Genomic DNA, 144179 nt, shown 5'->3' with positions numbered 1-144179 from the left:
GACCCAATTTCACCCTCGGATCAGGGAAGGTGGTCGAGGCATGTCCTAGTACCTGTGGTCCTGATCGAGATTCGGTGACCGTTGAATTGAGTGTGCTCCGCCACGGCTGATCTGTAGATCCGATCGGTACGAAAACTCAGCCTGACTTAGATCCATGGTCAGTGAGCTTAAGTCCGACCGCACGTGAAAAAAGGCCCACCAGAAGTGTTCCGTTGGATCGAGAGAAGCCTATTTTAGTTATAACCTAAGTATACCTTGACCCTGGGGTCATATTCATCACTGTTAGGCCTATATATAGACCTTAAAATCCTAACTCTCTATGCCATACGAATTTCCTAAACCCTAGCTAAGAGAGAGAGGAAAAGAGAGAGAAAGTGAGAGAGAAGTTGGTGAATCATCCTTGGATTCTTTCCTGTTACTCTACATCCTTAAACCTCCACCTTTGAATCGTTTTTCCGGCGATTCTAAGTTCCTCCTTGGATAATTTAACCTAACCCTAATCTGTTTTAGAGCTTAGAATAGTTTATGTGTGTTGTAGCTCATTTTTATTCTTGCCTTAGGTTATCTTGTCGCCGTTGACGAAGACATATCGTCTGAATCAGTTCGGTGTTCTATTCCTGGTTTAAGGTGCGGACTTTAATCGTATAGGTTATGGTTTTCAAGGCTTTCAATGCCAGCTAATGGTTTATTCTTGTTATGGATGAGATTTCACATGTCAAATGCTATGTTTATCTTGCGTTCCTGATATGCATGTGTTATATTGAGATTTGTGTATTCTACATATATGTAGGAAGTACCGTATGCGTATAAAATATGAACATGTGATTGCCATGATTAACTGTCGTGTACTTATGCTAATTGTATGTGCGACAACTCCTTGGCAAAAGGAATTGTCCAAATCTGTGTATTACAACATACGTCATGTATGTTGAACTATGTATTCTAAGTGTTTGTAGAAATGTTTGAATGATCTAAAGTGTAATATATTAACCTAATTGTGGGCGTTGAGAAGCGATTCTCAACATTCCTATTGATGTGTATGATTTACCACATGCAAGTCATATTCCTTGTTGTTTAAGTTCAAGTATTACTTATGTGTAAATCCATGTTGAGTTGTTATTCTGCAAATGCTCACATACTACATGATTCGAATTATTGTTCCATTACTATTCTAAATTGTTAATATGAATATCTGTTGTAGTGGAATATGTTTGAGACTATGATTAGTCCAAGAAATCGGTAATCGGCCTTGAGTTCGTGGCTGAGGTTGCTTTCGCCACGAAGGACCTGATTTGACGAACCCGAGTCGTATTAGAGTCGTCGGCAGTGGTTTGGCCACACGGAGTGTTTGCGCACTCTATGTCGTTCAACCCAACGTGCGCTCGTGCTAGTCGAGTTCGTCAAGTAGCCCGATTGTCCGATGTATGTTCACCATGTATGGACACTATTGCTTGAATCTAAGGTACCAAACTTACCAATGCAAATCCCGTTAACCATTGTACCTTGATCCGCTAAGACTCACGAGCCGGACATGGTGGTATGGGACACCGTGGTCGAGCTGTCGGCCTACGCTGGGGTGACGAGCCTCCCCGTAGTGACCAGTGAGCAACCAAACTCGTGAGCCGATTATGGTGGTATGGGACACTATATTCGTGCTGTCGACCTACATTGATTGGTGGCAAGCCCTTTGTAGTGACCTCGTGCATACCTGGATACCGCATTGAGGTGACGAGCCTTATTGTAGTAACGAAGGTCTGATAGGCGTGTATTGATTGGTGACGAGCCCTTTACAACGACCTAAAACTATATGATCGTCTGAGATTGTCTAGGACTGACGACCCTAGAATGGATCACTATTTGGATGCTGATATGAGGAAGGTACCTTAGCTTCCCAATCCTGCTGTATGAAAATGACTAATAACAACTTGGTAATCATATTCATGCATCGCATTGCATGTGCCTGGAAGAGGTGGAGCACTTTGAGGTGACGTCATGCGTAACGTAAGATGAAGACGCTGAGGGTGTACGCGCGAGGGCACGCATTATTCTACATACATCCTTGCACTAACAAGAGTACTTAGGACATGTTTGATTGTTCTGCTTTATTATTACTGCTTGATTGAATTGATAACATGTTAACCTTTGCTATATTGTTCCACTGAGTTGATCACTCACTCCCACGTTCTGGGGCGATGTTAAACACCCACCAGACTCTGTCTTAGTTGCAGATGTTGATGCGACCTCTGAGGCAGAGCAGGAGTTCGAGGATGATGAGGCTGCATTTTCTTTCATGCAGTTTTCAGGCGGGTTCTAGTGAGCCTTGTCCTGATGTGTGAGGATTCTGAGATTTCTTTTTGGGAATAGATGATGTAATTTGATACTTGTAATATTTGGATAGCAACACTTGTAATACAACCTGGCATGTATATGTATTTCAGGGATTTGCACATGTACACATATATTTCTTTAAGTCTTCCACTTGCGTTCTTCACTTATCCCTGAATTATGTTTGCAGTTTGGCTTAATCTATTCCATGCTTTATGTACTCATACAGATAACATACATCCACCATTCAATATGTTGCATAAGTGATGTTTTGAAACTCGGGAGCTGAGTTATGCTCGACCCCCGAATTTCAGGGCGTTACAAGTTGGTATCAGAGCATGAATTGGATTAATTCGGACTAGGGTTATGGTCACACACCACACGTTGTCACCACCTTAGTGTATTTGGGTGCGAGTTTATCATAGATTTTGTGTTTGTGTCTCGTTTCTTCTATCGGCGAAAGTTTATTAAAAACAATCGCTGAGATTGAGCCTGTGCTCTCTCCTGATCACACACAGCGACCCAAAATCTCTTCTACACCATTTATTAATGAGTTTAGATGGTTTATATTCCCATCTCAACCATTCATTTGTCAAGAAATCTGTGTTTGTATCAGATTTTCACTCTAATGGCCCAATAGGCGTCGAATCGGACAAAGGGGCCGATCGAGGCATTTCCAGGGGGACCCAGGGGGGACCCACATCATTTTTCATATAAGGGACTATGAGGACCTCACCCAAACGGGGAGCCATCACCGGACGGTCCAGAGACCGGCGATGTCCTCGCCGATCAGTGGGCCAGCTCGGGCCGACCCCCATAGGGCCTAATGTGGCCCACTCCTCTATGGTTGCTCGGTTTTAAAACTTTCTAAACCCTACTTCCTTCACAAATCACCCTCCCAAGCTCTCCTTTTCTTTAAGTTCCTCTCAAAACTTCACCAAAATCTCTCCCAAATCTCCTTCTTCTTCCATTTTCGTGCATACCCATCTAACCCCTCTCAAAACCTCACCCCCATTGCGATTTCACCCTCTTTTCTTCTCATTTGGGCTCCCAAATCCTTCTTTGGGATCTCAAGTGTGTGGAAGCTTCACCATCCTTCCTATTTCTCCCTTTCTCTCATTTTTCATGGCCCTCTTTGAGTTTATCACGGCCATATTTTCTATCTCTAGCCTTCTTTCTTTGATGGGGAAGAAGAGAGCGCCCGTGGATGAAGCCGGGCCTATCCGCCCAACTCGTGCACGGAGGCCGAGAGGTGCCGCCGCGAGCACGACCGCCACCCGTGAATTTCAAACCAAGCGGGACCTTAATCCTCATGCTCCCATTGGAAGAACCCTGTTGACAGATTTATCTCATGGAGTCTATGAAGGCCGTAGGGTCCTTTTTGAGGCTCATGTTGATCCGCGGCTATTTGGTGAGTTTCTGTTGCTGGAGCGCCTGGAAGGGGCTGGTTGGTGTCCCTTATTTGAGGGCGAGTATCGCACCAATGCAAGCACTGTTTGAGCTTTTTATGCCAACATTTGTGATCCTTCACTGGAGCCTCTGCAGTTCAAGATTCCTTGTGGTAGTGGTCTGGAGGCCACGGTCAACGTCGCTTTAATATCCCGACTCTTGAATGTGCCACTTGGTGAAGTGCATGCCAGTGAGAAGAATTTGAACAGTATGCGCGAGAGGGATCATCGCACCCGGCTCTTGTGTGGTCGTCTGATCGAATGGCAGCCGAATAGAAGTCTTCTAACTACCAATATGACGGATGACTTCCGCTTGCTTCACCACATGTGTACGTTCAATGTATATCCAAGGTGGAGCAACCGCAGCAAGTGTACGCGCCTGATGGTAGATTTCTGTATCAGGTGGGGCAAGGAGCGAAGTTATGTGTGCCGACGTACATCTTGCGTCAGATTATCCTTATCGCTTGTTCAACTAGGAGGACCGAATCGCTCCCATTTTGTCGCCTCATTTGTAAGCTTGCACATGAGTTTGGCTATCGGCTTAGGGTAAAAAAGCAGGTATCTGTTCGTCATATTAATCTGACGACCCTTAAGCAGATGGAGATTGGTCCTCGTCGACAAGCCTCAGGAAGTGAGGATAAGTCAGAGAGCGATGAGGATGAGAGTTATGCTGAGGGTGGAGCTGAGATTGAAGAAGAAACAGAGCAGGATGAGGAAGAGGTAGAGGCACAGAATAAGAGTGAGAGCTCTCCTCCTGTGGCACCAGAGCAGAGCGCAGATCAGGTTGCCAGGAATGCCCGTATCGCTCGGCTTGAGGAAGGGCAGGCTGTTCTACGCCAAGATTTCATGGATCTTCGGGGCCTCGTGAAGCATAAGTTTAAGAAGGTGACTCGAACTCTGAAGTCTATCCTGTGTTGCTTGTAGGATAAGGGTGCCCCGCCTCCATCTCCTGATTTTGACGAGTAGTTGTCATTGTAGTCGTCCTTTTCTTTATTTTTTTATTTCTTTCTGTGTGTTACCGTTGTTGGCTTAGTAGTTGGAAGTTGTTTATTGTTGTTTGAAGTTTTAGATGTTTAGTTCACATGCTTTCCCTGTCGTGATTCATGTAATACTGCACTACTTGTGTTGCGATAAATTTTGTTTAAATGAAAGGCATGTTGGTTATTGTTGAAGTTGTGCTGTGATTGTTGTGTGGGTGGATTATGTGGACGTAGAATCTTACAGGTTTCATCCTCTGTTGAATGTAGGGTATGCCTCCTAAGGGTTCGAAGACTTCGGTCCGTCTCTCCTTGATTGAGTCGCTTGCCGGGGTTCCTCCCCTGAGCGATAGCCAGACGGATCCACAGTCGGGCCCGTCTCATGCTTGTGTTGGGCCGACACCTATGGCTCCTCCAGTCACGCCTTCGGTTCCTGAGCCGAACCGTTCATCTTCGTCTGATCCGCCTTCTGATAGGTTTGAGCAGATGATGTTGTTGATGCAGCAGCAGCAGCAGCAACAGCAGCAGCAGTTCCTGTCTTCCATGGCTGGCATCTTTGCTCAGTCAGTGGGGGCGACTCCACCTGCTTCACCTATGCCCCCATCTGGGAGCGCTAGTGCGAGCGGCACCTTTGAGCGATTCCAGCGCTTACGACCTCCCATATTTGCGGGTTCTCATAGACCCGAGGAGGCCGAGTACTAGATTAATCGCATCTCTAAGATGCTTAGACCGCTGCACTGCTCTAAGGTTGAGCAGGTCGAGCTTGCCTCCTTCATGTTTGAGAAGGAGGCCAGTTTATGGTGGGACAGTGTTCTTCGCACTGTCGAGGAAGGATATGAGTGGTCGTGGCAGGCGTTTGAGGCACGCTTCCACGAGAAGTATTTCCCGGTTACGTACCGACATGAGAAGGAGAGTGAGTTCCTTCACCTCCGCCAGGGAGGGATGTCGGTGACGGAATATGAGAACCGGTTCACTGAGCTAGGTCGCTATGCTCCCTTGATTCTGAGCGATCAGCCGATGAGGATGCGGCATTTTTCTGAGGGATTGAAGCCTGAGATCCGATCGAAGATGTGCTGTGCTAGCATATCTTCCTATGCGGAGTTGGTGAGCATGTCCTTGCGAGCAGAGCAGGACGGGGACAGGTCATCCCGTATGCGAGTACCTATGGTTTCTAGGCCGCGACCTGACTTTCAGAGTTCAGCAGGTGCGAGCTGATCTTCGCTGTTCATATTGTGGGAAGATGGGGTATTTGGATCGTTTTTACTTTTCGCGTATGCAGGACAGTGGTTTTACTCCACCACAGAGGATCAGTCGTTCGATGCCTCAGGTTATTTCACCACCACCTCTTCGTTCAGTGCCAGCTCATCCATCCTTCAGACCTTTTATACCTAGCTTCAGGCCACCTCAGCGGCCCATGGTTCCTCTGCTGAATCGTCAGCAGCAGGCTCGAGTTCATGCGCTCTCGGCTGAAGCGCCTATGTCTGACGTGGTGCCGAAATCCTTCGAGGTTACAATGCACATTGAAGGTAGTCCTGTTTCTATGTTAGTGGATACAGGGTCCACTACCTCTCTTATATCATATGCGACAATTAGGCGTTTGAGTTTGAGCACTATTTCTATGAGAAGAGTGACTTTCACTACCGCTACGGGGATCTCCTCTGCTATGAACAAGCGTTGTATGGATTGTTGGGTTGATCTAGGAAGTGGATCGATTCGTGTTGACTTTTTTGTCGCACCTCTTTTTCATTACGATGTTGTTATGGGTATGGATTGGCTCACGAAGATGCAAGCAGAGATTGATTGAAGGTCGGTGACAATTCATGGACCTGAGGGTGAGACAGTTACTTTCCCAGTTCAGGTCAATTACCCTTTTCGTCTTGATTATTATACTTCTCTGTTAGAGAGTATGGCTGAATCGGCGTTTGAAAGCACGCCTGTAGTTCGGGAGTTTGAAGATGTGTTTGAGTCGATTCCTGGATTACCTCATCAACGTGAGATTGACTTTACTATCGATCTCATGCCTGGTGCGGCGCCCATTTCTTTACCCACCTATCGTATGCCTCCGAGTGAAATGGAGAAATTGAGGAAGCAAATAGATGGTTTGTTAAATTTGGGCTTTATTCGGCCTAGTGTGTCTCCTTGGGGAGCACCTGTCTTGTTTGTGAAGAAGAAAGATTGTTCCTTGCGATTATGTATTGATTATCGCAGGTTAAATCTGGTAACTGTGAAGAATAAGTACCCTTTACCTGGGATTGATGATCTATTTGATCAGTTGAAGGGGGCACGGTACTTTTCGAAGGTTGATCTGCAGTCAGGGTATCACCAGTTGCGCGTCAAGAATAAGGACGTGCAGAAGACTGCTTTCAGGACTAGCTTCGGTCACCATGAGTTCCTTGTGATGTCGTTCGGTCTTACGAACGCACCGGCCGTGTTCATGGATCTGATGAACAGGGTGTTTCAGCTATTCTTGTTCCGATTCGTCATTGTCTTTATCGACGACATTTTGATTTATTCTGCGAGTCGGGAAGAGCACGAGGAGCACTTAAGAGCGGTTTTGGATACTCTTAGGAAGAATCAGCTTTTTGCGCAGTTCAAGAAATGCAATTTCTGGAAAGAGAAAGTCAAGTTCCTGGGACATGTGGTGTCCAAGGAAGGGATAGCTGTCGATCTTGCTAAGGTAGCTGCAGTTCAGGACTGGAAGCAGCCTGGTTCAGTTACTGAGGTGAGGAGCTTTCTGGGTCTAGCAGGCTATTATCGACGCTTCATTCAAGACTTCTCGAAGATAGCCAAACCGTTGTCATAGTTGACACGGAAAGATTTGAAGTTTGCTTGGAATGAGAAGGCAGAGTTAGCTTTTCAAGAGCTGAAGGACAAGTTGACGTCCACCCCTGTGCTGGTATTACCAGAGCAAGGGGTTAAGTATATTATATTTACTGATGCTTCTCGCGTTGGACTGGGTTGTGTCCTTATGAAGAAGGACAGGGTGATTGCTTATGCTTCACGGCAGTTGAGGAAACACGAAGAGAATTACCCTACACACGACCTGGAGTTGGCAGCTATCATTTTCGCATTAAAGCTCTAGAGACATTACCTCTATGGAGAGGAGTTCGAGCTCTTTTGTGACCACAAGAGCCTTAAGTATATTTTCACACAGCGTGATTTAAATATGAGACAGCGCCGATGGATGGAAACATTGAAAGACTTTAAGTTTAATGTTTCTTACCATCCGGGTAAGGCGAACCTTGTGGTAGACGCGTTGAGTCGCAAGAAGGTTATAGAGTTTGCGGCTCCGCTAATGATAGCAGAATGAGACATGTTGGAGTTTGTGCGAGACTGTGAGTAGAAACTTACGGTGGAAGAGCCGTATGAGGTTATCACACACATTCGTGTACAGCCCCTCATTGACGAGAGGATCATTGCAGCTCAGGCAGATGATGAGCTTTTGGGGAAGATGAGAAAGCGGGTTGGTACCGATGAGAACTCCGAGTGGAGTGTTGGTTCAGATGGGGGCCTATGATTTCGTGGCCGGTTATGTGTCCCAGACATTCCTGACTTGAGACGGGAGGTTCTCGAGTTAGCCCATAGTTCTAAGCTTGTGATGCATCCTGGTAGCACGAAGATGTATCAAGATAAGAGAAGATCTTATTGGTGGGACAACATGAAGGTTCACATTGCTGAATTTGTATCTCATTGTATCACGTGCCAGCAGGTTAAGGCAGAGCATTGCCGACCTCCTGGGTTGCTTCAACCCATGCCCATAGCAGAATGGAAGTGGGACTTCATCTCTATGGATTTTATTTCTGGGTTGCCGAGAACGAAGAAGGGACATGACTCTATTTGGGTGATCGTCGACCGATTGATGAAGTCGGCTCATTTCTTACCGATCAGAGTCACAAACTCTATAGACGAGTTGGCTAGGTTGTATATCAAGGAGATTGTGCGTCTGTATGGAGTTCCCTTGGAGATTGTGTCTGACAGAGACACGCGTTTCACATCTATCTTCTGGACTCGTATCCAGGAAGCGATGGGTGTGGAATTGAAGTTCAGCACCGCGTTTCATCCCAGACAGATGGGCAGACGGAACGTGTGAATCAGGTTCTGGAAGACATGTTGCGAGCTTGTGTTTTGGATTTTAAGGACAGTTGGGATGATTGTCTCCAGTATGCAGAGTTCGCTTATAATAATAGTTTCCAGGCGAGTATTGGCATGGCTCCCTATGAGGCGTTGTATGGTCGCCCGTGCAGAGCACCGCATTGCTGGGCAAAAGTTGGCGAGCATAGTTTGATTGGCCCGAAGTTGGTGCAGGCGACTTCAGAGAAAGTTGACATTATTCGACGTCGACTTCTGATAGCCCAGAGTAGGCAGAAGAGTTACGCTGATACGAGGCGGCGATCGCTTGAGTTTGAGGTTGGAGACCATGTATTTCTTAAGGTTTCCCCTATGAAGGGAGTTTTGCGGTTCGGTAAGAAGGGAAAGCTTACGGTGAGATTTGTTGGTCCATTTCAAATTCTGGATCGAGTGGGAGCAATAGCATACCACCTTTCTTTGCCCCGTGCATAACGTATTTCATGTTTCTATGCTGAAGAAGTACGTTCCTTATCCTTCGCATATTATCAGTTGGGAGCAAGTGCAGTTGAATGAGGATGCCACATATGTACTGCGACCGACACGTATTCTAGATAGGAAGGAGCAGGTATTACGTAGCATGGTCATCCCTCTTGTGAAAGTTCTATGGACGCATCATAGTGAAAAAGAGGCTACTTGGGAAACTGAAGCTGAGGTCAGAAAGAGCTACCCTCAGATCCTTGAGGAATATGAGAAGGTATGAATTTCGAGGACGAAATTTTCTTTAAGTGGGGTAGATTGTAATGACCCGAAAAATTTTGTGCCAAGACCCGAGTACTACCTCTATTTTTCTTAGAAGCTAATTGGGGTTATTAGCACTAAACTCGATTGCTTGTGAAATTTGCATCAATCACTTTAAATTTGATCTGCATGACTCAAAACCTGCAGAATCATTAGCGCTATGTTACTCTGAAATCTGGAATCATCGCAAAATCCAGTTGTTCTTGAGAATTTTTAGAAGCTTTGGATCAGGCCTGGACCGCTCATCGAAAGTCCGATAGCGATGATCTTAGGCAGTTGTGGTCACCATGCTGGACTTGGCCATCACATCAAAAATCAAGTCCAGATGATGTTCTAGGTCGATTTGATTGAGTCCAGAGTGAAGAGTGTAAGAACGGTGAGAAATTAAATGTGATTTTATGAAATCTAAGTCGTGTCGCTTGCGCGACGATTTTAAGCAATCTGACCGTTGGATTCTGACCCAATTTCACCCTCGGATCAGGGAATGTGGCCCAGGCATGTCCTAGTGCTTGTGATCCTGATCAAGATTCGGTGACCGTTGAATTGGGTGTGCTCCGCCACGGCTGATCTGTAGATCCGATCGGTATGAAAACTCAGCCTGACTTAGATCCATGGTCAGTGAGCTTAAGTCCGACCGCACGTGAAAAAAGGCCCACCAGAAGTGTTCCGTTGGATCAAGAGAAGCCTATTTTGGTTATAACCTAAGTATACCTTAACCATGGGGTCATATTCATCAATGTTAAGCCTATATATAGACCTTAAAACCCTAAATCTCTATGCCATACGAATTTCCTAAACCCTAGCTAAGAGAGAGGAAAAGAGAGAGAAAGTGAGAGAGAGAAGTTGGTGAATCATCCTTGGATTCTTTCCTGTTACTCTACATCCTTAAACCTCCACCTTTGAATCGTTTTTCCAACGATTCTAAGTTCCTCCTTGGATAAGTTATCCTAATCCTAATCTGTTTTAGAGCTTAGAATATTTATGTGTGTTGTAGCTCATTTTTATTCTTGCCTTAGGTTATCTTGTCGCCGTTGACGAAGACATATCGTCTGAATCAGTTTGGTGTTCTATTCCTGGTTTAAGGTGCGGACTTTAATCGTATAGGTTATAGTTTTCAAGGCTTTCAATGCCAGCTAATGGTTTATTCTTGTTATGGATGAGATTTCACATGTCAAATGCTATGTTTATCTTGTGTTCCTGATATGCATGTGTTATATTGAGATTTGTGTATTCTACGTATATGTAGGAAGTACCGTATGCGTATAAAATATGAACATGTGATTGCCATGATTAACTGTCGTGTACTTATGCTAATTGTATGTGCGACAACTCCTTGGCAAAAGGAATTGTCCAAATGTGTGTATTACAACATACATCATGTATGTTGAACTATGTATTCTAAGTGTTTGTAGAAATGTCTGAATGATCTAAAGTGTAATATATTAACCTAATTGTGGGCGTTGAGAAGCGATTCTCAACATTCCTATTGATGTGTATGATTTACCACATGCAAGTCATATTCCTTGTTGTTTAAGTTCAAGTATTACTTATGTCTAAATCCATGTTGAGTTGTTATTCTGCAAATGCTCACATACTACATGATTCGAATTATTGTTCCATTACTATTCTAAATTGTTGATATGAATATCTGTTGTAGTGGAATATGTTTGGGACTATGATTAGTCCAGGAAATCGGTAATCGGCCTTGAGTTCGTGGCTGAGGTTGCTTTCGCCACGAAGGACGCGATTTGACGAACCCGAGTCGTATTAGAGTCGTCGGCAGTGGTTTGGCCACACGGAGTGTTTGCGCACTCTATGTCGTTCAACCCAACGTGCGCTCGTGCCAGTCGAGTTCGTCAAGTAACCTGATTGTCCGATGTATGTTCACCATGTATGGACGCTATTGCTTGAATCTAAGGTACCAAACTTACCAGTGCAATTCCCGTTAACCATTGTACCTTGATCCGCTAAGACTCACGAGCCGGACATGGTGGTATGGGACACCGTGGTCGAGCTGTCGACCTACGCTGGGGTGACGAGCCTCCCCGTAGTGACCAGTGAGCAACCAAACTCGTGAGCCGATTATGGTGGTATGGGACACTATATTCGTGGTGTCGGCCTACATTGATTGGTGACGAGCCCTTTGTAGTGACCTCGAGCATACCTGGATACCGCATTGAGGTGACGAGCCTTATTGTAGTAACGAAGGTATGATAGGCGTGTATTGATTGGTGACGAGCCCTTTGCAACGACCTAAAACCATATGATCGTCTGAGATTGTCTAGGACTGACGACCCTAGAATGGATCACTGTTTGGACGTTGATATGAGGAAGGTACCTTAGCTTCCCAATCCTGCTGTATGAAAATGACTAATAACAACTTGGTAATCATGTTCATGCACCGCATTGCATGTGCCTAGAAGAGGTGGAGCACTTTGAGGTGATATCATGCGTAACGTAAGATAAAGACGCTGAGGGTGTACGCGTGAGGGCACGCATCATTCTACATACATCCTTGCACTAACAAGAGTACTTAGGACATGTTTGATTGTTCTGCTTTATCATTACTGCTTGATTGAATTGATAACATGTTAACCTTTGCTATATTGTTCCACTGAGTTGATCACTCACTCCCACGTTCTGGGGCGGTGCTTAAACACCCACCAGACTCTGTCTTAGTTGCAGATGTTGATGCGACCTCTGAGGCAGAGCAGGAGTTCGAGGATGATGAGGCTGCATTTTCTTTCATGCAGTTTTCAGGCGGGTTCTAGTGAGCCTTGTCCTGATGTGCGGGGATTCTGGGATTTCTTTTTAGGAATAGATGATGTAATTTGATACTTGTAATATTTGGATAGCAACACTTGTAATACAACCTGGTATGTATATGTATTTCAGGGATTTGCACATGTACACATATATTTCTTTAAGTCTTCCGCTTGCGTTCTTCACTTATCCCTGAATTATGTTTGCAGTTTGGCTTAATCTATTCCATGTTTTATGTACTCATACAGACAACATACATCCACCATTCAATATATTGCATAAGTGATGTTTTAAAACTCGGGAGCTGAGTTATGCTCGACCCCCAAATTTCAGGGCGTTACACCTTGTAGCAGTAGAGTCCTTTGTTGGTGACAAAGGTCGTCTTCTGCTTGTCATATGGGTGCATTACAATTTGGTTATAACCTGAATAAGCATCCATGAAACTCAACAACTGATGCCCAGCTGTGTTATCGACAAGCTGGTAGATCCTAGGTAAAGGGAAGTTATCTTTGGGGCAGGCTTTGTTCAGGTCAGTATAATTAACACAGACCCATCACTTCCCATTGGACTTTTTAACTAACACTACGTTGGTTATCCAATCCGGATAGTAGATCTCTTCGATGAAGTCGGCTTTGGGAAGTTTTTTTACTTCTCCAATTATGGCATATCGTTTGGGTTTGAACGCCCTTTGATTTTGTTGGATTGGTCGTTGGTCGAGGTCGACATTCAACCTGTGGACCATGACTTTTGGACTGATGTCGGGCATATCCTGATGAGACCATACAAATACATCGGCATATCGTCGGAGGAGGTTCATGATTTCGTCTCGCAACGGTGGCATTAGGGATGACTCGATCTACACCGTTCAGGTCGGATCCGAATCATCGAGCAAGAGGAGTACGAGATCCTCCATAGGACATCCTCTTTCGGTTGAGTCTTCTCGGGGATCGAGGGAAGTGATCACCATCGCATGTTGTTGGGTCCGTAATGCGATGGTATAACATTGTCGTGCTTCCTGTTAGTCTCCTCTGACCAGTCCGGCACTGTGCTCGGTGGGAAACTTCATCGCAAGATGGTACGTCGACACAACAGCCCGCAAAGCATTAAGTGAAGGTCATTCAAGAATAACATTGTAGACTGACAGGTAGTCTACCACTAGGAAGTCAATCATGGTCATTATTTGGTTCTGCCCATCCCCAGCTGTGACCGAGAGCTGGATCGACCCTTCTGAAGTGACCTTGTCTCCCGAACCCAAGCAGGAGAGTTTTGATGGTTCAGAGTCGAAGTCATCCTACTCGCATTTTGTCAAATGCTTCGACGAAGAGGATATCGGTCTAGCTTCCAGTGTCCACCAAGATCCGAAACACTTTACAGTTAGCTATAATCATAGTAACTATAAGTGCATCGTCGTGGGGATGATGGACTCCTCAGGCGTCCTCTTCAGTGAAGGTTAAATCGTAAGATGTTACCTTTTGGGGTGGGCTCTCCAAGCTCAGTTTGAGTCTCCTCCTCCAACAAGCCCGTCGAAAATGGAGCAGATTTCTCCGGTTGGCTCGTTGTTGATGGGTTGCTCATTCTTTAAATCAGCTCGTTCTTCTCTTCTGTTAACATATCCTCGATGATGCCCTTTGCGGGAGAGTGCTTCAATTTCTTCCTAAGGTCAAAATAGTCACTGGTCGAGTGGCCATGGTCTTGGTGGAAATGGCAGTATTTTCGTTTGTCTCGTCTGTCATCATTGGACTTCATCTTGCCCGGTCACTTGAGGATCCATTTATCTCGAATCTCCATGAGGACTTGCTTGGGCGTCCTGTTGAGAGGAGTGTACGAGTTAAATTTGCTATCAAGTTGCCTGCTCGGTTGCTGACTCCTGTGCAACCTGTCTTCTTTCCTCTTGTTTTCATTGGCCGAACTGGGTTCCTCCTTGGGCCTTTTTCCTTGGTCGTGCTCCCCTTGCGTCGAGCCTCTCTCTGCAGGCCAGCAACGTCCTCCGTGTTAGAGTATTTTTGGGCTCTGTTGAGGAGGTTGGCCATTGTCATGGGAAGGCTCTTGTCGAGCGAAAAGAGAAATCTCCCTTCTCTTAGTCCTCCCATCATGGTGGTCAGTGCAATATCCTCTTAATGCGCTTATGCTTACACTTGCATCGTTTCCAAGTTGAATCGCTTGATGTAGTCCTTAAGCAGTTCGCCTTCTTTTTGGACGATGTGGAGGAGATGGGAAGCCAGTTTGAGGCTTTATTTTCCCCTAATGAAGTTAGTGATGAAGGCTTTGCTAAGCTGCATGAAAGAACTAATCGATTGCAACTTCAGTTATCAGAATCACTTTCGAGCTACTCCTATCAAGGTTAGTGAAAAATGTGCGTCACATGACTGTGGTTGATGCATCGTGTAATTTCATCCAAGCTCTAAAGGATTCCAAATGCTCGGATGAGTCAGTGGTACCGGAATATTAGGCGATCTGCGGCATACAGAATCTTGGTGATAACTATGCATGCATAATGTTAGCAGTAAACAGAGGCTCGGTCTCTTCCAGTATTACCTCTACTAAGGTCGGAGCGTTCGCATGGTAGTCTTGTCGTATGTCGCCGATCCGGCCCCACAAGTCGCTCATCTCAGCTTCCCAGGGATCACCACTTTTGGCCATAGCCTCAGTGGCTACCTCGGGAGCTTTGTCGCTTTTCTTCCTATCCAACTCATGACGGAGGTCGGAAGTAGCCAGTGTTGCGATGCTAGAGATGTGAGAAGGTGCCACCCTTGATGTTCTGATTTGCTGGCTTCTGCGGGAGGCAGCAGGTGCGTCAGAAGGCTCGAGGGGCTCCTGGATCGTTGGTCCCACTGCCTACTTGACTCCTTGTGCGGGTCGAGGCTGAAGTTGTTCCAACAACTGCTTTATGGAATTTATGTTATTGTTCAACACTTCGACTTGTTGTTCAAGGGAGACTGGTCATCCTCCCCGATTACTGGATCATTGTACCAGCCCTACAGGCACGAAATCAACCTGTAGCTAGGAAGTGGAGTCCCGGTGGCTAGCAAATTGATCTGGCAGTGTAAGATCCGGCACAACAGAGGAGGCCTGGGCCTTCTTCTTCCCTTTCGCCATTGTTGAACTTATGGTGAGATGAGAGCAGCTTTCAATACCGATTCCCATAGACGGTGACAAACTGTTGATACAAAAATTTAGTTAGCCCCTTTCTAGACCTATTTACTTACATAAGGAACGGACAAGGAAGACCCTGGCTAGAGCAGGGGACCCTTCAGTGCCTAAGTCAGGGACAGGATCTGGGTCTAGTCGAATATTGAGGGTTTAGGGCTAAAGATAGTGCGTAGATTTCACCATTAGAGATGCTCCTATTTATAGTTGAGGAGAGGCGATGGTGTAAACGAGATCATTATCGTGTCACGAATGAATTCCGTGATCTCTGGAGAAGATTTCGGGCCTATCTTCCTTAGATAAGGTCAGACTATCCGGAATTGATGTAAAGATATAGTTGAAGACCAAGCTTAGTAGGACCAACCTCCCCTTGAGGTCGAACTAAGGAAATGGCCGCGCGCTGAAGATGTGTTGAGTATTGTTTGGGGACATAAGGAAGTTCATCTACATATGCTGAACAAAGTGATAGCCTTCTACTTATACAAAAGGTCTTTGTGATGTCCAATTTCTGTAGCCTTTAACTTTTTCATGAGTCCTAATAGCCTCTTCCCATTGCTTATACATGGGTTTGTGCGGGTGTTCCAATCTAGAAAGAAGTAGGGGATCTAAGTCGTCCCGACCTTGAGTGCCGACCTAGGTCATTGTTGAGGGTCAAATATTGCATATTATCCCCCATTTATATCTTGGTTTTATGAACATGATAATGCTTAATGTTCTATTTTACTCATGTTTGTGTTGCAAGGTGAATTTAAGAGCTTGGATTGAAAAGGGTGATAAAAGTATGGATTTGATGCTCAAGAATCACTAAGGCAAGGGATGGATCTCAGGAGACCAAGATTGAATAATTCACATGTCAAAGATCCAAGAAAACCAAGTGAGGAATGAAGAGAATCAAATATTTGAAGTAAAGAAAAGGAATCCTGAACTCGTCTTAAAAAAGCATATTCTGAAACTCTGGGTCATTCTGTGAAATTGTGAAGAGTGAAGTCTATTTTGAAAAACTACGTAAAGTGAAGTCTATTTTAGCAAACTGTGTAAATTTGAGGCGGTTTCTAGAGTTTTCCAACTAGGTGTAAAAGTTGGAGTTTCACAACTATAAATATGACTCTCATCTTCTAGGGTTTAAGGAGTGGAGCAAACGGGTGGAGAAGCCATCGCCAAGAGTTTTTCTTCTTCATCCTTATTTGTTTTCATGTTTTTCATAAGAGACTTTGGTCCAATCATGTCTATCGTTGGCTAAACCTCTTAGTTAGGACTAGGAGGTGAAGCTTGTAGCGTGATAGGATATTTCTCTTGCTTTGATTCATGTTTATGTTGAACCTTTTTTTATTCTAATTTGATATCTAAGGAATATTTTTAGTTTGTAATGGTTTATTGTGACTCAAATTGTAGTAGATCTGTAATAGCTTTGAGTATCTTCTTTTCCTAATTTTAAGATTGTGAGATTGGTAAATCCTGTTGTTAGCCATCATCCCATGGGCATGGTTTGGTGATGGAATCTCTTCCAATTATCACAATTCTCCTCCATTGAGAATTAGGTCAAGGAAAGTTCAGATTTGATCTTAATTGTTATATCTTCCAATTGGATAGGATAGGACTCTAATTCCAATTATGGTACTTGAATCAAGTAAGAGGGTTCCCTGATCACTGCAAGTGGATCCATGGTGCTCTAATTCACTTTTGATATTTGATAAATCCTTCACAATTACTTTCTTTTATTCCATATTTAGATTTAGATCTTTTTCTAGTTCTAGTTCTAGTTCTTTTCAAAATACGTACAAGTTTAGTCCCTGTGAATTCGACCTCATTCTCACGAGTTATTACTACATCGCGACCCTACACTTGGGGTTGTGAACAGTCGTATTGATCTACCTGCTTACTCGGACGGCTAAGCTTCCTCGGGGTTTATAATACTTGCATCATCGAACTTGATCTCACCCCTTGGGATTTGGAACCGTTTGTTGAGTTGGATACGTGGGTTTCTAACCTAACCTTTCTTTCGTGGGTCGGTCCATTTCCCCCATAACAGTTGTCATTAATTTCCTTCTTTCAATTGAGAGAGAGAGAGAGAGAGGAAAGGACATGACAAGGGCTATTTAAGGTGTGGCAGGAGAGAAGAGAGGGTGAAATGGCATTGAGATTAACCTAAGGCATGAGGACAAAAAGTGCCCAACTTGCTACAGGTTAAGATTTTCTAATGGGGAGGATAATGAATGAGAAACAACCCAATCTACAATGGTTGTAAGAGAGGCTTTAGTTTTAAGTTTTGCAAATTTTTAAATTTTAGAGTGAGAGAAAATTTAGTTTTAAATTTTGAATTTTAGAAAGTAATGGGTTGGACCGGGCTAACAGGCTTTTGGACAACTAAGTCCAAGCCCAGCCCGCTTGAGAAACATGCATGAATTTTAAGCTCGAGCCTTGCCCTCGAGCCTAATACTCTAACTTAAGCCTGACGCCCGAACGGGCGAGCCCAACCCATTGATAGCCATACTTTTAAGAATGCACTTGATTACGGTGTTCCATTACCCTATAAACTTTTGTATACCCTATTGCGGAAGAAGTCCGTTAAATACATTATCCATGCATATATTCTGATCCAATCCTCTCCCTAACATAGCCATTCACCAAAGATCTATATCTCATATTAATCAAATACTAGATCATATATGGGTCATCTAATCATCAGTGAGTGCATTCGAAAATATTTTAACAGTTAAAAGAAAACATAACAATTGAAATTTTATGAAAACCAGTGAAAAACCTTTTAAGTGCTCAACTAAGTGATAAACCACTTAATGATCTTTAAAAATAATAATAAAATAAAACCACTTGATGATAATCAGATCTAAACACATAAATTTATCCTTAGCTAAACTCAAAATCCCTTACTGGTCTGCGTAAGAATCAACAGCTCTTACGAAATTTCTCATTTATGTCAACTTTTAACGGCCCCTACATGGAGCTCATAAGAAGAGCTAAAGCTGACGAACATGGTCACCATCTTTACCGAATTTCCATGCCAATTCAAGAACTTGATCAAAATATCTTAGCCTTTAGATGTTCATCAAGCATGGTTTTAAAACAAATCAATAGTTAAAATTAAAAGTTGACAGCTGAAAACTCACATTTAACAAATTGAAAATAATAAAGGTATTACTAGGCTTTTAAGGACTTAACAAGGCAAGTACATCTGCATGCCTCTCTAATTTGGTTATGATGGGCTTTCTAGCCTAGATGCTTGACATTGATCCTACCGATGTAAGTATCTAGAGGTTTTGTCAAGGTATCGTATCAATGGTACACTCATGTGGGTAGAGCTAAGGCATACTAACATGCTTGATGTTGTGGGGAAATCCAACTCGACGAGTCGAGCCAGCCGCGGACTTCAGAGCTCGGAGGGGAAACATCGGGAATATATGAAGGATAAGCAGGGCCGAGTCCTCTCTCGGCACGTCTCAGCTTCGAGCCGTTATCCTCGCTTAATAGCTCAGCGATAAAAAGGTCAATCCACGCACTAGTCTTGATCCGAGGCTTGGAGCCGAGGCCATCTTAGTCTGAGGTCTAGAGTCGAAGCAAAGGGGATTCAACTAGTCCCGACTATTAGCACTAGGCCTCGGGCCAGGTGAGGCCGTGACTGAGCCCAGATGTGGATATTCCGAGTGCCAAACCAGGAAACTATGTTACGCGGACGTGACCGAATATCTCACCCATGGATATGCTCTCTTAAGACACAATACACTACACAATCCATGGATTACGGACGAAATCTCCACGATCACAATATCCGGAATCCCCCGCACCATTGTTTCTGACAATGGCAAACAGTTCGATAATGATAAGTTCAGAGGCATGTGCAGGGGGCTCGGCATTTCGAACATTTATTCATTGCCTTGGCATCCGCAATCCAATGGGCAAGTGGAAGCCATAAACAAGGTCATCAAGCACTACCTAAAGACGAAGTTGGAAAAAATGAAGGGCAACTGGGCTAATGAGCTTCCCTTTGTCCTATGGGCATATCGGACCACGGCCCAGATGTCTACTGGGGAGACCTCCTTTTCACTATCTTATGGCTCGGAGGCAATCGTCCCAGTCGAGATCGGCCTCCCGACAGCTCGGGTCAGAAACTACCAAGAAGATCAGAATGCAAAGCACATCGCAGCGAGCCTCGACCTGCTCGAAGAAGTCAAAGATATCGCCTGACTCCGAACTGCTGTAAGGCACCATCAAGTGGCACGATTCTACAACTCGAGGGTCAAAACGAGGCGTTTCTGACCACGGGACTTGGTCCTCCGTCGTGTCTTTCAAAATACTGCCGAACCGGGGGCTGGGACACTCGGACCAAACTGGGAAGGACCGTATCATGTGGTAATGTCGACTCAACCTAGCTCCTATCACTTAGAAGACCTCGAGGGACGACAACTCCCCCATCCTTGGAATGCCGAACATTTAAAGATCTACTATCCGTAAGAAACCACTGGCCATCGAAGGCCCTCAATAAATTTACTGCTGAAAACTACTAGCCCCTTGAGGCCCCTAATAAAAGTTTTTCCATTTCTACATTATCTACTTGAGCAATCTACAAACGAAAGTACTTACCTCTCACAAGCAGAGGCTAACTTGACAGAACGATCCCTTCAAGAAGGGGTCGGGACGTCAAACGCACTAAATCTACATAGGGGAGAACCCCAAAGATTACCTAATTCCCTGAAGAAGGGGTCAGCTCGTCACACAACAACTTATCTATGAAAATGATTAAGCGCGCCATTCATGGGGGGTTGGCCCCTCAGGGGTCGGCCCTTAAATATTAACATCTAAAAATCATCACGACAATCAATATATACGAATCAGTCATCGGCCAGTAATCATCATTGATCAAAAAATTTGTCCATTTGCATTGGTTAAAAAAATGAGTCTCACTCCCTCCGAGTAGAGGGACCAGCTTCTAAATTGGGGGGCTGAGCGTAAGCGGTGGCTTCGGCGATAAGAGCCTCTGAGGCGGTTTCAATAACAGGAGGGGCACTCTTGGGCTCATCCGCTACCACAAGTTCGGCATCCTCGGCATTATCTGTCGTGAGGGCGTCGAGATTGAGAGCCGAATAAAGCTTTATAACCTCAGTCAAGCAAGCATCATAGCCTGTATTGTAGCCAAAATAGTACAGTTTATCCAACTCCTTAGCCCTCTCAGCCGACTCCTTGTAGGTTGTTATGGCCGCAGCAACCTGCGAAGCAGCTCTAGCCTCGAGCTCACGCCACATTCTGTCTTGGTCAGCAGCAGCCACATCCTCGAGAACAGCCCGCTGCTGAATTAACCCCTCGACAGCTTCACGCTTCACCAGCTCGAGTTGTTTCTCTAGTCGTGAAGCGTCGTCCAGTGCATCCTCAACATTGACCTTCAGAAGTCTGACGGACTCCTAGAGATGAATGACTTGGGGTTCAGCTATATCCACATGGGCTTAGAGCTGGTTGATCTCACCCTGGAGTACAAGCTCCCTCGCCCAACCCTCCACAAATGCCTTCCTTAGCTCCTCTTATTCCGCAATTAAAGTTTTCAGCTCCTTCTCGAGCTTGGCCCGCTCTGCTTCTTGTTCGACCTTCTCGGCCACAAATTTGGCTCACTCTGCTTCGAGTCGTTCTATCTCCTTCAGCCTCTCCTTCACCTCCAGCATCATTGGTAGCAACTGATAATATACAGCCTCATAATCGTTCATGAAGTTGACATGGCGGCGGGAGAGCGTGTCGGCTATTTGTGCCTCTGGTACACGCTTAGCTACCCAAGGGTTCAGCTAAGTCATATGAAAACCAGGAGGTAAGACCCCTGAAGTGGGTACGGAAGCTCCTCCCCTTGGAGAGGGTGCGGAAGCTCCTCCGACCCGTCTGGCTGCGGAAGCTTGGGCAGCTACCTCGGGTGCGTTCGAATACCCGGTAAAGACACCACCTTGATCAACCAAGAGCTCGACCTCAACAGCAACAAGAGGGATTGCAGATCATGCAGAGACAGCCGTGCCAAGGGTCTCCCCTACTACTTCTCTCCTTGCTCCAGGACCCACAACCGCTGAAGAAGCATTAGGGGACTCGTTCCTCCGCAGAAGGGGATGAGATGGTAATATGCTTGACCCTAGCAGGAGCCTCAGTTGTTGGAATCTCGGGAGCAGGGATCGGAGTAATAGCAGGAACAGCCTCAGAGGGGGCTGTGGCAGGCACGGTTCCAACTGGTTCTACAACTGGGGCGGCCTTGGCCTCGGCCTCAGAAGCCTTCCTCTTCCTCAGCATCACCTTCGTCCTTGGTTCGGAGGAGAGGACGACGTCCATCGAAGGGTGCAGGGGTCTCCTCCTCTTTGAACCACCTGCCTCCATCCCTGTAAAAGGAAAAAGGGGAATCAGCCCAGTGGGACCCATGGAATCAACGAAGGTCGGCAAACTAATCTTCAAAGGCCCTAACTCCACTTACCTAAGGAAAAGAGAGTGGGCCAAACTCTGCAAAAGTCAGACGATACCAAATTCTCCTAGTTGATAAGGTTAAACCAGGCGCGCTGGTCCGCAGGGATCACTTGGACCTGATCAACTTGCTACTTATAGAAGGCGGAGAGGTCAGGGGCCCCCTTCAACTGTGCTGTAAGCAGAAGTGAGGTGTTAGAGCATGAAAGGATGACTCAAGAATGCGATATGACCAAAAGAAGTGTCCAACCTGAGTTGGTGAATTTGATGGGGACTCGAACCCGCAATCCATCTAGCTTAGAGGCAAGAGCCTCCCATTCCCCCAAGGCCCAGAACCACTTCCCCTTCTAATCCTTGTTGGAAGAAGGAAGTTGAGTTACCAAACCCGAGATGCATGGAGGCCTAGCTGAGAAGTATCACCAGGACTTGTCTGATTTATCGAACTTCGCCATGTACAAGAACAAGAACTCTTCCGGCGTCAGCCTCTGGTTCCCCGCCCAATGCCAGAGGACAAAAGTGCTAGCGAGATTCTCCAGGAGTTCGGGACCATCTGCCCCGGTGCGATTCTCAGCTGCGCTGTCAGCTCGCGCAAAAATGGATGGATAGGAAATTGGAGCCCGCACTGTAGGGCGTAGATAAAAACGGCGATCTCCCCCTCAGCTGGAGAGCCTGCTTAATTTGTGGAGGCAGGGGCTCGGATATGAACCGAGTCAGGGATTTGATAATCTTCACGAAGCTGAGCCATCTAAAACTCGACCAGGATCAAGCCACCAGGAACTAATAGTTTTGGTCTTCCTCCCTAGGGACCTATCTTTGATCGCCCAGCGGGATCTTTGAGAGTCCTCTTTGGCCTCTTGCCTCGACTTTTGGCCCTCTGACTTGTGGTTCTTTGGGCCGGGGCTAAAGTGCTAAGGGGTACGGCCTCAAGAGGACCTTCAAACTCCCCGGATCCCGAGACTGAAGTCTCCGGTTCAGACTCTAAACCAACTCCTCGGACCGAACTCATCTTGTCAGAGTCGCTCGATATAAAGGAAAAATGCGTTAAGTGTTGAAAGACTCATAGCGTTGTGGGCGATTTCTTCTGACGTCTTCCGCTGGGATGAATCTCTCCTCTGATGGTCGGCAATCCTTTATCCGGCAATAAAAACGTTTTCTTTGGTAGAAGGCGATTTTCGATGAAGGACGATTTTCGGCAGAAGGCGATTTACGGCAGAAAGCCATTCGGAAGGAGGGGCAGAGAAAATGAAAACGTGAGAAGTTTGAGAGCGGGGAAATGAGGGGTTTATATAGCCCCTTCATTGCTCGGCACCATCATTACAAACAACCATTTCAGAAGCCGATACAGCTCGGTGCTGGTGCCGAGGGACACATGGAGGAGTGCGGTACGTCCGAACCCATGCTTCGAGGTCAGAATCTTCTTAGCATTTAATGTCATTAAAGATGCAGGCGCTTCCTCACTCCTCTAGCACACGTGGCGCCGTTTCCTTCGCCCCACCGTCTGCAAAACGTAACCGTCGCCACATGTCCTTTACCAAGAGGACAGAAACCAAAGGGATGCAGCTGTTGCGCCGCGGCAAGATTGGAAATGTGCGAATCGGATTAATTACGCCCCATCATCTCAATCGACATCATGAGCGAAAATACGAAGGCATCGTCTCATTTCCCCAGGCATTTATTCTTTAAGTTCGAGCTCGGATTAAAAGAGTATGGGGCTTCTGTTGGAAATCCAACTCGACGAGTCAAGCCAGCCATGAACTTCAGAGCTCGGAGGGGAAACCTCGGGAACGTATGAAAGATAAGCAGGGCCGAGTCCTCTCTCGGCACGTCTCAACTCCGAACCGTTATCCTCGCTTAGCTTGGCAACAAAAAGGTCAATCCACGCACTAGTCTTGATCCGAGGCTTGGAGCCGAGGCCATCTTAGTCCGAGGTCTAAAGCCGAAGCAAAAGGGATTCAACCGGTCCCGACTATTAGCACTCGGCCTCGGGCCGGGTGAGGCCGTGACTGAGCCCAAATGTGGATATTCCGAGTGCCAAACCAGGAAACTGCCTTACGCAGACGTGACTGAATATCTCGCCCATGGATATGCTCTCTTAGGACACGATACGCTACACAATCTATAGATTACAGACGAAATCTCCACAATCACAATATCCCAATGATTGGGCGAATCGTGCCGAGATTGATGGGCGCAGATCATCCAACCCGCAGGTATAAATACCAGGGGACCCCATTGCTACAGGTACGCAATATCTCACACCATTTCCCTACATTTAACTTAGACCCAGATTCCCTAGCCTGACTTAAGCATCGGAGGGTCCCCCGGCCTAGCCAAGGTCTCCTTTGCTCACCCTTTTGTGCAGGGCCACGGTCCGTCGAAGTTTCACCGCATTGAGTGGAGGATGGTCCGGATTTTGACATCAGCACTTGATAATGAAGACTAACCATCATAACACCAAGTCAGTTTCCTTACACAATATATGGTCATTGCCAAGGCACTAAGATTTATAGATCACGATTCTCCCTCAACCACTGGCAGTTGTGTCTAATCTCAAGCGTCCCAAGACGATCAGAGGAATTCCTCTCAAACCCATATTAATAAGCATATTCCACACACGTTAGTTATGCGAATGGATGAATGCATCAGGCATATAATCTAAGTAGAAGGTAACTTAAACATTGGTTTTTCATTTACAATCCCAACAGTTAGTGCAACAAATGGATGGATTGGATGTAATACAATAATCATAGTAGGCCCAAGGAGGGTACATTGCACAGCTCGAAAATCGATAAAATCCCTCCTCCCCACTTGAATTTCAATAATCTATTAGTTTCGGTTGTACACGTACAAAGAAATAAACGTTTTAAAGGATCCCGACTAACTCTTTATATTCAAGATATATTGTTGTCTAAGGATTATAATGCCATATTTGTAGGATATAACCCTGTTATGTAAAGTTGGGTTGGGTTGGGCTGGGTCAGGTCAAGCAAAAATGACTAGAGCCCAAGCCCAACTCAAATATTAATCGGGCCATGTATGCAGCCCTAAGCCCTTTGAACCGACCAAGCCAGCTTGGGTCTAAGCCTGGCCCAAAGTAGGGTTGGGCTTGTCAAGCTGGGTGGGTTATCCAATCCAGCCCATTGCTACCCTAAAAACCATGTTTTATCTAGTTAATTCGAGGTTAAAATTGTCTACACCCGGCATGTAGAATCTAAGTCATTGGATTGTTTACTAGAGAAATCTAAACGGTAGGATTGAAAAATCATATTTTCTAAGTTCCCAAAATACCCTTGTCTTAGGTGGGACACACCATGACGTCGAGTTCTATGGGCCACGCCATGATGTGCGATGGACATCCATCCCGTCAATCAGATGCACCTTTCCATGGTGAGCCATGGGCCTAAAAATCAGGCCAATTCATGACTAAGGTGGGCCACTTCACAGACAAAAATCAATAGTGGATGCCCACCCACCGAAACCTTCTTGATTGTATGTAGGGCCCAGTGGGGTGTGGTTTAGACATCCAGCCCATCCGTTGTGTGTGTCCCACTTGGATGAGGGGTAACACCAAATTTTAGGCCATTCTAAAACTCAAGTGGGCCCACCAAGTGCTTTTAAATGTTTAGTGATGATTTCTCATGGTTTCAGCCGATGCAGCCCACCTGAGTTCCGTTACGATTGAATTTTAGCACACCCAACAAACTATAGGTGACCTACCAAACTAACGGTGTGGATGTTAGTCACACATCACATGGGCCCACAGGGCTCAACCTCATGGGAATCTCCCGTGAGATCGACCTCATAGTAACATTTCCTTAGATAAACATAAATATAAATGTGTACAAGTATGGCAGCTAGATATGGGCTATACCCTACCCATACCTGAACCCAGTCTGACCTAATTATATTATATATTTATTATATTTGTATTGTGGGCCATCTACGGGTGGGCCACTATATGGACGGTTTCGATCCACCAGATGACAGTATACATTGTACTACTATTGGATCAGCCTCAGCCTTTGAGCTTCCAAGGTTTAGAGCACCAAACCATGATTAATGGTGATCTAAAGGGTCTCATTGACTGGGGCCCACCTGGGGTGGGCCACTAATTGAAGATTTTTTTATTATCAAGTTGGCCCTGTTTAAACAGACCGTTAAAGACAAATTCATCGATTGCTTGCACTAAGTAAAAAACTTTCAAAGACCTGAGTGTTTCTGATCATGGCCCATCAAAGGTGGGGTACACCACATGAACGGTTCAGGATCGGCTGAGTATACAGGTTTAAATACTCTCTTAATTTGAATACTTTCTTTTATGCACCCATCTGTACATTCAACACAAAAATGCCCACACCAAGGATTCAGGACATTGAAAGATCTGGACCGTTTAAACCAACGGAAACTATAGTGATCACTCTCTCATCTAGGAATGCAATAGCCGAGGGCCCCACCTAATGAACTCAGATCTCGCACATTTATTCTAGGTGGCACGTGCAGTGCGCTTCTAGAGCAATGACGTGGGGAGTTGAAGAAGCTGTTTATGGTAACTATTTTGACTTGGCTTGGGTTTGTTTGGGCCCACACTTCGAACTATTTCGGGTGGGACCTAGGGGTGTCAATGGGTTGGGTTAAGGCCAGGCCAAGGTCTGTCTAAGCCCGGCCCGCATTGTTCAATATAGGCCCGAACCTGGCTGGGCCCGTGATGAGCCAAAATAGTCTAGCCCGAGCCCGAGCTGGAGGGTTGGTCCGGTTGAAGAGAGAGAGAGAGAGAGGAGAGTGTGGGTTAGAGTAGTAATATAAGTAAATGAGGATTTCTAGGTATTATGTATATTATAAAATTTCCCGTGCAAACTTTAATGGGCTGAGAGTTGATGAGCTGTTGTACATGGTCTAAACCCAACCCCATTGAAGAAGGGCTTAAATTTTAAGCCTGTGCCCAGACTTTGGTACGAAAGCTTTCCAACAAGTGGTATTATGGCCCACGTTACAGTAATCTAAGCCACTGGTCTAGTGGACCCCACAACAGATGGACCAAGCCCTAAAAATCTCCTCCAAATGAGAGTATCCCATTTCTCCTTGGCACTTTCACCACACATTATAAATGTGCATTTTTTTCCATATCATGAAATAACCAGGTCATGACTTGGCAATCATCTTAATTCAAATAACAGGTATTTATCAGCCTCCACAGAAGCAATCATTTTAATTTAAATAACAGGTATTTATCAGCATCCTCTGTGGGGTTATTGTCAGTCAAATGTGTCAGTTTTCTATTTGATTAAAAGATAATTTTGGTATAAATAATTCTTGACACCCCTCAACAGAAGATAGTTGTTGAGAGTGAGCCCTGGTTTTAGGTTTAGGGGGCAATTAGATCGTAAGTTACTTTGGATAAGCTATTTATGCTATAAGTAGCTTAACTTGGTTTATACTTATTCAACGGAGAAGTATGCTTGGTAACCAACGTACTTATAAACCAAAAGTTAGAAAAGCATGTTTAGCTTCCAACATCATAAATAATTATCCCTCAAGTTTATTTGGTCCCCCTCACATCCACCATCCATCATGTGGGGCCAACATTTAATGTGGACCATTCATTGTGTGGGCCCCACATTTGATGTAGGATATCCATCATACGGGGCCCTACCTTGGATGTGGGCCTTTCATCATTATGGTTTGAGCTTTAATGTGCATCACTCATTATGTAGGGCACACCTTTGATGTTGGTCATCCATCAAGTGGGGTCCACCATCAATGTTATTGTCATCATGTGGGGCCCACCTTTCATATCCATCACCCATTATGTGGATCCCACCTTTCATGTAGAATGTCCATCATGTGGGCCCCACCTCTGATGTTGGTCATATATCATGCAGGGTCCGCCTTGGATATGGGCTATTCATCATTAGGATTAACCTTTGATGTGGATCGCCCATCATGTGGGGCCTACCTTGATGAGGATCATCCATCATGTGGGGACCATCTTGATGTGGAACATCCATCATGTGCGGCCTACCATTATTAATTGCCCATCATGTGGAGCCCACTTTTAATGTGGATTATCCATCATGTGGACCCCACCTTCAATGTGGCTTACCCATCATGGGCACAGGGCTCGCCTTGGATGTGGGTGATTCATCATTAGGGGCCAACCTTTGATGGGGACCATCCATCATGTGGGGCAACTTCAATATGGGTCATCCATCATGTGGGGCCCGGCTTCCATGTCCACTACCCATCGTGTGGAGCACACATTTGATGTGGATCGTCCATCATGTAAGCCTTACCTTTGAAGTGGGTCGTCCATCATACTAGCCCGCTTTAGATGTGGGCTTTTTATCATTATGGGTTGACCTTTGATGTCGACCATCCATATGTGGGCCCACATTAATTGAGGCATCCATCATGTGGAGCCTACCTTTTATGTGGACCATCCACCCTGTAAGCTTTGCCTTCAATGTGGACAGTCCACCACGTGGGGCCTCTTTCAATATGGACCATGAGAGAGAGCTTCCTTTGACATGGACTGTGAGAGAAAAAAAAAGTCATAAGTTAAAAGGCTAAAAATAATTACTTATTAAGATAAGTAGCTTTTGGCATATTAATTACTTTTACCATGATGCTTACCTAGCTAACTTAAGTGAAGAAAATAACTTAATTACTTAATATAAGTTAAAAAGTAACTTATTTGGTAGTATCCAAATGACCCCTTAAAATCACACGCTCCATCAACCATGGGTGTAATTGAACGGCAATTTAAAACTCAAATCTATCACAATGGCACTCAATTACAAGCGATGTTCGTGTCCACAAGAGGCAGCAATTGAATCACCTCAAATTATAATGTATTTTCATAAGATTCTTAACCAAATCCAAAAATCAATAGTAATCGAACTCCCTAGGATCAACACTCTCTGATAAAGAAGTCCATGGTGTAGCTGGACTTTATTAAGAGAAAGAGAGAAGACTGTTGTTGGAGAAGAAGAGAAATGGGAGCAACAAGGGGAAGAAATGTTTTAGGGTTCTCTCTCAACGTCTCCTAATTTATTAATAAGGTGCACCAATTCAGAAGAATGTCAATGGGCCTAGTTAACCTAAATACAAACCAACCCATATATAGTTTAATATCCTCAATGCCTCTCTCCTTTTTCTCTCTCTCATACTCTCTCTCCACTTGCAATACTCTAGTATACATAAAAGGGTGTGCTCATGGTATCAATGGCACCAAAACCTTGAGAGGGCTGAAAATCCTTAACCTTGCAACTTAGATCATTTTTTTTTAAGATTTAGACAAGGACCATTTTCTTGGATTTGCAATATAGCTAGAATTGAAATTCAGAATTTTCAAGGGTGCCAAACGTGGCACTGTTTTCAAATCTTGGATTTCAATTCCGAACTGATACAAAATTTCAGATTTTTAGGGTGCCAATGACGCTTAATTTCATTATATGTGATCTTTAATTAAGGTCCGGTTAATGTGTAAAAAAAAATACCCAAATGGAAGACAAAGCGCACTAACACCATAAGGGTGGATGCTTATAAAATCATCTAGTTATAAAGGGTTTACAAATAAAGCGATTACGGGGGGTTGTTTGGATGCATGTAATTGCCTATATATGCTATATATCTTTCAGTTGTAAAGAGAAATCTGACAAAATGTTATGTTTCATGTTACAAATTATGACATTACATGCTAACAGCTATTGAAAAATCATTATTATATGGGAGTATTATAGAAAGGTTTCTAACCATTTCGTTCTCCTTTTTTTTGAGATCATCTCTCTCTCTCTCTCTCTCTCTCTCTCTCCCCCCTCTATCAGCAACTCTTCTCTTCTTCCCTTCCTCCAAAGACCAATGACTATCTTCCTTCTTCATCGTAAATTTATTTTCCTATTATGTACTTAACGATTATTTCCTATCCTTTTATAGGATGTCTCAAATCTAACCGTTTGGACCATATATAAGTTATCATCCACCTAGTGGATGACTTCTAACATGTCATTCAAGTGTAACATTGATCAAGCCATTTAATGAGCTGGCCCTACAATGAGCATTGCCTTGTGCAAAAATCATGCCAACAACTCATTAGGTGGGGCCTCATCAAAGAAAACAAAATTGTACATATAAAAATTACAAAAGACAGTGTGATCCAATTGATAAGTGGATGTGGTAGAGTTTTACACAAGTTAATCCTCATATTGAGTCCAATCTATTGGACAACTTAGATGTTGTCACGCCCCAAACCTAGAAATCGGATTCACAAGAATCTCAATCGCCGAATCCAGTGCCGACAGCTTCCGTAGTACCCCATTCTCGACTCATAGCATTCATATGCCAGATTCCGATCCTGGGATCTTACAAGGAGGATTTTTCTTTTCTTTTTTTCCTTTTTTTTTCAATATGCATTTAACTCGTAATAAGCATAACCACAAGATTACTAAATTCACAAAAGCAACATCATCATCACATATCCACTAATATAATCATTTGAGTACAATGCTGAAATGGAAATACATAAATAGAAAATCAAGCTCCAGAAGACCACTGTACACCCCAAGCTCAACACCGCTGCAACCTAACATCACCTGCATGCATCTATCGTGAATAAGCTTATAAAAAGCTTAGAGGGTAGTGTAAATGTGTGCACAAAGTAAGTGTCAAGTATTCCATACAATGTCATAATCGTGCAATACCGAAAATACTGGTAATCCATAAATCGTACAATGTCAGAATAAGCAGAAATACTAACAAGATCATGAATTATCAGAGTAAACAGAAATACTAATAAGATTAGGAATTATCAGAGTAAACAGAAGTACTGAAAAAGTCATAAATCACACGATAGCAGAGTAAGCGGAAATACTGACAAGTGCAAGATTCATATAATATTAGAATACGCAATACAAATCAACTATGCAAATGAGGAGTCATAAAGAGTCAAATATCAGATGTAGAGGATGCAATGCAATATACATTCCTAATGAGTAATACAAACAGCGTCAGTCGTACCATATGCCACGGATGTAATGCAACATGCAATAAGAATGGAATGACCATGCTGGAGTGTGAAGTCAGTATGGTAGTACACGGTGTCGCAGGCTATGGGGTCCATCACAATGGACTTCTATCCAAACTAGTCTCATACCTAATTTGGATAGTCAGACTCAATGTGGTAAACTCCTGATCTTAGGTTAGTCACGTGCCCCAACCGAAATCCTGGCCATTATAAAGGTACACGTAACAAATAGTTGCGCACCACCAACCCGAGTGGATAGTGAATAAATGAATGAATGAGTATACAACTCCTAATCAATAAATCCACATATCAGTACAGTTCCTCTCTAGGATCATCACTGGGGTTTAGTACACTACAAATGGCACTGCCCCTCTCCCAGCAGCACAGTCCAAGTGAGCGTAAGGAACCTCACTATCCACCTGGCCAATAGTCTGCCAATACCTATCCGGCACATCGATAGCGGACCCATTCACGAGCTGGTCAAAGTCAACCTAGTATTTCCCCCTACACTTGGGCGGGTAAGGCCACACCCCCTCCCAACTGACCATGACACAGTGGGAGACGCGGCCTCCTGGTATTCGGCACTCGGGCGCCCATGTATCCACTCAGTCTCAACATTGGGGCGTCCTCTGGTACCAAGAGGGTTTAGGAATTTTCACCTAGGGCCATCTATGACAGCCCGATGCTAAAATAACTTTTCGGTGTCCTGTCTGGCCATCCACGATATGCCTGTGGAGGCTACGGCCCTGATGTCACTAGGGTGTACAGTAATCATAATGCAAGATGCATGAGTCATACAATCCCGTCATGCATCAATCCTGCGCATACCGTGCGCTCATGTGAGATAACATCCGCCTATCAGAGAGTCTCATAACAACATGCTCAATGACATATGCAATGATCAACCACATCTTATAACAAACATACAGATGATGCGTATGGGCATGTATCATAATGTTATGCTGTCACATACTCATAATCGGTATCAATAACCGACATCGATAATCGACCTCGACAATGTGGACATTTAACCAACATTGCCCCCAAGGAATGGCTCACATAGATCCTAACATATAACAGACCCATGACCTCACACAAAGGCCAAATATACAACACCATGGGCCTCACTCAAGAGCTTAATACACATCACGATGGGCCTTTCATATGGGCCTAACATACATCACATTGTGCCCCATCGCCTGGCCCTCAATGCATCACAATGAACCTCATCACCTAGGCCTCATGTACATCACATTGGACCTCAAACACGGGCCGAATGCACATCACAATGGGCCTCAAATACAAGTCGTATATCCATCACAATGAGCCTCGACAATCGGAATTGGAATCGGTCTCAACCATCGGCCTCGACAATCAGAATCGGCTTCAACAATCGGAATTGGAATTGGCCTCAACCATCGGCCTCAACAATCAGAATTGAAATTGGCCTCAACCCTCGGCGTCGACCATCGGAATCGACCTCGATACTCAGCCTCGACAATCGGAATCGGCCTATATAATTAGCCTCGACAAATCAGAATCGGCCTCGATACTTGGCCTCGATAATCGAAATCGATCTATATGATCAGCCTCGACAAATCAGAATCGTCCTATACAATCGGCATCGACAAATCGGAATCAGCTTTGACAAACGGGCATGACAATTAGGATCGATCGATAATCAGAATCGGTAAATCGTTCATGTCAATCGAAATCAGCAATCGGTCACAACAATCGCAATCGATCGATAATCAGAATCGGCAAATCGGTCACGTCAATTGGAATCGACAATCGGTCACGATAATCGGAATCGATCGATAATCAGAATCGACAAATCAGTCACATCAATAGAAATCGGCAATCGGTCACGACAATCGGAATCGATCGATAATCAGAATCGGTAAATCGATCACGTCAATCAGAATCGGCAATTAGTCAAGACAATCAGAATCGATCAATAGTCAGAATCGGCAAATCGGAATTAGCAATTAGTCACGACAATCAAAATCGATCGATAATCAGAATTGGCAAATCGATCACGTCAATCGGAATCGGCAAATCGGAATTAGCAATTAGTCACGACAATTAAAATCGATCGATAATCAGAATTGGCAAATCGATCACGTCAATCGGAATCGGCAATCGGCCACGACAATCAGAATCGATTAATAATCAGAATCAGCAAATTGGTCACGTCAATTAGAATCGGTAATCGGTCACGTCAATCAGAATCGATCAATAATTAATCTCGATACTCGAAATCGGCAATCGGTCACGATAATCGGCCTCGATCGCTAATCGATCAATTGGTCATGACAATCAGAATCAACAATCGGCCACAATAATTAGCCTCGATCGATAATCGTCTCGATAATCGGAATCGGTCTCCACGCAAGGCGGGGTCCATGGATGAACGACCGATGAATCAGGCAATATCAATGGGGCCCAATCATTTGGGTTAACCCACTAGAGAATGGCAAAAATGGGCCTAACATGGCCAAAAGGAAGGTCACAATGTGAACGTTAAACCATCATTGCCCATCAATGTGGTCATTTAACCAACATTGCTCCCATGCAGTGGCCTATATAGAGTTAAACATATAATGGGCCCATAACCTCACGCAAGGGCCCGATACACATCACTATGAGCCTCACTCATGGACTTCATGCACATCACAATGGGCCGCAATACATGGGTCAGAAAATACACCTCATTGGGTCTTACCGATTGGGCCGGAAATACATCACAATGGGCCACGACATATGGGCGGAGTATATATCTCAATGGGTTGCGACCCATGGGCCTCAGATACAACAAATGGGCTGCATCAATGGGCCGCACTAATGGGCCTCATATATAACACGTCGGGCCTCATAGACGGGCTACAAATCCATCGAGGTGGGCTTCATGGATGGGCCATAAAAACATCAAGGTGGGCCGCATCAATGGGCTTTAAATGCACAACAGGTGGGCCCCATCACATGGGCCTCAAATACAAAATAAGTAGGCCCCATACATGGGCCAAAAATACATCCTAATGGGCCTCATAGATGGGCCGCACCAATGGGCCTCAAATGGGCTTAGACCACACCAAAATCATTTCACTAGAAATAGGTATAACATGTGTATCACTGTACACTTTCATTCTATGGGGCATGTGGCCACTAATGATGATCAGCACTGTCCAACATTGGATGTGGAAATTAGCATTTTCCAACCTGTGTCCATGTAAATCAGCATTGTCCATACAGCACTGTCCAAACATTGTCCAGCACTGTCCAGCACCATCCGAGCAGTGTGGATCAAATAAATACATCGTGGTGGTGTCCATGCTGGCAAAACAGGTGGATGGCTTAGGTAATGCACATATAAGGTGGGTCCACAATGGACAGATAATTTGGATCTAATACATACATCGTGGGAGTACCCACCGTCAGAGGCAGATGAACTGCTAGGATATAACACATACCTCATCCCACGCCCAGAAAACAGACGGCCAGCGTGGTCATAACACATGCACTGAGTTGGGACGGTGCAGATGCAGCAAATGTATCATAGTGGCTCACGTCTAGTCAGTGGACGGATGGCCTGGATGTAGAATACATACATCAAAGGTAGGCCCTACACGTGCAGCTGTTGCACGTGTGGAGTTACAACACATACATCATTGTAGGGCCCTCATCAGCCAACGGATGGTGCAGGTGCAACGCACCAAATCGAGGCAGACCCCACACAAACGGTTGGATGAAGCACATACCTGACGGTGGGCCCCACAGAACTTGTACACATCAGCACAGCAGCTATTGCTGCGAATGCTGGCACACCTACCATCTGATGGACGGTGTGGATCACCAAGGTTGGATGGCATTACATCATAGTAGGTCCCACAAATCCTACTGTTGCACGTGCAGCAGCTGTTGCAACAGCTGCTGGCCCACCCTCCATCAGACGGTCGGACAGGATTACATGCATCAAGGTGGGCCCCACTAGCATTCGCTGATGTCAGTATCCTAGCTGTATTGCTTGTTAGAGATACACCAGCCAACCCAGTTCCACTGTCCAGAAATTGGACGGTGTGGATGCAACATATAGTGTCAAGGTGGGTCCCATCTCATGAACGGTGTAGATAAGACACATACACCATGATGAAGCCCAGATCTACCGACGTGAATCAGCAGCAATGGCTGCTGGGCCAGCCATCAAATGGACGGCTCGGCTACAACTACATCGCGACAGGGCCTGCACAGCACCGTCCAGTCCTGGACGTCCATTGACGGATGGTCTGGATGGTGCATCGTCCAAGTGCCCCACCTCCCTGGTCTGGGCGGACGGCCTAGATAACCAATCAAGGTGGGGTCTACGCTTTGGGGTCCACGCACCATTAGGGTGGGTCCACACAGATGGACGGCTAGGGCAAAACACATGCATCATGGCTGGCCCCACAGCATGGATGAAACGCATGCATCATTGGTGGGCCACACATCAAAAGTAAGAGAGAGAGAGATAGAGATCAGTGAGATAGAGGGGAGGGGCCCCGCCATTATGGGCCCTCCCTATTCATGCATACATTAAGATGGGTCCCACATATGTGGGCCCTCAAATCACAAAATCAACAAATAAAAGCACCCACCTCGAGATCTCTTCTTCCTTCTTCCGCCAATGCATGATAGAGTCTCAAAGGGACAATTTCAACGGTGGAGATGATCATTGGATGATTGAGATGGGAGGTAGGAAGGTGGACCACACTAGTTCTCTCATGGAGAGCTTGGACGTTGGCCCTCATGGGTTACTTGGAACGAAGTGAAGTGAGAGTGAGAGGAGTGATGTAAGGGAGTGATGGGAGAGAGGGATGGTGAGGTGATGGGAAAGTTGACTTTTTGGGGTTGCTTTTGTACTTAGAAATGGGAAGAGTAATGGGTTGAGTGATGGGTGTACTTTTGACAAGTGAGGTGATTGATGTGATGGATTCTCTTAAGATTTGCAACGCGCGGCGTTTTCCATAAACTAAACGAGGGCCCACATCTCCTGGCCTAGGTATCGCCTCGGCGAAAAATACACGACGTTGGAACCGCGGCGACAGTGCGGTCGCAATGATATAAGTCTCGGGTCGAGCCGACTCTGGAATATGGGATACGACTCAGAATTATGCGTAAATGCCGGTTACAGATCGCGGGTCGCCGAAATTCGACCGAAAGGACCACGGAAGCCTATGGAATGGTATGGGTTGGGATATGGGTCTTACAGATGTTGCTCATAAATAACAAGTTAGAACTTGTCTGCTAGGTGGATGATAATATATGGTTTAATCGATTGGACTTGAGACTATCTTTTTGTGGACATGAACAGAAGAAGTCATCTTACACATAAAGACATGTAGCCAAGAGGCACACAGGGTCGGAATTGCACATTGGATTGTCCACAGTATGTAGATGCATCGTCATCGCATATAGCAATTGTATGTGAGCTTCATATGCAGCCATTTCTTTCTCACCAATGCGTCAATGTACAAGACATCTTGTTCATTAAAAGGGTATGCCATACTATCATAATCGGTGCAACAGTATAATTTGCCCATCAAACAAAATACAACACGATAATTGATGGGCATACTTGTATGGCCCACCCAATGAGTAGAGGGGCCCGATTTTTATACTAAGCAATCACCATGGTGTGTCCTGCCCATTGTATGAATCAGATATTCTACACGTTTAACAGGGTAACGAGGAAATTTGGATGAATGTGAAAGTTCTTGTATATGATCACTCCCAATATACTTTGATGGACTATCAATTTATGAAAATTTAGCTCTCATTCACTTTATAGTTTCTTTATGACAATCTGTTGCAGTTCCAATCATCAAATGGATTGTGGTCTACTTAACAATAAGGTGTCTTCATGATTAGCATTACTCATCATGCTATCCGACTGTGTGGATGCATTGTCTGTAAACATGAAATTGAGTTTAACCATGATCTATGTTTGGAGAACAATATTTTATTATATATAAAAAAAAAGTATAAATATAGTTTTTTTTACAATAGTTTTATAAAATGATTATTAAAGAATTATGTTTAAACTTTTTTAATTGCTATGAATTTGATAATGACTTATGGTTAACTCTTTATATTTAGTAGTTTCTCTTTATAAAATGACATTTGAATCAGTGAGTCCACTTTTATAACTAACCTAGTGCTTGGTTTAACATAAAGATCATTGCTATATATTTTTTGAAATGGCTTTAACTCGTGAAGCCCTTATATGTTGTTTGAAGATTTTATAAAAATCTACCACTGCAAATTATATCTGAGTGTGAATATTTCATTATGGGTTATAAACACTTTACGAGTTATTCAAACGCCTTTCAAAAGTGGCCTTTTTACTTTTATGCTAAAGTTGAGTCTCATATCAGATATGGAGAAGAATTTAAGGATTTATAAATATTTTCCTCTTCTTAGTGTTTTAAATGTGTGCAATACTATATTCTGGCTGGTACGCGCGCTTGAGGCCAACCTAGTGAAAAAATTGACCCGAAAATCAGTTAACCTAGCCGTGCACATAAATAGTCATGCACAAGGGGTAATTGGCCCCTAGTAGGCTTGAGCGGGTCCTTTTTATAGTGGGATTTAGTCTTTTTCTTTTTTATATTTATAAAGGGAGTTTTTTTCTCTTGGGTTTTACACATTATCTCTTCCTCATCCTAGGCATATGAAGGTGTGATGGTGCTTTTAGCATTGGGTCTTGCATAACGTGCACACGCTGTCGAGACCACATATTATGCGATTGCATCCTAGGGATAGTATGTCGTGAACCTTCTACATTGAAGATATTTTATCAAAGGGTGCAAACTATCTCAAAGAGAGCAACGTAGTCTGTGCCTTGTCAAATAAGAAGATTTATTTATCAATTGGGATTATTGCATTTGTATTTGTCTAGACATGTGTGACGATCGATTTTTATTTTTAAATTTATTTTAGTTTGAATAATTTGTCATGTAATTGTTTCCAATAATTTTGAGATAATGCCCCATGGCCTTAGAAAATCCATCAAACAAACATAAATCTATTTAGCCTAAGAATTTCAATGGTCAATACTTTAAGAGGTGAAAATAGAAGATGCACTTGTATCGTACAACTCTTCAAGTAGTCTATGTCTTAAGTTAGCCGAGGCCCATTGATATTCAATAACCAGCGCGCATTATTAGTTGTCAGTGAAAAGTGGGATGGGAATGACCACCTCTCGTCCCCACTTTTACAAAAATTACATTCTAGTGCAATGTCAAATGTGTCTTTTGTTACTTTGCTACTTCTTCCAAAATTTGGATTGTATTTGAAAAATATATATATATAATCAAATAAGCAGGTATAAAAAATATTTAGTCAATAAATATTGTAAATTCCAAGTGGTAAATGAAAAGTTAATTGTATAATAGGTAAATGAGTTTATTCTAATTACATATGAAATTATATTCGAGAGACTCAATATTTATGAGCTTTTCCAAGTGGCAGTAATTATTAAAAATTTATTACTACTTGGAAAGGCTTTAAAAAATTCTACATAAAACTAATGAGTTATTAATGGAACCACTCATTGTACATCTACAGATCGAAGAAGAAGCCAAGGTACGAGACAAGAATGAAGATAAAAAAGAATAAGCTTTAAAAGTGCATATGGTAAATAATAAGAATCAAAATTCTCATCAATCACCTGGAAAGCCCAAAAACCTAGAATCCAAGTAGAAACCACAGTTAAAAAAGAAGCCCAAATCTAAGCTTAAGAATAAAAAAATCTTGCAACCAAGATAAATCAATAGGTTATTATGTTTGTCAAAAGCCTAGTTTCTCTGCGAGAAAGTGTCATCATCATTTTAAAAAAAACTCTCGCAATTCAAGCAAGCATGACCAAAGAATCTCAAATTGTAGCCACAGTTACAGATATTGACATCGTCCATATAGAATCATGAGATAAATGGTAGATCAACATGGGTGCCAACACAAGCGCGTTATGATCATTATTAGTTTAACAGCTAACAAGAACTCCCAACTGACAGGGAGGATCGGATGGGCAATATTATTGCTGCAAAAGTAATTGGACAAGGAATACTATCACTTTGGTTAATGTCTCTCACGCTCCGGACATGTGAATTTTTTTATTTCGGGCTATCTTTTGAATAAGGTGAGTTTAATTAAAACAAGTTGTTGATTTTAATTAGATTATTATATCTAAAATGATTCTCTTATGAGACAACGTTATGCTGATTATAATGAGTGTATGTTTAAATTCAATACTGAGGTAAATAAAGTCTCTTATTTACCTTACATCGTATATTTTGCCTCATTATGACATGGTAAATTACGATATGCGAATGTTAAATAATATGAAAATAATGAATTTAAAAAGCTTGTGAATCTTATTCAAAGTTTAAAGTAATCAGAAAGCCATTTTCTAATGTGAAAATTGAATTCAGAGTTACCTAGACTGATATACTTTTATATATGCGATCTTAAAGAGACTCTTATAAGAGGAGGTGGTAAATACTTTGATATATTTATTAACATTTATTCTACATGTACATGTGTTTATCCACTGAAATCTAAAGATGAGACACTTTTTAAGTTTATAACTTTCAAGACTAAAGTTGAAAATCAATAAAACATAAAAATCAAGGCTCTTATAAGTGACAAATGTAGAGAATACACATCAAAGTACTTCAACCTTTTCTATAAATCTAATGGGATCACTCGTGACATTTCCACTCCCAATACTTCTTGACAAAATGGGGTAGCATAATAGAAAAATAGAATATTAATCAACATGATGAATGATCACACCCGAAATTCAATACTTAGGTTGATTGGGCTCAAATCCGAATCTCATACCCATAAGGTTAATTTAATCAAACTATAAGATTTATATTCATTTCCATACAAAATTAGAGTCACTAAAGGGAAAATAAATTGAAGCATTCTCATCAATTGTGTCCACTATTCCAATCATACAACCTTAAATATAACATTATTACATTGATATTTAAACTCAACTAGCCTAATAACAAAAACACTGAAATTGAAATTCAAACCAATTATAAAATAATAAAATAGAGAAATCTTCAATATTGTCCAACTTGTACTTCACGTTCAAACCTTGCAAACAATCTAAGTGTGTGTGAGCATGACAGCTTATAATGTCACATCATTCTTAAATTGGAAATTATACATTAACATGTTATAAAGAATACATGATGAATGGTCAAGTCATAGTGCATAATATCGCGGACCGGTAGGGGCCTCGCACCAAGGGCCACAACTCACATTAGTATCTACTCAATGTGCGAAGTGATTATAGGATGATAGACTCCAGCTCCGAAATAGTCTTATACCTATTAGGGATTGTGGCCCACGAATATATGCACGTACACTATATTTATTGACATATCTATAACCTTGAATATAGAAGAGTAATGAGTTGGCATTAACATTTCCATAAGAACAATTGAAATTACAATAACGAAATAAACTCAAATAAAATAAAATAGTCCTGATCCTTTTAGGGCAAAGAACCCATAACATAAAAAAATATTTTTCTATACAGGGAATCATTCAAGTTAGTACACCGACAAATATAGTTTTAAAACGATCCCAGTGCATCCAAGGCAGAATAAGGATCAAGACAGTTTTAAGAGCCCGAACGACATGCAACGAGGATATACCGGGGCAGTGCACCATCGAAGACCATTTTAAGGAATTCGACAACATAACAAGGAGATCCCAAGGTAGTGCACCGACCAAGATTGTTTTAAGGACTGCGAACAACATCACATAAATGGGAACCCATGGCAGTGCGCCGACCATGACAGTTTTAGGGCACCGATCTTGATCTCAGATCCATGCTATAATACACAATAATTATCAAAATAAATTCATTTCTCAATATGTAACAATAATTAATTAAATCCAATCTTCAACAATAACAATAATAAAATGACTTCAATCTACAACGTAATCAATAATTAAGTAAATTCCCGTAACAATAATCAAATAACTACTACAAAAATAAATAAAACTGACAAATAGCTTCATTCTATAATATCGTGAGATAACATCTAATGTTAATAAGATTAAACACTACATTTAGCAACACAATGAGAGTAATAAGATCTAAACAAATGGATAATATAAACATAGGGTTTCCAATTGGGAAGATTACTTACCTGACTACGCGTACAAAAGGGTTAAAGTGTCGCTCAGAATTTATTAAATAAATTCTTGTTGTCTCTACTTGAAATTGATTTGATCCGGTTGGGTCTAATGTACCTTAATGAGACATAACCGATGAACATATGTATACTAACATTATGATTCAAAAATTAAAATTTTAAATTCTCAGCCTCAACTTTAAATTATAACATACTATTGACTCATTAAGTCAACTAAGCAAGTGGCTAAACTCAAAGTTACATCTCATGGTCTATATTTTTTTATAAATAAAATAAAATAAAAGTGGAGCTTACCTAATGATTAGTACGTTGTATTTTGTTTCATAATTAATATTAAAATGAAATTTTAAATATTTTGATTTTCCTCTACATTTGAAATTTTTAGTGTTTTTGAGTTGTGAGTTTTGTCCTTCATTGGATTTTTCAGATAAAATCTTCTTGTATATAAGATAGGCCTTTTGCCTTGAGGCTTGAACCTCATTCAGGGGTGTAAAGTCTCGGAAAAATCCGTATAAGGACCCGAGTACCACCTCAGGCGGAAATCACCCAGGACCAGAACCTTTAGCAATTAGGTTAATATTAGTAAGTGTTAAACTAGAGTACTTGTGAAATTAGCACTAATCTCTTTAAATATGATCTGCAAGACCCGAAACGTGTAGAGTCATTAACACTATATTACCCTGAAATCTAGAATCCATCCCTAAACCAGGTTGCTCTCGGGAGCACATTGAAACTCCATATCGGATCTGGACCGCACGTCGAAGGTCCGATAACCATAAAACTATACAGCTATGACTGCATTACTAGACTTGACAACCCCCTTGGAAATCAAGTTTTAATTGTGTCTAGAAATGTACAACTTGAACCCGGAGCAAAGTGTGTGAGAAACATGAATATTTTTAGAAATAAAATCCGAATTTAAGTAACATGAGTCGTGTCGCTTGCTGGCCAAATATAAGGATTCAGACTGTCAGAATCTGACCCAAATACACCCTCGGATCAAGAAAAATTTTCCATACATGGCAATGTACTTGTGGCCCTGATCGAGTGACAGTGACCGTTGAACTGAAACTGGTCTGCCACGGTCGATCCGTAAACCCGATCGGAGTGAAATCTCGGCCTGACCTAGATCCAATGTCAGGGAGCTTAAGTCCGACCGCACGCAAAAAAGGGAGCTCCAGAAGTGCTCTGTTGGATCGGAACAACCGATCTTTGGACATAACCTTAGTATACCATGGCCCTAGGGCCATTCCCATCAATTCTGGGCCTATATAAGGGCCTTAAACCCTCTCTCTTATATTCCGTATAAATTTTAAACCCTAAGAAAGAGAGGAGAGGAAAAGGAAAGGAAAGAGAGAGAAAGAGAGAGAGAGAGAGTTGGAGATTCGTCCTGGGATTTGATCTCGTTGCTTCATGCACTTGGCCACCCTATTTGTGTCACAAATCCGGCGTTTCCGACAACGTACTTGGGTAAGAAAACCTAACCCTAATCTGTTTTAAGGTTTTAGATAATGTAAGTTATGAAATAGATAACCTAATTCATGATATAGGTTGTCAATCCGCCATTGACAAAGACTAAATGTCTAAAACGAATCCGTTACGTATTTACCGGCGTAAGGTGCGGACTATAAACGTATAGGTTATCGTTTTCAAGGCTTTCAATGTCGGTTAATGATTTATTACTGACGTGGGTGCTATTTCACATACTAAATACGATGTTTTTTTCGAGTTTCAGATATATATGAACTATATTGAGTTTAGTGTATTCCATGTATTTGTAGAAAGGGTCGTATGCGTATAGAATTTGAAAATGTGTTTGCCATGATTAATTGTTGTGTGTTTATACTAGTTGTATGTGTAACAACTCCTTGGCGAAAAGATTTTCCCCAATACATGTTATGGCCAACATACGTCGTGTATGTTAAAAAGTGTAGTGTAAGTGTTTGTAAAAATGTCTGAAGGAACTAGTAGTTAGTAAATTGTACTTTATATTATTGTTGAGATATGATTCTCAACTACCTTAATTATGTGTATGATTTTCTCCATCTATTTATACTATAGTGTCTGTTTAGGTATGGAATGTGTATGTGTGAATTCATGTTTAAGTTGTATTTCCTAATATGCTCAAATGATTGTATGAATTGAATTATTGATTCGTTGCCGCCTTGATTTTCTCATATGATTATCTGCTGAAGTTGAATGTGCTTGGAACTATGATATAGTCCAGGCAATGGGTACAGGCCTTGATTTGGTGGCTGAGGTTGTTTTCGCCCTACAGGACGTGTTCGATGAGTCCGAGCCGTACTTCGGTTGTTGAAGTAGTTAGATTACATGGAGTGCTCGTGCACTTCATGTCGACCAATTCGATGTGCACTTGTACCAGTCGAGCTCGTCAAGTAACCCGATTGACCCGATGTACATTCACGATGTATGGACGCTACTGCTTGAATCTAAGGTACCAAACTCACCAGTGGAAACCCCTTTAACCTTAGTACCTCGATCCGCTAAGACTCATGAGTCGGGCATGGTGGTATGGGACACCGTAGTCGAGCTGTCGACCTACGCTGGGGTGACGAGCCTCCCCGTAGTGACGAGTGAGCAACCTAAACTCGTGAGCCAAATACTATGGTATGAGATACTGTATTCGAGTTATCGGCCTACGTCTAGGTGATGAGTCATTCGTAGTGACCTCGAGTATACTCTAAGACTGCGCTGAGGTGACGAGCCTCGCCGTAGTAAACAAGAGTATAAACCAGGCATGCATCGAGGTAACGAGCCCTTTGTAGTGACCTGTAACCGCAACATCGTATGAGCCTGGCTAGGACTGACGACCCTAGAATGGATCATCGTTGGGAATTGATATAAGGGAGGTACCTTAGCTTCTTAATCTTGCTATATGAAGAAGGTCTAATAAGAACTGGGTAATCACACTCATGCACCGCAATACGTGTGTGTTTGGCGTAGCAGGTCAAGCACTGAGGAAGGGTTGCATGCTGCAATCGTGAAATGAAGTCATTGAGGGAGAGTAAGCGAGGGTATACATCATTATTTCATATCATTCTTGCATTAATCAGAGTATTTAGGAATGTTTGATTATGCTGCTTTATCATTACTGCTTGACTAAATTGATAACATGTTAACCTTTAGTTTATAGTTTCACTGAGTTGATTACTCACTCCCACGTTACGGGACGGTGTTTTAAACACCAACCAGACCCTGTTGTAGTTTCAGGTGATGGCGCAGCCTGCGAGGCGGAGCTAGACTTTGAGGATGATGAGGAGGCATTCTCATTCATGCAGTATTCAGGCGGGTTTACGTAGACCGTTCTGAATCGACAGGGCTTCAGGGCTGATACTTTGTAGTGGACCACCACATTTTGACATTTTGTATTTTGAAATAATACTTGTAACTATTCGACCTGGTAACATGATCATACTTGGGAGACTCATAATTACTTACATTCTTTATATACTTATCACAGTCTTCCGCTTGCATAATGTAATTGTCTCCGGAGTATGATATGTTGTTTTAGTATAATCTCATTCATGTTAAATGCACTAATACAAACAACATTCAATCATCATTATCCATGTTGCATAAGTGATGCGTTAGAACTTGGGAGTTGGGCCGATGCTCGACCTCCAATTTTCAGGGCATTACAAGGGGGCATGTAAATTCGGTCCTGGGGGAGCTATGCCAATAACTTTAATCTATGCCATTGACCACACGCGCGCGCTGAGTCAAGTTCAGTCGAGTCCGTGGGCGCAGGCGTGGGTGCAAGTGTAAGTATATTCGCGTGGATGTGTGTATGGGTACTCGCGAGACTTTATTTGCAAGAGTATCGTCGCACTTGCGCCTTTTCGTTTTAAACCAAAGAGATGTGTCTGTTCTGGTTAGTCACACTTGTTGGTTTAAACCCAACAGACCTAACCCTTTCTAAAGGGTGCTTAATACACCACTTTAGAGTCTATAAAAGGACTTCTGTTCCAGTTTCAAAGTATGAATAAATCTTCGTATAAAACTCACTCTATTCTTCTGGTTCTAGTTTAAGAATTTTTGTTGAGTTCGTTGCTAAATCAACTCATCACTTTCGGGTTAAACTGCAAGTGGTTTAAGCCCACATACAGTGAGTGTACCGCTGGGACCGGGTCATAGTCGTTGTATTCTAGAGGTCGATTGCTCTGGAAACTTGTGGCACTTGAATACTGTCCAAGGGGAGCAAATTCGATTTCAAGCCAAATGACTCACGTCACGCCTCGACTCAATTCAATAAGTCTTATTTCTCAAGTTTTATTTTCTTTTTTTGGTTCTCTATTTTTTAATAGTCTATTTAATTCGATCAAATATTTCAACAATCTTGAAATCGAATTTGTTGAATTAAATACATTATGGCTATCGTAACATTAAATGCTTCTGCCTAGTTAACTAAAATCGAACCGTTCGCTGGACAATGCTTTAAGCGGTAGAAACGAAAACTTATGTTCGCATTGACCACTCTTAAAGTTTTATACATTCTGTCTAAATCATTTACTATAGATCCAATAAATCAAACTGAAGTAGCAGATGAAATAATTGTAAAAATTATATTCTGAACTCTTTGTCCAATGAACTATATAATGTATATGCTTCTTACGAGTCTACTAAAGGCATATGGACTGCTTTAGAAAAGAAGTACATTCTAGAAGATGCAGTCGTTAAGAAACATGCAATCATTAATTTCCTTCATTATAAAATAACAGATGATAAACCAGTCACAAATCAGATTCATGATTTTCAAAATCTGGTTCATGAACTGTCGATAGAAGAAATTAAGTTGTATGAAGCATTTCTATCAGGAGCGTTGATAGAAAAACTACCGCCCTCCTGAAAATATTATAAAAATAAAATGAAATATAAAAAGATCAGTATTTCATTGGAAACTACTATCGTACACATACAAATTGAGGAGGCCAATAGAAACAGAGACTAAAAAGGAAATGGAAATGAGATAGATTTAAATGCGAATCTTGTGGAATCAAATTGGGAAAATAATAATAAGAAAAATGGCAGATGTCTTAACTGTGGTAAATCTAGACATTATGTTAATGAATGCAGGCTCAAAAGGAAGAATGCAAACAATCAATTCAAGAAAAAAGAAAATTGCTACAACTTTGGAAAGCTTGGACATCACATTAAAACCTGAAGGCTTAAGAAAAATAAAAATAAGTCACGGGTTAATCTTACAGAAACATGCAATGAGTCTGACATGGTAGTAGCTGTGGTATCAGAAGTCATCCTTATAAATAATTTAGAGTGGGTACTAGACACTAGTGCAACTAGTCATGTGTGCAAGGATTGTAGCATGTTTACCTCCTACCAAGTATCTGGAGATGATGAACAAATATTCATGGGTAATGCTAAAACATCTCTAGTTGTAGGAAAGGAAAAGTACTTCTAAAACTCACTTCTGGAAAGACTCTACTATTGAATGATATCCTACATGTGCTTGATATTAGAAGAAACTTGGTCTCTAGTTTGCTCCTCAATAAGGCTGGTGTCAAGTTAGTATTTAATTCAGATAAACTTGTAATGATTAAGAATGGAACTTTTGTTGGTAAGGGATACTGTAGTGATGATTTATTCATTATAAATGTATCTAATAATAATAATAATAATAATAAGACATTCAATTCTGATTATATCATTGAACCCTTTTATCTATGACATATTAGATTAGGTCATGTGAATGTAGTGTCTTTGAATTTAAAAAAAAAAGATTTGGTTTATTATCTAATATATCTAATGAAGAATTTGATAAATGTGAAACATGTGTAGAATCAAAATTTATTAGAAAGCCCTTTAAACGAACAGAACGATCGTCTGTTCTATTAGAGTTAATACACAATGACCTAGGTGATTTTAAAAATCACATGTCTAGAAGTGGTAAAAGATATTATATAATTTTTATAGATGATTACTCTAGATCTGTTAAGGAACAAAGATGAAGCTTTAAATGTTTTTTCTAAATATAAAATTGAAGTTGAAAATCAGTTAAATATAAAAATTACAAGACTTTAAAAAAATGGAGGAAGTGAATATGAATATTCTTAGTTTAGAGAATTATGTGAAAAGAGTGGAATAGTTCATGGAACTATAACTCCTTATACACCAGAACAAAATGGACTAGCAGAACGTAAGAATAGAACTTTCAAGGAGATAATGAGTGCTATGTTAAATAGTTCAGGGTTACTCTCAAATATGTGAGGAAAAGCAATTCTATCTGTTTGTTATATCTTATATAGGATTTCTTCTAAATCTTTTGAACAAATACCTTACAAACTTTTGAAGAATCATGTTCTTAGTTATAGATATATTAAAGTGTGGGGGTGTCTTGCTAAAGTAGGATTGCCTGAAACTAAGAAAAGAAAGTTAGGCCCTAAAACGACCGACTGTGTGTGTATTTATAGGGTACGCACAAAACAGTGCAACCTACAAGTTTTTAATTTTAAAGACTAAGGATAATATTATAGATTCTAATACAATTATAAAAGCTAGGAATGCAGAGTTCTTTGAGAACGTATTCCTTATGAAATTTAAGTCGATAAGAATAGTATAAGTTAATAAATCAGATATCGCGTTAACTAGTAAAAGTACTTGCATGCTGGTACTAGAAAAGATACGACCAAAAAAAAAATACTAGAGTTAGAAAAGAAACTAATATAGGAAATAGTTTTTTTACCTTCTTAGTAAAAGGTGATCTTACAACTTATACAGAAGCGATTAACTCTCCAGATGTAACCTTTTGGAATGAAACAATAAATAATGAGTTGAAATCTATTACATCTAATAACACTTGGAAACTTGTAGACCTACCACCTGGAAACAAACCAATAGGTTGTAAATGAGTGTTTAGAAATAAACTAAAACCATATAGAACTATTGATAAGTTTAAGAATACTCTGGTAACAAAAGGCTTTAAACAAAATGAAGGAATAGATTATTTTGATACATGTTCACCTGTAACTAGAATTATAATTATTAGGGTCTTAATAGCGATAGCCTTCATATATAAACTGGTAGTATATCAGATAGACGTTAAGACAGCTTTCCTTAATGAAGATTTAGAAGAAGAAATATATATAAAGTAACTCGAGGGTTATAAGATATCAGGTAAAGAAAATAAAGTATGTAAACTAATTAAATCACTATATGGTCTAAAACAGGCTCCTGAACAATGGCATGAAAATTTTGATGGCGTTTTAAAATCAAATGCTTATCATATAAATAATGTAGATAGATGTGTATATAGTAAATTTTTGAAAATGATTATTTTATTATATGCCTTTATGTTGATGACATGCTTATTTTCGGAACTAATATTAAATTAGTTATTATGACTAAGAAATTCTTGTCATTTAAATTTGACATGAAAGACTTAGGAGAAGCTAAGGTAATCTTAGGTATTGGAGTAACTGGGAAAGATGTTGTTATTATATTATCATAATCTTATTATATTGAGAAGTCACTGAGAAAGTTTAACCATTTTGACTGTTTATTTTTGAAACTAATATTAAATTAGTTCCAAAAATAATTTGGAACTAACCATTTTGACTGTTTATTATATACCTTTATGTTGATGACATGCTTATTTTTGGAGCTAATATTAAATTAGTTATTGTAACTAAGAAATTCTTGTCATTTAAATTTGACATGAAAGACTTAGGAGAGGTTAAGGTAATCTTAGGTATTGAAGTAACCGGAAAAGATGTTGTTATTATATTATCACAATCTTATTACATTAAGGAGTCACTAAGAAAGTTTAACCATTTTGATTGTTTACCTGTCAGTACACTTTATGATTACAGTGTACCTATCAGTACACCTTATTATTATAGTGTATATAATAACCATTTTGACTATTTACCTGTCAGTACACCTTATGATTATATTGAGAAGTCACTGAGAAAGTTTAACCATTTTGACTGTTTATTTTTGGAACTAATATTAAATTAGTTCCAAAAATAATTTGGAACTAACCATTTTGATTGTTTATTATATACCTTTATGTTTATGACATGCTTATTTTTGGAACTAATATTAAATTAGTTATTGTGACTAAGAAATTCTTGTCATTTAAATTTGACATGAAAGACTTATGAGAGGCTAAGGTAATCTTAGGTATTGAAGTAACTGGAAAAGATGTTGTTATTATATTATCACAATCTTACTATATTGAGAAGTCACTGAGAAAGTTTAACCATTTTGACTGTTTACCTGTCAGTACACCTTATGATTACAGTGTGACTCTCATGAAGAATATAAGAAGTAGTATGTCTCAATTGAAGTATTCTAGAATAATTGGTAACTTACTGTATTTAACAAACTAAACTAGATCAGACATAAATTTTGTAGTAGGAAGGCTAAGTAGATATACACATAACCCTAGAAAAGAGCATTAGAATGCTCTATCTAGGATTTTGAGATACCTAAAAGGCAGTATGGCTTATGGTTTACATTATAATGGTTATCCTGCTTATTAGAAGGATAAAGTGATACTAACTAGATTACTGATTCAGATAAGACAAAATCCACCAATGAATATGTCTTTACTTTGGGTAGAGGAGCAGTATTTTGGAAGTCTACCAAACTGACATGTATCACTCGGTCAACCATGAAATCCAAATTTATTACCTTAGAAAAGGCTAGATCAGAAGCCGATTGACTTAGAAATCTTTTAGCTGATATACCATTGTGGTTAAAGCCTGTATCGGTCATGTCTATTCATTGTGATTGTCAAGCAGCTATAGCAAAAGCAAAGAGTACAATATATAATGGAAAGAGCAGACATACTAGAATCAGACACAACATAGTAAAAAATATGTTGCATGATGGAGTCATATTTATTGACTTTGTAAAGTCAAAAAAGAATCTAACAGATCCTCTGACCAAAGGACTATCTAAAAGATTAGTCAATGATACATCGAAAGGAATGGAGCTAAGCTTAATATATGAGCTGTCAGTGTCGGCAACCCAACCTATATAAGTGAAGATCCCATGAGATAGGTTCAATGGGTAAACAATAAGACACGAGGTAAACGATTGCACTGAGATATATGAGTCCCTTATATAGTGTACAGTGCGAGCAGAAACGTAGAAAGATGAATTTTTTTAGAACTCTTAATGAATCCATAGCCATACATTTGATGGTATATACAATTGTTACATATACTTGATGGAACTCACTTATATAGGTGTGGAGGTGGAGGCCGCTTCATATGAGAATCTGGAAAAATTCTCTAAAACTCTCATGAGATTCAGGTAATGATATATGGCCAAAACGCACGGAACTGTAGAATCACTTGCAGAGGAAGAGTCGTGTGAGTGACATGTACTTGCGATTTACATTAAAGGGATTTAGGTTCAAGACTATGGTATCACCTGATTCCTGTAGACCTGTTTTGCTTACTCTAATGTCGGTTTAAGTCTATAATGACACCAACACCATTGCATAACTATTACATTTTAATTCGAAAGTTTTTTATTTTGAAACATGTAAGGGATTGTTGTATTTTGTTTCAAAATTAATATTAAAATAAAATTTCAAATATTTTGGTTTCACTCCATATTTAAAATTTCTGGTGTTTTTGAGTTGTGAATTTTGTTCCACATCAAATTTTTTAAAGAAAATCTTTTTGTATATAAGATAAGTTTTTTTCCTCGAGGCTTGAGCCATATTCAGGGGCATGTGAATTTGATCTTGTGGAGGGGTTATACCAATAGTTCTAATATATGTCATTGACCACACACGTGCGACGCGACGGGACAGGCTGGGCTGGGCGCATGTGCGAGTGCGAGTGCGAGTGCTAGTGGGAGTGTACTCGCGCGGGTGTGTGTATGGGTACTTGCGGGACTTTATTTGAGAGAGTGTACTCACATTTGTGCCTTTTCGTTTTAAACCAGAGAGATGTGTCCGTTCTGATTGGTCGCACCTGTTGATTTAAACCTAACGAGCACCACTTCGAAGTCTATAAAAGGATTTTTGTTCTGGTTTCAAAGTACAAACAAATCCTCTTATAAAACTTTCTCTATTCTTCTGGTTCTGGTTTAAGAATTTTTGCTGAGTTTGTTGCCGGGTTAATTCAGCACTTTCGGATTAAACTGCAAGTCCGCGTACAGTGAGTGCACCGCTGGGACCGAGTCATAGTCGTTGTATCCTGGAGGTTGATTGCTCTGGAAACCTGTTGCACTTGGGACACTGTCCAAGGGGAGCAAATTCGATTTCAAATCAAGTGACTCATATCACGCCTCGACTCAATTCAACAAGTCCTCTTTCTTAAGTTTAATTTTCTTTTTTTGGTTTTTGATTTTTTAATAGTCTATTTAATTCAACCAAATATTCCAACATAGCATGCACGGTCTATTTAAGGTATGGACATCTACTCATGGACATCAGCATGAAAAGCAAATAGATAATGAGTCGACTCAGCATGATGTTCTTCTTCATTCCTCATATGATTTCTTCTATTCTTCTCCTTCTTTCTTCTCTTCTTTCTTCTCAAAACGTCCAACAAGGACTGGACGCAATGCTCAGATGAAGTAACGAGTCGAGACTCGGTGCGGCTCTCAGTGTCTATCTCTCCCACTGTATCTTTTCCGTTTTCTTCCTATTGTCTCTCGATCGTTCTTTCATTTTTTTTTTATATCTTTCCATTATTCTCTCCCTCTATCTTGTTGTAATGAGATCTCTAATAAGCCTTTTATTTATGAAAACTGGTTATACAAAGAGTCGTGCATCGAGTTGTAGTCAGTGCGGCATCGCTATAAGTTGTTCTTCTCGTCTATATTACAAACTTCGCACATGGGTGGAAACTTGATTGAGTCTCGATGATTATATGTCAATTGCAAGGCATTAAGATGAATGATTGAGATTAAACATAATTGTCCAAACAAGAGGACAGGGTGGCGGTTCTCAACGGAGGAATCACACCATTAATGGAAAATTTCGTGCCGATGGGTAATTTGGATTTCGCTTGCTGGGGATGGTTTAGATTGATGTACGAAAGCTTTTGGATGCCTAAAATTTGCGGTTGGGATTAGATTTCCTGATCGGTTTTGGGATTTGAATGGTTTCAGTTGTCGCATGTTGAGATGCGATGGAATAATTCGTGTGAACACAACTCTCAAGTGGGAGTTGTTGGTGAGACAAGTGCCGCTGAATGGCGTTTAGAATCCAAGAATCGAAAGGTCGGTAGTGGGTTAACGTTTCAGACACAATCATGCTCTAAGGAGGAGGATATTGTGGGGAGCATTTTCAGTGGACATGGTTAGTGAGGCTACATTCGGACATGCAAATCGCGCGAAAGGAAGCTAGTGGGGTCCATGGAGATGGTCTGGCACAAAATCCACACCGTTCATCGATTTCAAAAGGTGTAGTTAAGATAAAAGCTCAAAAATGGGGTTGATCAGCGAACAAGGCGCAGCCTGCAGGAGAGGTTCTGTTTGAGGGTAAGTTACGGTGAAGAGTTTCTTCGGTTACCGGATTGGATGAACGGTTTGGATCGAGCAGGGATCCCACAAAGGGATGGTGCATATCAGAGATGGGTGTGGTCTCTCTTGTGGGTTCGAGGGAAGAAGAAAAAGGTGAGAGAGTCTGGGACTCTCGGTCAGGCTCGAGTAACCGATGGGCGCGGATTAGATACTGACAAGGTCAGTATCCAAATCGCTACTGAAGTGACGTCACCAAGCTCTGTGGACCCCACCATGATGCATGTGTTGTATCCATACCGTCCATCCATTTGGAGAGATCGTTTTATCGCATGAAAAAAATAATGAGATAAATGTAGAGTTTAACAGGACCCCACCATAGAAAACAGTGATGATAGTGACATCCACCGTTCAAAACTTCTTAGGGGCCACAGAAGTTTCCAATCAACCTTATATTTTTGTTTTCACTTCGTCTATCTCTATGTTAACTTATGAATAGGCTGGATCTAAAGAATACATCATGGTGGGCCCTATAAATATGTCAATGGTGAGTGTGACTGATCCCACGGTTTTCTGTAGTGGGTCCACTTGAACCTTGTCAGTATCTAATCCTCGCCCGTAACGGATCTGCGCAGCTAGTGTTGGTTGCGCAAATTTATTTATTTTTTAACAAAAGCGGGTTTATGTGGGCCCACTAGGATGGTTTTGGGCAGATCCAAACCATACGTTTGTTTTATCAGGTCATTTTAGGGCATTGGTTCAAAACTAGGGTGGATCTAACAATCATGTGGGACCCTCTTGATGAATGATTAAGATCAGATATGGTGGAGAGTCTTGGTGTGAAGTTGTTTGGACATGAATGGATGGATGTGCAGGGTGGTCGACTAGGGTCAGTCGGATTATATTATTTGGGACAAAAAGCTTATGGCAATTGGATTATTGACCAAGGTAGATGACCTTGGAGGTCAGTTAGATAGATGGTCAGAACTTTGAGTGATCCTGGTCAAAATCAATGGTAAAATAGCTAAATAGGATAATGAAGGATGTTCTCAACGGTTTAGATAGATCAAGTGGGTGAAGGCGTGAGGAATCTTAAGGAATGCTATGGTGCACGAGGGTCTGAGCATGATGATACACACAAGTTTAGGGTCGCTCTCCGAAAACAATGGGGTTCAAAACTAGGAGTTTACATGTGTTTAAGCATACATATAATATACCCGAGCGCAGGTTTTTTGGGATATTACAATGAGCGTGATGCTGTTTAGTTCTGATCTCCCTCTCAGCCCTTGGTGAGAAGATATTTGTTTCACATGATATATTTTCAATAGAGCGCCTGTTAATAAATCAAATATGATTCTCTATGAACTATATAAAGGAAGAAAATCAGACTTTAATTATCTAAGAGTTTGGGGCTGTCTTGCTCATGTTTGACGAACATATCCTAAAATATCCAAATTAGGATCTAGGACCTCCAAATGCGTACTTGTAGGTTATGCCTATTTAATAAGACATAGATTTATATATGTTGGACGGTTATGCCTATTTAATAAGACATAGATTTATATATGTTGGACAAAATATCATAATTGAGTCTAGAGGTGCAGAAGTTTTCTAAGATATATTTCCTTATTAATGAATGAATAATGGGAGTCAGTCAATTGAAGGTTTATCTTGTGTGAAAATCTTTGACCATTCCAAGCTCATATTTTTTGAACTTATATGAACTTGAGTCTAATCATGATCTTAGGATAAGCAAGCGACCTAAGATGGGCAAGGACTATGGTCCTGATTTTCATGCGTTCTAAATTCAACTACACGGTGACCTTGTGACATACGAAGATGCTATTTTCTCTCAAGATGCTATCTCTTGAAAAGAAGCAGTCACTACTGAAATAAAATTTATCCGGTATAATAACAGACCAACTTATCTCCCATAGCAAACTTTTAGGTTGTAAATTGATATTCAAGAAAAAAATGTTGAGATGATGACTCAATTGAAATATATAAAGCTAGATTAGTATTCAATGGGTTCAAACGGAAAGGATTTATCGATTACTTTGATAATTATTCCCCATGTGTAAATAACATCTATTTGAATTTTATTGTCACTTCTTCCATATATAACATTTCAATTCACTAAATTGGTGTTAAAATTGCATTTTAAAATGGTGAATTTGACAATATATGTAAGTTAGCTTGGAGGGCTTGTAAAATTAGATAAAGAACATTAAGGCATGTAAGCTACTCAGATCCTTATATGTACTTAAATAGGCTGTTAGTAGTGGTACAAAAAGTTTAACCTATATATGATATCCAGTGGGTTTAAGTTTAACGGGGGCGAACAATATATTTATTCTAAAGCTTTTGAAATATTTAAAGTCACAATATACCAATATTTGGCACAAACCATGAACTCATTAATTAAACCAAAAAAAGTTTTTATCTTCTCCATGCGACATTAAAGACCTTGAAAAGGCTAATGTCATTTTAGAATTAAAATAATTCGGAGAAAAATTGGTATGACATAAATTCAATTCAATTACATAGAGAATATAATAAAAATATATAATCACTTAAAATGTGAGCCTGCATGTACACTTTATAACCCTAGCAACAATGTAGAATGAAATACTAGCGATAATATATCTTAGTTAGAATATGCAAGTGTCATTGATAGTATGGCTCATGGCTCATGCTATCAGTTGCACTGAGCCTGATATTACATTTGTTGCGAACAAACTAAGTAAATATTCTAATAACTCGAGTAATGAACACTGGAATGCTATTAATGTGGTCTTAATGCATCTTAAAATGGCCAAGTTTGATATTCATTATTATCGATCTCTTGTTGTAATTGAATGTTATAACAGTGCTGATTGAAATTCAAGTACCAACGATTTCAAATATATTAGCAATTATATTTTCACCATGACAAGTGGAGCTGTCTTATGAAAATAAAAAAGTAAACTTATATAGCTCATTTCACAATGGATTTAGAACTGATTGCTTTTGGAGCAGTTGGCAATAACGCGAAATGGGCAAAAACCTTATTAATGGATATGCACTTTTAAGTGAAGTTATAACCACTTAAATCCATTCATTGTGACAATATAACTACCATAGAAAGGGCTAACAATAAGTGTCATAATAAAAAGTTAAGGCAAATCAGTCTTAAGGCATGATTGCGTGAGACGACTGTTGAGAATGTTGTACTTACTCTGGGTTTTATAAGATCTAGTGAGAATACTGTTGATATTTTAACTAAGGGCCCAATTATGAAAAAAAGCATAAAAAATATCAATAGAAATGGGACCTAAGCCTGTAGGAAAATGAATTATTGAAAATAACAACCCAACCTAAAGAACTGAAGATCTCGAGAATTAGGTTTATTGGAAAAATATTTTTTTTTTTTTTGTATGTTTGATGTAGAGTGGGTCGTAGACACTTTCATGGCAAAGATGGACCAGAGAATACCTAATTAGAGATAAAAATGATCAGGACTGTCATATCTTGCAAATTGGAATGAGTTTTTTTTACATATCATATATGATTTTGGGGCAAGAAAAGCTACTTTAGCCAACCAACCAGCTACATCGGGTTAACCACATCGAATTTGCAAGATTCCATCAGATTGATAGTCAAATAGTTTAATTTATTTTCGTTTTAACAATAAATAGTAAGTTTTAATTCAATTATAACTTTTTATCCTTTAAGTTGTAGGAGTTGTGCCCAACATGAAAAGCATTTAGAAAAATTAGGAAAATAACGTGGTTAGGCCAAAATGGACACTTACTATTTTTGGCCGAAAACCATGAATTCTAATAGGAATGGTGACCATCTATGAATAGTAAGTTTACTATTTATAGTAAGTTATTTTTTTAGGGTGTTCAAGTCGGAGTTTGAGTCTAAAAATCTGTCCTAGGGTCGAGTTCACTATTTAAAGGATTGTAATTTCATTTTTTAAAATTATCAATCAATTTATGTTAAAATTATTATAAATTATTTATATTTTCATCTCTCGTGGATTTGAGGAATCTCTGTGACAAGTCCAGAGAGCTCGATGGATTTAGAGATCGACCTCATCACGTCCCCCCTTCTGTCAATGTTCTTAATTGAACAGTATACATGGAAAAAATCATTTATTAGCATCCCTCCCTGTGATGTATATAATTTGAATTTTTATAACAAAATGAGGTTGGGTAAATCCCTAAATGAATTTATGGCATTCTTAAGGTGGTGCAACAATTATTACAGAGACACCCTTATAAATTTATTTTTGTGAGTGTGGAAGTGGGGTTACTATAAAACACTCATGAAAATGGGATACCACGTGGCACTTAACACCATGTAGACACTTAAACTGTGTATGTCTTGTGTGTTGTCTACATAAAAAAAATATAGTTTAGGACTAACTTCATTAATTTCTTGAAGTCCAAGCATGTTTCATCAAGTAAGGTTTAAGACAATTCATCTCATTTATGCATAGTAGATGTTCATCATGCCTAACTTTTATTACTTTGAAATAAGTGAAGTATTATTAAAATATTTCAAAGATTAAAGAATTAAAAAAAGTTTTTGGAAAAAGTGACTTTTTAATCTTAATTTATATAGAGAAAAGAATTTGAAAGGATTTATAAGCCTTTTGCCTCTTTAGCCTTTTGAATTGGTGCATTACCATGTTCTGAGCCCATACACGTGCCCAAACTAGTTCGGCCAAAAACTAATTAACCCACCGTATGCTCATAAAGATTCACATGCATACCGGAATGGGAAACAGAAACGGTGATCTGGCAAATCGTTCATTTGTTGTTACAAATCTCTCTCTCTCTCTCTCTCCCTCTCTCTCTATGAAGTATATATTACATCAAATGAATTAGAGTTTATATGAAGTTGGCTGGATGGACAGTACTTATCTTCATTTTTTCGTGTAATATAGACCACAGGAGCTTTGGATAATCCTGACTTTTAGAATCTTGTCCTATTGTGGTCCCATAAAACTGATGGACGGAGTGGATTTGTCAGGGCATCTCTGTGGGCCCCACACAGCTTTCGACAACCACCAGGGCAGACAGATATCTCGATTATACATGCCATCTATTCCGTTCATCGGACCCGCCCCAATCAGCACGAAGTAACGCACCAAAACTCACGCCATTACGAGAACCATGCAGGCTACACCACTTGTTTGAGGTCTTTGGCATAATTTTACATTGTTCCACACGTTGTGGCCCACCAAAGTTTATTATCGGCCTGATTTTTAGGATCCAATGGTGCTGATGACGGGAAAATAAGATGGACGTGGTGGATCGGATGCGCGGTTGACGTGGGTCCCACAGAAGCTACTGGCACCATATCAGCGAACACCTCATATGCATATATCCGCTCTCATCCTCCCGCACATGAGCAGCATCTGGTGTCACAGCGTCCCCAGAGAGAGTGAGAGAGAATCCGGTCTAAGCTATATAAACACCATTTTTTCCACTTTCTCAATCCTTGTTTTCTTTCTCCTCTCAAATCTCTCTCTCTCTCTCTCTCTCTCTCTCTCTCTCCAATACGATGCGCTTTGACTGATTGATGTCTCACCCAAAGCGCTCGACCTGTAACAACAGCAGCAGCAGCAGTAGCCCTTTCTCTGTCATGAAGAAAGCCAAATCCCAGCCCCTTGCATTCTCCACGGAATCCAAGAACGGCCTTCAGCGCATCAGCAACGATGACGACAACGCCCAACCCATGCTTGTTGACGACGATCTCAAGGCCGAGGCCGCGGACGCATCCTCCATCGCCTTCGGCATCGTTGGCTGCAGCAGAAACCCCACCACCGGCGTTGCCGCCAATCTCTCGAGGAAGAAGGCTACCCCTCCCCAGCCCGCGAAGAAACTCGTCATCAAGCTCACCAAAGGTGCCGCCTTCTCCCCCTTTTCCACCTTCAATTTGTGTTGGTTTTTGTTTTAAATCAGTTTGACTTGCAAGGACACAGGGTTATGCAATTTTACACGAGAATCCTGGCAAATAGACTGGAAATTATCTTTTCTCACATAGGGTATCGATGATGTAGAGGTTTCTGTTTAAAGATTTCATCTTTCTATCGTCCTTGCTCTTTGTTGGGTGATTTAAAAAGTGGTTTTTGTCTGCATCTTTAATGACGTCAAGGTGTATGTTGAAAAGATCATTGTAATAATCTGAAGTAGCCTATTTAACTGGGCTCTCACCATGGCCTGTGTTCCATGGGCTATCTATTTCGGATTTGTTAACAAGCTTTTTGTAGAGAAACATAAGGCCTGGTGGGGAATCCACTAATCGGTTCATGAGAATTTATTGTGGGCCTACTCAGGGATCATTTGGTGGCTTGTCTTTGGAATGCATTAGAATCCAAATCACAAATACAGTGGAATTGAAGTGATTTGGAATCTTCAATTGTGTTTGGCAGCCTGGATTTTGAATAAAGAGCAATTCTGTAATGTATTCACAGGAACTTGAATTTGATTGAGTATCATCTACAATATTCCATTCTAATGTATATGTTTATGGTCCAAACACACACCACGCAAATTACACACCATTTTGTAGAAAGTACTTGTGAATTACAAAATGATTGCTTATTGCAAACAGTCCTTCCAATTTGCATCAAATTGCATTTAGGCATCGTGTGTTTCTTCTAAACAGTCAAATGATTTATAACTGCCACAAAATTCATGAACATGTGCAAGACATTTCTCCCCTGATCCATAAATTGCAAGGCAACGACCAACGGATACGGCGGAGTATATACGTAATGCCTTTCCACTCGATTGAGAAGCACTCGGTTGAGAATCATTCACCCTACTTTCTTGCTGTTTTATGAAGTCCATAAAAGCTTGTTGGGCTTCAAGTAAAGAGGTGAATGATTTTATTTTTTTATGACTAACTCCATTCACTTTTTTATAACATCCTTCCTACGATATAAAATGCCAGGGCATTCTTTGATCAATGTTCGTAGTATCGGTATCACGTTAAGTATCACACCCTTGGGATACAAATACGTATCGGTTATCGCACGAGATATATCATTTGTATCGGGTAATGTATCACATTTTTTGGGAAACATGGGGAAACATTGGGAAATTGGTTGAATTTTTAAATGAAACTTCAAGAATTGTTAAAAAAGACCTTAATACATACTTTTAAATTATAACATCTAAAAAAAAAGGTGCACATAATAGGTTTCCTTTGTATAAGGTCCTAAGCTATGAGCTGTTTGACTGAACTAATGTAACTATATTCAAAGTGAATTCATATTTTCAGCGAAGCAGATCGGGAATCAGCGAGTAACCTGCGTACAATGATCAAATGCTTTGAGGTGGTCTCTGGTTTGAGAGTCAATATGGCAAAAACCAAAATTTTTGGGGTGAATATGGGACAGGACGAGACAACCTCTTTCGCAAAATTATTCAACTGTTCTTCAGGCAGCCTCCCGACATCTTTTGTGGGCTCCCTTTGTGCATTGGTAAACCCCCAAAAGCCCTCTGGTATAAGGTCATTGATAGATTTGATCAATATCTCGCCACTTGGAAATGCAAATACTTTTCCCTTGGGGTTCGGGTCACCTTAATCAAATCTCCCTTTGTATTTTATGTCCATGTTCAGATGTCCAGCGATGGTTTTGGCTTCTCTGGAGAAATCTAGACGCGATTTCCTATGGCATGGCAGAGAGGAAAATAAAAAATTCCATCTTGTTGGCTGGAAGGAGGTCTGTAAACACACTCAGGCAGGAGGAGTGGGGATAAAAGACCTCAAGACTATGAATAGGGCTCTTCTTTGGAAGTGGGTGTGGAGACGTGGATCAGAAAAGGGACACCTTTGGAACAAACTCATAAAATGCAAGTATGGGCAATCTTCGGGTGGTTGGTGGACCAAAGACTCGTCTCTCTATAGAGCCTTGACCCTATGGAGGGGCATCCTAGCTACAAAAAAAGAAGTCCTCAAAAACATTGTTTTTCAGATTGGTAAAGGAGACAAAGTCCGATTTTGGGAAGATAGATGGGCGTGTGTGTGATGCATCTCTTAAAGCGGAATTTCCAAACATCTTCCGTATCGTTCCTAATCAAGCCATTACAATCTCTAGATGTATTTCTCTATCTGGCAGGAACATTGTTTGGAATCTGGTCTGCAAAAGAAACCTCTATGAAAGGGAGATAACAAAGTTCGCGTCCCTCCTTGACAGAATTTCAAGATTCAAGCCAAACCTTTATTCGGAAGATAATATAGCTTGGACAGTCGATAAATCAGGTCTGTTTTCTGTCAGATCTTTCTACAAACATCTGGCCTCGGCTTCCATTTACGAAGATCAAATCTCGACAGCTCACATCTGGAAGTATGCGGCCCCTCCTAAGATAGTTGTCTTTGGGTGGCTGGTGGGAAAGAGGAAGGTGCTCACGATTGATAATTTGAGAAGAAAAGGGATGATTCTTCCCAACGTTTGTCTCTGCTGTATGTTCGCCGAAGAAACGGTTGATCACTTATTCCTTCATTGTCCGTTTATCTATCAGATCTGGTCCCTTCTCCTTAATCCCTTTGGCATCTCTTGGTGTTTCCCAGATTCTTAAGCTTGTCTCTTGAAGGCCTGGCATGGGTTAAACTTGGCAAGCCCCGGACTCCAATTTGGAGGATTGCCATCCTTGCTATTTGGTGGACCGTTTGGGAAGAAAGGAACGGTAGATGTTTCTAACTCAGCTGAACTTGTTGCGAGCAGAGCTAAAAAATCTATGTCCGAATGGGTTACTAACATTGACTCCCTGAGGGGATGCAATCTTCTTTTTTTGGGTCCTTAGGTGGCAGTTTGTTGTGTGGGCAGCCTCTGATTTTAGTTTAAGGGTTGTTTTTTTTTGTTTTTCCTTCGAGGGTAGCTGTTTCGCTATCTCAGCGGGCCAGCTCCCTCCCTTTTCTGTATCTCCTTTTTCTTTCAATGAAATTTTCGTTATCATTCAAAAAAAAAAACATTTATAAATGTAAGAAGACATTTATGAAAATACAACCAATTCATTCAAAAGCAAAAGAAGAAGTAGAAATTGAGAAATGTACCTATGAATGATGTGATGATCATTTCATTAAACACTCCTAAATACTTTGAAATTGGACTCAATTGACTGCTGCTAGGAGTGAATTTTCATTTTTTAAAATAATTTTTTATTAACTTTTAATAAAAAAAAAAAAAAGAAAATTTCCCAAAATTTCACAAGAACATCATAAATCAGTAGATCAGGCCTCATACATGTTTGATTATGTGTTTGGAGTATAAGATTGCAAGCAAATTTGAGAGAAATTGGAGAAAAATTGAATTTTTCCCAACTTTCTCCAAATCAGGGCCACCTACCTGATTTCACACTTATTCTATATGATTTTTTTAAAAAAGGATCAAAACGCAAAATAACTCACCTTTTGAGAAACGACCCCATATGTAAGAAAATCTTGATTTCGATTTCAAATGTAGATTTTTCTCTCAAATCCAAGCAAAGGATGGACCGAAATCCACCCGCAAACAAGTTAGAAGAGAGAAAACTGAAGAAAAATGTGGAAAAAAAAAATCGGATTTCGAGGGGTTTTGGGAAGTTCCCTTACGGTTCCTGGAATGTATCGACAATATCCGTCAATATTAATGGGTATTGTCGATACCAAGAAATTTTGTTAAGGGAAAATACATTGCGATATTTCAAGCGACACACAAGATTTTTTCATTTTCAGCTGTACTCTAGGGATGTTTCGTGTCCCCAGAGTGCGATATGGAAAATATCGGCTGATATTATCGATACTGCCTAGCATTAGAAGACAACTGCATGAAGAATGTGCATATGTAATTTAGAAGGCACCAAATATATTTAAAAAACTCTCAATAATGAGCTAAAGGATGGAAAATAACAAATATTAAATGTTTAGAGTTATACATGTCGAAATAGGTGAAATTGATAGAGGTAAAAGATGGGAACAATGTGCCGCTCTCAATCTCCCATAATATTTAGCAGAAATTTGTGTCTCAATTTAACAATCATTTGGACGAAAAGTTTCACTAATTCTTTGTATGCTACAAGATGCTTTAATGCTTTTCACCTATATGTTTCGTTGATGTCTGTCATGCTCATTAGACACTGCATCACATACTCATTCTTCTCATGGACAACTTCCTCCTCTGTTTGCACGAAACTATTAAGGATATCATGGATACCCGTCATTGTCTCCGTGCACTCTTTCGAAAATGAGGTTAAGCTGTGGATCTCGTTTACCATTTCCTATGGGACTGAGGCTGCAATGACTCTCAAACCGAGGGAAAAATATGAGAAGAAGAAAGAAAAGAAGAGACAAAAGAAGAAATAAAGAGAGAGAAAGGGAGATGAAGAAGGGAGGAAGAGGAGAAAACCGCATGAGCTTTTTTGCTTTGATACCATGTTAGAGAGAAAAAAAGCCTTTGGGAGAGAAAACTCTTAACTAGTGTTGGAAGTCCAGCCTCCTTTTTATTTATGATAAGTGATGTCTCAAATTGCATAAAATACTCTTGGAACCAAGGGCAAAAGAGGAAAAACAAAATAAAGAAAAATAATACGAGAAATAAAAGGAAAATAAGAGACGACCTATGATATAGGGAGAAGCCCCACGGTCCGAAATATTTGTGTCTACATTTATGAATTAAAGACCTCTGTGACATTTGCCATAAACCTTTTCTTAGAAAAAAAACCACTGACCATGGGGAATTGATAGACTTGGCCCATCTGGTTGCATTAGTTGAGTCCCCTTTGATGAAAAGATTCTCCACTTGACAAGCTATAACAGTTTTAATACCAAGAAGTATGGTTGTAGTCTCTGTATAGCTGGAGTCGTGAACAACACTCGAGTGCGAAAAATGTGTGACGCAATTACTGAAGTGATCTCTAATAGCACTGCCTGTCTTAGTTGTCTTGTTTGGATGTTGGGAGGTATATATTGTTTTATTTGATAGCACTAACTTGTGTTTGTGGTTTCTGTTGAGGCTATGATCTGGTCTTCCCCACCAACTCGTCGTGTACCTGCAAAACCAAGTGACAATGGGGGCGCCGGTTGTAGCTGGGGACCCTCCAATGCCTAAGTTAGAATAAGTACACGATGGGCGTGGTCGAATTAAGGTGATTGTGCATACCTCCTTTTGTAGGTAGGGTCCTTATTTATAACCCTTTGATACTTCTTCCGTGTATGGCAATGAATCTACTGTATAGATATGTATCACAGAAGGGATCTCCCCCCGGGTTTATGGCATTTATCTCGGCGTGGTCCTCGACGAAGATCTCGGGAAAGGAATCCTTTCCATATACGGAGGGGATGTTCCCTGACGGTCTTCCCTAGTGGTCGGAATCCGAGGTTGAGGTTGATCAGCCGAGGCCGACCTCTTGGTCGTTTGGTCGAGGTCCTGCTGACCGAGGTTGGGGTCGAGTTCTGAGGTTAGGGCCTTTGGTCAAGGCTAGGTCGGCGTTCACAACCGTCCCTTGGTCGAGACAGTGAGATGTCAACTAGTTGGCCAAGGCTACCACTCATGGTTGGTACTCAGATTAGTTGTGGAGGTTGTGGTCGGCATCTGCGGTCGAGCTCTTACCCGACCTCTCTTCAGAGCTGTTTCCCTTTGTTGCTTATGTTGTTTCCATCTTATTCCTATTGCTTGGTCAGTCCAGTTCTACCCATAACAGTTTTTGCTTATGGAGATCTACTGTCCACATTCACTGATCTTTCTTGTGCAGTAATCTTCATTCAAGCATGAGTTGTGAATCTACTTGGGGTCCGTTGTCTAAGATGCCATTTGTTAAACTGAAAAATAAGGTCTGAAAATTACTTTAAGTGCTAAAAACATAAAGCGTTGAATTTTAATATTTATAAGTACTGAAATTTTTGTTTGGTAATTTGTCTGAACAGAGTCCTGATATATGAAATTAAGCATTTTTTCACAAAAAACTGTTTGGTAAACACAAACTATAAATGTTTGAAAATTGGCAATTTGTCATATTTGCCCCTATTGTCTTAATTTCTTTCTCGTGTAGAGTATGAGACGACATGTTATCGTTTTGCCACCAAATTTGACACACGTATGCCTAATTCATGTGCACCTCTCAAATAATTTTTTTTTTTTTTGATTGATGGACCATGTACTATATCATTCTTAATAGAATAATTCTATTCCTTCAATTGGTGTCCTTGAATTGGACAACTAATAAAAGAAGCACAACATCTCATATTTAATTGATAAAGGCTAATTTGAAAGTTAAGATCATCTAATATTTATTTATTTATTTATTTATTTTTTGCATGGTCCATTCACAATGGGCTCCATGTTGACAACATTGTTGATCATGAAACCAAATTGCCCCACTTGTATGAACAAAACTTGAGATATGATCCATATTTGGGTGGAGCATCATATAACTCCCCTTGTCAAGAGATGACTCACAACGCATGATGACTTGGCATACTAGCAGATATTGGGCCATTCATCTCTAGGGTCCCCCCTACAATAATGCTTTAGGTTCGATGACCTTGAAAAAAAAAAAGCTTTAGTTCGAAAAGAAATATTCTTGAACCACACATATAGATTTTTATCCGATAGGTGTGTCATGCCACCAAATTTTTATCATTCATCATTCACCATTCACCAATTGCCGGGTTAGGCAATCACAAGTTCACGACTACCCTATCAATGGTGTTCAATCACCACTTGTCCTGTGTTGTGGTCCACCTGTGATTTGGAACCTCTTTTTTGGTCCCAAGCCCTAAAATAAGTTGGAAAATGGATGGACTGCTTGGATAAACATGTACATTATGTGGGGTCCACAGAACACCGAATGTATAGTCCTTGTAATCTAAATGTGCATGCCACCCCATGGCCATTCCAAAAAAAATGAGGTGGCTTACGTTAATGTCTATGTCAAATTCACCCTGCCCCATCAATTTTTTAGCATATTTTAGGGCATGAGCCAAAAAATGAGGCAGATCCAAATCTCAGGTGGATCGCATGGTCCGCATCATAATAAATGGTGGTAATTGAACACCCACCATTAGAAACTTCTTGGAGCCACAAAGGTTTTTAGATCAAGCTAATGTTTGTATTTTCCCTTCATCCATATCTTTGTGACCTACTCAACATGTTGGATAGGAAATAGACATTCAGTGGGCCTTGGGACATTTATAATGGTGGTCATTCAATAACCACTTTTCCTGTATTGTGGTCCCACCTATGATTTGGATCAACCTTTTTTTTGGTCTCTTGCCCTAAATATGAACAGCGTAGATAAACACATACATTATATGGGACTCACAGAGGACCGCAATATACAATTTATATAACTTCCTCATGCCATCCTTAGGATTCATCTGCCTAAGGATGGTATATGTGTCTTGGCCATCAAAAAAATGAGATGGCCCACCTTGATGTCTATCGGAAATCCACACGTCCCACCAATTTTCCATCTTATTTTAGGACATGAGCCAAAAAATGAGGCATATCCAAATCTCAGGTGGACCACACCGTAGGAAACTGTGGTGTAATTGGATCCACCATTAAAAACTTCTTAGAGGTCACAAAAGTTTTGGATGAAGCTGATATTTGTGTTTTCCCTTCATCCATGTTCGTGTGACCTAATCAACAGGTTGGTTGGCAAATAAACATTACAGTGGGCCCTAGAAAGTTTGTAATGGTAGGCGTTCAATCCCCACTATTTTCCTGTGGTGTGGTCCACCTGAGATTTGGATTTACCTCATTTTTTATTTATTTTTGGCTCATGACCTAAAATAATTATCCAAAATGGATGGACGTCATGGATAAAACACGTACACCAATATGGGGCCCGCAGAGCACCGTCTAGTAGCCACCTCGCTACTAGCACATTTAGTGCATAATCTGCGTTTGCAATCCCCGTCCGCACTCAGTGTGAGTAGGGCCTCTTGCGGTGTTGACCTGGCAAAGTTCCATGGGCTCCACTATGATATATGTGTTAGATCCACACCGTTCATTAAAAAAATTTCAGATCATTTTAGGTCATAAGCCCAAAAATGAGATAGATCCAAAGCTTAAGTGGACCACACTACAGAAAACAGTGGGGATTGAATGTCTACAATTGAAAAGTTCTTGGGGCCACAAATTTTGGATCAAGCTGATATTTGTGTTTTCCCTTCATCCAAGTCTATGTGACCTTATGAACAGATTTGATGGCAAACAAACATCATGGTGGGCCCTCGGAAGGTTTCAATGGTGGGCCTTGTTATTCGCATGGCTTTCCGTGGTGTGGTTTTCTTGAGCTTCAACCTTGCCTCATTTTTTGGCTCACGTCCTAAAATGATCCGGCAAAATGGATGGATGGTGTGGATATAACATATACATCGTCATGGAGGCAAAAAACTTTGCCACGTCAACACCGCTTGTATCCTACGAATTAGCATCGTCAAACTCCCACTGGAAGTTACTAGAGGGTAAAGTTGTAATTTAAAAAAACTTTTAAAATTCAAAATGACTTACTACATTCTGTCTTAAGTATTAAGCCAACAAAAGGAAGCTTAAAAAATATCCATTTCTTCAATGAAAATTTAGTTTAAGCACTTAATGTTTTGGATTTACCAAACAATTTGAATAGAGAAAATCACTAAAAATGACACATTTCAGTGATAAGTTCAGAATTTAAGTTTTACCAAACAGGCCCTAACTTGTTGATAGGGAACTGGTTAGGATGGATGTGGCCATATCTGGTTTATTTGTTTGTTTGTTTGTTTTACTACTATTCCATCCTCACTTTTATCGAAAGAGAAGTTTCAGTTGCACCCACATGTTTGAATTTGAGGGTAAAGAGCTCGCTTGTTATATGGGGTCTGACGCATTGTCAAGTCATCATGCCCTTATGCCTTGGGTGACATGTGCTACAGTGGCCGAGATGAAGTGTTGCGATCTCGTGAGGGTGAGCGTCATTGAAGTCTTAGAGGAATTCTTGTTTGATTTCTTCGACTGCTAGTTTGGGCGAAGTGTTTGTTGTGTTTGTTCCTGAATGGCGAAAGTAGAAAAACACCGAGGGAGAGGGATGATATACTTCTTGATATGAGCGACCATCCATTTAAAGGATAGGGCTTGTGGATTAGGAAGTAGAGGGAGGAACTTTTGACATATAAAGGGATGTCTATTCTCTTCCTCCTTTAGAGGAAAAAATGTCTTGTTCTAGGCCCCTCTTTGTACTCAAGAGGTGGCCTCTTCGCATCCGTCCACTTCTTCAGGAGCTTAGTGGCCTTCTCTAAGTACGTCATGGTGATGTCAGCTACCACCGTTGCAAATGAGGATGCATAGCCACAATTGCTATGCCCAATACTAGTGTTGAACATTCTATCTCAGACTGGATTCTACAGAGTTGACCCTTGATTTGTGCTTTCCTCCCACGAATGTCGCCAAAGACCTCCTTAGTAGAGTATGGTTCAACCTAAGCTAGTTATGGAATGAGCTTAAGAAATCCCACTTCAGAATCTTCAATTAAAAGATAATGTACCCTTTGGGGAAAGATTGCTCTCTCTCTCTCTCTCTCCCCTCCCCCCCGCCCCCGCCCTCCCCAAAAAAATAATAATAATAATAAAAAAAAATAAAATAAAAAAATAAAAATCGGCAAGTGCCCTCCCATTCACATCCGATGTGCGGCTCGCTTCTTCAAGCTATGAGCCAACAAGCTTAAAAAGGTATGAGCACTCAACGGCATGCTCTTACAATGGTCCTTTAAAGTTTAAACTAGGAGTGAAAGTTGGTAGAACTGGGCGACCTTGTTACCCAACCATGGTGAATTGATCAAACTCAAACGTCAACGCTTGCTTTAAGCCATATAAATTTCTATCACCCCTTCCCCTTTATGTAATGACAGTCTCACCAACTCATCTCTTGATGACATCAACCATTTAACTCCTATTTCAACTTCTAACTACAACTATTTATACTTGATACAACTTCCAACCGCACCATTAAATGCTTAGACTATGACTCTCCTTAAAAACTCTAAACTACTACATGCTAAGAGATGAGGAATTTTCAAGAAACACATCCATTGGGATGACAAAATTATTACATGGAAATTCACATCTAAAAAATACTTGTGGACTTCATTGTTGGTACCAAAATGGGTCTACCTAGCTAAGCACATGTTGGACTCCCATCCCAAATGTACGCCTCCACATGTTGATGTAGGATGAGTGAAACTAGCCTATGATGAATGATGTGAGATCAAACTAAGTATCAATTTAAGCGCTCAACAAGTAAAATCAAGCACATCCACATTATAAGGTATGAAAGTTCAGATTAACCACTCAATGGACCTAGGCTATCACATACATGGTGCATGAAAGTATAAAATATCACAAGAGTGCCCCCATTGGAAGTTGGGACTTCCAATCTAGCATATGTAGGGCAACATTCACATGAAGAAACAATGTCATTATAAAAATCAGATTTGGGGAAAATAGGTTTGTTTGATAATCAGATTTTTTGAAGGGGGTTTTGGGAATTAGAAATCAAAGTTTGGAGACTGGGGGAATTAGGGACTTGGGGATTTAGGGTTTTACGAAATTGGGGATTACAGTTTTAGGCTTAAGATTGATGCTAGGGTTAGCAACATGATGTGGAGGATGATGTAAGGAGAAAGAAGATGTAAAAAAAAAAAAGAGGAGGGGATAGGGCTGTCCGTACGGATGTACGGCTGCTTGTAAGGTTGGTCTATACAGATGCACGTACAGATGTGCGTGTGGGTTCGATGGATGGTTGGGTTTTGATGGGTTTGATGGGGAAAGGTGAAAAAAAAATGCATGTGAGATGAAAGGGTTTTGGTTTTAGAGGAGTTGTAGAAAAAGGAAGAAGAAGAAAAGTGAAGAGAGTTGTGTACCTTGTTGGAGAAGAGAAAGAGGAAGAAGAGAACTTTGGAGGAGTCCACCACCAAGCAATCTTCTAGCCCTTCCACAATTCGATCGGAAGGGAGGGTTTTCTCACAAACCCTAAAGGAAGATGCCGAAGGGCTTTTCTCAAGAGAGACAAGTCTTTTATTTTCTTTCACCCAAAACACCTTTAGGGTTGGGTGCCCTTCCACAATTCGATTGGAAGGGAGGGTTTTCTCACAAACCCTAAAGGAAGATGATGAAGGGCTTTTCTCAAGAGAGACAAGTCTTTTATTTTCTTTCACCCAAAACACCATTAGGGTTGGGTGCACCCCGCGTATATATCAAAAATACCAAAATTACCATACTCTTAAATTGTATTGCTATAATCCAAAATAAGCACACTAAAACGCCTAAGTGCAATCTCAACCGTCTAATAAATCCTAAAATAACAAAAAAAACAAAAAAAACAAACATAAATAAAGCAAGATTAGGAGGATCCGGTGCCCCGATCGACAAGATCCAAGGTCGGATCGACACGAAAATAAAAACCTCTGCCTAAAAGTGTCTCCTAAGCAGCCCACATGCATCATCTCAGTGTGGGGTCTTGCCGATGCACGTCCAGTGCATGTGGGGTCTTCGAAGTGGTCCGACGAGCCTTATCTGGAACTCGTCTCCCATCCACAGAGAGGGTTGTGCTGATGTCTGTGGTCGCCTCCGCCTCTAATATACTCGAGTAAGTCCTCTGATGTCTCCATCACACGTGCTACATCAATCATTGACATTATACTACTATTTAATACTTATATTTGAATATGTAATTACTATTAGTTGCTAAGTTCTTGTGTGAGCTATCCTCCTCCACTGTATTCCAAGGTTTCTATTTAATTTGTATTGAATTTAATATGAGTGTAGTTTAATCTTAACTAGAAATTAAGCTTACGACAATGTTATGTATAAATATGTTACATTTTTTAAAATATATTTGATATACTTAAATAGACCATTGGCTCCTTTCTGCAAGTTGTGCTCCTTAGGCCTCTGACACTTCTTGATGGGCAAAGTTGTTATTGTACCAATAATTAGGATTTAAGAAATAAGCTGAAAAAAATGATAAATAGATGAAATTAGGACTGATCTTAGATAAATACAATCACAATCTGTAGAAAGAAAGAAAAGCATTATGTGTGGGATTAATATCTTGTTTATTGATAATGAAGAAGTTTATTAAAAAAGTAACCTGAAGGTCTATTACAGCAAAGCCAAAAGGCTAGACAAAAGACTGATCTGATAGAGAACCCATTTCTGGGTGGATGAAAGAGAGGAACTTGCAAATTCTGCCCAAGAGCAAATAAGGCTTTTAACTCTAAGAATAGCTGCAGAGTTGGCGCGCAAATCCTGTTTAAAGTGTGATTGTCCCTCTCCTTCCAAATTGCTCAGATGGCAGCTGCAAAGTAACAACTCCCAGATTCTCGGGAATGTCAGATATTCCATGCTTTGAATGGATTTCGGCATAGGCCACAACACATTGAATTGATGAACGATCCAAAAGCCCAAACATTTTGAGTAAATTGACAATATATAAGAGGATGGTTGGTTGTTCCAGTGTCCTCCAAACACTAGCAACACCTATGAACTATGAGGCGAAGGCTATGATCCTGGGAGGGGCTTTTGATTTCCAGATCCAGCCTGTCAGGGCAACAAGACTCTTCGAAGGGATCAAGTTCGTGGCCATTGAATGCCATCGATTGAACTGAGGAAGGCTTGGATATGTCCCACCACCACGGCAGGAAATCCTCCTTCGAAGGGTCAATAAGCACAGCCAAAAGCAGATTCATCAAATTAACAAATTTGACCTCGTATAAGTTCCTTCTGAATACCAAGTTCCACACAATTTGATCCCTCACCACTTCATAGCAGTCCACAACCAACGCTGCTAGGGATGCAACTATTGAAAATGTGCGAGCATAGGCAAGCCTCAGAGCGACCTCCCCACAACAGCAATCACACCAAAAGCTGGTAGCCATCCCTTTGCAGATATCCACAGCTATGCTGCTCAGTATGTTGCTTTTGTGGATATAATTGCTTACCAACATCTTGCAGATCTATACCTTGTTGAATTTGGAGTGCACCTGCTCTTCGATATTCTTCTACCAGGGCACACCTCCAGAGTGCATGCTTATCCATTGCAAACCTCTAGATCCATTTATTTAATTGGGCTTCATTCGTCATGCGTAATACCAGCCCATCCCTGAATAATAGGCTTGCAGGCCTCCTCCTACTCCAAAAGGTGCAACTCAAGTTTTGATTCAGTCTCCTGCCATAAGGAATTCATCTATATCTTCTCCAAAAGAGCTATATGAACTTGGTTAGGCAACGGAATAGGGAGACAAGTGAAGAGGCACTGCCGCTAATGCTGCCTCAACAAGTGTCAATCTACCCTGTAGGAAAGATATTACCTTTCGAAGCAACCAATCTTTTTTTCTTTCTTTTTCTTTTTCTTTTTTCTAATCTGATAATGACATTTTTTTAAAAGATAATCTTATAATGACAGTCCCACGGCGATTTGGAAGGACGAGCAATGCATAGAGGTAACCCAAGGAACCTGAGGTATTTTGAGGGCAATGACCCCACCTTGCATCCCAGAATAGCCACAAGGTTTTCTAGCAACTCACAATCGACTTTCAGCTGCAACATTTCACTTTTACCAAGATTGACCTTCAAAGCTGATTTAGCTTTGAAACACCCCAGAATGAATCTCGAATTTTGCACCTTTTCTGTTTCCGTATCACAAAAAATCATAGGGTCATCACTCGTCAGCTTACTGCAAGCACCACACATTCATACCGTTCCTCCTTATATCAGATCCTTCAGTCAGACCCTCCATCCTGCCATTGGCAAGTATTTGACTTAGTGCTTATGCGACAATGACGATTATGGGGATAGAGGCACCCCCCTGCTTAAGCCCGTGGGTACCCTCGAAGTAGCTTTTGGTGATCATTGACTAAAACAGAGTATTTTGCTAATGATACACAAACCCACATCCACTACCTCCAACAAACCCCAAAAGCCCTTTTCTGCAACATGTACTCCAGAAAATCCCAATCTACATGATCATACACTTTCTTGAGATTTCTCGATAGGGCCAGGGAAGGGATATAACTCAGCGGTAGAGTGTCACCTTGACATGGTGAAAGTCATCAGTTTGAGCCTGATTATCCCTATACCCTTTGTGAGTTTTTATCTTTTGACGTGTTTGCACTGGATGCCTAGCTTGCATGATTGTTGACTTCGGTCGGTACACTTGTGAGCAATTAAAGCGCCATCCTATCTGTCTTCCTTTATGAAATGCTCCTTGGGAGAATGAGATTATTGATTTCAGCACCTTTCTCAAATAGTTAGCCAACACTTTGACTAGAATCTTGAATGGAGATCCAATCAAGGTGATAGGCTGAGAATTAGCCATTTCTTTCAGCCCCCTTTTAGGAAGAAATTAGCCATTCCTTTTGGCCCCCTTTTAGGATTTAATGCTATAAATGAGGTCCCAAAGTCCTTCGCTAATCTGTCTCATACATAGAACTCTTTGATAGAAGTTGAATTATCGTCCTTGTCATTCCTCCAAAAGGCCTTGAAAAATGCAATAAGAAAACCATCAGACCTTGGGGTTTTTCTGAGCCTAGCTGATCAACCGCCAACCTGATTTTGCCTTTTTCGGTAAGCATCTCCTTCCCCTTTGCCTCGGATATGTGTCGAAGTCTAGATTATCAAGATTAGGTTTGCATTCTTGGTTTTTAGAAAATAACTGCTGAAGTAGTTAATCATCTCATTGCAAATAATAGATGGATCTACCACAACACTGCTGTTGACCATGAGAGAGTGGATTCTGTTGATTCTTCTATGATGAAAGAATGTTGTATTCTTGTCTTCTTCTCCTGAGTCAACTGGCCCAGGATCGCCTGCCTCCACATAATTTCTTCTTCATTAGCCTTGTGCTTAAATTCTTCCTGCTGCTGTTCCTTTCTTCTAGTATTCGTATCCAAGGCTGCCTCTTTGTTTGATTTTCCTGTCAATCACTTGAATGCTTGATAGGATGTTGACTAATGATTCCACCTTTTCTAAACCGGTCTTTATTCAATCTTTTAGCTTGTATTTTAGATGCTTTAATTTTAGCCCCAATCTCCCCCCAATGTGGGATGAATATCTTGATGAAGCTACTTGTTCCACTTCTAATCCATGATCTTCCAATATCTCTTATATCATTGACTTTGATTTCTAATTGCCAGTTTCTTTTGAATCATTGCATCATATAGGAACCCCATTTGTTGGCTTTACATCCCTATCTACCAATTTGATGACTTCAACAAGAAGAAGCTATTATAGTAAATGGGGAGAATTTAAGAGATTGATCTGACTACACACCTTCACAATCACCTTTTGGAGATTACATTAGGATTTCAATCCTCTGTAAGAAAAAAAAAAGTATGTATAATCAGATCAGTCTTTTAAAATGGCCCCACGCATCAAATAGACGGGTCGGATGTTGTAGATACACCACCTGGGACCCATATTCAAATTATGACTTTATATATCTAGCTTGTTGGCTGTAATCAACTCGTTGATTGTAATGCATCTCTGTAATAGACTATTAGATTACACTAGATTGTAATCAACCTATGTAATAGACTAACAGTTTATTACATTGTGCCTGTGGAGATTTGATGCTCTCATTGCTGGTTTCTGGCCCGGATAAAGGAGGGTTACATTAGGTTGGTAGTCAGCATCAAACTTATGCTGTAACTCCTGACATGAATTCTAATGGAGAAGGATTCATGTGGCCAAACCCCAAATGCTGGGGAGGCTTAGATGATGTAGCTGACCCCAATTGGCTGGAAGCCGCATCTTCCTTGTGTGTTTTCTGTGAGCATCCTTGCTTGCACTTGGGGAGAAGGGGAGGCAATGTGATTTGGGGTCCTTGTATTTTAGGGTTTTATGTGGCCAATTTTCAGTCAATTGTTTTGGATAGATTACATGGTATTTACATTCCGGTCAGAGATTACCGTGTTTGGATTTGGGAACAGAAAAAGGTTTTCTTGGTTTGGTTGTAAGAAGCCATTTGGAGAAGCTATGCTTTAGTACCTGAGCTAGAGGCTGTTGGTTGCTTTCATCAATATGGTCTACGTTAGACACTCACAAGGGTGCTTGCTTCTTGTTCTTCTTCTTCTTCTTCTTCTTCTTCTTCTTCTTGTTCTTTTTTTTGGATCCTGTTTTAGTGTTGATCAACTTCATCAAATAAATTTCATTTTGGAATAGGTGAGCATTACAGTAAATAGTGGAAGAGACAATCAACCACCTCTTTGTTGTTCCTTTGTATGCTCTCTTTTTTTTTTTTTTTGGGGGGTGTCTAGATATACTATTTTTCGTTGGCTGTTGTTTCTTGGGAGGTTATTTCTTTCAAGTCTCCAACCATTATGCTGTCTCCATGGAAAGTGGAATAATATGATAATCAAGAGGATTAGGGGTCTGTGTGCTTTGTGTGGTTTTACATGTTTACCTATCTTAGAGTTTGTGCTCATGTGGGTGTGTGCTAATGTATTCCAAAACGGTTACGTAACAGGCTAACAGCTGTTACGTAACCATAACGGTAGTAGTGTGACCTGTTATGCAATACGGGTGTGTAGCGGGCCATCCTGAAAAAAGGCACCGTAATAGTGTAACAACGATTTTCAGAAAAACTGTAAAAAATTGGAAAAAATTGAAAAAAGAACTTACCTTCTTCTACTTCTTCTTCTTCGTCTCTCTCTCTCTCTTCTTCTTCGGGCCTTTTGCAAGCGCGTCTCTGTCTCCCTCCCTCCCTCTCTATCTCTCTCTAACTTTTGAGAAAGCAACCACAACATGGCTACTTTAGAAACATGCTTTTCAAAAATTTATTTGTCTAATTAGTTGGACTATAAGTTACAGTCCATCGGCGGATAACTTCCAACCTTTTATGCATTTGAGACATCCAATCCATCTTGGTAGGTTGGCCCCATCACAAGGATCACTTTTTAGAAAACTTAGATATATCCACCCATTGAGTGAGCCACACTTATATTTTCTATTTATCAATGGCTAAAAATCATTTTCTGTGGTGTGGCCCACCTAATGAGTAGGTATGGATGATTTTTGCAGTAGGTGACCCTCATTTTGGGGCAATCTATTGGAAATGTTGGATTTCACAAGCACCTAACTAGTTGGAAGTTATTTGCTCGGTGGACCATGCCTTGTAGTCCATCCGAATTCATTTGCGCTTTGTTAGGGTTCGAAAGAATTAGGGTTTGGAGATTTAAGGTTTACCGAATTTGTGAGATTAGGATATGGAATTCTAGGTTCTAGGGTTGGGGTTTTAGGTTTAGGGTTATGGGGTTTAAAGGGGAAAGATGAAGGACCAAAAAGAGTGAAAGAATGGCAGAACGGGGCTGGCCGTACGGTTGTGTCCGGGGGCTTACGGTTGGGTAGGGTTTAGGTCTAGAGGGTTTTGGGGATAATGGGAATGGGATTTGGGAGGAAACAAAAGAAAATTGAAGAAAATGGAGAGAGGGAAGAAGAGAAAAGTGAAAAGAATACCTTGAAGAGAATAAAAAAAAGAGAGTTGGAATCACTCCATGGCTTCACACCAAACTCTAGTCACAGGAGGAATTTTGCTCCAAAACAAAGCAAGAAATTTTCATTCAATAGCTAATAATGCCCTAGGCTTCACACGTCCAAGCCTTATATACTCTATTTGAGGTGTTTTTACAAAAACACTCTTAATACTATAAAACGTCCAAAACACCCCTTTAATACTATAAAACGTCCAAAACACCCCTAATATGAACTAAATCATAAAATAATCCAAAATAATCAAACTAACTAAACAAAATAACTAAAACTAGTGTCCGATATGAGTCCATGATTAAGACGACCCACTGATCAAAATGCTCCAACGGTCAAGATGGCCCATCATGCAAAATCCAATAGTACGATAGATGTATCTAACCAATCCAACAGTCAAATACTCTCAACTAAGCAACCCGTATGCATCTTCTTAGTGTCGGGTCTTTGAAGATGCACGATCATACATGTGGGGTCTTCAACGTGGCTAGGAACTCGAATTGGGCCCATTGGGCTCCTTGTAATGATCACCTAGCTATAAAGAAACTGGGGTAGCTCTCCTCTTTTGATAAACTCTAAAAGGTGCTTGGATGTCCTCATCAGCCGGATGATGAAATACGCATTATTTTTTGCCGTTACATTAGTGGGATGAATGCCCATAGATTACATAAATTTGAGGTTAATTTGGGGCATCAAGTGGTCCCCTAAATTGGCTTCAAATCCTGACACTACTTATCTAAATTTATTTTCTTAAAATTTATTGGGGGGAAATGGTGTCAAATGGTTAGGAATATGCATTATGATGAGGATATCCAAGCACTTATGGCTATATGATCATCACATGGAGCCCACAGGACCCAACTCGCATTCCTAGCCATCGTTGAAGACCCCACATTGGGTACATGCACGTGGGTAGAGTGGGTTGCTTGTTTTGAGCGTTTGGACCATTGGATTGCATAGGCGCATTGATCGGCTCGTTGGATCGTGCACGATGGACCTTTGGACTACTCTTGATCGTGGACCACCCCATTAGCCACCCCATTAGCCACGAATAGGATATGATAGTTTAGATTTATTTATTTTGAGTAGTTTTTGTTATTTATTTTATTATTTTTGGATTATTTTATGTTTTACTTGAGACATTAGTTTTTTTATGAGAATTCTTTCCTGGGATGTTTTTCGTAATAGTCTTTTTTCGAGACTAAAAGGTTTGGACACCTTTTAGGGTTTGTTTAGTATGAACCATGAATGAAAAGAGTTTCCTCTCCTTTGCTATGCGATTTCGCAATTCATCCTGCGATGGGATTGATGGTGTGAAGCCATTTGGGAAGTGATACGCTTAGTTATCCTCTTGTTTTCTCTCTCTTAAGGTACTTCTCATCTCTCTTTCTTCATCTTCAGCCTCTCTCTCTCTCTCTCTCTCTCTCTCTCTCTCTCTCTCTCCTTTTTAATGATTCTAAAGCAACCTACACCTAACCTACGCCCAACTGAACCCAAGCCGTAGCCGTGATCAGTACTGTAGGAATGGTACCACGTGAAGTGTCTGTATGGACGGCTCCAATCCGTGGTCCCCTTGCTTCAAATTTTCGACTTCCTTCTTCCCTTTAATTCCCTAACCTATTAACCCTAAACCCTCAAATCTCTATCCCCAAAATCCTAAATCCTCAAATCCCTATATCGAAACCCTAAATTCCTAGTTTATTAATTTCCCAAAACTTATTCCCTACATTCCCTAACCCTTAAAACAACCATAAACATGTAAAAACCTTAGAACTCAAGTGATTCCATGAATGTTCAGATTTAATACCATTGCTAACTGGGAGTCCTATCTTCTACACGACACAACCCTAATTACTTGATACTTTATAAGAATCAAATTGCGGAAGCGTTAGGTGTTTTGAACCTGAGCAAGTTACAAATATGAGTTTCTTTAACTTGTGGTAGTTTAGCGTTATTTTGTCTTTTGATTGCTCTAGTTAATCCGCTATCTAGTTTCAACATATCATATTAGGTTAGATCATCTTGTCTTGCATCACATTAGTGGTGGGTGCCATAGCTTTCATGAATTTATAGCCAACTTGGGGGCATTTCAGTGGCCCTCCAAATCGACGTCATTATTCATCTGAATTTAAATTTAATTTTTTCTTATAATTACTTAGGGAGAGTGATGTCAAATGCTTAGAGATATACATTAGTGGGATAAATGCCACACATTACATGAATTTCAGGACTGCCTGGGGGCATTCGAATGGCCCCTAAATTTGCGACATTATTAATTTGAATTTAATTTCAATTTTTTCTTAAAATTTCTTAGGGGGAATGATGTCAAATTCTTAAGGATGTGCATTAGTGGGATGAATGCTATAACTTGCATAAATTGTGGGCTAATTTGGGATCATTATAAGCCGGTTAGGTTAATAAAATTACCAGACAAATCAAGACAAAATTCTTACCAGAGTGTGGACTGTTACATCATCATAAACATGGTCAAAACAAAAAGAATATATATTTGGAATCTTAATATTTGGGATTTTATCCATATTTTCAGATATTTTTTAACAAAAAAAGAGGACCATTACAGGGGGGAGTAAGAACCATTATGCCCCCTTATCGGGCGTTATGCCTCCGTATCAGCCAATACTTGTATCAATTTCTGTGTGCACCGATATGCCCACTGAAGCTGATACGGCACACCATGATGTGTGCGTGGGTGGGTGTGATTCTCATTCGAAGGGCATCATAATTCATGTTGCATATGAACCAAAAGTTTGGTTAATTTTGTCTTTTTGACGACGACCGTATAGATGATAGGTCACTAGAATAGCTTTTCATCTGGTTCTCTTTTCCTATTTCTTGGTCTGATCATATTCTTGTTAGAGATGAAAATATTATTGGCTTGAGAAGAAAAAAGCGTCATTGTTGGATATGGGCCCACGGGGGCCACTTGTGAGCAACCACTAATGGGTGGGTCCCACATGGTTTTTCCTCCAATATCTCTTTTTCAAATTTCAATCGGAATTTAAAATTTTGAATTTTAGATACAAGGAAGAAGATTGGGATGATGGAGATAGATCGTATGAGATAGGGACTAGCACTATCGCATTTGAACTCCTCCAATATCCTCTTGATCCCTCTTATAAAAGAGGAGGCTTACTCTCGTTAGAGGCATTTCAACTGATTGAGTTTTCTAGAGAGAATAGAAAGAGGAATAATACCCATTGTCCATTAGGGCTGCTTCTAGACAATCTAAACCGTTAATCATGTCTGGGGACAATCTTAATGGTAAAATTAGTGGGGTGATCAGATCTTCTCTGCTCCCATAGTAGTTAGGTGGACTGTTGGACGTAGGCTGTCTATCTTTGGCTTTGTGCGGTTGCGAAGATCCCTAAAATTGTGTAGATATGCTGATCGTGTGGGCCCACCCCTTTGAGCGTATCATCATGATCTTGTGAGCTTGGTTTACAATGGGCTCCACTTTGTTAAATTAGAAGACCTACGTAGAGGTTGGAAAATGCTAACGTAAGCGGAAAGATTGATTGGGGAATCATAGATGGATGGAACCCCACTTACGGTTGTCAACATGTTTGGTTCAAGTTGGATATTGTTGCACCTGTATCTGGACCTAGGGGATTCAGAATCAGGTTCAGATATGTGGCCCATTTGGGTACCAGATTAATCCGTCCAAATTTCCCATTTTGTCATATCAGGTCAAATTTTGAGCATGAATTAGGATTCATGATGGGGTTTGAATCTCAAATTGAGTCTACAATTGGGTCTGAATTCAAGTCGGGTTTGGATTTGGATCTGGATTTGGGTCCATATGGGTAGTATGCCCATTCTTTAATTTTTAAATAACAAACACAACTAATTAAAGGATAAAAAAAATAAATCATATATTTGGGTAACGGAGTCGAGCAGACAAACCAACCTAACCCGATTCTAGTAGGATACGGATTTGAGTCAGGTACTCTTTCTGATTTCTAAATAGGATTTGGGTCTGTGGACCTGAATTTGACTGGTTATTAATTGGGCCTGGAAGCTGGATCCAAATATGGTTCAGGTTGGATGCTTCGGCTTGTCAATGGATCTGAGTACCCATTGATGATCCTAACCTTGCTTGAAGGGTTTCCTGATCTTTAACTCGAGCTCCCTTGTCAATGTGAGTCATGTGGCATGGGTGGGTGGTCTCTTCTGCAATCATGAGGTAGCACTCAAGATGTGTATGTATTTCTTGCTCTCTATTGGGATTATGAATTTCGACAAGGTTGAGCTCTAGCCCTTCTAGAACGTTTCTTCTTTTTATACCTTCTTCTCCAGTCCAATAGTTGATGGACATAGAGGTAGTTTTGCTAATGAACAACGGAGACCATCTCAAAAAAAAAAAAAAGATAGAGAAAAGGAAGAAAAAGCGGAAAAAAAGAAAAGAAAAGAAGAACACCTAAATGAAACTCATGCCTGTGTATGTTGGTGGGAGTTGCTATGAGATGTTTTGGACTTGTGGTTGTGGGGTTCTGGATGTCTCTTATCTTCGCGTTCTCCAAGAGGTTCAGGTAGGAGGATGTTCTTGACTTTCTAGTGCCCTATTGGTATCATCTTCTTCTTCTTCCTCTTCTTCTTTTTTTCGGGGGGGGGGCTTATCTTGTGCCTTTCATTATCTTTTTTCCCCCTTTTTGGCTTGCTGATAATTAAAAAAAGGTACATGAGATACATAAATTCATCAAAGAGGAAAACAAATCAAGAGTACAACTAATGTCATCCAATGATGGCATACCTTATCCTGTAATCAAGTCCACTTTAGAAACTCCTTTCTTATGAGTCTGTCACATCATTTGCCTCTAGGATATGTGAGAAAGCTGCATCAAGCACAGGGCATAATTCTCAAGTTTCTTCCACTCCATCTACCAGTCCTCAAAGCTAATGTTAGCCAAGGCTCTGCCATTTGTGGTTGGCAGACCACAGAATTATATAAATGAGAAAACTACTCTTAGTGCTTCTCCTTATAAATGATTTTTCTGACTCCTGCAAAACAGCGAGCCTGCAACTGATGCTGCACCCATTCTCAGTGATCTCCTGAAAAGAAAATTTCTGAATATTCAGGATTTCCCTACCAAATGAAGCCTTCATCTCTTGACATGATTTAATTTTATTAGTAAGCACAAATTTGTGGTTTTTCTTTTTTTCTTTTTGTTGTCTTTGCATTTTTAGCTTCTTTTATAAATTATCAATTCTATATATATAAAAAAAAAAAGTCAGTACAAGTACATTCCCTGTTCTTTGAAAGATGTTCTATAGATTGTGAGCAATCAGAGTCATCACCCACATTTAGGTAAATAAAAAAGGACCACTTTTTTTCTTCTTCAAAGAGCTTATTTTCGTGACATTTTTGTAGTTGTATGATTACATATATACAGTTAATACATTAGCGCTTGCCTGATATTTTTTTTTCCTGGTGCAATTTTGCCTTTTGGTGATATGAAGATAAACCCAAGCTGCCAACAAATTTTGAAGAAGATACATGGACAACCTTGAAGTCGGCTATTAATGCTATATTCTTGAAGCAACCAGATCCTTGTGACTCTGAGAAGCTTTATCAGGTGCGCCTTTTTTCTGTTATGAAGATCTATTACAAATTGGTGCCCAACAAGTAACCGCCTCTCTTGTCCATAGGCTGTTAGTGACCTTTGTCTGCACAAGATGGGTGGAAATCTTTATAAACGAATTCAGCAGGAATGTGAAGCATACATATCTGCAACTCTACAGGCATTAGTTGGCCAAAGCCCAGATTTAGTGGTTTTCTTATCACTGGTGGAGAAATGCTGGCAGGATCTTTGTGACCAGATGTTGATGATTCGTGGTATAGCTTTATATCTTGACAGAACGTATGTCAAGCAAACCCCAAATGTTAGGTCGTTGTGGGACATGGGGTTGCAGCTATTCTGCAAACATCTCTCTTTATCTCCAGAAGTTGAACACAAGACTGTCACCGGCCTTTTAAGATTGATCGAGAGGGAGAGGTATTTTTGAAAGCTTTTAGGACTCCATATTTCAACTTCATTATTTATGCATATTCAGTTGTGTGACAGACGTTATTTTTTTGCTTCGAGAACATATTTACTTTTATGGTCTTTCAAGGACCAGAAGGCTTTAACCTTCTTCTTCTTCTTCCTCTTCTTTTTCAAAGTCATGCATTGCTGTATAGCATCTGTTAATGATTTTTATATGCAGTAAATGATTCCTCCATCTGGTAATGATTGTACTTGCTTCATTCAAGCTAACTTTTATGGTATGGAACTTGAAGTTTAACAAGTTATGGACCTGAAAATTCAAAGTTCTTTTTGCCTTGTAACATGTATAACATCTGGTAATGATTTTTCTATGCACACAGGCAGATGCATGCTTGTGGACCTATTGTCTTGTGTAGATAGTTCTGCAGGATGGCATTACTGTGAGCTAAATGAATGTAAAGAAGCGATGAACATTTTCTCGACCAATAGTGGATTCTTTTCCTTAAAAAACTGAACTCATTAACCCAAAATTGGAAATTTTGAAGTGGGTTAGATGATACTCAAGTCTGTCGTAGCAGCAGCTTTTCATGCCTGGAGCTGGGGTATCTCTAGAAATATGGGTATGGCCGATTTGGATGGGTAATGCCTGGTTTGATATCTTGTTGCTGTTAACCTGGGAAGGGGTGTGGAAGCAAATCCTCAAGAACTATGCGGCATCTTTGTTGGCTAGGTTGTGGTCCATATGGAAGGAGCGAAATAATGGAGTTTTTAATAATAGGTTGGAGTTGTTGAATGAGGTCATTTGCAGGGTAAAAGGAGGGTTCTTGTGTGGTGGTAAGCAGTTTGAAAGCCTGCAAAGCACGAGGTTGTGAGGAATTTGTTCAACTCTGGGGGTAGTGGTGTATTTTTGGTCCAGATGATTGTTTATCTTCTGGCTTCATGTTGTTTCTTTTTCTTTTTTTTCCTTTTGTGTGTGTGTGTCTTATTTAATGAAGCTACCATTCTCTCTCAGAAAACAAAAAGAAAAAAGAACTTCATAGTGGGTAGGGCATGAATGAGACAATGTTGGTTTCTTTTAGAATCTTTGTTGTCTGATGAGTAAGATTTTCTTACAGGACAAACATAACCCTGCTCCTAAAGCAGAGTTTTAGAGTTCCATTCTCTGGAAGAGGTCAAGAATGCACACCTTTCACTTTTCAGTTTCTTTGAACTCCTTGCTTTCACCTTCTCAATACCTGTTGGGGTTTTTGAGCCACAGTAGGAACAACTTTGATGGACCAGACTTGGGAGCACAAAAGAAAAGTTGCAAAATTTGTAGTTTCTAGTGTTGATGAGAAGAAAGTTCTGAGAGGGGTCTTTTGGGTTTGGCATACTCAAGTTTGGGGTGCCTGTTTTGAGTTTGGGGCTGTTCCTACTGTTGTAGGACCATTTTTTGAGCACAGGTTCTTAATATGTTCTCATAGAGGGGCAATGCATATTTTCCTTAATTTGGTTTACAGAATGCTCAATGAATATTAAGTGAGATACCTTTAAATAAATTTAAAAAAAAAAAGAAAAAAAAAAAGCAACAGAATGGAATTCATAAAAGGAAAAAGGAAATATAGAAAACTGAAAAGCAAAAGAACAGAAAACAGAAAAGAGAAGCAAATTTGCTGAGATAGCAGACAACCCTTAACAGCCTAGGAAACTAAGATCATAATCTTTCAGGCTCTTGACGTTGATCGCCCATTCGAACAACATTCTTTTGGCCCTGGACCCCACTGCGGTGGCAGGAGAGGAATTATCATTGAAGCATCTCTTGTTCATCTCTTCCCAAACGGACCACCAGATAGCGAGGATAGCCAGACGCCAGATGGTCGATCTGATCTTTCCTAATTTGAACCCGTGCCAGGACAATAGAAGGTTGGTTGCCGTGTCTAGGATGCACCAATTGATCGAGAACCGTTGACAGAAGTCGACCCAGATTTGGGATATGAAAGAGCAGTGCACCAAAAGATGGTTCACTGACTCGACCTCTTGCATACAGCAAAGGCAAACATTAACGATCTGCATTCCCCTTTTTCTGAGGTTGTCTATGGTAAGGATTCTGTTTCGGCCCACCAACCAACCGAAGCAGATGAACTTAGGAGGCGCTGAGTACCTCCAGATGAAGGGTGAAACAGGGGAAGACGGGGAAGATATTGGGGAGATATGGGAATAGAGAGATCTGACTGTAAAGGAACCGGATTTGCCTATCCTCTAGAATAGTCTGTCAGTCGCATGGAGCTGCGGCATAGTCTTGGATATGCAATCCTGGAGGTCCATATATTCTGAAAGTTCGCGATCGTGAAGGTTCCTTTAACATTTAATTTCCCAGACTATTTAGGTAGCCGTAACTGAATAGCAGTTATTGATGAAGATGCTTTTGTCAGGAGCGAGGCGGTAGATGCTTGGGAATTGGGTTTTCAATGCTTCGTCCCCCACCCATAAGTCTTCCCAAAAGCGGATGGAAGCTCCGTTACCTAGCTCGAAGCTTATATTTTGGAGAACTACTTGCTTCGCCCGAAGAATCCCTCTCCATAAATATGACGCCTTGTAGGACGAGGAGTCTTTGGTCCACCATCCTCCTATAGATGAGCCATACTTTCCTTTGATTATCGAGGACCATAAAGCACCTCTTTCGGCGCCTAGCCTCCAAGTCCATTTGCCGAGCAGGGCGAGATTCATGAGTTTCAGATTTTTGACATTATCGCCGCCTTCTCGGAATATCTTGTAGACTTCCTTCCATTCAAGAAGGTGGATCTTTTTCTGATTTTCCTTCCCATACCACAGGAAGTCCCTTCTAATATTATCGATAGACTTTAACACTGGAGCAGGACATCTTAACAACGGCATGAAATATAGGGGAAGGTTTGATAGGGTTGCTTTGATAAGGGTTAGGTGACCTCCCAGGGACAAGTAACGACATTTCCATCTGGCCAGGCATTTCTGAAACTTGCTAATTACCTTATCCCACATCGATTAAGGAGGAGAGGCAACGGAAAGAGGGAGACCCACGAAAAAAGTGGGGAAGGCGTCTGCAGGGCAACCAAGGATAACGGCATACGAGTGGAGGTCCTCTGATTGTACATTGATCTGGAACAACTTTGATTTACCCATGTTGATCCTCAGCCCTGAAACTACCTTGAAACAGTGGAGAGCCGCGTGGAGATTTTCGATGATAGCCACTGAAGGTTCTGAAAAGATGAGAGTATCGTCGGCGAACTGAATGTGGGTGATGGGAGAGGGCATCCCTGGCATAACTATGCCTCGCAGAATTCCTTCTACCTACCCTTCATACAACATTTTGGAAAGAGCCTCGCCTACAATGAGGAAGAGGAGAGGGGACAGGGGGTCCCCTTGGCGCAGCCCTCTTGAGCTTTTGAAAAAACCTTTAGGAGAACCATTGAGAATAATTGAGAAATGTACCGATCCGATACAGGCTTCTATCCACTTTCTCCACTTAGCCCCAAAACCCATTCGGGTCAACATATAGAGAAGGAATCCCCAGTCAACATGGTCGTAAGCCTTGGCCATATCTAGCTTGCAGAATATGCCCTTAGAGCCTGACTTGTGGCAAGAGTGGAGGACCTCGTTGGCAATTAGAGCGCAATCCATGATCTGTCTGCCTTAAATGAAGGCATTTTGATTAGGCGAAATTAGCTTCCCTATGACTTTCGATAGGCGGGTTGTTAAGATTTTGGCGAGAATTTTGTATGGGCTCCCGACCAAGCTGATTGGTCTGAATTCGGAGAAAGAACTAGCCCCACCCACCTTGGGGATGAGGGCAATAAAGGAAGCCCCAAGCCCTTTCAACAGAATACCTCTGCTGTCGAATTCCTGGACAAAGAGGAGAACATCATGGCGGACAACCTCCCAAAAGGTTTGAAAAAAGATGATCGGAAACCATCTGGCCCGGGAGACTTCTCCCCACCCAAAGTGTCAACAGCGGCCTTGACCTCATCTTCAGAGAATTGAGATTCAAGGGGCTCGGCTTCAGCTGGATCCAATCTACTAAAGTTGACGAAAGCAAGGCGCAGTCTAGCCCAACTTTCAGAGGACAAGAGATCTTTGAAATGATTGATCGCAAGGTCTTCTATCTCCTGTTTATCTTCGATGCAGACACCGTTAGCAGAGACGCTGACTATGGCCTTTGTGCGAGAACGCATGTTGGTAATACTATGGAAGTATTTGGTGTTTTCTTCTCCCTCAACTACCCATCTGGTTCTAGATTTAATCCACTAGGAAGCTTCATCTTCCAGGGCTCTCGCTGAAAGAGTCTGGATAATACTGATGCGCCTGCCAAGGAGGTCAGTCGAAAGGTGGTTATCTTCAGCCTCTGAATCGATATGTTGGAGCTCCGCGAGAAGAGAATCTGATTCGGCCTCTCTCTTTTGAATAACCTCCTGATGCCACTCCTTAAGTTTAAGTTTGATGAGTCTGAGTTTACGGATGAGCTTATGCCCAGCGAATCCTTCCACTTGGAAGTTCGTCCACCAGTCTGCTATCTTCTGACTGAAGCCTTCTGTGTTAGGCCAAGAGGAGTTGAATCTAAACGGTTTCAGACCCCAGTTATCTTCTTCCATCTGAAGAAGGATCAGACAGTGATCTAAGGTAGTTCTTGGCATGGCAATTTAAAGGACTGAGGGGAAGGCCTCAATCCATTTGAGAGAGATGAGGAATCTATCCAGTTTGGATTGGATGGGGACTCTGCGACCATTGGTCCATGTGAACCTCGCCCTTAACAGCGGGAGGTCGATTAGCTCTTGGGACTGAATCCAATTGGAGAATCGGTGCATAGCTGGAGATACCCTTCTCCTGCGGGAGTGTTCTTCCGCGAAACGGGTGACATTGAAGTCACCGACCACGCAATAAGGACCTGAAAAGGATTGTCTGACTCGGGTCAGCTCGTCCCAGAAGTCAGTCCTAGCAGAATCAACAGAATGCCCGTAAACTACAGAGATGAGGCATTGAAAGTTGGACAACTTATCTTTAAGGATGACCGACACCGAGGAGGCGCCTCTTGAGGAGGACAGGAGATCCCACTTAGAGGATTTCCACGCAACCTCTGTTTCCAGTCTAAATCTAATCAGTCTCAAAATAGAAGAGACAGACATAATGTTCTGCTTAAAACCCAAACCTGGTTAATGAGCCGCATGGTTCTGCCAGCTTATATTTTCTAATAATGGCAAGATCCTATAATGGAGCATATTTCATGGAAATGCCTTGCTAATTTTCAGCACATATTTCATTGCTTGTTTACCTCAAAGCTTAAATTTCTTAGAAAAATTAGGTTGTTGCTGCTCCCCTTGTATGCTCACATAATTTTATGTTATCATATAGATATGCAGTCTCCAGTCCTACTATATTATCTTATCTTTGTCTCTAATACTTGAGTAACTTAACAGAATTCTCAAGAATCGATTTCTTTATACCATTCTTCCCAAAAATAATTCCCAAAACTTCTTCTTCTTCTTCTTTTTATTTTTCTGTATTGTTAGTTTGTTACTAAATTTAGCTGTGGAAGAATGCTAGATTATCCTCCACTATCTTGCTACTTTTTTTAATTGCTATCTTTCTTTTAAGAGAATTGTTTTCCAATTATTATCTAATGTGTGACAATCTGTTTTCTGTTAATCAGATTAGGTGAAGCTATCGATAGGACTCTGGTTAACCATCTCCTGAAGATGTTTACTGCTCTAGGAACCTACACAGAAAGCTTTGAGAAGCCTTTTCTTGAGTGCACATCTGAATTTTATGCTGCTGAGGGTGTGAAGTACATGCAGCAATCAGATGTTCCTGATTATTTGAAACATGCTGAGGTGCTTTGTTGTGATTTCTTTCTCTATCAGACACCCAATACCTCTGTTTTCTCTTTCATAGATTTTAATCTCGTATATGCACAACACCACTCACCACTATCTAATAATTATGGTACTTCAATTTAATATGGTTGGGTCTTCTTCAGAAAGTTTTGATGTGAAGTATACTTTCAGTTAAGGTTGCATGAAGAACATGAAAGATGCTTACTCTACCTGGATCCAAGTACGCGGAAGCCCCTGGTGGCAACTGCAGAGAGGCAACTTCTTGACCGCCATATATCTGCCATACTTGATAAGGTGGTGGCTTATTGTTTTCTTCCCAAAATTTTCAGTATTCGTTGTGTTGTTTATACTGTCATCTCTTATTAGTAGCCAAGTATGGTTTTTACGTGATCAGGGGTTCACATTGCTTATGGATGCAAATCGCATTGAGGACCTTCAGAGAATGTATGTTCTGTTTTCAAGAGTTAATGCTCTCGAATCACTACGTCAGGCCCTTAGCTCATACATTCGAGGGACTGGGCAGGGTATTGTCATGGATGAAGAGAAAGACAGAGATTTGGTTTCCTGTCTCTTGGAGTTTAAGGCCTCTCTTGACACAATCTGGGAAGAAAGCTTCAGCAGAAACGAAGCATTTTCCAACACCATAAAAGATGCATTTGAGCATCTCATTAATCTTCGTCAGGTCAGCATGAGCGTGATCTCTGGTTCCTTGTTCTTTGCAGCTAATTGCATTTAGTGTGGCTAGAACCATGTTTATCTTGCCATTATATCATTTGCTAATTCTCAGACATAGGAACTTCGGGCATCCAAGGACCAAACTTATCTTTTTTGCAAGCATATCCGATGTATTGGATCTGCAGACAATGATGTGAGAGTGACTAGAAATTGGTCTGATTTGAAGGTCTATTAAGTTGACTTCCAAACAACCCCAAGACCATGTGATTTGGTATGAATTGAGTGAGCCTTGACTGATTTATGGAAGGGCTGTGATTCTGTGACGGGATTTAAATGTATGTTAATTATTTTCAATATGTCATAAAAGACGATTAATATTATAATTAATGAATGGTTAGAACTAGGTTAGGGTTTCTTTTGCATTTGGAAAAGTATTTTGCCATGGAAGATTTTTTATTTTTTATTTATAAATAGTTGAATGAATAAAAACTTTGAGTTTTCTTTACTTCCCTTTGATCTAACTGTCATTGGTGGTGCAACTCCACCTTGAGGATTGTTTTCTGTGAGGTACCTAAAACAGTTCTTTATTTACATTGGTAGACCCCATCATGCAAACAGTTGTTGCGACTTGCAATGAGTAAAGAAAAAAAATGGATCTTAATTGCTTATATATCACGAGTTTCCCTCTTAATGCTATTTAACTACCGGTTACTGTTTCTAGAGTTGGCAAACCCCTATTAGTTAGTAAATTGAGCCTACTTAGGCAGAATTATCAGGGCTGAATCATAGTTTCTCAAACTAGACAAATCACAAGGTTTCAAAACTTGGTTTTCGGTGCCCAATTTGTCTGGCATTGAGTCTGAGTCATATCGTTGACAATGCGACTTAGGTTGAGATGAGTTGTGAAACCAACTCCAATTTGTTGAATGCTAAATCATAAAAATCATAGAATATAAAAACCAGAAAACCCTTCACAAGAAGTTTTGAAACATTATCACCAAATTATGTATTTTGGCATACTTGAAGATTCAGAGTGGCAGATATGACAAATCATGATCAACCAATCCTCAATACAGCATAGAATCACGTGGCACCTCAAACCAATCATTACTTGTGATGCCCCATCATCGACTGCATGTCTCATCCAATTCAGCATGTTCAGATGCTATCCCCTCCATTATCATTATGGTTGCTTTTGGCCTCTACTGGACATAATGCATCCTCCGTGGGGCTGTCAATGGATCGGGTACTGTTATACTTGTATTTGGATCCTACAAAGGGAGTTGGGTTCCAGTGTGGGTACCATATTTGATGTACCGAACCAAAATTTGATGAGCTCAAGGTACTCGTTGGGCATGCAATCGGTTCTTCATTAAAGGATATCATAGGTAAGTCGTGTCCAATCCACGAATCTTGGAACTTCTTCAGTAGAATTAGGGCTGTTGTATTTTTCTTCTTAACCTTCTATGTGTAGGCCAAAAATCAAGCATGACCACTTCTTGTACAAACTGAAAACCCATAGTATAAAGGAGGTGGATTGGTAGGCCAGGGCCTGGACTTGAAGAAGAAGAAGAGCTAGGCATGGGAGGGGAGGAGGAGGCGGCTTGGTAGGGCCAATGCCAGGTCCAGGCCCATAAACTTAGCCCAAGGACCTGGCCTGGTCTTGAAATCCAGGAAAAAGAAGAAGCACCAGGGCTGGGCCCCCTAAACTCGGCCCAAGAGCCAGGCCACGGTTTGAAATCCAGATCTGGCAAATGATTATTGGCACTGCCTGACTTGTTCCAATATCAAGTACATACTAATAACAATCAGTTAGCAGTTCGTATTTTATAATATCAAGAGATGAATACTAAACGTGGCCCAAGTGCCAGGTCCCAAACCTTTGGTCAATGGATGATTATTTTTAAATAATACGTTTGAGTATCTTTGGTTAATGGATGATAATTTTTTGGTCGTATGAATAATACCAAGTCACATGAGAAGGAGGATTACGTCAATGAATGATTATTTTTGAATAATACGTTTGAGATTCTTTGGTTAAGGGATGGTTATTTTTCTGTCATTCGAGTAATGCTAAGTTACAATCCTCAAACAGTATTCATGATCATCTGACTTGTATTCGAGCCCATGCCTTAGTGGTAGTCAGAGTATGTTTCAACATTGAGTTCTGATGTTCGAGCACATACCTAAAAAAATCATCTGACTTGTATCGAGCATCTTCTCACAAGGATTCAATCATCATTGCCTGTACTAGTATGGTAGTTGTTTTGTTTTGTTGCCCCTCTCACCCTATATTTCAGTACCCTGAAATTCTTTGTAATCATACTTTTTTATACTTCAGTTAGTTTTAACCAAGCTTTTGTGATATTTTGTTCCTTCTAACAGAACCGACCTGCTGAGCTGATCGCTAAGTTTCTAGATGAGAAGCTTCGTGCTGGTAACAAGGGTACTTCTGAAGAGGAGTTGGAGGGTACACTGGATAAAGTTTTGGTCTTATTTAGATTTATCCAAGTAAGCTACTGGGTGTCTTTTTTTTCTTAGTTATGCACACTTCTGGGCTCTTGCTTTAATAATGTATCCATACTCCTAGTTGCCTTTCATGTGCTGGTAATTTTAGTCTGTTCTAGCACTTATCATCAGGGAAGTTCTTGCTGTTACATGCTAAGTTGTGTGTATTTTCTTTCCTTATAATTCAGGGTAAAGATGTGTTTGAAGCATTCTACAAGAAGGATCTTGCTAAGAGGTTGCTGCTGGGAAAGAGTGCATCTATTGATGCTGAGAAGTCGATGATTTCTAAGGTAAGTGTTGGATTACTTTAAACAGTTGTGTTAATGCATTCTTTAGCTGTTTTGTTGAACATTTATCAGTTCTGTAATTTATGTTTCATATTTTTTTTCTACAACTTCCCATCACTGTTTTCAGCTCAAGACTGAATGCGGGAGCCAGTTTACAAATAAGCTCGAAGGAATGTTCAAGGTGTGCAACTTCAACTTCCCAAGATTTTCTTTGGCCAAGGATTTGAGGTTCATGTACCATTTGGCTCTTGGACTCTTGTCACAAAATATTGGTGTCTTCTTGTTGATGGAGCAAGTTTAATGTTGTTTGAGATTTAAAAAGAAAATGTAAAAACGAAAAAGAAGAAGAAGATGATGATGATGACTTGCTATAAGGAATTTATATTAAGCTATTCAACATTCCAAATAGAGGCACAAAAACATCCCTAAAGATGAAATCATGTTAAACAAAGAAACCAATTTCTCAAAATTGGCAACAAGTATTCTTGGACTTTTCTTCTCCTTCTGCACATCAATCCATTCTCTGTTTGGTGTTGTAGTCTCCCACATTGGGAAATGTCGAAGCTTAGCAGAACCCTGACAAATCTCTTTAGCTGGTACAAGTGGGGAGGCATGTCGGTCTTCACTAACACTTGCAAAGTTACTGAAGGAGGAAGTTATGACTCACCAGAAGTAAGTTGTGGTTAGGGGTGGCAATGGGCCAAGGTCGCCCACCCTAGTCCCCTAAGCCTTGGTTCCATCCTTAATCGGGGTGAAAAGGACCTAGCTTTACAAGGCTGGCCTAGTAATGAAAAGAGTTAAATGATCAAAGGTTTGAAATAATCCAATCTAGGATTTTTTTATTTTATTTTATTTATTATTATTATTTTATTATTATTAATTTTTTTGGGGGGGGGATTATCCTCCATCTACAATGAGTCCCAGCATATAAACAGGTTTTGATCATTGAAACATGACACATATCAAGCAGTGTTTGTGAAATATCCGTGTACAGTGAATCAGGACTGCATGCAAGTGTCTTTGAATTGTCCATTCTTTTCGTATAATAGTTGCCCACTGTATGATTGGATTGGTTCAACAGTCCAGGCTGGGTCACTCATCAGTAGCCTAGAACCGACCTGGATAGAGGCATGCCTTGATTTCAAGCCTAGGCCCTGGCCCTACAGGGCCGGGCTGGGCGACCTAGCCCATTTCCACCCTTAGTGGTGGTTGCCCGGAGGCATTTCTTGCCTGATGCGAAAAGCTCCCATCTTGGGGAACAAATTTTAAAATGCCTTTAAGCCCTATCTTAGAGAACTTATTTGAAAACTCCATAAACCTAATCATAGAGAACTTGAAAAGGTCCTTAAGCCCTAGCATAGAGAACTTATTTGAAAAGGTCATTAAGCCCTATCTGAGGTCTTTATCCTGCACTGTCAAAGAATCCACACACATGCAAGTTCAGAGAAAGACATGAATTTGAACTTTTATCATCCTGAAGGAATCCATCCACACGGCAAGGTCCTAGGTTGGCCATGAACTAACAAGAATTCAAATTCCATCACCTACTGAGGGGTTCCTCCACCTAGATGAAAGGAGCAACTCCATGGAATTCGGGCCTAATAAGAGTTCATTTTATCGTCTCTCTACATCCTCTTTGGAAGACGGTGGTGGTGTAAGGAACAGATCCTTTGTTAGAGCCTCGTGTCTCTAGAATAAGGTCTTTTGCTTTTCGTAGAGGACTTGATTGAAGAATAAACTCCAAAATTCCAGTGGAAGGTTATTAATGTGTCTATACCCAATTAGTTACGAATTAGTTGGGATAAGGCTTAGATGATGGTGGATGAATTCGTCATCTCCAAAGAAGAAGAAGAAGAAGAACAAGGACAAGAAGAATAAGAAACTTAGGAGTAGGCTGTGTGCAAGTAAGGCTAAGAACTGCACTGGTTAGAAAAACGTTTATTTGGTTTAAGTTCAAGGGTCTAAAAGGGCAAGGGGAGGACCAAAAGGACGTGGCTGGAGGTAGTCATAAAAGATTTCATAACTATGGTTTAACTGAGGATATGGTCCTTGATATGGTTGAATGGTGGAACGGAATTTGTTTAGCTAACCCTATTTAGTTGGGATAAGGATTAGATGATTATGTTTATCGAGTTATGGCCGTGGTTTTGTCTTTTTCAGGCACGAGGTTGGTGTTGAGGTTGAGGCTACCATTGAAGGTCTGGATGGTTGCATAGTTGCAGGGGAGAAGTTAAAGGTTTGTTTTGCCAAAGGTATGGTCCAAAGCTGGCTTGCAAAAGATCCGAGAGTTTGGGTTATTTAAGAACAAAGCTGGAGAAAGAGGGGTATGAGGAGGGGGGGAAGGGGTTGTTATGCCAGATAAAGGGCATTCTTGCTGAGATATAGCTGCGGACATGCTAGTAGGGAGAAATGGGAAGTAGTAAAAATTTGGATCCATGTTCATCAAAAGGTACATGTAGTGTGACATGGGTAGATTTTCTTTTGGTAGAAAAAAGGCAATTTGAAGCCTCATTTGTGGTGTAGTGTATGATGCTAGATATCCCTGTTCTCATCACAACAAGATTGGAGACTATTTTGTCGATGAAGATTGTAGATTGGGCAGGCCTTAGATGGGGCTTGTTGAGACAAGTGATTTCATTTTAGCAACCAAATGTTGGGGTTGGTAGTTCATGCTTGAATCCCATTCAAAATATGTACAGACTAAGTGTCCTACTGATGTCATCTGGCAGTGTCGTGTGTTGAACACTTCAACTGAGGTGTCCAAATATAATTGTTGAAGAAATACTCATTAAGGATTTGCTCTTTGTTGCTGCCAGCACCATCACTCACCAGTTCAAGCAAAAACCCAAACACCTTGTTTGCACAACCAACAACTGTCAACACTGCCAAGAATCATGTGCAAAAAATGAGAGAAAATAAGGTGGAAAAAGGCACTAATACACAAATCCATCATCCATGGGACAAAAGGTTTACGTGGTTTAAAACAAAGGGCTACATTCATGGGCAAAGTGGCAAGCAAATGAATCCACTATTTTAGGAAGAAATTACACCTTGGTGTAGAGAAATAAATACTCACTAATTTGAGGAAATTTATGCCTAATCACCTCCCTTTCCACCTCCAAAGACAACGACAAAGAACCACAAAATCCCCCTTTCATGCTATCATCATTGCTATTTCAAAGCACCCAATCTACCGTCAAGAAACACATATGTTGCTTCTGTGAGTTGAAGGAATGAAAAGAAACCCTTGGAGGAATCTCCAACTTGTGAAATCTCACCCAAAGAAAACCCCCTTTTCTTTTTTTTCTGTCCACCGCTTTCTTTTTCTCTCTACACACTCTTTAGCATACAAGAGACCGTTTATACTCCGAGAGACAATCCTCGCTGCAATTTATGAGAAAGACAAAAATGCCCTTGGAGTCGTGAGTTTGATATCACCAACCCAAAAGTTGAAACACCACCCCAATACTCCCACTCTATAGATTTTACTTCATTTTTCACTATAGGTATTGTGAATCATGAGCCGTATAACAAAAAACTACAAGTCTACAAACTTTGTATATAATAAGAAAGCACAAGCTTTGTTGTTGTTTTTGTTCTTTTCTTAGGGTTTTTTAATTTTTTAAGAGAGTGAGTGATGTTCATACAAAAAGCTATTTCTTTAGATGATCATTTGTGATTTTTATTTATTTATTTTGTGTTGCTCAATTATTTTTAGACTATGAGTAATTGGATTTTATTTGAACTAATGTGAATATGATTTTCTAATTTTCTTTATTTTTAATGTTTTCATTGCTGTATTTTTTTAAAAAAAATTAAATTATTATTTGTTTGTGTGGAAGTGTGCCCATGACAAACATGTCTAGGTAACGCTGTTGAGAAGAAAACTCTGGATAGGGAAGACTTGAGAGTTTGATCGCTTCAAAATCAGAAGAAACAAATCAGATGCTGTTTCAAAAATGGTTGATTTTTGGGGTTTGCATGCGTGCGTGTGGGTGGGTGTAGGTGTGTGTGGGTGTGGGTGTGCGCGCGCGCGCGCGCGCGTGTGTGTGTGTGTGTGTGTGTGTGTGTGAGCAATGGCATTCAGTTTCTGGTGTCTTGTGGACTACCAGAGTACTCTTTTGTTTGAGCCACGTGGCATGACATTATAACAGTGTTTATGTATGAGTTCATAGTTATATATATTATGGGTTAACAAGATTGATTTTAATCCTTAATAAAATCTCTATAAATTCTGTTAACAAAACTGAGATGAACTCATTTTGAAGTGGCAACAAACAGGGCCTGAAGATTTTGAAGATGAAAAATTAAACAGAGGAAAATGGACCGGTCTGGTTTAGTGTAGAAAGCTAAGGCTAGTGTCTTAGAATCTAATAAAGTTATTGACAGAAAAGGGCAAGAAGGCCCTGTTTCCAGAGTCTGGGAGGTCAAATGAGATATCAGTTAAAATTAAATTTTGAAAAAGAGGAAGAAAAGGAAAAGGTCAAGGGCAGTTTGGTAAGAAATGTGGACAGAAACACAAAGTTCTTCCCATGTTGCTAATGCAAGAAGAAGAAGCAATCACATTCACAATTTATTTCTAAATGGAGAAAAGTAGAAGTGAAATTTGCTAATCGTACATGATCATCAGTTTTAACTTTTTACTATAACATCTTATCTGAGGAGGTTTGGGTTCGACAAAAGTTGGACAACTTGGCCTTCAATCATGATGTCGGAGGAAGGGAGCTTGGTTGGAAAGACCTTTCCAGAAGGCAGAAGCGAAAGAAGCAGTCAAGAACCCAGTCAAAAACAAAGCTCTGGGCCAGACAGAAGGAGTTGTGGCCATTTTAGTTCAATTTTATGAGAGAGGAGGATTTTCAAAGGATATCAGTGTGTCCTTATTGCCGGGTCAAGTGTCTTAAGGACTTTAGACCCATAAATTTGATTGGAAGTCTGCAAAATCTTGACAATGGGTTCAGTGTCCAGATTCCACGAGTTGTTGGATGAGTAATTTCTAATGCTCAAGGTGCATTTGTTTTGGTCGTGGGATTCTAGATGGAGCCTTAATCGTGCATGTGTGTATACTTAGCAGGAAAGGCTAGTGTTATTTGCAAGTGATCTTCTCCTTTGCATCAGTGAGCCTGCTAGGCATCTTTAGGACATGGTGGCGGAAAGGGTTGAGCAGAAATTATTAGGATGGAAGAGTCATTGATTTTTTATTTTTTATTTTAATTTTAAGATTACGACAAAAATTCATTAAAAAGGAAAATATTGCAAAAGGCTAAGGGAGTCTCCATGAACAGAACTTTGTACTTCACTACCCTTGACTTTGTAATCAGCCACATCATTAGATCCATTTACATGATTAAAGTATTCTGAGACGGTCCCCATCATGTTCCTAATTTCCTCTATCCAACAAGAGAGATGCCACAGAAAATCGACTGACAATGCAATTAAATTAATGGCATTCGCAAATCTCCCTTGATAATGTAAGGGCCTAAAGATGGATGATCTCATGCATGTCCTGCCAAATGGCCTGAACCTCAGCCTCATTAGAATCAGGTCTGCCAATAGGACCTGTGTAAGTGCAAGAATATTTCCACAGTCATCCCCAATAACCCCCCCATCCCAGCCTGACTGGGATTATGGTTTGAACTACCATCAAGTTTAGATTCCGTATCCATTTCAAGGAGACAACATGCATCGAATCATAGGATGACCTTTTTTGTCATCAGTAACCTCTAACCATCCTCTTCTCAATGAATCCCTTGAGACACCTTTAAACTCAAAGCTCAAGAGATAATCCTCTCTTTAACCCTATTAACAACATGACGAATGGTTTCACTTTTATTCCTAAAAGCATGGATATTCCTTTCTCTTTAAATAGACCACCAAATTGCAGGAAGAATCGACTGCCACACAATTTTCCTCTTTTCGTTTTGAACCCAAAGTTCCACTCTGCGGAGTTCACAACCAATACTTGCATAGTCAATGTAACCTTAAGCAATCTGAGAAAGGAGTTGCAAACACCCTAAAAAGAATAGTGAATCAACAAGTGACTAACAGATCCCTCTGCTTGAGCACAAGGGAAACATCCATGCACAATGATACAAATGATTCAGTGTGAGAATCTTATCAACTCTTGCCACCCAATAGAAACCAATGACTCTTTGAGAACATATGATTGTCCAGATTAGCCCCATAGGAGCCTCACCAAAACTGGTCCAGAAAGAAAAAAAACAAACCTCAGGGATTCCATTTTCAAATTCCTTTGTCCCTACCATTAATAGGAATCTTCTAGTAAAGAGAGAAGATTGCTGAAAGAATTTATCTTCTTATCTTCAAGATTCCTTCTGAAGAGCAAATTCCGGACCATGATCCCTCTTAAAAAACACATCTCTATAGAAATGTCCTTTTCAACTGACGCTTTGTAGAGATCATGGAAACATAGATGGTATTGGGCAATCTGCACACCATCTTCCAAAAAGGGTTTGTTGCTCCTTTGGCAATGTCCTATCTGATCCCTTCTTTGAAAACAGGCTGCATCTATTGAATTGCCTTCCACGCACCGGACAGTTTGCGAGAGGGATTTAACCAAGGGTCTGACTTGATAACCTCCTTCGCCATATATTTACCCAACAGAACCTGATTCACACCTCGGCCTTCTAATACCAAAACCCCCTTTTCATTAGGTTTCCAAATCTATTTCCACTCCAAATGAAATCCCTCAAGCCTTTCCAGCACACTCGTTGGTTATTGGAAAAGAGACATGAAAGTAAATCCCTTTGAATCCTCTCAAGGATGAAAGAGTTATTATTTGTCCTTCACTGGTTGAATTACTTTAACCAAGGTGACACTTGCTAATATGTTGGTGTATTTCATGTCTGTATTCATTGCCCATCAAGCGTCATTAACAGGTTGGAGAAAAGAATGCTGAAGAGAGTTTTCTAGCAAAGGGAACAAAGACATACATAGATAATACCTAGTTGGTTATGAAGAGGTTTGCAAGCCAAAAGAATACTATGGGCTTGAAATCAAATTGTTGAGTGCCATGATTACAAGTTTACTAGGGAAGTTGTTATCGCTTGTTGGGAAAGAAGAAGAAAGTTTTTGGAGAAGGATTATATATTGTAAACATGGTGATATTGGGGAAGGTTGGTTTTGCTAAACGATCATCCCAGTATGGAGCTTCTGGATTATAAATGATGGTCTTTGTGGTGGAAAGCTCCTTCAGCAGAGAGATCAATAGAAGCCAGTTTCATTTAGAGCGAAACTATCTCAGTTTTATTTCTCCTGCAAAGGTCTCTCTAATTTGGACTCGTTTTAAGGGACAACCCAACCCTCCGGCATTCCAACTGATGATCTTCATCAACACACCACTTTTTCTCATCTCTCCTTCCCCTCGCTTCTCAGCACCAGACCGGCCTCATAGTCTATCAAACTCAACAGCCCCTTAAGCTCTCCCTTCCCCTTGCTCGACCTAGTTGTAGAGTCCAATTCTACTGTAGTAATTTTCAGAGACCTTCTTCTGTTTAATTCAAATAATGCACCATAATCCTCCTCACAGTCCCCAAAGGTTACCATGATCATTCTGCCTAGATTCTCCAAAGCATCTATGACCCATGCCATACTTTTTGTCATGGAAACATGACTATCTACAACCTTGATCCATTATTATCTACAACCTGGATCATAGCTCCCTCCTCAATAGGGTCTTCTTGGTGAGAACGTGTATAACTCATAACATGATTCTTGGTAGACTGGATTGGCGTTTGATCCCATCCTTCTTGCTCCACTATTGACGTTCACTATCACTGAAGTTGAGACTGCAGTAGAGGCTTCAAGATGCTTCCCTCCCTTATCTCCTTCCCAATCTTCCTCTTCCAACAAGTCTCCAACAACAACAAGGCTGGGATCTAATCCAAAGGCCTTAATGAAGAGAAACAGATCGCCTTCCCATACTACTATTTCAAGATTGGGGTCACATGTGTGACTCGAGAGCAACTCTTCCACACAAGCGAAATAATTTAAGTAATCCACACACGTCTCAACCAGCACGAGTGCCTCAAAAGACAGAACAAGTGACTGTTGATTCTCCAGTAGAGAGAAATCACCGAAAAATCTGGCTCGCCATGTGGCAAACTAGCATGCGTGCTTCTGTCAAAATGTAGCTTGCAGTGCCACATGTCCTCCTCTTTGCTTTCTCAGCCCTACAACACTAGCTCAAGCTGACCAAATGTCCCTTAGCCGTTACAACTCTGCCGATGTGATGTGCAAATGTCATCACCAAAATGTGCCAACGCGTAAACCTTAAACTCATCATCATCGCCCTCCATCAATGCCCCTACCACATCTTCGACACTAGCCTCTCGCGAGCTCATCGTCTGTCACGTAGCTTGTTCAAGGTTCAGTGATCTATGAGAGCACTGCTTTCAAGCTCCCGCACCCTTGGCCATGGCTTCCTTGTCAATCATCCACCCCTCTGGTGAGCTTCAAATGTAGGCTATTCTATTTGTCGACAACCATGAATTCTCGCATCCCACCTTGTCCACAATATATTTCTCATGGAATTCCAAAAACCTCTCTCCTAATTTTAAATTAAATTTTATTTAAAAAATATATATATATACAAGTGTTACATTCTACTCCCCTTAAAGAAAATTTCGTCCTCGAAATTTACTTGGGATCAATCATCAAAGAGATAAGGATACTTGTGAATTTTTACTTCTAATTCCCAAGATGCTTCGTCTGCTCCATAATGTAACCATAAGATTTTGACTAATGGTATAGTCTTTGTATGTAAGACATGCTTCTTACAGTTTAAAATTCGAACTAGCTTATCTATATAGGAAGTATCTTATTGTAGCTCGAGGTCTTGCCACCCAATAACATAGGAAGCATCTCGATCATACTTCCACAACATCAATACATGAAAAACATTATGAACACTTGCCAATTAAGGAGGTAAAGTGTAACGCCCTGAAAATCGGGGGTCGAGCATAGACTCAACTCCCGAGTTCCAACGCATCACTTATGCAACATAGATAATGATGATTTAATGTTGTCCGTGTTAGTGCATTAAAGATGAATGGGATTAAGCCAAAATAGCGTATCACACTCCAGAGACGAATAAATTTACACAAGCGGAAGATTGTGATTGATAAATATAACGTATAAGTTGTTGTAGATCTCCAGAGTGTGAAAATGTCACCAGGTTAACCATATACATGTATACTCCCAAAGTGATCAAAATGAATATACAAGTGTGTCCTAAAATACAGAACAACAGTGCAAGGGCATCTAGTCAGTGTCCCTGTAGGCCCGGCGATCAGGACACGGCTCACATGAACCTGCCTGATAACTGCATGTAGGAGAATGCCTCCTCGTCATCCTCGAAGTCTGGCTTCGCCTCGTAGGCATCGCCATCACCTGCGGCTAAGGCAGAGTCTGGTTAGTGTTTAAAACACCGTCCCGGAACGTGGGAGTGAGTGATCAACTCAGTAGAACTATAAAGCAAAGGTTAACATGTTATCAATTCAATCAAGCAGCAATGATGAAGCAGTACAACAAACATGTCCTAGATACTCTTGTTAATGCAAGAATGACATGCGATAATGATGCATGCCCTCGCCTACACTCCCTCAGCGTCTTCATCTTACGGCGCGCATGACAGCCACCCGAAAGTGTTCTTCCTTGTTAAAGCACATGCAATGCGGTGCATGCTCATGTTAGCCAATACTTAATTAGATTTATTCATACAGTAGTTTTGGGAAGCTAAGGTATCTCCCTTGTATCATTTCCCAAATAATGATCCATTCTAGGGTCGTCAGTCCTAGCTAGTCTCATACGATGTTGCGGTTCTAGGTCGCTACAAAGGGCTCGTTACCTGATCAGTGTAGGCCTAGTTTATACTCTAGTTGCTATGGAAAGGCTCGTCGCCGCAACGCAGTCTCAGAGTATGCTCGAGGTCACTACAAAGGGCTCGTCACCTGATCAGTGTAGGCCGACAGCTCGAATAGTGTCCCATACTACCTTATTCGGCTCACGAGGCGATGTTGCTCATTGGTCACTACGGGGAGGCTCGTCGCCTCAGCGTAGGTCGACAGCTTGACCACAGTGTCCCATACCACCATGTCCGGCTCATGAGTCTTAGTGGATCGAGGTACCAAGGTTAACGGGGTTTCCACTGGTGAGTTTGGTACCTTAGGATCAAGCAGTAGCGTCCATACATGGTGAACATACATCAGGTCAATCGGGTTACTTGACGAGCTCGACTGGTCGGAGCGTACGTCGAGATGATCGACATGAAGTGCGTAAGCACCCTGTGTGGCCTAACCACTGTCGACAAACTTCGTACGACTCGGATTCCTCGAACACATCTGTTGTGGCGAAGCTAACTCAGCCACTCGTTCGGGATCCGTTACCGATAGCCTGGACTACGTAGTAGTCCCAAACGCATGTAAATATAACAGGATAACACATGTGGTAGGCATATCAAAGTTAAACAATTAATTCAAGTAACGTAACCAATTGAACATTTCACAAAATACAAGGTAAACATACTTTGCACAAATGCATTTCATGCTAAATCACACAAATTTAATCTAAGTTACATGAAGGGATATATACACATAGCTAAGGTAGTTGAGAATCTCACCTCAACACCTATATAACATACACTTTACTAAATATTTACTCATTCAGACATTTTCACAAACACTTAGACTACACACATCAACATACATGACGTATGTTGATCACAACATGTATTAGGGCAAATCCTTTCACCAAGGAGTTGTCACGGATACAACATGCATATATCCACGACGGATAATCATGGCAAGCAGGGATTCAAATTCCATACTCATTCAATCATTTCCACAAACACTTAGACTACATACTTCAACCTACGCGGTACAACTCAGTTATAAGCTATATTAGGGCAAATCCTTTCATAAGGAGTTGTCACCAATTCAACAATCACATGTTCACGGTGAATAATCATGGCAAGCACAAAACCAAATTCCCGACATATCCCGTCATTTCAACCTACACATGGAATAGCCTATATTCAACATAGTTCATATATAACCGTAAAGCGAGGAAAACAGCGTATCTAATATGTGAAACGGCAACCCAGTCGGTTATAAATCATTAACTGACATTGAAAGCCTTGAAAACCATAACCTATACGTTTATAGTCCGCACCTTTCACCGGTAAACTCGTAACGGATTCAGTTTGAACACTCCGCCTTCGTCTATGGCACAACGGCAACCTATAGTATGAAATAGGTTAGCTATTTCATCACATACCCTATCTGAATCCCTAAAACATATTAGGGTTAGGATTTCTTACCCGAAAACAGAATCAGAATCGCCAGAATAGCGATACGGTAGTGGTAGCTAAGCACGTGGAATTGCGAGATTGAGTCCCGAGAACAATCTCCCACTCTCTCTCTCTCTCTCTCTCTCTCTCTCTCTCTTTCGTTCTCTTCTCTCTCCTCTCTCTACGGTTTGCAAATTCGTATGTGAAGGGAGAGAGAGGGTTTAAGGCCCTTATATAGGCTCAAACGTGAGCTCAATGGCCCCAGGGCCATGGTATACTTATGTTATAGCCAAAACCCATCTGTTTCGGCTCAACGGAGCACTTCTGGAGGCCCCTTTTCTGCGTGCGGTCGGACTTAAGCTCCCTGACATTAGATCTAGGTTAGGCTAAGTTTTCGGTCTAATCGGATTTACAGATCGACCGCGGCGGACCAGTTTCAATTAAATGGTCACCGGTACTCGATCAGGGCCACAAGTGCACTGACATGGGTTGGAAATTTTCCCTGATCCGAGGGTGTAATTGGGACAGATTCTTACGGTCTGAATCCTTAGATTTGGCCCGCAAGTGAGACGACTTAATTCACTTGAGTTTCAGTTCTCTTTCTAAAGGTATTCGCGTTTCTCACACACTTCGCTCCGAGCTCAAGTTGTGCGTTTCTGGATACTATTAGGACTTGATTTCTGAGGTGGTAGTCAAGTCCAGCAAGGCGGTCATAACCGTATGGTTTCGTCATAATCGGACTTTCGACGCACGGTCCAGGTTTGATACGGAGTTTCGGTGTGCTTCCGAGAGCAACTAGGATTAGAGATTGATCCCAAGTTTTACGGTAATGTAGCGGTAATGATTCCGCACATTTTGGGTCTGCAGATCATATTTAAAGTGATTAGTGCTAACTTCACAGGTACTCTAGTTTAGCACTAGCTAATTCTCGCATGATTTCTAAAGGATTTGGTCCAGAGTGATTTCTGCCTGAGGTGAAACTCGGGTCTTTGTACGGATTTTTCCGAGACGTTACATAAAGCCAGTCAGTATGCCACTACTCCAACCTGTTCAAGAATCTCAAATGGTCCAATAAATTGCGGTGCAAGTTTTCCTTTTGTACCATACCGCGTGAGTCCCTTCATCAGAGAAACCTTCAGAAACACATGATCTTCCACTGCGAACTTCAGATCACGTCTTCTATTATCGGCATAACTCTTCTGATGGCTTTGTGCAGCTTGCAACCGCTTACGAATAATATCAACCTTTTCAGTTGCTTCCTGAACATTATCTGGCCCGATCAAACCCTTTTCACCTACTTCGGTCCAACAATTAGGCGCATGACAAGGCCGCCCATATAAAGCTTCGTATGGGGCCATTCATATGCTCGCCTGATAACTGTTATTGTAGGCGAACTTGGTGAAATGTAAATTATCATCCCAACTTCCTTTGTAATCGAGGGCACAAACGCGCAACATATCTTCCACTATCTGGTTCACATGTCAGTCTACCCAGTGGATGGAGGATGATATGTTGTACTGTAATCTATAGTGGTTCCCATAGCTTCCTGTAAGTTGGTCCAGAGTTGCAAAGTGAAACGAGGATCACTATCTAACACGATAATACTAGGGATGCCATGGAGTCTTACCACTTCCTTAATATACAACTTAACAAGCTCGTCCATCAAGTAGTTGATAGGGATGAGAAGGAAATGCATGCCGACTTTGTCAGTCGGTCAACAATCACCCATATCGCATCATGCTTTTTTTGAGTCTTAGGGAGACCAACTATGAAATCCATATAAATACAATCCCACTTCCACTCGGGTATTTTCAACGGCTGCAACAAACCTAATGGATTTTGATGGTCTTACTTCACTTGTTGGCAGATAAAACATCGAGAAATATAATATGTGATCTCCCTCTTCATGTTCGGCCACCAAAACAATTTCTTCACATCCTGATATATCTTCATGCTTCCAGGATGAATAGTAAACTTGGTTCGATGTGCTTCTTCAAAATCTCGTCCTTCAACTCTGGGACATTAGGTACACAGATACGTCCTTGGTATCAAATCCCTTTATCTGCCCTATTACTCCATTTAGACTCCTCATTATTTTGATGTTTGGCTACCATTTTCAGCAACCATTCATCATTAGCTTGTACTTCCATAATCCGATCCCTAAGAGTTGGTTTCACCTTAATATTGCATATCTCAACCTCTGCTTCTGGAAATTCAATTTGACGTTGAATTCTCTTATGAAACTCAACATTTCCCATTCACGAACCATCAGATTAGCTATAGTCTTCTGCTTACACTCTTTTCTGCTTCGAGCATCTACTACTAAATTTGCTTTACCCGGATGATAAAGTAATTCAAAATCGTAGTCCTTCAGAAATTTTGTCCATCTTCTTTGCCTCATATTCAGGTCCTGTGAGAATAAATACCGAAGACTCTTGTGATCTGTAAAAAGTTCGAACCGTTTGCCATACAGATAATGTCGCCAAATTTTTAATGTGAACATAATGATGGCTAATTCCAAGTCATGAGTTGGGTAATTACGCTCATGGGGCTTAAGTTGCCTTGATGCATACATAATGACCTTACCCAACTGCATCAGTATACAACCCAAACCTTTTGTTGATGCATCTGTATATACTTCAAAGATCAGTCCGTCTTTCAGAAGAGTAAGGATATGAGTGGAGGTTAGAAGTCGCTTCAACTCAGCGAAAGCTTCTTCACACTTCTCGGTCCATTTGAATGGTACTCCCTTCCAAGTCAGACTTGTCAATGGTCCGGAAATCTTCGAAAAATCTTTTATGAATCTTCTGTAATTTCCAGCCAGTCTAAGAAAACTTCTAATTTCTAAGACGTTTGTGGGTTGTTCCCATTTCACCATGGCTTCAATCTTTGCTGGATATACTGCAATTCCTTTTCTAAGATAATATGGCTAAGGAAATTGACTCTCCTTACAGAATTCGCATTTAGAGAATTTCGCATACAATTGATTATCCTTCAGAATCTGTAATGTTTTCCTCAAATGCAGTTCATATTCTTCAATAGTCTTCGAGTAAATCAAGATACCATCAATGAATACAATGATAAAGTTATCCAGATATGGATGGAATATTCTATTCATCAGGTCCATGGACACTGTTGGGGCATTGGTTAGTCTGAAGTGCATAACCAAAAATTCATAGTGTCCATAGCGTGTTCGAAATGTCGTTTTAAAGATGTCTTCCTCCCTAACTCATAGCTAATGGTATCCAGATCTTAAGTCAATCTTAGAGAAATATCGAGCTCCCTTTAATTGATCAAACAAATCATCAACGTACGGTAAGGGATACTTGTTCTTAATCGTCACCTTATTCAATTGGCGATAACCAATACATAAGCGTCGAGTGTCGTCATTCTTCTTTATGAAGAGTATTGGTACACACCATGATGACGCGCTCCGTTGTATGCATCCTTGTGCCTTCAGTTCTTCTAGTTGTTCCTTCAATTCCTTCATTTCGACAGGCATCATTCGATATGGAGACAAATATTGGTGTTGATCCTGGCAGAAAATCAATATAGAAATCTACTTCTTAGCGAGGTGGTAAACCCGGTATATCTTGGAAGACTTCAAGATATTCCCTCACTACCGGAATTTGGTCCACAAACAATTCCGGTGTCTCTCCATTCATTAATATCATAACACGCTCGATCTTTTCGTTCCTTTGCTTCTCTTAAATTATAAATGGCTCTCTTCTGGGCACGGAAAAATTAACCGTCTTTTTGTAACAATCCAACTTGGCATGATTAGGGGTAAGCCAATCCATGTCGAAAATAATATCATATCCCGACATGTCCATGACAACGAAGTTAGCTATCATTGGAATACCTCTTAATATGACAGGGACAGACTTGCAAATCGTACTAAAGCAACATGCCTTCCTATGGGAGACGTCACAGTCTCACAGAAATCTTCTTTACTAGACTTTCTGGCTTTAACCCTAATGGAGTTATCACGGATGACGCAACAAAAGATACTATAGCTCCAGAATCAGACAACATAGAAATTGAAATACCATTCATATTAATTGTATCTTTCATGACATTGTGGTTATCTTCGAGCTTGTCTGTTGGTGCTATAGAATGAACATAACAAACCCTTGCTTTCAACGACTACATTTTGGTTTACTGATTTCCCTGGTTTTGAGATGTAGGAAGTTGAGGCCTATTCTGTTGATTCTGGGGAGGCCTAGAAGGTAATACACGCGATGCTTGACACTACTGTTGAGTAGGTGCTGGAAGTTGTAGTCTAGGAGGTATTTGCTGAATAGGCATTACTCCCATGTCTTTAAGTCTGGTCCTGCACACATGAGCTTTATGTCCATATTTTTCACAATACGAACAATTTCTAGGAAAATGTTGTTCCTGATTTCCTGATGGTGCTGCTTGAACATGCGTCCGTTCTCTCTTCTCTAAAGGTTGTTGTTGATTTGGCGCGGTTCTGCCTTGGCTTCCTACCTTCGACTTTAGAAAACGTTCACAATCCCTCTCGGCTCGAAGGGCTTTATCTACAATCTTAGAGTACTTCTAAATATCGACACAAGAAAATCTTGTTCAGATAACCTTCTTCAAATCTTGTTATTTTATAATCTTCATTTAGTCTTGGAACATATCTTGACAACTCAGTGAACTTGGCCTCATATTGAGCCATGATCATCGCTCCTTGTTGTAAGTTTGCAAAATCTGCCATCTTCTGGTTTCGATAAGCCTTGGGAAAATATTTCTCGTGGAATTTATCTTGGAATTCTTTCCAAGTCCATAAATGTCCAGTTGGTGCCATCCTCTTGGATGCTTTCCACCATACATCTGCTTCGCCCTGCATGATGAATGTCGTGAGTCGGACCTTCTAGTTATCAGGGCAGTCCATAGCTTATAAAGTCTTCTCGACTTGTTTCCGCCAATCTTCTGCAACTGATGGATTAGAAGTTCCTCTGAAAACTGGCGGACGGAGCTTGGTAAATTTTTGAGCATATCTACTTCTCGAGGTTGTTCTGTTCCGTGCGGTGAAGAATTCCGACGATTCTGAGGTGCCTGGCTCAAATTCGTCAACATATCCCACTGAGCTGGAAATTGTTCTTATTGTTGTTTCATCATTGCTGCCATCTGAATCACCAACCCAAATGATGCATCCCAGGGCTGAATGTTAGGTCCGTTGAAGTTAGCACACATCGTAGTTGGAGATAATGACAAATGAGTGCTCGGTCCTGCACCACCTGTATTAACCGGATGAGGTGGTGGGGGAACTTGCCCTATATCGCCCACTTCATCCTCATTTACCCTATACTCATCCTACTCTTCAAGAGTCGTCCCGGATTCTTCAAGAATTGTCGAATTTGATACAGGAGTTTAAGGGAGAGGTGAACTCGCAAAGGGCAACAAATTTCGGATACTACAAGTCTTCTTGGGGGCCATTTAATCCTACGAGAAGGAAAATTAATTTAGCAAGGGGATAAAAATTTAATAATTATATTTTTATGCATAGAGTACTCATTTAACTAAATCACTATTCTAGGGTAAGAAGATTTTTTATTTTTATTTTCAGAAAATTTTGCCGATTTGGCCGACATAGTGTAGATCTGAACAGATTTTATTTTTTTTTGTTTACTAAGTGTTGTTCCAGTCATTGTTTCACAACTTTAATAGACTCAAATTCCTCTCAATATTTTTCTACAGGTCTATCTATAAGTCTACTGGGTCTCTATTAAATTTCAACTCATTCTAATAATTAGAAAATTTCCTAAAACATCTTGGAGTCCAGCTTGAAACGGGCGTAACTCAAACTGTCTGTAGTAATTCACTGAATCAATACTGAAACTACCATGTTTTAAATTTTTACTTTTTTTTGTTCTTAAAACTATACTTGCCCAACTACGATCTGGATTTTGAATCGCCTGAATTGGAGTTGTATTTTAATAGTTATGAAAATTTTAAGTTGAGTGATTTCTGTTGTCCATTATTGTCTAGTAGGACATTGTGACTTAAATTTCCTTAAAATTCAACTAAATCTGGATTCACGTTTTGAAATTATGTATAATTTTGTATACTCTAAGTAAAGTTAGTCTCCACATTAAAATCATTACTCAGGGATCCTAGGTTGGTTTTCTAAGTTTCACAAATATCAACAATTAAAGATCTTATGTATTGCATCTCTCGATATGACCAAAGGAAATTTTCAAATTCTGATTGATAGACATGTCATCATTTACGAAATTTTAACCTTCAAACCGAAAATCAGAATGACTTGAAATTTGGAACATATGTCACTGACTATATGGTGGATTGTTAAAAAAAATTTCAGATCAAAATCATTACATTTACTTGGGTTTTCATTGGTACTAAGGAGAAAAATTCCGCTGTCCAGCATCTGTTTCTATCGTTTATAGCCTACTGTTTAAATTTTCATTATTTCTATACAACTCATATTGTCATAAAATTTTATGGGGTTATCTAGGGGTATGTACATCACTCTAAGAATAATCCAGAATTTTATTTTTTTTTTAAAATAACAATTTGGTCAGGTTTGATCAGGGATACTAAACTAGTCCAGATTTTCAGCCTACAAGGTGGAAATTTGTCAGAAAATTAGAAACACCTTCCCCCGACCTCGTTACTACCTGAAATTTGGGGAAGACGTTGTTCTAGATCTGAAAAAAATCCCAGTAAGTTTGAGATTTAATTTCCCTTTTTTTTTTATACCAAGCAATGGATGCCTAAATTTGGGTCCCTAATTTTAGGGAATCTACCACTTATTCTCCAACCATAACCCACATGTCATTTAATTAGAAACTTTTTTCTGATACCAAACTGTCACGAACCAGATTTCGGGTACTTGGCGTATACTTCGGTCCTGAGATACACGTCATGACTTGTACACTAAGTGTACGTAAACTATTAGATATGCTTACACAAATTCGCCTAGCTAGTAGTACTACCATAAATCTAAGTTCCATTCATACTCAGCCACATCTCATTATTAAGAAATCGACTATCAATTCCAATCATCAATTATTAACATAGTTAAAGATCATTCCATTCGGGGTCTTATGCAATAAAATAAATTTTGTCCAACAACTTGAAAGATATAATTAATAATCCAAAAACATCAAATAGAATTAAAATGATAATCATGGCTGGTCTAGGGCAACAACTTATTCCTCTGTCAAGTAAGGCCACGTGTTCCTTAGGTCCTTTTCCAGTTCAACCACGTACTCCTGTTCTTAATCACATCTGTACAGTTTTACGTCAATACAGGGTAAGCTGGCTAGGCCTAGTGCGAAGTCCCGACATGGTTTTTTACACCAAATTAGAATAGAATAACAACAATCACATATAATATAAGTTCAGAAAAATGCAAATGTTATGCATGAATGCATCAAGTGGGAATCTATCCACTTGCCTAAGTTGGAAACTTGTCAACCTACATCTGCCCCTTGGCAGGCTTCTACTGTTTGATAGGCATAGGCAAGTGATGCAGGACAATTAATCACTTGCTCTAAAAGCTCGAACTATTAGAGCATGGCGAATTAATCCCTTTATCTCCTAGCCCAGGCCCCACATCTCATGGGGTTACGAACCCCCCTCATGGGCCCCAAATCACATGGGTACTGCCTCATACGGGCCGCTCACCCCGAGTGTGTACTCGCATCCCACAAGCTACCCCACTCGAGCTCGATGTGAAATGCGCATTAATCACCCCTGGTGAGGAGTCTCAAACACGAGACCTCCCCCGTGGGCCCCGCCCACCCCGAGTGTGCCTTTGCATCCCACAGGCGATCCCACTCGAGCCCGGTGTGAAAATGCCCCTGCACTAATCACCCCCGGCGAGGAGTCTCGAACACGAGACCTCCCGCTCTGATACCAATTTGATTCAGGACAATTAACCACTTTCTCTAAAAGCTCGAACTGTTAGAGCATGGCGAATTAATCCTTTTATCTCATAGCACAGGCTCCACATCTCATGGGTTAGGACCTCGGCTGAACCCCCCTCATGGGCCCCAAATCACATGGGTACCGCCTCACACTGGCCGCCCACCCCAAGTGTGTCCCCGCATCCCACTGGCTATCCCACTCGAGCCCGGTGTGAAACGCGCATTAATCACCCCCGATGAGGAGTCTCAAACATGAGACCTCCCCCATGGGCCCCGCCCACCCCAAGTGTGCCCCTTCATCCCGCAGGCGACCCCACTCGATCCCGGTGTGAAAATGCCCCTGCATTAGCAAGGCCCGCATCTACTCCGCGAGTAGGCTTCCACTAGTATAGTGGGCTTCTAGTAATGATTCTACCAGGAATCTAGCACTTCTTGTGCATGCAAATGATAGATGCACAAGCATATCAAGTAGTCATGAATCATGCATTATATAGATCATTTCGATTTTCAGATTTGAATCAACAGTCCCATACTATCCAGTAATATCAGTATATCATTTAATTCGTGTCCAATTAGTAATTCAACATATAGGTTGCATCAATACAGTAAATTAAACAATTGATTATACTAACGCATTAATTAAAACATATCATTATTATTATATTAATACAGAAATGACACATTCATCCAAATCAAGTAAGAGTATATAGCAACTGCATTAGGGTAAGTATAGAACATATCAAACAATTCATCTATTTTAATTTGATGGAAGAGAAACATATCGAGATCACTCACCTTGAGGCGGTAGAGATGATTCCATAAACTAATTTGATTTGAATTTGAATTCCCTAAAATCACATAAATGAAAATTAATTTCTAATCTTACTAGTCACATGGGGGGCCCACCTTTGAATTCATAAATTAGAAAATAATATTGCAAACATTAAAGTGCTGTTAGAATTAACCCCCTGGAATTTCTATAGATTCAGACTGTTTTCAGTAACAGGCCTAAAAGTTGATTTTTCTGAAAGGTCGGGCGACATTCTGTAATATTCTGAGATATTATACCAGAACTCCCTGACTTTGCGAAAAATTCTATTTTAACCCTGAAATTTTTAATTTTTATGCAGTTTGTGATGATTTACACGAAATTTTGGGGATTTATTTAATTTGATAATTTAATGTTCGCACCTTTGGTAGATGGATCAAGGTAGATCGATCAAGGCCAACCATTGATCGTCACTTGATCAATTTCAAGGGACAACCGATGATCATCTTGATCCGACCATTTATACCTTAATTTATTACAATTATTAATGATCACATTTATTGGTCAACGCGGCCCACTAGATGGTTAGTTCGATCATCAAATATGGATGTCATCATCGTCTGATGTCCGGATTTTGATAGTCGGTCCAGATTGAGTTAGATCTCAACCATCCAATAGTTCCACACAATAAATCAACATATGATTCATTGTCTACCATTTCCTCGGATCGATGCGGCCCATCCAATGGTCCTATCGGTCTGAAATTCAAGATTTTAATTTATTTTGTTCTTAAGAATCTGATGAACGGTGAGGATTTAATCACATGTTTCAGATTATGTTATATAACTCCCTATGCCAAGTTGTCCCTTGTGTAGAGAATTACTCTTCCGATATTAATTCATTTTCCTTAAATTAAAGAAGAACCTTGGTAAATATATGATCGGTACGGTCCCTTGAGGTGTTGAATATGTCTAATTCTTAAAATTATTACATGATCGAATCTTAGAAAACCCGTGAACTGTACAGATCATATCGATCGTTGTCCATCATGGAAAAATCTCACCTTCTGCACATCAACCATAAAGCCATGCGCATCAGTGTACCTTTCCACATGGTTGAGTTAGACATACACAATAAATGTGTGATTGATTCAATTCGTCCAATGCGTAAATCAATGCCAAATTAAACTACTGCAGAAACAAAATAAAGAAACAATCATTATACTAACCCGAATAGACGAATTCCAAAAACCTCTCTCCCACTTTCTCTTTCGTTTTTTTTTTCTACAAATTTGTTTATTTGGTTCTTTGAGTCGTAGTAGGACTCTCTCTCACTGTCTCACAAGCTCCCTCTTTAAGAGAGATGTTTCGTTGAGAGACTACAAGATGCGAGGGAGAGTTTGGATAAAGAGATATAAGATAAGGGATAAGATGAGATCGGCAAATCTCTCTCTAACTCAAAATTAAATATAAAAATTTTAAATTTTATTTTATTTTAAAAAAAATATATGGGTGTTACATTAATGTAACGCTCGTATTTTTTTTATAAAAATTGAATTTTAAATTTTAAAATTTAATTTTGAGAGAGAGAGAGAGAGATCCACCAATCTCATCTCATCTCTCCTCTTATCTCTCCTTATCCCAACTCTCTCTCATATCTCGTAGTCTCCCAACAAACCCTCTCTCTTAAAGAGGGAGCGTGTGAGAGCGAGGGTCCTACTAAGACTTAAAGAACCAAAGAAAGAAAATCGTAGAAAAGAAACGAAAGAGAAAGTGGGAGAGGTTTTTGGAATTCGTCCATTCAAGTTATTATAATGATTTTTTCTTTGTTTTCTTTCTGCAGTAGTTTAAGTCGGCATTGGTCTAGTTTTCCCAAGACCACAAACAAGTGTTCCCATCTGTGTGAATGCCGATGCAAAAGCGAACTAAAAGTCTTATAACTTGCTCCACATTTGTGCTCATTTCCATCTACTTTGTTATTCCAATCATTTGGTAACGACAGGATGATCCACAAGAAAGATGGCAAGATTCGAACCTATGGCCAGCCCACCCCTGCCCTACTGGGTTGGGTGATCGGGTTAGCACCCCTCTTCGCCTCTATACCAGAAACAAATGCATTGCTCTACCCAGAGTGTAACCTTGTCTCCCGTACCCCTTTTCTGGTTGTATCATTACCAATTGTCCGCCGCTTTCCACTTGAAACCTCCTCAAAACTTCCCCCATCTTCTTAAATTGAAGTTTCACTGTCAAATTGATGTCATCTTCATCAAAATCAACTCCTGGACTAGATGAGAATTTTTCTTCTTGACGAATATCCTCACGGCTCGAACCTCCGTGCAACTCTCAAAGTGTTTGTCAATGGAGGTCATCTCCCCCACAAAACTGTCGATCTCATTGAAGACTTCCTACGACCAAAGCTCCAAAGGCCAACCCCATATCTGAATCCATACCTCTTACCAAGTAAAGGCCAACACTCCTATTTGCGAATTCCTCTCACAAGCTCGTCTTTGAACACCGATCATACCAGAACAATCCGATTAAGGTCAGCGTTCAGATTTAATGAAATGAGGATCCCAGACTCAGAGAGATACTTCAACACCCTGTTATTCTCCAACATCCTGCAAGTCTCCTTGAGCAAAGGCCTCAATTCGTCCAGAGAGGCCCCTTCTCAGACTGAAACTACTAGACATCTTTGGAAAGCCGAAGCCACCTCTTCGACTAACCTCGGCTCGATGATGATGGTTGAGCAAAGGATTCCTTACTTTTGTACACCCATTTTCCTTCCTTTCCCTCGTCCAGGCCCTTCTACTCATCTTCCCTAATGATTATTCATTCCCCACCTCTATCTTCTCCTTTCATTCCTCCCTTTGAGGGGACAAAACTACCTTCCTCTCCCAACTTCTTTGAATATTGTAGCCAAGTTCAAATTATCTTCGATATTATTGAAATATTTTTGATATTATCTTTATTTCCAGCTCAGCAATACTGATAGCACTGGTAGTGATACCAATAGCACTGGTAGTATCAAAAATTCCAGGTATTAGCAATATGTCGCCAACGTATCAATATCGCTAATGTAATCATCAATATTTTCAACTACGTAAATTTTAGGTGTCGCTTGTATTGCCAATTCATCAATATCACCAATGTATCGCTAATATTTTTGACTATGTAAATTCTAGGTAATGCTTGTATCATAAGTGTATCGACGATATTTCAATGATATCGCCAACGTATTGATATCATCATAATTTCGTTCATTAGAAAAAAATTTATTTCAACTTTTTTTTTTTTCATGGGCACATGGTTGTATGTAGTGTTCAATTTGTCATTGATAATATTAATAATATCTCAATATTATCGATATCGCAAAATGCGCGATATTGAGACCGCAATCTTTCATTTCCTTTCCAATTGTTGATGATTTCTTGGTGAAATATCCTGTGTTGATATTTTGCAATATTGATGGATGTTTGGATGAAAGATTGGATGGTTAAATAGGCTGGATGGGATGGTTGGACTGATTTCTACCACAGTACATGCTTTTAAGGCTCCATTAAATGGAAACTCATTATGTATGCATTTTTATTTTTATTTTTGCAATATTTTTATTTTTAAATATGCAAATATGTACATTTTAACATCTCCTGAAGTTTCGCTGAAAATTCCATCATTTTCCCATGTTTCCCCGCATTTCTGGTTATCAGATATCGATATTTTTTTTGTATCCCTGGTCAACGAAACTTGTAACAATATCGATACTTTGAACACTGATTGTAGCCAAGTCCTTCTCTGACCACGTTGCTGGATAGTTGTCTACAAATAATCTCAACAATAGTAGTAGCCTACTACTCTTCCCCTGAACTCCCCCTCTCTGACTCCTCCTTACCTCTACCCAGCCCTCTCCTTCTCTCTTTCTATTGTCTCCCTCCTCCCTCTTCCCTCCTGCTCCCAACCCCAACCCTGGTCCTATAACCCTATTTACTAGACTTCCCTCTTCCCCTTCTTTGGAATGAATGTTTGGTCCCCACCCATGAAGCCTTTTCCTCCCTTCTAACCCTAAATCTCGACCTACCCCTCTTAGTTGAGCTTCTCTCTCTCTATGAAAATCCCCTCCCCTTGAATTGAAAGATCAGAAACCCTTAGCCTTCTCCCCGAATGCAGCTTTACTCTGAGATCAAAATACTGCATCAATGGATCTTTCCATCCTGCCATACCGAACCAGTTGCTTGACTCGCCTTTCTGTTTCGAACCAGCTTTGCCAAGATGTTGATCATCTCATCAGTCGAAATGCTCTTCAAATTGCCATTCCCCTCCGAATCGGTCTTCGAATCGCCACTAGTATCTCATCTTCCCGACTTACTCTACTGTTAAGACAACCGCTTCTTATTTGCAATCAAGTTCATGTAGTTCCTGAAGGATTAGAGTTTTTAACATTCTCCAGATTGTCAACGCCAGTTGCCAATTTGTCGATTGTAATCAACCTATGTACTAGACTGTTAGATAGCATTTGATTATAATCAACCTATGTAATAGTCTATTACAGTGCACCGGTGGGACTTGTGGGAGTTTTGTCTTCTCATTACCAGTCCCAAGCCCAATAAAGGAGGGTTGCATCAGGTTGGCAGCCGGCGTCAAACTTATGCCATAACTTCCATCATGAATCTAAACAATATGATATTCTTGAGATTACCAGTGTTCCTTCTTTCCATTGTCTAATAAGATTGCCTGGTTGTTCAACTTTTAACATTAATCTGTTTCTAGCCCATCCCTCGCTTGATTTTTACCAGTTATAAGACGAGCAGCTCTTGTTTTTGCATATTATATTTAGCTTTGTCCAGCTCACCACTTACATGGACTCCCCATTTCTTCCTTCTGTATTATGCCCTGCTATAGTACCTTGTTTTGTTTGTTTGTTTTTTTTTTTTGGGTTGTAATTTAACTAATGCTGATGCTTTGACAGGACATTGAATTGTCTAAAGAGATTAACGAGTCCTTCAAACAGTCATCCCAAGCAAGGACGAAACTCCCATCGGGAATTGAGATGAGCGTCCATGTCCTAACAACTGGGTGTGTATGATTAAAATCTATTTTCGTCTCATGTAAATTGATAGGAAATTTCTTTCATCCTATTTATATGCTTTCATGAAAATTCAGCCATCATCCAATCACTCAATTATTTTTTACTGGGTAGCTGTAATTTTGGTATTTGTGGACTTTGGGCAGGTACTGGCCTACATATCCACCCATGGATGTTCGGCTGCCTCATGAACTGAACGTTTATCAGGTTAGGTGCAAGTAATTGTTCAGCAAGCCCAGCCTCATTCTTTAACTTGGATTGTTCTTTGAATCTTTGCTTCCTTCTGTGCTTCTTGGTGCAACAGGACATTTTCAAAGAGTTCTATTTGAGCAAGTATAGTGGGAGGCGTTTGATGTGGCAAAATTCGTTAGGTCACTGTGTATTGAAAGCCGAGTTCCCAAAAGGTAAAAAGGAGTTGGCAGTGTCGCTGTTCCAGGTAGGTTTTTTCTTTTGGAATCTTCATTCAGTTTGTACTTTCCCTTAGTTTAGTGCCTCTTTTGATTGTCTAGCTCCTTTGCTGTTTCATGTGTGCCAGACTGTTGTTTTGATGCTGTTTAATGATGCCCAAAAGCTTAGTTTTCAAGATATCAAGGACTCTACTGGCATCGAGGATAAGGAGCTGAGGAGGACTTTGCAGTCGCTTGCGTGTGGCAAAGTTCGTGTACTTCAAAAGGTGGGTAGCCTTGGTGCTTCTTTGAGTCCACTGTTACGTGATTTAGCTTATTAATTTTATTTTATTTTTAATTCTGGGATTGTACAGTTCCCTAAAGGGAGAGAAGTGGAGGATGAGGACTCATTTGTGTTCAATGAAGAATTCAGTGCTCCACTCTACCGCATAAAGGTATATTTCTTTTGTTCCAAAAAAAAAACTCTACTACTGAGATTTGAAGCTCGAAAGAGTAGCTAACATCTTGAGGGAGCAGGTAAATGCCATCCAGATGAAGGAGACAGTCGAAGAGAATGCAAGCACCACGGAACGAGTTTTCCAGGATCGGCAGTATCAGGTTCACTGCTTGTTAGGAATATGCATTATATATGATATGAATGCCGTTCTGGTTTCGATCTTTACTAGAGTTAGCAAAATGCAGACAGGCTTTATTCCTAACAAGCACCCCATCCGTTCCTTTCGCTTTTATGCATCACACACTGCCATGGTTTTATCGCAGGTTGATGCTGCAATTGTTCGCATAATGAAGACTAGGAAAGTACTGAGTCATACACTCTTGATAACTGAGCTTTTTCAACAGGTAATGCATATTTGTAGTTGGTATCTGTGAGAAGCATGACTACAACTGTATTTCAAAATCCAAACCACTGATGTTTACGTTAAGAATGGCTCGAACTGTCTGATAAGATTGTAAATCTCTGCCAGGAAAACATGAAATGCTTCTTTCGCATCACCACTTCTTGCCCCTTTACCTACCCTAAATGGTTGGATGAAGGTCATTGGAAATGCAATTCCATATGTTTAATTGTTTTCCCCCCCTAAAAGGGGTGTGGTCCAGTGGTACTGGTACCACTGTCACACTGGGATGGGTTGTTGTGGGCCTCGTGCTGTGTGGATGACATCCAATTCCAACCTGTTGATGAGATGCACCCCATCCTGTTGTCCTCAGCTCAAAGATCACGCCAATCCAATCACAATCCAATCATATGGTGTGGCACACCATTGACAACAATGTTCAACCACCCAAAGCCCTTCAAATTGCGGGTTGGGCCCACTGTTCTGCATTGATAACGTTCAAACCATAAAAGAGACGTGCCCCAAATTGGAAATGGTCACTCAAAAGATCAGACCAATCCAATCCAGGTGAGCCACTGCATATAATTTAGTGTTTTTTATGGCTGTTTCCTATTGTTTTATATGGTGTCGCCGACCTGTTGAATGGATGTCTGATTCTTTTGGGTGTCTTAAAAATAGTGGCGGCACAACTTGAATGTGTTGGATGTTTTACACACGGTACATAGGGCCCAAGACAGGTTGCTACCACATTACTTACAGTGGTGATGGTACCATGGGAGCATGCCCTTAAAAAAAAATAGCATTTGTGTTGAATTCTGAATTCTGCCCTTTTACCAATGTTTTCTAAATTTTCATTGAATAAAAACTTTTAAGAACTGACCTTTTCAGCATTTCACAATACCAGAAATTCCACTTTAGTGTGCTGTTACTTTGCTATTGTTTTCTTACATCGGACCAATATTTTGGCCAAGGTGATTAATGAGGGTCTCATGCTTTCTGTTGGCGACCTGACAGCTCAAGTTTCCAATAAAGCCAGCGGATTTGAAGAAAAGGATCGAAAGCCTCATAGACAGGGAGTACCTGGAGCGGGACAAGAGCAATCCACAGATATACAACTACCTGGCTTAAATGGTCACCTCTCTCCATTGATGGACAGGATGAATGGATTGCGCAAGGAAACTGCCTTTTCCCAGCACCCTGCTCAAATGAGGCTGGTCTGATGCTCGGCGTGCTCTTGTTAGAGCAAATGTACAGGAACCATGCCTATTTGTTTCATACAGTTCAACACTGTAAAGTATCATCTTTCATCACCTGTATTTCTTTCCATTTCTTGTATGGACTGCACCGTTGTGAAATGCAAAAGATAAATGAACGGAATGCTCCTTCAAATCGAAGGTTATGCTCTCATTTAAAACAATGCCGTCATTGTGCATAATGACTGGACCACATGGAATTTTTGTTGTAACAACAGTTGAAGATCCAACCATGGTAAATAGGTATGGTCAACATGTTAGACCACTGCAGTATGTTATGTTCACCCGTGCACTCTAATCTCTTTGTTCCTCCAGAAAGCTAAGGAATATGATCAGCAGCACAATAAGGTAAGTCGGAAGTCTAGCAGTTGGATTTGGGCCTTTTCCAATGACACAAACCATTTATTTGATAAGACATGCTCGAGTGACCTCTCAGATTGAATATGTCAACCCCTTTTGAGTAAACAAAGGTTGCTGATTTTTCATGTTCAAAGCAAAAGAGCCAAAGTATTGAAAGGGTTGAAATAATTCAGTTGAGAGCTTGGCTTTCCACCATTCAAAGTGAAACTCGTGACTTAAACGGTTTTGGATCACTGGAAGATGACCCAGAAGACCGAAATCCTGACTTATTGTATTGCAATACATCGGATGTATTTGACCAAAATGTCTGAATGTTTAGCTGTGATGTATTTCAAGAGCGTGATTGAATCGAGTGATCGGATATTCATCTGCATGCTTTATGATCAGGTGGTTTTCGGTCATGCTCTTATGGTGATCTGATCGTGGGTGTTGGACATGTTCGCAGTCTGTCTGATCTATCAGTCAGTTTTCTGTCACAATCTATGGTCACATGATTGTAGTTGGACATGTTTGTAGTCCGTCTGATGTATTACATGTTATTGGATGCTTGTGGAAATGTTACGCCTTCTAATTTGTTAGGCATATACCTCACATAGTAAACACGTGGCTGACTTTTGTAGGCAGATCAGTGGCATTACTTTTGCTGATGTGGATGGAAAGATGGGGGATGAGAGCCACCCTGTCCCTCGGGTGCGCCACCGCTCTAGGACCAGGTTCGAAAAAATCAGGCCGGTTCAGATCTCATGTGGGCTATGCCATGGAAACAATTGAGATGAGATATTCTTTCATTAAAATTATCCAAATTGTGTGTGGGGTCCACTGTGGTGTGTATGTGCCATCTGATCGGCTCATCCGACAAGCTGCACCAGGATGGATTTCTTGAAAATCAGAATATTCCAAGACTTATGTGGGCCACACCATTTAAATTTAGAAGTTCCAATCATAATTTACACCATTCCTTATGGAGTGGCGCACCTAAGTCTTGGATGGGACTGATTTTTAGTTGAAAATGTGGCAGCCCACCTGATGGACGGGTTGGATCTGATGCATGTTTGTCTCACACGGTGCTCGGTCGGAGCAAGTGGTGCCTTCGTGTGCTACACAAGTCAAGGCTATTGCAGTCCATTTCATATTCTTAGAAGATTTATCTTATGTTTGATAGATTACGGATGTGATTGTGAGTGTGATCGATTCTAGTAGCGTCCCATCTTCCACGGAGAGCTATAGACCGTAAAGATTTCTTGTTGGGTTTTAAGTGCTCTTGTGATGGGAATCAAAAGAGGGGGAAGTTTGAAATCTTACAAGAGCTTTTATGGTCAAGACCCGTGGGCCCTGCACGCCACCTGAACAGAAGTCCAACCAGAAAAAACTGGGCCGTCTGATTTGTCATGGGGCAACATAGTCCACTCACACCCTTGATTTTGTCCAGTTCTTCAACATGGATCCCTTGGATGGTTTGATCTCCAATTGGAACCCTTGGATGGGTTTTATCTTCAATCAGACATCTAGGACCCCATTTTATTTTATGATAAGATGCTTGGGAATCGATACGAAGACCTCATTGTTGAAATAAGGTTATCTTCACACAATCTACCACTTTAGCTATGAATCGGTGTGTTGATAAAACATTCACATGGACCACCCAAATGGGAACAGTGATAAATTGCTCCCAAAATCACAATGTTCACATGGTGTGACCCACCTAAGGTTTTTTATCAAGCTGATTTTTTTATCTACTCTTCATCCTAGTGTTTAGTAACATTCAGATGGGTAACCTGGAACGACCAGGTAAACTCAGCAAGGAAACTCAGTTAGGGTTGTTGGTGTGTAATGAGGACACCGAGTCAGGGTGAATCAATTCCACCCTACTCGGCATAGTCAGAGAACACTCGTCTGGTTGACCTGTGGGGTCGAACTTGAGCTGAGTTGAGTCGACGCGGATGAGTTGCATGGGACTTGTTCGAGTTTGAAAACAATGCTTACAATGATGGTAGAATAAACAATAATCATATTTAACAATAAATTATAATATTATATATGAATGCACGTTTAATGGCTGCAACATAGAAGTATAAAATAACAGTAGGAGTGGCGACAAAAATCGAGATCTTGTCTCATTTTAGATGTAGCCCTTGATGGTATCTGCACATCTCCACTTCATCCAGCTCTATTTCTATTTGAAATGAACATACAAATCTCTACATCTTTTTTGAATTATATGGGTAAGAAATTGAGGGTATTTTTCTCAACGGCTACTCGATGAATGGGTCAAATCATACCAGCTTCATTTTGAGTAAGCTCAATGATATTGTTCAATCAGAGCCAAAGATATTGGAGCTTTGTGATCTATATTACCCTTTATTTTATTTTTTTTGTCATGCCCTAAAATGATTTGGAAAAATGAATGGATGGAGATGTAGAATGGAGTCAGCCAAGATGATGCCAACCTTATCTTGGGCCCGTATCTGCATCATTTATTCATTTTCCATATCATTTTAGGGCATAATCCAAAAAATAAAGAACCAACTCCCATAAGGACCATACTCTAGGAAACAATGGTGGCTAAACACTGTATTATTAAAAACTTCTTAAGGCACACCTTAATGTTTTCATAGTGTTTATTTGCCATCCAATCTGTTGATGAGGTCACATAATCATGGATGAATGAATATATATATATATATATATATATATATATATATATATATATATATATATATATATATATATATATATATATATATATATATAAAAGCTGAGCTTGACTCCTATCTATCAAGGTAGTCGATCGAGTTGCTTTCACACAGGAATATGAGACAAAATTCTTTTTCTATTTCATGACGGGCACTCAAAGACCTGGCGAATGATGGCCCACGATCCAAAACTTTTGAGGCTCATTTACAGCCAATCACCACTGTTTGTTATGGTATGGTCTACCTGATAATTGGGTCTGCTTCATTTTTTTGGATAATGCCATGAAATTATCTGAAAAAACGGATGGACAACGTGGATGCAGAATAAACACATCAAGGTGGGCTCCACAGTAAGGACCGCACCGTCTTATGTGAGGCCGGGTCTCACCAAATCTGCTCTCCTAAATCATCCTGCCGTCGCAACAAATTGCTTGTCATTTCACATCCTAGAATCTTTGATTTGGGTCACGTCTGACAAACCCGAGCGACACGTGGACCTAAGAGACGGTTAAAGCAGCACGGTGGATCCCTGACGGTGGGGCCCAATGTGATGTATGTTCCTTATATCCATTCCTTCCATCAGTTTTGAAAGCTAATTTTAGGATATTATATCAAAAGTGAGGCAGATCCAAATGTTTGGTGGACCACACCACAGAAACAGTGGAATTGAATACTGACCATTAAAAACATCTTGGGCCACTGGACAGTTGATTTTCCATCAACCTGTTAAGAAGGTAAAAAAGACCTAAATGAAGGGATCACACAAATGTCATCTTGAATCAAAACTCTGGTGGCCCACGAGAAGTTATTAATGATCAATCACCACTGATTCCTGTCGTGGGGTCCACCGGAGATTTCAATCTGTTTTATTTTTAGGATCATGCCCTGATATGAGCTGTTAAAACGGATGGACGACACTTAATGTAAGTTACAGACATCACGACGGGCCCCACATTCAAGGATCCGCGCCCGATTAAAGCCATGTGCATCCCGACCCGGCAATGGACAAAAATGAACTTCCAGTGAAAAGGCATTTGACTTGCATCTCTACCTGGCAATGGACAGACGGGAAATTCCGCTTACAAGTCATCTGCATCTCCCTTGTCAGTGGTGTAGGATTGGGTACTACGCCCACATGGCACTAGCTAGGGACAGACGACCCTTGCTTTGTGCGGCCCACTATAATGTTCATATTTTATCTATATATATATATATATATATATGATGTCCATTCATTTTGACAAACTATTTTAGGGCATGAGAAAAAAAAGAGGTAAATTGAATGCTAAGGTGAATCACACCATAGGAAGTAGTGGGGATTGAATGCCTGTTGTTGAAAATTTCTTGATGGCCACCATAATGTTTGCTTGCCATCCAACCTGTTCATAAGAGAATAGAGAAAAATAAATATTAGCATGATCCAAAACTTATATGCCATGCAAAAAGTTTTCAATGATAAGCTTTCAATCCTCACTACTTCAAGCTTTTATGCCATGCATACAAAAAGTTTTCAATGATAACCTTTCAATCCTCACTACTTTTGGTGGTACGGTGGTCTTGATGCTTGACTCCTTTTTAAGCTTATCTCCTAAAATGATACATGAAAATGACTAGACGGTGTGGATAAAATATAAATATTACAGTGCATCTTATAAAGCCTGTGACAGGACTGTTCACCTCTAACAAGTCTTAGAGAGGTACTATTCAATTCGCATCTCATAAATGATAACTTTGTTGTTTATTTATGTTTGGATACACCAAAAATATAAAAAATAAATAGAAATAAAATATTTTGCTAGACTGAATCACATATGAAATACTCTGTCCTTAAAGCGTGATTCGCCCCCTTATCAACTGTTGATGGGTTACAGGTGAATTGCTTCCAGGATAAGACAAACCTTATCTGGATCCGGCATGCAGCAATCACAATAGGTCCACTGTGGAACAATTTTAATGTAGCAGATTCCTTCTGACAGACTCAGACAGTGGAGATGTTTTAAGTATTTTAGAATGGAGATATGGATCGTATCTGATTTGATGGGAGAGATAGTGTGTTGAGATGATGAAATCGAACTAAAATGGTCCAGTTTATATAGGCATCAGGTATAACACCATTGCTGTGTGGTATTCAATGGTTCAGAACGTTTGAAAAACGTTTCTGGCCGTTGTCCATTAATCTCAGATGTTTTTGGTCGTCATATCAGAAAATTTGACTATTAGATCCTAGCCAAGTGCAAAGTGCGCCATCTAGCACCACTATAGCCACACTGCTCACGCTCTCGCCCGTGCCCAAGCGCGTGCGTGCTTGCGTTCTAGTGCATTGCACTGGAACATGCAACCCCTGTTTCATCTCCTCCAAAAACTCCAAGTAAGAATATTCTTTACAAGTCCACATATAAATCATAAAAGTTTTCTTCTCATTTTCGATGTGGGACAAAGCACACCCACTGCACTTTTAAATTAAAAAAATTCAAAAAGCATTTTGACAGGAAAATTTTGAAATTTTGAAAATTTTGAATTTTCATTTTTATTATTTTTTAAAAACCATTGATATTCAACAAACTCAACACCTTCCTATAACTTAATGAGTATACTTTGTGATGCCCACTATGATATATGTGTCTTATTCACACCACCGACCATTTTTTCAGCTCATTTTAAAGCATGAGCCTTAATAATGAAGCACATTAAAAGTTCAAGTGGACTGTGCCATAGGAAAAAAAGGGATAATGACATCCTCCATTAAGGTGCATAGTGATGTATTTGTCATCCAACCTGTTAATAAGATCACATAGACATGAATAAAAGGAAAACATGAGTATCAACTTGATCTAAAACTTGTGGCTTGAAGAAGTTTTCATTGGTAGGTGCTCAAATTATATTGTTTTCTTTTGGTGTAGTCTACTTGAGCTATGTATGTAATTCAATTTTGGGCTCATGCCCTAAAATGAGCTGGAAAAAATGGTTGGATGACATAGATGAAACACATACATCATGGTGGGCCCCACAAAAGTTTGTTGAGTATGATATAGCTTATGAAGTTACTCAATGCGCAATCCATGCTGGTGTCCAGTAGCATGGATGGTTTAAATCGTCCAAATTGTTTATGGGGTCCACCATGGTGTGTATGTCCCATCAAATCCACTTATCTAATGCCCCACACCAAAATTAATGGTGATTCCCTGGGAAGTCATAATTGTGCGACACGACTGGGATTTTGAGGTTTTAGGCCTAATTTCACTCATTTTCCTATAGTGTGGCAACTTGTGTCTAATGCATGTTGAAATGATTTTTAAGATTCATGGGGATTTGGAAGTTTTAGGCCTAATTTCACGCATTTTCCTGTTGTGTTGTTTATATAAAATTTACTCCAATAGTGAAATTATAACCATTATTTAGACCATACATTAAAAATTTTAAGTTCAATTAAAAACTCATATAAGAACACTAATGAGAACAAAATAAAATTGCTTGCCTAACTTTAGAGCCTATTTGATAGTGAATAATTCTTTACTGTTAAACAAAAATAAACAATAATTACAAATTACTTTACATATCTTTTAATGTGAGTTGTATTTGGCTGTAATAATTGTATTTTTTCATTGTTTGCATTGTTGATAAGAAAATTATAATAATGATACTTTTACACTACTTCGCGCCACATCATCTTTAAAAAAAAAAGAAAAAAGAAGCTAATGCAATCATTCAATTGACAATTTTTACCATAATCACATAAAAAGAGTAACATCAATTATTATAAATTATAATTTTCTTTTCTTAATACATTTGCATTTGTTGAGCTATTTCATTGATTGACTTAATTGCGGTAAAAACATATTAATAACATTTTAAAAAAATATTTTTTTAAACATACTCCCACTCACGGACACTGCAATGAACACCTAAACTCATGACCTCAGTGTTGAAACCTAAAGACCCAACAATATTTCTTTTAACTATTAAAAAAAATAATAATACTCTTCATCATAAAAATCAATTCACATTGTGCAAGTGTTAAGAGTTTAGTAGGCTGAATTTGTACATTTTCTTCACCAGGTGAGTCATGTCATTGATACACTCTACGGTGGTCCCACAAAGAAACTTATAGTTAGACATCCCATTCCGCTGGTCCATGCATCGGGGCCACTTGTATTGTTGATTAAGCTGATTTTTGGCATTAGGTCTACCACAGAGGGTAGAACCTGATAAACGGAGTGGATTTTACTTATAAAATATACTGGACCTAGAAAGGTGTTTTAGGCACAAATGAGCCAGGATTAGCTACTGACAAGTTAAGTAGGGTGACTCCTACTGAAATGATGTCACCAAGTTCCGTGGTTCTTATTATGATGTATTTTTTTGCATACACACCACTCATTCATTTGGAGAGATCATTTTAAGGCATGAGCCAATGAATGAGTAAGATCCGAAGCTAGAGTAGACCCTACCACAGAAGACAGTGTAGACAGTGACACCCACCGTTAAAAACTTGCCAAAAGCCAAAAAGGTTTTTGATGAAGCTGATATTTTTGTTTCACTTCTTTCATGTTTGTGTTAACTTATGAACAGGTTGAATCTCAAATAAACATGATGGTGGACCTTATGAAGGTTTCAACGGTGTGCATCACTCTCCCCACTGTTTTCTGTGGTGGGGTCCACTCCAGCTTCGTATCCACCTCATTCTTTGACTCATGCCCTAAAATGTTCTTTCCAAATGGATGAACAGTGTGGATACAACGCATACATCATAGTGGGGCCCACATTATTTGGTGACGTCACTTCAGTCCGAAGGTAATCCGCGTCCGGCACAAATGTTCCAGAGAACTCCAGTCCGAAAGTAACGACGTGCTCTCAAACAATCCCAATCAAACACAACCAGGAGAGCAGTTTAGGTGAGACCCCGGCCTCACCACAGACGGTGCAACCTTTACCTTGGGGCCCAACTTGATCTATCTATTCTGCATCCACACCGTCCTTCCTTTTTTCCAGACCATCCTAATATAAGTTCCCAAAAATTGAAGCTGATCCAATTATCAAGTGAACCATGCTATACGAAACAGTGGTGATTGGTCATTAATTAAATATAAAAGTCTTGGATCAATATAATATATTTTTCCCTTCCATACAGGCTTATGTGACCTTATCAACGGATGGGATGGCAAATAAACACTACCTAAACATTAAAGTGCACCATAAGAAAATTTTAATGGTAGACCATTCAATCACCACTCTTTCTTAGATTATGGTACATATGAAATTTATACCCCCTTAATTTTTTGGAATACAATATAAAATTATCTGTCAAAACGAATGGACGGAATGGATATAGAATAGACACATCAATCTGGGCCCCACAGTAAGGGACGCACCGTCTTGGATACGTCCGGGGTCTCACCTAATCCACTCCCAACACAACCACATACTACTTTTGCCTTTCCCTTTCAAGGATTCTTTAGCTGTCCCAAAACCTCCGTCTTCTCCTCACAATCCTCCTCTCCCCTCCTAGGAAGAGAAAACCAGATAGATTTTCAAAATCACACAAGAAAAGGAGAGAGAGAGAGACATGGAAAGAGACCCAGAAGAACTGCAATACCTAAACCTAAGAGAAATCCTCAAAGAGTCCATATCCATCCCAAAATCTTCTCCAAGAACCTTCACCAACATCACCCTACTCCTCGTCTTCCCTCTTTCCTTCGCAATCCTCGCCCATTCCCTCCTCACCCATCCCCTCGTCCAAAAAATCAATCATTCCAGTTCTACCGCTAACCATGATTCCCTCCTTCTCCTCCTCTACCAGCTCCTCTACCTCCTCTTCCTCTTCGCTTTCTCTCTCCTCTCCACCGCTGCCGTCGTCTTCACCGTCGCTTCTCTCTACACCTCCAAGCCCACCTCTTTCTCTTCCACACTCTCAGCCATTCCCCGCATCCTTCATCGCCTCTTCATCACCTACCTATGGATTTCCCTCCTCATGCTCTCCTACAATTTCCTCTTCATCGCTATCATTTTCTCCTTCGTCGCCGCGTTCCCCCCGGACGATTCTAACGGCCCCCTTGTTGTCCTCACCTTCCTTTCCCTCTTTGTCCTCTTTATTGCCGCCCACGTTTACATTACTGCCCTCTGGCACATCGCCAGCGTCATTTCTGTGCTCGAGCCTGTCTATGGCCTCGCCGCCATGCAGAAGAGCCGCGAGCTGCTGCGAGGCAAGACACGTGACGCTGCGACCCTTGTCTTAATCTACCTTCTCCTATGCGCTGCGATCGGGACCGTATTCAGTGTGGTGGTCGTGCATGGTGCCAAGGACTATGGGCTTGTGGTGAGGGTGCTGGTTGGTGGGGTTTGCGTGGGCTTGTTGGTGGTGGTGAATATGATTGGGTTGTTGGTTCAGAGCATTTTCTACTACATATGCAAGAGCCATCATCACCAAGGAATTGACAAGAGTGCTTTGTACGAACAGCTGGGAGGTTATCTTGGAGAGTATGTGCCTCTCAAGAGCAGCATTCAGATGGAGAGCTTGGAATCGTAAGGGAATGTTAACCCTCACTCTTTATAACTATAATTGTCCTATCGACATGTTTAATAGAATTATCTTTTGGATTGGTTGGCTATTTATTTGTTTTTTTTTTTTTCTTTTAAGGAATAATTGTCGAAGTGGATTGAATGACTGACTGTATAGGTGGTTTTTCCATTTCCTCTCTTTCTTATGCTGGCCGTTTCCTTTGTTGGCTTTTCCCCCCTTTATTGCAATCAGCTCTTTGTTGATTAGTATAGCTTATCATTAGCTGGTAGTAGAAGATGTCCTTCTACGTTCAAGCCCGTAGCTCAATCGTAGGCATGGTGCATTTCATCAACATTGAGGTCTTGGGTTTGAGCCCAGCTTTCCTAGCAAAATAGATCATCACCATCATTGTTATGTAAGCCTTTTCCCAACTAATTGGGGTCTACTATCAGTTTGGAATGTCACACTTCCCAGATTTGTGATGGAAGTTATTGCATAAGTTTGATGCTGGCTTCTGACCTGATACAACCCTCATTTATCTGGGCTTGGGACCAACAATGAGCTCACAAACTCTCACGGATGATATGTAATAGACTATTACATAGGTTGATTAAAATCAAGCATTACCTAATAGGCTATTACATAGGTTGTTTACAATCAACGAGTTGATTACAAAAAAACGATTTTATCAAACTAAATAAGATCTTTGGCTTTTCTCGTAGTGAATCGAGTAAGAAATTGAATCAAAAAGGGAAAAAAAGAGAATAAAGAAATGTTGAAGAGGTTGCATAGATGTTGGAGGCTGTAAGAGATGGATGACCAAGGTGAGGAGGTTGCATAAATGTTAGAGGCTGTGAAGATGTATTAGATGCAGTAGCCATGAGATCAAATCCAGCATTTTGTGCACGTAATGATTTCCCTCCTTGCTCTCTTTGGTGATAAATGTCCTTGTCCAAAAGGTCCTTCACTGTCTAATCACATGAGTGAATTTAGTTTGAAAGGAACATGTAAAACATTACGGAGATGCATGCCTATTGGATGTGGTAAGAGAATACCATACCGGATATAGGGAGTGAGTCATCTGTGCTCACAAGAATGCAGTCAGTACAATGGAATGGGATAAAATAACTGCATTGCTTGTCATGTGATGATGGCCATTAGAAAGTCTGTTAAGCGTAGATCAAGGTATTCTGTAACGGTCACAATGGCTGTAACAGCCACCGCCATTACCGTTGTGATATGGCCTTATATATATATATATATATATATATATATATATATATATATATATATATATATATATATATATATATATATAGGGAAATGCTCACCTACGCACCAGTTCGCACGGAACTGGTGCGAACTTTTTTGAGAACCCATCATACGTGATGTGGATCCAAAATCTGAACCGTTCATGTGAAGCAACACCTCATGAAACCCCCCGGGCCCAAGTTTTACTTTGATCTAAAACTTTGATGGGCCATGAAAAATGAAAACAGTTTCCTCCCTTGATTTGCATTTCTCTTTGCTATGGCCCACCAGAATTTTAGATCAGGGTGAAAATTTGTCACATGGGGTTTCATGGGATTCCACATCACATGGACTGTTCAGATTAGATACCTATGACACGTGTGCAAAGGTGCGTACGTGCGTAGGTGCGCAGGTGAGCATGACTCTCTCTCTCTCTCTCTCTCTCTCTCTCTATATATATATATATATATATATATTATCACTATTTGGTGGGTTGGATTCCCCTCCCCGTTGATTATCCTATGCATGTGGTTGGCGGGCGATTGCGTGCATCCGTAAGGAATAGTCTCGCCTCAAAAGGGGGTGGGGACACCCTGTTCTCATTAAAAATATATATATATTATATTATATTAGCCCCATAATGGATCGTTCCAGGGCCATTACAAGGCCGTTATGGGTCAAATTTTCCATAATGGTTGTTATGACCTCATAACGTGACATGTTAGTTTTTTCCATAACAACTGTTACAACCTATGTTGTCAAAATCGTTATCGTATCACGAATCAAAGTAGGGGTTAAATCTTATTGAATCGCAAATCGTATCATAAATCCTAAGAATTTTCTTTTAAAAATAATTTTCTTAAAAAAATTGAAAAAAATAAAAAATATAAATAAATCACATTTAAAAAAAAAACTCGTCAATTTTCTTTTTGCAATCAATCTGCACCAAGTAATACCATGTCATGATAGTGTTAAAGGATTCTTATTCCCTTTTTTTTTTCCCTTCCTTTCAAGAATTCATCAGGAATCAAGCAGTTGTATAGAGCTACTGAGATGCATCTGACTTTATTGCACACTGCTGCAATGGTTGGTCATAGTGTTTGCAAACATCAACTAACTTTCATTCAACATCTATCTATATCTATATACGCTATATATATATATATATATATATATATATATATATATATATATATATAAGTCAGCATGATCGTAACCATCCATAAAAACATTACAGTTAATTTGGTATTTTGGTTAGTTAAGAGGTAAGAAGTCACAATAAAAAAGCTACATGATTTAACATATATATCATTTTATCTCTTATAAAAAAACAAATAAAATAATTTACTTTTTCTAAACGATTCTTAAAGCCCTCACCAATTTAAAAACATAAAATGAAATCCAAGCGAAGCTTAAAATAGAAGAGAACGTGTATATAATTTGAATCGTAAATCGTAGGATTCATATAAAAAGGAATTCAAGGTTGGGATTCAAATCATTTTGCTTAAGATACGTTTAAAATCATATATTGTAAATCGTAGGATTTTGACAACGATGGTTACAACCTTGTAACATGTGATGGATGCCACCATTACTGGTGCATAACGGTCGTTGCGTCCTTGTGACGACCATTACGATACACCATGGTGTAGATGCATGATGAGGAAGATTGTAGCAAGGGCAATATGCCATTGTTTGCCGTATATCTGTAGATAACACATCTATGACCATAGTCAAATTCAAGCTGATTGACTCATAACCTCCTCGGGAAGTATGTTGATAGGCATAGAGCCCCATGAGAGGCATGTTGAGGTGTGTTGATGCATTATGACCGCACATGTTGGCCACCCTGGTGATACATGTGGTTCAATGGTCACTCATATGGTCCCCATATGTTTGGATTTATGTTGGGCCTTTGTTATATGTTTGGGCTATAGTCTTTAGGCCCACAAGTCATTGGTTTAATCTTTTAGTCAGAGGGGTATGATAGTAATTTTCTTGTATTAAGTGATTGCTTTAATTATAATACAAGAGACCTGGGGAGATATGAAGCATTCTAATCTCTCCTCCCCTTCTCCTTTTCCTCTACTTTTCTTTTATTCTCTTTTCTCCATCATTTACTACATGGTATCAAAATGTAAGTGATCCGATACCTTGCTCTTATCTCTTTCTATCATTTCCTCTCTCTCTCTCTCTCTCTCTCTCTCTCTCTCTCTCTCGTGGGAAAACCCTAACATGCTTAGGGCTGACCTAATTAATCTCTTTCCCTCGTTGTACCCTGCTTGGTGGGTGGTGTAATCATGTTCAACAAAGGGGTATAAGGGCCACTTTTATGTTCTACCAGTGTGATGGGTCAAAGTGGGACATCTCTCATCTACAATTGGATCTACGGTCAGATTTGAAGGGTAAAGTCATATTTGAAGACAAAATTATGTGTGATGGTTGTTAATGGTACAGATCGCAAAAAGTACATCTGTAAAAGCCAAAAAAATAGGTAATGATCTAATTGATTATGTTCGATATATGCACATCCTTCTACTTGCGTGATGCCCAATTCAGTTGAAAGTTTTCTCTAGTGTGTATTCAAAGTTCTTCCCTTTATAAAGATGAATACCAAGAATGAATCAAAGAATAACATGATGTTCCATTTGAGTCGATGTCTCTCCATATCACATCAACTAAACCAAATGGAACAAACTATCTACAGTAGGTTGCATTTGTAGAGGTTTTTTTTTATAGGAAAAAGAAATGTGAAATATGTGACTTCACCCAAGCCTGATGAAACTGTGACGGACTATGATGATTGGGTTGTAGAAGGTGCCCAAATTTAGGCATTGTTGTGCAACAATATGGAGCCACATATCGGTGCGAATGTCATATTCTTCAAAACTGCCAAAGAAGTCTGGGATAACTTGAAGAAGATGCATTCGGATGAGAAAAACATGACTCGTATCTACGAGTTTCTACAGACTATTTTCATTACAGAAGGAAGATAAGAGTGTGGGAGAGCAATATTTTGCTCTACAGGGCATGTAAGTAGACTTGAATATATATTAGTCAATGTCAACAAACATTGAGATTGTGTGTAGGTAAATGGATGAATTGCGTCGCCAAATTCCTCTCTGTCGTCCGACCTGAGTTTGAACTAGTGAGAGCTCAGATACTTGGAGGAAGTGAGATCCCATCTGTCACCGAGGCATTCACCAACGTTCAATGTACAACTAGAATGACTACACAGGGTTCCTCATCATTTGATCGATTTGCATTTATCTTTGCATCCGGTAGAGGAGATGGGGGGAGTTGAGGTGGTTGTCGGTTTAGAGGTATAGACTTAGGAGGAGGTCGTGTCAGAGGCAGAAATACTTGGGGTGGTTGCGGTAGTTGACATTGCACATATTGTGGTATAAAAAATCACATATTTGATATAAGTTGGGATCTAGTGGGAAAGCCATCCTGGACTAATCAAGTTTCCTCATTAGATGATGGTTTTAAAGGGTATGTGTCTAAGTCTGTCGCTCTTGTTGAGCTGAGTACTTCAAGTGACACAATTGCTATGCTAAGCTTTTAAGATATCATTGCACCCATGCCTCTTCCTCTATAGCTACTCTTGCCTAGCTAGGTAAGACTTGTTTTATTTCTTTCAATAGTGTCCTTTAGATTATTGATTATGGCGCTTCCGGTAAGCGTAGTATGTTGTCTCAGTTAGCCTAGTTCTTGTCCATCTCTTCTATGACACTATTCGACGCTACATCAACTCGTGTATCTGGGCGGGCACTGTTTGTCCTATTTTAGATCTCCTGTTAACTTCAGTTTTGTACATTTATAAGTTTCCTTTAAGCTTACTATCTGTTAATAAATTAAGCAAAGACCTAAATGGTTCTGTCAAACTCTATCATTCCTATTGTAAGTTTAGGACGTATAGACGGGGATGATGATTGGTGGAGGACATGAATTAAATGGACTACTTCAATCATGGAATAACAGGAACTGGAGCTGCACTGCATACCAATGTCTTTTTTCATAAATGGCATTCAAGGCTTGGTTACCCATGTTTAAATAGTTTGAAAAGTCTTGGCCCAACTTGTTGTATGTGTCTAGGATATAACGTGAAGCTTGCGAGTTAAGCAAGCATCATAGTGTCTTTTCTTTCACGTGAGGATAAAGTAAATGATAAAACCTTTGATTTGATACATTCAAATATTTGGGGTCTAGTTCATGTTTCCAATTCATCCGATTTTAAATACTTTGTTATCTTTGTGGATGATTGTTGTAGAATGACATGCTTATATCTAATGAAAGACCATTTTTAGGTATTTACGTATTTTGAAAATTTTCACATGTAAATGCAAACTCAATTTGATGCTATAGTGTGTATGCTGAAGATCTGACAATGCTAAGGGATATACATCGAACTATTTTCACACCTATCTTTCATCCCATGTAATCATTCATCGAACATCATGTGCCCACACACCACAACAAAATGGAGTTGCAGAGCGTAAAAATTGTCATTTACTTGAGGTTGCTAGGGCATTTTTTGTTAACTACGAAGGTTCTGAAGGATTTTTGGAGTGATGTAGTTTTGACGTCATGTTATCTCATAAATCTGATGCCTTCATCAATCTTAGGTGGTAAAACTCCTTTTTGTCTCGTATACCTCAAACATCAATTGTTTTCTATTCTTCCCAAAGTTTTTAGGTGTATATGCTTGTACATTGATTTGACCATGTTTTTGATAAATTATCAAGTGGGGTTGCTAGTGTTGTAATCCAGCTACTCATAAATGGTATGTGTTAGGCTCAAGGTACTTCGCAACGGTAATGGTGGTCGTGACTGCCACCACCATTAACTTTAGAATACGGGCCGTAATGACTATCATGACCCAAAAACGGCCGTTACGATCTCTCTCTCCATTTGAAAAAAAAAATTTCTCGAAAAACCCTTATCGCCCTATAATGGATTGTTACGGCCGTTATAGGTCATTTTTTCTGTAACGACTATTACGACTTTTTTTTTAAATTTTTATAAAAGACTAAATGGAGATTTTAAAGGCCCATCAGCAACAACAGACGAGAAAAGAATACAAGGAGAAACCAGAAATAGGGGGGGAGCCAAAGCTCAATGAACAACCATATACAAAGAAACCCCGCTTGTCATACCAAAGGCTTTACAAGGGACCCCCACTCAGAAACAAGCACTGAGACATTAGCTATGAATGCCTTGATTGACAGGGAAGAGTTTTGGAAACATCTTCTATACCTTTCGGTCCACGTCAGCCACCAAACCGTTGGAAGATAATGTGCCAACGGGTTTAGTCCTTTGATTCAAAGCCCTTCCCTATGCCAACCCCATAAAAGATCCCTGGCGTTGCTTGGCATGGGCCAGGATGAGGTGAAAGAAGAGAGGGTGTGCGACCACACTTGAAGGGGCATGAGATAAATAAATGATCCACTACCTCCTCAGCACTCAAACAAAGATAACATCTATTCGAAATGACCAACGAGTGCTTTTGAAGGTTATCAATTGTGAGTACCCTCTTCCATCCTAAAAGTTGTTGCGAGCATTACAACCCTATATCGTGCAACAGTTGCCGCAATTACCTTTACGTAACGGGCCCATTATGGTCGTTACGGCACACCATGGTTAGGTATCATTCGATGTCACTTTTTTTTTTCTTTTTTTTAAGTATTTCATTTTGTTAAGGGAAGAAGATCATTTCAACTTGTAAAAGATTCCATCACTCTTCGATGGTGTCCGACAGAACTTCATTCGTAGAGTGAGTTCTTATGCAACGTTTAGATTCACAAGAGGTGATGAAGCGCACACCAACGTTTCCTCTATCAACCTACCACCCCATCTGAAGATCATTCTCTTCACACTTTACCGGTACTGTCTAATGAAGATGATCTGCCCATTGCTCTCTGTTAGGGTATATGCTCTTGTACCCAACATCCTCTAATTTTGTTTCCTTTAATAGCTCATCTCCTTCTTTTTGGTAGTTTGCTTTGTTTCTGTTCATGTTGTCTCTTAATAGTAATGGGTGGAAGCGAGCCATCAAAGAAGCGATGGTTGCACTTCATCAAAAATCAAATTTGGACTTTAGTTTTTTTATCTATTTATTTTTATTTTTTTTAACACACGCATGCACACCACTACACACATGCCATGATGGGATTTCACCACCTATGGGTACTCGAACCCTCAACCAGGTGTTGAATCTCCTAAGAGTCTACCACTGGAGTAAGAGTAAGGACCCGATTTGGACTTTAGCTGAACTACCTGTTGGAAAATGTGTAGTAGGGTGCAGGTGGGTGTATACTGTCATGTACAATCCCGATGGCTCGGTGGATCGTTTGAAGGCTCGCCTGGTTGCAATGGGATACATTCACACTCTAGGGATTAACTACTTTGAGACCTCTCATGTGGCCAAGCTTTATTCCGTACGTGTCGTGATCTCTATTGCTATATATTTAGACTAGCCTTTGTACCAACTTGATGTGAAGAATGCCTTTTTTCATGGGGATTTGCTTGAAGATGTGTATATGGAGCAACAACTTGGCTTTGTCGCTTAGGGGGAGTCGAATAAAGTCCATCTAAAGAAGTTAGTTTGCGGATTAAAAAAGTCTCCTCGTGCTTGGTTTGACAAATTCAGTAAGTTGGTGTTTTGGTTTGGGATGAAATGTAGTCAGGCAGATCATTCGATTTTTGTTCGAAAGAACACGACAGGTAATGTCATGTTAGCTGTATATGTGGATGATATCATTGTCATTGGCAGTGATGGTACAAATATTTCTAAGTTAAATAAGTTCTTACAACAACACTTTTGCACAAAGGATTTATCTTGCCTTTGATACTTTCTGGGTATTGACGTAGCAAAGTCGAAGATAGGAATTAACTTGTCGCAATGGAAGTATGTGATGATTTTATTAGAAGAGACAGGTCTGTTGGGAGCTAAGCCAGTTAAAACACATGGATACTAGTTCAAAGTTGAGTATAAATGAAGGTGAACTATTTGACGATCCAAGGAGATGTCACCAAAAGGTTGGCAAATTGATCTATTTAATAATTACACAACCAAACATCACTTATCCAGTCAACATAGTTTGTCTGTTCATGTAGGCTCCTCACATGTCTCATATGGAGGTCATGCTTTGCATACTTAGATATTTAAATGGATCTCCTAGCCATGAAATTCTCTACAAGCGAAATGGACATCTTAGAGTAGAAAGGTTTTCTAATACAAACTAGGTTGGCTCTCCTTCTGACATGTGATCGACCACATGTTATTGTACATACATAGGAGAAATCTGGTTACATGAAAAAACAAAAAGCAAAATGTTGGCACTTGATCTGGCGTAGAAGTAGATAGGGTCTTGGCCCATGCAAAATGCAAACTTATTTAACTGAAGACATTAATATGCAAGCTCGGGTTTGTGGCGGATGCTCCTATGAGATTGTACTATGCTAATTAAGTAGCATCTCACATCGCTAATAATCCAATGTATCATTAAAGAACGAAGCACGCTCAAGCCAACTGTCACTTCATTTGGGAGAAGATTGCTAACGAGGAAATATGAACGCCCTTTGTCAGGTCTTGAGATCAAGTCACAGAAATGTTGACGAAGGCTTCAAGTCTCATATTAACAAATTCTTTGTCAAGCTGGGCATCCATGATATATATGCTCCCGCTTGAGGGGAGTGTTGATGCATTATGACCACATGTGTGGCCACCTTGGCCACATGTGGTCCCATGGTCATTCATGTGGTCCTCATATGTTTGGGTTTATGTTGAGCTTTTGTCATATGTTTGGACTATAGTCTTTAAGCCCATTAACCATTGGTTTATTTTATCTTTTAGTTAGAAAGGTATAATTGTTATTTTCTTATATTGAGATTTGAGTGATTGCCCTAATAGAAGTTGTTAAGCTGACGACCGACGATGACACGTGACTCCGACGAATAAACACGAGCTGCGACGAGAAAGTATGACGAAGACAGATAATGGCGCTCAGTTTGGTAGGTACGACTCATACAGGTGGTGAGGGCTCTAACAATACCGACGCGGGCCCTTCAGAGTAGGTGGGGGAAATCGGGAAAGGGGAATGGGTACAGGTAGAAAGGCAGAAGCGACAGGGATTCTAAAGACAAAAAACCAAATAAGTATTCTACCTATCCAACCCTGTTCGTGAGAGGATATCCGAAAGGATGGCTCCCCATCAATCTCTCTCGCGTTTACGGTAGGGCAGGGGCGGTGATGGATGTGGTTATGCCAAGGGACAAAACCAGTGGCGACTATCAGGGATTTGCACTAATCGGGATGGGCTCAGAGGCCGAGCTTATCTAGAGCAATCCTTATGCTACATGGACGGAGTTTTGGTGGAAAGCCGTTGCTGGTACAAAGGGCACGGTTCGGGCCTGACCGACAATCCTCGAAGCTACATACCCCTCCGCAGGTGGTTCCTTCGATGGTACATAGACAACGGCGGCCGAAGGTGCTACCATCAACAACAAACGCTCCTTCAAGGAAGCTCTTCTTGATCGAGCAGGCGAGGGAGTTTCAAAGCAATCGTCTCTTCCCTTTCATCCCCCTTCAACGGCCCCAATGCCAACTCATTCTCCGGGCCTCAGTCCAGCGCAGGCATCTATAACGTTCGGCTTACACCTGTTTAAAATGCTTGGAAATTTTTTTAAAAAAAAAGATCTAAAAGATTCCGTGGTTATCACAACCAGAGAAGGGGTATCCATCCCTCAAGTTCGAGAATGGATTGATGAATGTACGAGGATCCGACCGGACTCCTATTTCATTAGACCAATCGGACACAACAAACTGTGGTGCTCAGTCGTCCCGGGGCCGGGTTTGGATGCTCTGCTTATGGTAGGGGCGATCCACAGAGATGGCCCAGTCCTTCGAGTTCAAAAATGGGAGGACTTCTCCATGTTCGGAAAGGAAGATGTATGGGTTCTCATATGGTGGATTCCCCTCGAACTCTGCTTTGAAGACTTTTTTGTCTCCTCTGCTTCGTCGATCGGGACTTTCGTAGAACTTGACCCGCTGACGAAAAATGGAGAAGAAATGGGAGTTGCTAGGGTACGAGTCCGGCGGAAAAAGGCGAATCGCTCCCTACTCATGTTCAGGTTTCCGTTGATAGCAGAATTCTCGATCTCCCAATTCAGAGGGAGAAGCATGACAGGCCCATGCCAAGGTGGGGAGATAGGTGGAGAGCGAAGATTGTCGCGCTGGCGTCTCCCCTAGGTCATGATTGAGCACGATTTCAGTGCTCACGAGAAGCACCAGAGCTTTTCCTGCCTGTCACAGTTGCAGGCCCTAATGCCTCGAGCAGCTTCCCTTCCCGCTCAAAGGCACGTGGCGTGATTGAGTCGATCCCCCGCTAGCATCGTAATCCCCCTCATACACGTGTCCTCCCATCCGTCTACGCGGGTGCTAATCTCCAGACCACAGCGCCACATCAGGTACCCTCGACGGAAAGAACGGCTGAGACAATGATAGGTAAGGAAGTCGTGCCGGAAGATCTAAATCATCGCACATGTGGGTCTTCTCCGCTCTTACGTGCCCCTCGTGCGAGACCCATTCCCAATAACGTTCAGCTATCTGAGTCTCCACTCGGGTTTCCTCAGGCAGGTCTGGACCCGAATAATTCGGCCATCCCACTAAACTTAAATCACCCCTCTTCATTTGACCCTGTCTAACGTGGCAACCTAATTCCCTTTCTCTTGTCAGACAACGGACCGGCTCAACTTTCCTAGTTCAATCTGCCATCGCCCCTCAGAATAGCTTGCAACACCGTCTCTGACTTCGATCCCTCCAGTCCAAACAGATCTCGGCCAACGTTCGACGGTACAGAGTTTGACTGCTCCTCTTCGCAATTGGAGAACCCCTCTATGCCAATATCCACCCTTCATTCTAGCCCATCCGCGATCTCTGATCAGATGAATCAGGGCCTTTTGACTATGTTTCAGGAGGACAACAGTGTCGATGTAATCGAGGCAGAGCCTATTCAGTACTACGTTGGATCCAACCTAGCCATCGTTAAAGGAGATGGGCACATTTTGATTGATGCGGCCCATAGAGCAAGGATACGGGATGAAATCCACAAGAAAAAGTGGATCAGGGATGCGATCGACCATGTGGGGAGGTCGTTCGTTTTGTCCTTTGGGGACTGTCCCGAGGACTTTGCAGCATTATTCCAGTGTGTCGAATCGCGTGGTAGGCCCCTCTCAGCCTCACCTTCCACTCGACGCCGACCCTCCAGAACAGGACGTAGTAGGAGTAGAAAGCATTCAAAATCACAATCCAGCGAACCATGTTTGATCAGCTTATCAATGGCAGTACAAAGCAATCGGGGCAGTAGGGTGACCAAATGAAGATCATCTCCTGGAATGTTAGGGGAGTGGGGTCCAAGCAAAAGCGATGCCTCATTAAAGATTTATGTAGTAGGTAGAACCTGGAAATTATTTGTTTGCAAGAGACCAAAGTCCAAAGTTTTGACGACAGACTGATGAGGACGCTATGGAATGCGACTAATGCTAACTGGCTAGTGTTGGACTCCATAGGCAGTGCGGGAGGCATCCTCCTAGCTTGGAGGTCATCTCGGTGGACTTTGCAGAGAAGTAGGATAGGAGAGTTCTCCGTATCTGCTATCCTACAGGAGGCAAGATTAGGAACTCTGATACAGGTCGTGGCAATATATGGACCTACATCGGATGCAAGTAGGTCCGTGTTCTGGGAGGAACTACGCAGTATCTGTCATAGCTTCAATAGTCCTCTATGTATTGTTGGAGACTTCAACTTTACAAGATCAGTAGAAGAGAAATCCCACGGGAAACGACGTTATGGCCTTCTTCAAGGAATTTTATGACAGAGGCAGACTGTCGAAAGGATTGGGAGCATCCTCTATCGCCCTTATTCCGAAAATGCCGGGGGCTGCATCCTTCAAGGACTACAAACCGATCAGTTTGGTTGGAGGGCCATACAAAATATTGGCGAAAGTTCTTTCTTCTTGACTCAAACGGGTGATTGGCAGGGAAATATCAGGACACCAGAGTGCTTTTATAGCTGGGAGACAGATAATAGATAGTGCATTAATAGCAAACGAGTGTCTACACTCGAGCCACAGGTCTGGGGTGAAGACCCTTGTATGCAAGTTGGATATTGAGAAAGCTTATGATCATGTGGATTGGAATTTCCTAGAATATATGATGAAGAGGATGGGCTTTGGGGACAAATGGTGCAAGTGGATAAGAGAATGCATTGGTTCGGCTCATTTCTCGGTGCTTCTAAACGGCTCTCCCAAAGGGTTTTTTAAGAGTTCTAAAGGATTAAGGCAAGGGGACCCCCTGTCCCCCCTTCTATTTCTCATTATCGTCGAGGCCCTATTGAAACTAATCCTGCATGGTATCTCAATGGGCCTTCTTGGAGGCATTCAAATTAAAGGAATGAGTAGGCCCTTATCGCTTATCCAGTTCCGCAAATGACATGTTAATTTTTTGTGAAGCTAACTCTGCTAAGTTGCAAAATCTGAGAACCATAATATGCTGCTTTGAAGTAGTGTCGGGCTTGAGAGTTAATCTCGCCAAATCAAAGTTATTTGGGGTCAATCTTGAGGACGAGGAGCTCGAGCATTTCACAGGCATTCTCCATTGCTCGTCTGCTGCCCTTCCGGCCTTTGTGGCGCTGCCACTATGCATTGGCAAGCCTCCCAAGTCCCATTGGGAGAAAATTACATTCAGAATTCAAAAATACTTGGCAAGATGGAAATGTAGATACTTATTGCTGGGAGGTCGTCTCACTCTCATCAAGGCAGCCCTGTCAAATCTACCCACATATTATATATCTGTTCATGTGCCCACGCAAGGTCATATCTTCTATTGATAGACTAAGACGAGACTTTCTATGGCACGGCAAGGAGGAGAAAAAATTCCATCTTTTGCGATGGGATGAGGTGTATCAGCAGTATAAAGCAGGAGGCGCTGGAATAAAGAACTTAATAGTGATGAATCGGGCTCTTCTCGGCAAGTGGATTTGGAGACTAAGGACAGAAACTGGGGCACTATGGAACATGGTCATAAAAGGTAAATATGGAATGTCAGCGGGAGGCTGGTGGACCAAGGAATCCTCTCTCTACAGGGCATCGGCAATCTGGAAAGAAATCCTGAAGCTCCATTCTCCAGTATCGAGGGGAGTGGCCTTTGAGTTGGGCAAAGGGAACAGAATTCGTTTTTTGTGAGACCCCTGGATCGGCCCCTCTTTGCTGAAAGAAAGATTCCCCAATATGTATCTTCTTGCCCCCTCAAAGGAATGCTTTGTAGCCGATTCTTACGACATCCAAGACAACAACATCCTCTGGAATTTGCCCACCAGGCGAAACTTACAAGACTGGGAAGTCGCTGAATACGCTGAATTGCTGAACTGTGTAGCTGCTGCCTCTCCAGATCTGTCAACAGAAGATGGCCTAATTTGGAAATTGGCAAAAGACAGTCTGTTCTCAGTCAAATCTATGTATACCTCCCTCCTCATCAGCCCGACGCTACATGAATCTCAGAAGGTGCATCGAATCTGGAAGTCTCCCGCCTTGCCAAAAACCCAGGTATTTGGATGGCTTGTCTGCAAGCAGAAAATCCTAACGGTCGACAATTTGCACAAGAGAGGTATGTCTTTAGTCAACATCTGTCTCTACTGTATGCGGAATGGAGGATCTGTGAATCACCTCCTGCTACACTGACCTTCTCTTCTCAAATCTGGGCTCACTTCTGTCTTCTTTTCAACATAAGTTGGTGCACCCCCCGTTCGACGGCAGAAACCATGATTTAACTTTCATTGGTGTGTAATGTGTTTCCTATGAGTTTCTGCCCTCTCAGCAGACTCTCTGTGTCTGTTTTTTTTTTTTTTTTTTTACTTTAATATATATATATATATATTGTTGCCTTTCAAAATAATAATAATAAAAGAGATGTGGGGGTGTGGAGCATTCTAAGCTCTCCCCTCTCGTCCTTTTCCTCTCACTCTTCTTCTTCTTCTTCTTGTTTTTTGGTCATCTTTTTTTTGCCTTTTTTCTCCATCATTTACTATAAGGCGCAACTTGACCATTGTGAGAGAATAATTCGGAATGCATGTAACAGCTTGAAGAATTCCGACAACAGGTCCACCAATAGGGCTGTGAACAGGCCAGGTCTTAAGAGTACCATAACCTAGCAGTAGCTTTGCTTCTGGTGCCCCACCTCTCCATTTTGAGATATCTTGGTAGGGCCACGTCGAAGACTGAAAGCAATCATTTAACACTTCTTTTAGAACAACTGTGAAGTTGTGAAGTAGCACCAGAAGCAAAGCTACTGCTAGGTTATGGTACTCTTAAGACCTGGCCTGTTCACTCTTCTTCTTGTTGTTTTTTGTTCATCTTTTTTTTGCCTTTTTTCTCCATCATTTACTACAAGGCACAACTTGACCATTGTGAGAGAATAATTCGGAATGCATGTAACAGCTTGAAGAACTCCAGCAACAGGTCCACCAATAGGGCTGTGAACAGGCCAGGTCTTAAGAGTACCATAACCTAGCAGTAGCTTTGCTTCTGGTGCCCCACCTCTCCATTTTGAGATATCTTGGTAGGGCCACGTCGAAGATGGAAAGCAATCATTTAACACTTCTTTTAGAACAACTGTGAAGTAGCCCTCAAATTTCATATTTTGGCTTGAGAGAGGGTGTTTTACCGGTGAGTCAGGGGTCCCTAAATATTAGATGTATCTGAACCTCAAATCTGGCCCTTTTGTGGAAATAGGGTGGAGAATGGGGAATGGAGTGTTCTGTATTGAGGTCTATTTTAGTAGTAAATAAAGGTGTACATGAACCGAGCTAGCTTGGTTAGCTCGCTCAACTCAAAAAAGCTCAATTCAACTCGGTTGGAAGCTGAGTTCGAGCCAAGTCGAGCTGATTTTTTGAGCTTGAATTCGAGCTGGCCCCAGCTCGACTCAACTCAGATCAAACCAGTTCGATGACTTGGTTACTTTGATATTGATGTCGCTCACCAAGTGTTTGATGAAATGACCCAACGAAGTGTGGCTGGTGGCAAGGAAGGTATGTATATGAAACCAATACCCTTTTTTTCTTGATTTTTATGTTGCTTAGAAGGTGTTTGATAGAATACCTATAAAACCATTGCTACTATCTCAAATACAGTGAGATTTTGAAGGCGCAGTCCACGTGTTTGTGAAAATACTGCACAGGCGAACTCAGCTCGATCTTGGCTCGAACTGGCCCGAGCTGCTGACCGAACTGAGCCGAATTGGCCAGTCAGGCTCGAGGACCGAGCCGAGCCGAGTTCGAGCTGAGGTCAGCTAGTGGCC

At 40.7% G+C, this 144179-nt stretch overlaps 2 protein-coding genes across 2 annotated transcripts; both read left to right on the top strand.

Moving 5' to 3' along the window:
• The first annotated feature begins 58145 nt into the window (after nucleotides 1-58145).
• LOC131242564 (cullin-4-like) lies at nucleotides 58146-119297 on the top strand. Its single transcript, XM_058241286.1, has 17 exons — nucleotides 58146-58556; nucleotides 81635-81750; nucleotides 81824-82170; nucleotides 87821-88001; nucleotides 88176-88298; nucleotides 88399-88686; nucleotides 91065-91190; nucleotides 91376-91477; nucleotides 91602-91655; nucleotides 116412-116518; nucleotides 116675-116735; nucleotides 116833-116964; nucleotides 117064-117201; nucleotides 117289-117369; nucleotides 117452-117532; nucleotides 117695-117775; nucleotides 118786-119297. The coding sequence occupies exons 1-17, from the start codon at nucleotides 58232-58234 to the stop codon at nucleotides 118897-118899; spliced, it is 2457 nt and encodes an 818-aa protein (XP_058097269.1). The 5' UTR covers nucleotides 58146-58231; the 3' UTR covers nucleotides 118900-119297.
• An 8273-nt stretch (nucleotides 119298-127570) lies between these two features.
• LOC131242554 (uncharacterized) lies at nucleotides 127571-128762 on the top strand. Its single transcript, XM_058241277.1, has one exon. The coding sequence runs from the start codon at nucleotides 127641-127643 to the stop codon at nucleotides 128598-128600; it is 960 nt and encodes a 319-aa protein (XP_058097260.1). The 5' UTR covers nucleotides 127571-127640; the 3' UTR covers nucleotides 128601-128762.
• Nucleotides 128763-144179: the final 15417 nt, after the last annotated feature.

Source organism: Magnolia sinica, chromosome 1, assembly GCF_029962835.1.
Source record: "Magnolia sinica isolate HGM2019 chromosome 1, MsV1, whole genome shotgun sequence".
NCBI lineage: Eukaryota > Viridiplantae > Streptophyta > Magnoliopsida > Magnoliales > Magnoliaceae > Magnolia > Magnolia sinica.
Note: the sequence above shows the minus strand (reverse complement) of the source record. Positions and strands in the feature narration are given on the sequence as shown.

Bases quoted from the DNA above. Each gene is read 5' to 3' on its own strand.
- LOC131242564 (XM_058241286.1), top strand. From the start codon at position 58,232: ATGTCTCACCCAAAGCGCTCGACCTGTAACAACAGCAGCAGCAGCAGT. The intron at 88,687-91,064 runs GTCAGCATGAGC...TCCTTCTAACAG, and splicing joins ATCTCATTAATCTTCGTCAG to AACCGACCTGCTGAGCTGAT. The intron at 116,965-117,063 runs GTAGGTTTTTTC...CATGTGTGCCAG, and splicing joins TGGCAGTGTCGCTGTTCCAG to ACTGTTGTTTTGATGCTGTT.
- LOC131242554 (XM_058241277.1), top strand. From the start codon at position 127,641: ATGGAAAGAGACCCAGAAGAACTGCAATACCTAAACCTAAGAGAAATC.